We start from the raw sequence: 103,188 nt of genomic DNA on the forward strand, positions 1-103,188 counted from the left end.
GAAGATCCCCGCTCTGCTGCTCCGGGGTTGCACACCACGGAGCGGTGCGGGACCCCACGCTCGCCTTCCCCAGAAGACGCCCTCGCGGGCATGGGGGTCTCTCTGCGCTTCAGCGTTTGGCCGCTGTGCGAGTCCTGTGCCTAAATCTGCAGGAAAATAATCGAGCTGGGTATAATCCTGCGACCGGGGCAACGCCGCTGTCGCTCCCTCCGGCTGCCCGCCAGGCAGGGCTGCGTCTGCCCACAGCCGGCAAAGGCTTTGCAATCTGGAGAAGGAAGTGCTGGCAACTCTGATTCACCCAGAATAAACAGCGGCTTTAGCAAACACGGAGCTGCTATTGAGAAATAAGTTAAGGATGCTCTGCGAAACACCCCGGCTGTGTTCCTTGCAGGCTGCTGCCCTAAAACCGCAGGATTTTGTTAGAGCTCTGTAAAAACCTGTTACCACGCGACACAGTGCTGAGAAAGGCCTCACAGGCTGCTAAAACCTACAGCGTACACTCAAACCCACGATCCATGCCGTAAACCATGGGGGGAGGACAGAGGGGAGGGCTGTGAAATGGTCCGACTGGGGCCGAACTGGGGAGGAGGCGGCAGGAGGGACACGGAGAGGGAATAAGGCACACCGAACGGACTGGGGTTAACGCTGCCTGTGTGGGAAATGAGGACCCCCCTCGCTCTTCCACGCCGGGCTGCCCCTGCCCTGCTGGCTCCAGCACGGCGGGACGGGGGACGGGGAGCTGCCGGGGCTCCTGCCAAAGCGCGGATCACAAAGCACAGCACCAAGGGGCAGCCGGACGGGGACCCCCCGAAAAAACCATTTGGCACCAGTGAGAGCAGAGCGGAGCGGGGCGGAGGGGACAGGGCGGCTCGGCTGGGCACAGGGCTCCTTCCCGGTGCCCGTCTCGAGCCCCAGAAAGGGACCCGCTGGCTCCTTCGCCCGGCTCCTGCGCCCGCTGCACAGCCAGCACCCACGCGGCCACCCCGAGCCTCCTTTCTTCCAGCACTTGGAACATCGTCACTGGTTGTGAATTTTATACATACTATTTTGCACTTTTCTTTTTTTTTTTTTCCTATAAACCCATCGGTATTCAGACATGCATCAAAAAAATCTCCAATGGATTCTAAACACTAATATTTACAGTCTCGTATACTACAGCATTTCCTGTGCAAAAGCTAGTACCATCGCTAAAAGATACGGGTTCACGGGCCAAGCGAACCGCGGTACCTCGGGTAGTCAATGTTTCCAGGGTTCGGAGGGATTACCGTTGCTTAAATAACGAGATCTGAGAGGAGGAGGGGGATACGATGACTGGAGATGGCGGGTCCCTGCCCACATTTTCAGTGCCTTTTCCATATCTACGACCGGTGCCTTCCTCCCGTGGAGGAGGCGCGAGAGATCTGGGGTAAACCGAAGACCCCTGTAAACACAAGCAGCTCTCCGAAAGCTCCTCCGGCAGGCAGCGGGAGACTCCTCCATCCTCATCTCCTAGGGATGAACACGTTTCAAGGTGGCATTGCAGGGGAGGCTCAAACCCTCGGCTTCCAGGGCTGCTGCCTGCTGAACACCGCTCCGGAGACAAGTTCGAGGGTGCTGAGCTCTTGCCGACCCTCCTTTGTGGACGAAAACAAAAAGCCGGGTATTCCCGGATGGAATCGGCCAGCAAACCAGTAACACGCTCACACGGGACCCTCCTTCTACAAAGCTCTCTCCCCGGGTTTAAAGCTGATTCATGGCACAGAGGGACGGGAGGAGGAGGAGGGCGAGTGCAGTGAGCACCGGCTGATCTCTGCCCTTCGCGGCCGACGCGCGCCGTCACTTCTCGCCTGCCGCGACAGCCCGACATTCGCGCACCCAGGGATGGCTGCCAGCTGGGAGGGAGGGTGCGTCATCCAGTAACAGGTACAAACATTGAACTCCAGTCTCATAGCTGCCCTCGGTGCGTCTGCGGAGCAATTCTCCTCGCTCGCACAACCCCTCCTCCTAGGTTTTCTCTTCTCGGTCTGTTTTCCGCCTCGTAATGTTCCGAGGTTTGATTTTGAGGGACAGTTCCCACAAGGCCTCCTCAGCCAGGTGGTCGCTGAAATCGTTGAAGAACGACACTATGTCGTCGTTTCTTTTGATGTCGTAATGTCTGGAAAACCAAAGAGCAGGCAGCCGTTAAACAAGGGGCCACCTGGGGCTTCCCTCTCCCAACTTCGAGCCACCCCCGCCCTGCTCTAAGGGACACCCAGCGCTGTGGGGGCTGCATTTACCTGAGCCCACTACTCGTGACTGTGGTGTGACACCAAAAAGGGGAAAAAACATCATGCCCGTCGCTGAACTGGGGGAAGAAAAAGACCCTATCACAGTGAAATCAGCTGTTAGATCTGCTGTTGTATGTTGAAGAAAACCCTCCATGACCTAGAGAAGCTAGGAACCAGCAACAGCAAGACCTGGAGGAAAAGCTGTTGTCTGAAAGAGAGCAGTGGGAAAACTTCACTGCACAGATCTCAAAACTACTATAGGAAAAATGCTTTCACAACTTTCAGTCATATCTAACAGAGAGAGGGAAGGGGACTGTGACCAGAGCCCTGTTGTTGCCACGTCTCCTCGCATCTCCATCATGCTGCTTTGACCTTAGACTCCTTCCCCTTCCACGGGGGCGTCCCTGCCCCAGCCACGACCCCCCCCCAAGTCCCCACTGTGGTGCCTCGAAGCCAGCTCTGACCCCCCTGCTGCTGCACTTACACTTGTTGGAAGCACCTCATGCTGTCCAGGATGTTAAACTGCTGCCAGCGCTTGGAAAAGTTCACTTTGCTGTCGATGTAATCAGGGTTTCCCAGATGAACAAAGGTCAGGTCCTGCAGAATCAGGCCTCTGAAAGAGAGGAAGGGGTAGCAGGGAGCAGGCAAACAGTACAGAGGTCAGTCACACAGGGGCAGCCACGGGCAACCTAATGGCCTCCTGCTGCTGCCAGCATCAGCATTGCAACTTTAAACCAGAGGGGAACATCTCCCCCGGAGCAGATCCAGTGGTGTTCAGGTGCCAGGTGGCCACCATGCACAGCTGGGAGACCTCTGAGCAAGGGACTCATGGTCACACCAAGGGCAATGAGGTTGCTCTTTTACCCCCCATGGGAAGGAGGCCCAGGCTGGAAGAAGGTCGCAAAGTGAAGTGCCTGCTAGGCGTTAAACCTTCCTTCCCGTTTTATACACGAGGGTTTCCCTCATGTGGAGGTTTTGCCAGCAAGGGGGTCTGCGCTCCCTTCCTCCCGCTGCCCCCCGGCTCAGCCTTGTCTCTGCACTCTCCTGCTGTGGCCCCGCCAGAGGGGATGCCTTGTGCCCACGCAACCTCCTCCTACGGAACTCTTTCCATGGAAGAAAGCAAGACCAGAAGTTTTACTGGTGAAAATCCAGAGCAAATCTGATATCTAGACCAGAAGGCCCTCACAGAGAAGGGCAAGGGCTTCAACCTTTCGTCTAGAAACAGAATGACGCAGCACGTTTGACAAGGCAGGCTCCTCATTTACCGGCTCTTGCAGTCAGCAGAACCAGAGCTGCTGCAGAGGAGCAAGCAGCAGCTGGAAGTTGTGTGATCCATTGGAAAACTTGTCTCCCCCCAAAAACTCTATTTAAGAAGCTAAAAAAACCCACCCTAAAGATCCAGGCACTTGCCCTTTCCTTTGCCAGAGCCAATTCACGGAAACTTTCTTCACAAAAAGCCGCCACCCTGCTTTCCTCTGCCACAGGACAAACTGCTCCAGAGAGGCTGGGCTGGCGTGGCACATTGCCGCTTCATGTAGGGCAACAGGCAAGTGCTGAGCTGAGCAGAAGCCACTGAGAAATCCTTGAAGGAACCTTTTGAATGTGCAGAAGTAAGGGCAGAGGAAAGAAACTACCAACTCACAGGTAAGGTATGCAGGGGGGCTCCACATCAGCCAGCGCTGCTCGGTAGGCGCGGAAGGAGGAGGAGCTGTCGATCAGTGTGCAGTACTCAGCCAGGCCCTGCGGAACACAAAGCCCACGGTGGCACCACTGCTGCAAACCTGCTTTCCTGGTAACATCTCCTCAGAGTGCGATGCCGGCCAGGGAGTTAATGCCGTGCTGCAAACGCCTCCAACTGATTTACTCAGCCTGACCCCGAGGGCGTATATACAGAGCCCTGCTGCCTTCGGCCTCACCAAGCCTTTAACTTGCAGGGAGGAGGAGGAGGAGGAAGAGGAGGCGGCGGGGTCCCCCGTGACTGCGCTGGCACCCCTCAGCTGTCAGAACGCCCAGCCGTGCTGCAGGCTTCCAGCGCTGTGGCACTTTACCCACTGGGGAGCAGTTCTCCACCAGCCCTCCACCCTGGGGCGTTGCTGAGCTGTTAAATCCACCCAGCTGGTTCATCCCGTAACCACGGTCATCCTTTTCCCCTGAAGATGACAGCTCTCGCTGCCCCTCCCTCACCTCTGAGGTTTGTTTCTGCCACTCCAGCCTTCGGATGGGTGCAGAATCCAGTGCAGAAAGAATGGCCAGGTAGGAATTAAAATTATTCAGCTTTCTTAAGTGCTGTGAAGAGGGAGAATATAGCAGTTACTCTAGAGATCTGAAAAGCTTTCTAGCATCAAACAGCTCTACCAACCAGAAGGTCTGGCTCCGCTCTCCTTTAAGGAGCAGTGTGTGTGATTCACAGCAAGAGCCAAGCTGATACCTTCATAATCTTTATGAATTTAAGGAGCAGCCTCTCTCGGTCTTGGGCTTTCTCTTGTAGCATAATTATTGAACGGACCCTGGAAGAAGAGACAGAAAAAAACCCAAGAAAGATAAATCCACTTAAGCAGATCTCAGTTTTCTTGTTGTTTCATTGACAAAACTGCTAACTAGTAGGGATGAATCAACAATACCAAAAAGTTCATGATGCTTCCAACTTAAATGGAGCACTCTAATTCACAACAAAGAATAATTCCAAGGACGACCACAATAACCCTTCACAGAGTGCAAGGGGAAGTTTGTCTGAAGGCCCCAACGGTACTGACAATAATTCCTCCGGGTTACGGCACCCTCCAAGTATTTTCTTTCTTCGGTACTGACAATAATTCCTCTGGGTTACGGCACCCTCCAAGTATTTTCTTTCTTTTCTGCTCTGGGCTCTTTAGTAAGTACCCTGCACCTACTACCTGGCCAAAAATATACATCATCCTGTTTGTAACATGGGAACCAGCGCACACTTCAGTGCCACTGTTGCTCCTTACCAGTAGGACATGTTATTAAAGTGCTCTGTGAACTGTGTCAGGTTGGGGCTCTTCTCTTCATTTTGCTCCTTTGCCCAAAGCAAAACTTCTGGGATCTGCCGAGGAAGAAGAGGAGAAGGGGGTGGGAAAAAGCCACACATTAAAATAGGATTTCTCCCTCAAGATTCCCAGTCGCAGTCTGTGGTCACAGCCGTTTGCTGACACAAGTTCAGCTGTCTCTACAAGCCAAGATGTGCTTGAAGAACCGGCAGGGAACACCAGAGATTGCAGAGGGTACATGTTAAAATACCCCCCCCGCCCTTACCCCATCCTCGTCTCTGTACCTCAATTTTATAGAAGAGTTCGGCATCTAGGAGGGTCAGCTGCTCGGCTATTTCATGACTGTGGAAATCATGCAGGGTCCCTGGCCTGTAGGAAACAGGGATGAAGCGTAAAGGCTAAGAAAATGTGACCTGTTGTCTTGCCTTTCTTATATTTTGGACTGAAAAAGCTCTTGTGTCCACAAGAAAGGGATGCCCCATCTCTCAGAAGGACCAAGATACGGTTACGTGCATCTTTCCTCACCTGGCTGCCACCCCACGGGCTGCAAGAGGTTTGATGGAATTGGCGTAGCTCAACATTTTCTTCTGATCCACTTTATCAAGGATATTCTTGCGCAACACTCTGGCGAGGCTCAGCTCCCCATTGCAGACCAGTCGGAAGACCAGGTCCATCAGCAGCTTGAGAATTTCCTCCGTTAACTCCACTAAGCTGAGGGAAAGATGGAAAACCCAGGGAAGGCATCAAAGCTACGCCGCCGAGCTAGAGACTCTGTATCTGTACCCAGTCGTGTTGCTCTTTCCCACGAGCAAAACTGAGTCACTGAAATTCCTCCCCTTGCCACCTCTTTTCTTCTGAGAGATGCCCCTTTCACTAATTATTTTAAAATCACTGACAGAGACAGGACACACTGGGAACCTGCTGAACAAGAGGGTTCAGCACTATTGGCATCTCCCTTGTCAGGGTAGAGGATTTCAGCCGTCATCATAGATGAGGATTAAACAACAAATCTTCATAACTGCCAGACCTCTGTACTGTTACTGACCCCACGTCTCCCATCCCGTAACAAGGAAGGCAACTCACCACAGCTCATCCACCACTCGCACCAGCACGAAGAAGGTGTTCTTACTGACTCGCTTCTTAAACGTGTCTGGGAAGTGGCAAAACTTCTCATATGTGCTTGCAAATTAAAGAATCAACTTAGTGTGGTCAGACCAGCGTCAGCGCAACTAGCAGCTGTCTTGAGGAACATTAGACGCACTGTTCTGTCTCGACTGAAACGGGTGTTCAATTTCCAGGCGATAAGGGACACCGATATATCTCTAATTAACGTGGTATTAAGCTGCTGCCAGCTGCAGGTAGCAGGGGTGTGAGGAGGTGCTTACACCTCGCAGATCTGATGCTACAGGAGCAGGTGTACCCTGAAACTGTTCTCTCTCAGGCGGAATTTAATGAGCTGCACTCCTCTACTGTCATCTCCCCCACTGGTCTGTGACACCTGGTCTCAACAGATCTCAGATGTCACCTCTACCTTCCTCACTGCCCAATTTGCTGCCAGGAGAACGGTGGCAGGGGAGACGGCACAGGTTGAAAAAAGCTTCTGCCAGGTGGACAAAGGGAAAGAGAAAAAGGTTATCAGTAAGTCGAGTATTGACGAGGGCCTGCAGCAATGCCCCAGCCACTATTTTCAGTGACAACCGCTCCGCAGTGAGATCTGCTGTGTCCTTGGCCGCGCTGATCCCAGCCGGAGCAAGGGGAGCAACAGCTCTGCTGCAGATGGCAGTGATGAGCTGCGACGCAGGACAGGGTGACGTCAGGCTCCCTTTGACGTGCGTGTAGAGGACCAAAGCCCACGAGGCCTTTGCACTGCCTGAACGGAGACACTGACCCGCTCAGCTGACAGCAAAGGGAGCCACGGGAACAGAGCCAAGGGGAAGGAACTGCAGCAGGGTGCTCAGCAAGGAGCCTTCTCCATACTCTGCCAGAAATGCTAACGCTCACCCTGCCACGAAGGGGCCCTCGCCTCGTTAGCGGTTACAAGCTCAGTTCAGAACTGGGAAGCCAAGAGGACATTATCTTCTGTGCTGCATTTCTGGTAAGAAGAGAGAGAATAGGCCTTGATGGTTTAGTCTTCTCTAGTACTAAACTACCTCTGCCCAAGCAGGCAATCCCGACGGCCCCTCCGGAAGGCAGAGTGATCCCCATTGTACAAATGAGATGTCCCAAACAAATGACCAATTCCCTGGTGATGTACAGAAAACCCAAACGGCTCTTCTCCCCTGCCAGGGCTTGCAGGAGGCTACTCTCAGGTCCGGCACTCCACCCTGCCCGGACCTGCCCCGCAGCATTTCCCATTTGCAGGGTGCAGAGGTGAAGGAAGTCCTGCTTGGGACGCCTCCAGGGCAAGCACATTACTGACCACACTGTCAGCAGGTTTTTGACCAACTTGCCACCAACTCCTTTGGCTCTGATTCCTGGTGCGGGTGAACCGCCACTCATGCAAAAGGATATCTGTACTGCAGCTTCTTGATGAGCTCTTCAGGGGTAATAAATGTCCTGTATGTGGTCAGAAAGGCTTCGCAGTACAGCACCAGATCTACAAAGAAAGATAAGAAAGCCTCAGTCAACCCCGCTTTCAGAAAAAGGAAGCTTCTTGTATGGTTGAATCCAGTCTTAGAGGAAGAGGACACGACACATGTTGACACTAACGGACGTTACAGAAATGCTGTGCTGTTGTTTCTTACCAGCAGACGGACCCTACGGCATAAGAGCAACAGTGAAAGTGCCCTGTCCCCACTGGCCTGGCTCCCATTTGCAGCACTCAGGCCTGCTGCTTCGTTTACGTGACCACCAAAGGGGTCAGTGAAAAACACGTTTGTGGGACTGGAACTTTCGATATTGGGTCAAGGGAAAATGTGGTTTAGACCTCGGGGATACTTTAAGATCTGATGGTGAGAGGTGGGTGCCTTTTCTCTGTCCGTGCTTAGGCAGCGTGGAGCCAAGCAGAAAGACATGGTCGCTCTTCCCTCCTGATCAGGAACGCACGTGTTTTGACATGATGATATGGTGCTGCAGACCCTCTGCCCTCGCTATGTTCCAGGAGATCTGCCCCAGGACAGTCTGAATATAAGATCATTTTCAGCCAAAAGAAGTGTAAATTGCACTGCAAAACCCGATGCTACCATGACCATGACCCTGCCACAACACAGACTCTGACGTGGTGCACGCAGCCAGCTTTTCTTTATTAATGTGCGGCAGTGGGTGCTACGGGCCCTGGAATTGCAAAGGCTTTGGCCATAGTCATGGGCACAAAGGAGGGAATTTGAAAAAGCAGAAACTGCAAATGGGAAAGAGGATTTCAGGTCAAGACTTCGGTACACTTGCAGTCGCAGGCAGGGCTTGGTCACTGTGGACAGAGCAGCGGTCAAAATGGACACTTACTAGCCCGGCTATAAAAGCATGCAGCACTGTGGGCAGCACGTGCAGTGGCATGGCAACCTGTCCCTGTCCCGTGCACTGCAACCGCCGGCAGAGCCTTCTTAGCGCAGACGGGGAGAAAAAGCTTCTGCCCTGCCTGCCCAGGCCGGGCTGTGCATGTACAGCTTCTTTCAGCCAGGACAGGGACCGCCCCAGGGCCGTGTGCTGAAACGTCCGTCCATCGCACGTGAAGGGTGGGAAAGAGCAGGGCAGGGTGTGCGTGTGGTGCCCCTACCTGCGGTGTTCCCCTCGGCGGGAGCCCGACAGAGACGCCGCCTCCTCCTGCTCTTAAATCAGAGAGCGCTGCTGCCTTTTGCTTCAAGACAATCAGACGTAAGCTCTAAAGCCAGAGGCTGGGTGGTCATGTCAGGGGTGAGTCCTAGGCCTCCTCCAGCTGTAATCCTGCACTCGCAGCAAGCGCGTGTGGCTGCGAGCACTTAACTGACCATGGATTTTATTCCTAAAGACCACAAGTCTCTCTTTATCCCCTATTCCATTTAGCTCTTTTAGAAAACTCAAATGGACAAGAAGCATCATGCAACAGGGCGTGGAGTTACATTTATTCTGGGTTCCCATCTGCCCAAAAGGCAACGTGAGGTAATACAGCTGGTCTGCTCTGGCACTCAAAGCTGCCAAGAAATTCATCTTTAAAGGAAAGCCTCTTAACTATACCCCTCTGTGCCGTTTGGATGATTGATTTACAAGCCCTAAATTCTTCTCATTGTAAGCTTAATTCATTAACCCTCTCAGTCACCCAAACACTGGGTTAGCATAGCACAAATTCCTCTGTGCTCCATTCAGCTCAGCGGCTTGGCAGAGCCCGTGGGGCTACACTCGGCCACTGTGAGAAACCTACCGCGCAGAGCTCCCTCCACCCAGCCGCCCTCCCATCTGCACCGCTGCGTTTAAAATCCTGCTCTAGCTTTTCCTGGTCTTGAGAGGTTCTCCCTGGCCTTCCCCTCACTGCTCGCAGCATCCTCAGAGCTCCCCATTCACGATCTGGAGGTCCAGCACACATCCCTTTACCAAGTAGCTGTCTCTCAACAGAAACAGAAGGGAAGTTCCTCCAATGTGACGACGCTTGTTCCGGAGAACAGCAGGAGTAAATCAGAGCTTCTCTATTCCAGTTTCAGCATTTTTGTAAGGGGTATTTCCACCATCTCATTTAGACTATTTTTTGTTAAATATACACATCAAGCCATGGTGCTATCAGTTGCCTCCTCCTCTCTAGTACATTCCTAACTTAGGTCCTTTCTGCCTGGATTTGATGCCCGACGTAAACAGGGAAACATAGCTGTCAGAGGAAGGATTTTCTTGCTAGCTGAATGGTGCCGGTAAGTAATTGCAAATACTTTATGCTACAGTAAAACCCCTGCCATTTAAAAATGCACATGAAAGATATTTCCTCTTTGCCTATCAAACCTCTAAAACATGAGTGCTGAGTGGTTCAGTGGCTTAGTGCATTTTGCCTTGCATCCCTGGAGACAAGGAGATCAATTCTGGTTAAGGCCATCAGCACAAATGGGTTTGGCAGGTTCAAAATCACTCTCTGGAAACACTGCAAAGACTGTCTTTGCCACAGGTCTTGGAAAGGAGCTGCTTCACGTGGGTGGTGACTGGGTTTGGAGAGATAAAGTGGGGTTTTAATGAATCTAGAGCTAAGGGTTGCTAGCCTCCCTTTTCCTCTCCCACAGCTCCTTTCTTGTACTGTGGATTCCCACTCTGAACTGGTCTGGGTGCCTACCAGCATCCCAGTGGTAGAGAGTGGGACTAGGAAGGGACACGGTAAGTTGAAAATAAGGGGCGTCAGCCGACCAGCGCCCGGACAGCTTGCCCGGTGCCCACGGGTACTGCATTAGACCCAAAGCAACATCTCTCCTCTTCTACTTTGATGCAACAGTCGCTCCAGCAACTCCTCCATCATCCCTGCCCTGACGTTCCAAGGACGAGGAGCACCTCTGAGAACAGGATCCATGCCACAACAGGCTGGTCACGCCTGCACTCACAGGAGGCAGTGGCCTACCCCGGCAAGTACAGAGCACCACAGCACTGTCACCGACTCCACTGGTGCGCCTCGCCTCCCAGATCTGGACAAGGGCTACGAGGAGTTAATACCGTCCCTGCTGCTAAATGGAACAAAGAGGCGCTTATCCAGCTTACCTCCATTTCACCAAAGACAAGCACAATCCCCCCGCCCCCCGGCAGCTCGGAGGATCATGGATGCAGTCCTCTCCTCCCTGGCCCCGCTGCCTGCAGCCACATCACGACCGCGCACACTGCAGAGACGCAGAAGACGAACAGCAAAAGGCCAGCCCAGGCTGAGCTCCTCAGCTCTGTTTTGGTGCATCCACCGTACCTTTCCTGTCGGTCTCTGTTGCGTGCACTAACAAGATGTCTCCGGACCCACCACGAACATCTGGCCCGTCATCTCCCTGCAATGAGAACAGAAACACATTAGGCATGGCCCGAGCTGCCTTCGGCCCTGGTTTACCATCTCTGGGATTCAAGCTCAGCAACAACTGGCAACAGTGCGCAATGTTCCTGGCACTGCTCACAGCACAAGCTGGGACATGGTCTTCAGTGCTGGGCTAATCCTGGAATTTGAATAAAGCGTTTGGTGTCCCAGACGAGGATCTGGGCTGATCCTTACTCGGAGTCCCTGACTCCTTAAAGCCAGGCTGCGAAGCTCAGCGAAAGCTGAACCTTCTGGCCACAGAAGAATGAACAGAAATGTCCCAGACTCCCAAACACTCCCAGAAGGCCACTAACAGAGCAGTAACACTGTGTGAACTGTCTCAAAGTGCGGGGTCACGTACCACAGCAGCTGTGGAGTGAGAGGTCACACATTCAACTCGCGTGTTCCTGGAACATCAAAACCTAGCAAGTTAATTCCCTAATCTGGAACTATTTGGCTAGAGGTCACCTGAAATGATCCGATAACCAGGAGCAGAAAACAGCCCCGCTAACTGCTTGGCCCCTGCCTTACCACTCTTTAAAAACATCTTTCTTCTCGCTGCTGCAATTCACAACTGAAAATATGCAAAACTGATCTATCACTCAGCCAGCGGTTCCCACGCTGCACGAAACACTCGCAGTGGCAGTTCTATACCGTTTCAAACACATAGACCATAGAGAAAAGAAAGCAAAAGGAAGTTAAGGGTTGACACAGATCTGCTAGTCCCATATGTTCAGAAATCACTGTTTTTTAATTGTTTTTTAAAGGAAATATTCCTGTAGAGGAGAATGGAGTCGTGTCTGGCTTCCCCTAGCAATGTCTTTGTCAATTCAATATGCAAAACACTGAAAAAAATGTGGATTACAGCCATGGAGCAGCTATGTCTAAGATGTGAATTTTTCAGGTGACCCTCTGGCAAGACTCATTAAATACTACTTAAGGAATGAGTAATAGCTTCTCACTCTCTCCTGCACATCTCGGCTGACCAAAGAACACTCCTAAAGTGCCAGTAAATGACACATTCTCTCTGTTTTTCAGACTAGCCCCCTGACAGACTGAAAGCTTCAAAAGCCTGCATATTCTCTCAAGCTGCATGTCAAGGACAGCTTGGTTTGAGAGCACAGCGAGCAAAGCCGTCTGGGAGTGCACCCAAGGCTAGAAACAAAGCCATTGCTCAAATACAGAAACATACTTTGGCTGCTCTTCCACATCGGTAATATAACACCCTGCTCGGGAAATCTGCTAAACCTGCCTTCAGACTGAAAGGCCAACGCCATAAACCTGCGTCTGGATTTGTTGTGGCCAGGCTCTCAGGTGCTTCAATTCAGACTGTCGCAGGCTGAAGAGGTGGGAAGGGGCAGACTGGGAAAAGGGCACAAGATGCACTGGTTTGTAGAGAGACATCTCGCATTTTGTTAAATCCTCCTTCACTGCTGATGCTCCCTGCCCGTACCAGCATCTCACGCTTTCACAACAGCCTGCACGCATCAAGCAGCATACCACTTCTGCTACAACCTAGTTTTTCCTATCGAATAAAAGCTGATGCCTTGCTTGTGCACACAGAAAATCAGATTTCAACGTAGCATAAACCAAAGAGTATGAAAGCAAACCCTGAAAGGACTTACCTCTTGCTTCAGTGTTAACCTAGCCATAATTTCACTGTGGTCGATGAGGGATAGTTCATCTACCTCTTCCTCCAACTGTGACGATTCCAAAGCATCTGGTGACTGCTGCTGCCTGTAAAAAGCAAATACCCATCAGAGTCATTGCCCATCCAGGGGAAGGGATGCTGGGTCCACCCAAGCTCTCAGCGTACAGACCTTCTTTAAACGACAGTAAGTACACAGACAGTCTGGAGGTAAATCTTTTGCAAACAAGCCCAAATGTCTAGCTCTAATTCTGTTGCTTTGTGCATCTCTTGAAAAAGAGAAAGATGAACCTTTAGGACCTGAACACTTGTCTGCCCGCATTTCTGGCAGACGGGATTTTACTATGCTCTGCGTAAGTACACACTTCCATGTCTCCTTAATCCACCAAATTTTTAGCGCACACAAATCTAAGCCCTTCCTCAAATGTATAGAGACTGAGCACACTCTACACATACACATCTCATGTGCTGCTACAGGGGGAGAGGACAGGCTCTCTTTTTGCAGAAAGATAGACCAGAAAGCTCTGACCGTATTTTTGGTGTACATCCGCAGCTCCAGTATTCCTACCCCCACAGGCTACTACTCTTGTGCCTGGACGTATGCTCTCTGTACCTGTATTCCTAAAAAAAACCAACCCAAAACCCCCGCATATTCTTTATAGTTTTCCACCAAGGCACAGGCCAAAATCCCGTGCACCAGTCAGTATTTCAGCAGAGAGTGAGCTCTGCAGGGCACTCTTGCATTGTCTCCTTCACTGCAGGGATTAAAACCCTCAAACCAAGTGCAGGAAAATGGGGGAGGGAAGTTGACTGTCACACACAAAACAATGCTGTTCTCTATTTTTGCTTTAGAAATGCAATTGAAGAGCAATCTCAAGCAGCAGGGAAGCACTCACTCCACTCCTCCTGAAGCCCATCTGTTACAGCCTGCATTTCTTCATTTACATACACAAATGATAGCTAAGAGCATTAGACGGGATACAAAGCCTCCTGCTCTGGGGCCTCAGCCAGCCTCTAACTAGCAGGGTTAGGAAGAAATTCCCCTCTGGAAGACTATTTCCCAGCAGCCATACAGACTTTTTTTGCACATTTCCCTGGAAGCAGGAGGGAGCAGCCAGTGTCAATGACAGGGCTGACAATCAGATGGACCTAGGGCGGCCAACACAGGCTGCATTAACCCCTACCGGCTCCCTGAGTTAAGTAACGACATCTTGCCAGGATCCTTCTTGTTCACCAGGATCTCATCGCTCACCAGTTGGGCTAAAAAAGTGGGCTTAGAGTTTAGAGAACATCGAGAAGGTTGAAGGTGGAACAGGCAACCCCAAGGACGGTTTGGGCTAATGGGACGTTGGTGAGACTCTGTGCCCTTGCAGGCTGGGAAGCAGGAGGACGACGGGAGCCAGGCTCACCTTTCAGCAGCGTCTTTGCCTTCCTTCCCCATGGCACTGCTGCTTGAAGCGGAGTCTTTGGAGTTGCTGTCTTTGACCGAGGGAGATTCCTGCGAAGAGAAGGAAGATTTTCGTTACTACATGGAGTCCTACACCACAGCCAGTCTTGCATTTACAGTCTGACTGCCTCTAAATGGCCCTTTACTGTAAATTCCTACGGAGCGGTTAAAGATTGATGCAAGTTAATGCCAAATGCCAGGAAAACACAGAAGTTAATTAGACAGGAAATTTGGGACCATCTCTGGAGGCTGGTGTAATTAGTACTGTTTGCTTTTAACATTGCGAAATGATGCTGAAAGTTACAACAGAAGTCAGCTGTTGTCTTGGCTTTTAACCCTTTCATGACTTTTTTTTTTTTCCTCCAGCCCTCACACTTGCTTCTTCTTTAATCAAAACGGACACAGCCAGCTCTAGGCTCTCCAGTTTCAGTTCCCCTCCTAGTCACAGCCCCCAAATCCAGCCTGTCCGAGGGGGTGGATGCACGCTGCTGTTCCTACCTCCCTTCTCTCCCATCAGAAGAGGTTACACAATGATGCAACGTTTCCACTTCACAGTTCACGGCTGTGGAAATGAGGCGAATGCATAAAAGCAGAACCAGCTGAACCCGCGGCACGGAAGAGCAGGTAGAGAGCTCAAAGCAAAGATACAGCATTTTAAATTAGCCATTTATTAAGGAGAAGAATACCCATGAATGGCAAAGGGGAATATTAACCTAACAGTGTTGGAGTTCAGAATTATTTAACAACATGCAGAGCGAAACTTGGAAATTCAACCTACTGAACAGACAGGGCTGAAACTACCTACACGCTATCCACTTGGCCTGGAAAACACGCTGGTGAGTTTAGGTTTCTTGGTGTCTGCAGAATTTTTCCAGACTGTATCTGTAAAGCCCTTTGCTTCAAAGTTGAGAACCAGCCCGCAGCTGCCCAAAAGGATGGGCCTGCCAAGACGTGTCTCCTGAAGGGAAGTGATGGGAAGCGCTATCTCTTGGCGTATTTAACACCAGCCTGGATAAAGGTCTCGGAGACATCCTGTAGGAGATGTGCCTTCCAAGATGAGGGCAGGCAAAGAGATCACCACAGACCTCTGCCGCCGTTTCCTATGACCCACCAGGAAGGCAGTACCTCCCTGCAATGGAAAACGCCCTGTCTCCTCTAGAAAATATCCAAGATATGAGACTTGAGTAAAGGAAGAAACAGCGTGCGATTACAATGCCAAATCAATCACTTTGTATTCAAACAGTGAAGGAAAAAAAAAATTTAGTGCACAAGGCTTTCTGTAGTAACATGGGGAAGCCAAAGCAGTTACAAGAATAGACACGGCCCAGGACGGTGCTGGTGCAGCTTTCCGGGAGGGAACCTCTCGCGAGCAGCTCCAAACAGACAGCAAAGCACAAACGAAAGAGCGTGGCAGGAAAAGCTGTCCCTACCTCCTGCCGGGGACCCCTGACCGCAACCCTGAAAGCATCGCCTGCTCTCCGCCTGGACCGGGAGGCCCCCCGAGCCTGCAAGCCAGGGGTGGGCAAGCAGAGGGACGGCCAGCGAGGGAGTCGGGGGGGCAGGATGGACACGGGAGCTCCAGGGTGTGCAGAAGAGGCTGGTGCAAAGCGTGTCAGCCCCGGCGTGAGCTCAGCATGCACCAGGCAGCCCCTTCCCCGTGTCCTCTCCAGGTTACTTACTCCTTCAGAGCGAGGGAGTTCCCCGTTGCTCTGGCCAGAGGAATACAGATTGACGTATTCACCCTCACCAGCCTCCTCACTGGCGTTTTCACTCTGAGGGAGACAGGATGAAAGGAAATACGTGATGGTGCCCCCTGTCAGCCCTTGGTGTTAGTGAGAGGACGTGCCCATGGGCTGGGAGGAGAAGCGCTCTCGGCAGCTGCTGTCATCTAACTGGGAGCCCCTCCTCCGGCTCGGTGGCCAACACCAGCCACTGAGGCGGTACCTTCCCAGAGGTAACTATTTTCTGGTTCTTGAGGACTATCCGAAGGCCCTGAGCTACAGCAGGAGCGCAGCAGGCTTTGCAAGAGCTGCCATGGACTCCACATGAGACTGCGGAGGTGCAATACGCACGTGGGGATTTCAAGGTTACAGAAGCTGAGCGTTGAGAGCTTGACACGCAAGTGCCCATCCTACCCGTGCTGGCGTCCTGCCGCTAAATGCACATCAGCCCTGTAGCCCAGACGGTATCAAATCTATCTCCCAAACTATGCTACAAGCACAGACCAGAGCCATCACGCCAGGCTAAACCAAACTCGAGGGCTTCTGGGCTGCAACAAGGACCCAACGCAAGGAAGATGGAACAACGAGGTCAGGTCCAGAGTGTGAAAACCTCGTCATTTACCCTGCAGTCAGTGTCCCTCTTCGAAACTTCGTGAAGAGGCAGCACTGGCATGCACTGTGCTGACAGCTCTAATCCCATTAACTTGAGGCTTTGCAGCAAATAAAAGAGGAACTGCCTTGAAAACCAGGTGTTTAAAAAAGTAGCTGTGATGGAGAAACCTGCTCAGTGATCTGCAAAACTGATCCGGGACCTCAAACTAGTAGTGCCATATCAGCGTGGGAAGAGCGCTAGTTTAACGTCACCAACACGTGCTGCTTTGCAGCGACGTGCGCTGGCACCAAGCGCAGAGCCAGGGCTGCTGGTAACCGGGGAGAGCAGGAGCCTGCAGAGCGCAGGAGGTTTATGTACAGGAGAGACAGAGCTGGACCGAACCCACCGCTCCCGGGGCTCAGGAGGGAGCAGGGCAGCAACCACCACGTCCTGCCACCGCAGCAACTGCAGGATGCCAACCGCTGTTAGGAGCCCGTGTTTAGAAACAACCACCCTCACAAAACCCTCCCTTACCTTCCTCAGCTTCGTATTACAATCGCAGGAAGCTACAGCAACTCCTCCTCTCCCCCTCACCAGCATTTGACATTTTATGTTTTCTACGTATGTGCTAAGGTTTTCTCAAACCTGCTGAGGTTGTTCATTTTTTCTACCCGTTTTTAAATGAAATGACCTCTCTGCAATTCACACATATGTTTGGAGACCGGACTAGATCACATTAAGCATGTATTAATACGAGAGACATTTTCTTTTAAAAAACAAATAAACCCAGCCTTGCGTTAAAGGCGCATTTTCTCTTTGGATAGTCTCACCGAAGGCGTCTGGAGAGAATCAGTGAAAGAGGTTTCAGAAGGAAGGCAGACAGGAGCATTCCCGTTAAAGCTGCTCTCCTGAGAAGAGGAGTTTGGCACATCCACAGTGCTGGGTGACTGGCTGGCTGCAGCGGGCACCGCTAGGTCAGAGCTCTGGGATGGATGGACGGTTGGGAAAGGCGGGGTGGAGCAGGAGGAGGAGGTAGAAGAGAGGAAAGGAGGTATGGAGACTTGGTTGTGAGGCACAAAGTCCTGGGAGTAGGACCTAAACACAGATTTGTACTACAGGATGCAGAGACGTACAACACAAAAACAAGGAAGACGGGGAAAGGAAAGAGACAGACAAAAGAAAAAGTAATTAGATCGGCAGTAGCGTAGCAGTGACAGCACGCAGCATTTCTAACACAGGCACATCTACGTCCAGAGGCCACCCCCAACAGCAGCAGCGCCATTTTATCATCCACACGCTAGAGCAGGAATTGCTACCTGGGACATGTCAGGCGGGTTTTTTCACGGAGAGGCATGTTCTTGCGCAACCAGCAGCCGGGCTGCACATCTCCCAGGGGGGCAGTGGGCACCAGGGTGCTCCCTGCAGGTAGCCAGCCTTGGCTAGGGAGGGAGAAAGCCGGGCTATCTCAGGACTGCTAGTGACAGTGACCCTGAAAAGCACTTGAGTGGATGAAAGGATGCGAAGGCATACAGGAACCACGACTGTGAGCATGCTGGAAACATCTAGATAGAGAAAAGTACTCTGAGCGCTTAGTGCTTTTCTGGGATTTTCCACAGGATCCAAATTTAAGATGCCATTTGCTCCAGCCCTGTAATTTAGCAGCTACTGTGTCAAGTCTGTTCCAGAACACACAGCTCCCGGGGAGGAGTGGCTGGATACTATCCTTCAGTGTAACTTTGAAGACAAAGGAGATTACACTGCTACTCCTTCCCATTTGAGAAACATAGGGAGCAAAAATGATAATTGCCCTCAGGAGCGATGAATTCCTTATCAAACCAATCCTTTAATGCAGTACCTCGAAGAGTCAGCTGAAGAAATGAAACGAGATCATCTGCGTAAAGCTTTATTTCACTATCTCTCCTAATCATCAGATTACTGTTCAGATAGTATTAAACAGGGTGCAGTGGGAATATATTGTGCCAAGAAAAACAAGAGCAACCCTCTGTCTTTTAACATCTGGTGCTAGTAAGATTTGCCATCAGGGTAAGTCCAAAACAAAGCTGACACCCACCAAAAAAAAAAAAAAAAAGAGACAATAATGCTACACCTGCTGGAGAGGAGTTCATTTTAAAACCCGTAGAGCTCAATCACTGGTGAGATCTGTCTCATAGCCAAGTGGACCGAAGGAAGAATCCCATCATCCCCAAAAACCCACGCTGGAATGAAGCTGTGGCGGTTGCCGGTGTGAGCGATGTGCTGCGGGAGGAGGGTGCGCTGCAGAGCTCTCACCGAGCACAGACACAACTCGCTCCAACCAGGCTGAAAAGCAATGATGTCAAAAGGAGAAGGGGAAACAAAGGCATGAAATTGGTGAATTCAGGCTACGTTTTCTCAGGAGAGTTGAGCGGGCAACAAAAAGCAAAGCTGAGTCTGTCACCTGAGCCGCCGCAGCAGCAGCACCCATTCGGCAGTGGCAGTTTTGTTTCTATCTAGGAAAGATGTGAGCTTAAAAATCTAAACTGAGAACAGCCTCGGGCCAGAAGCCTGGGCAAAAAAAGCTTTGCCACTACAAAGGAAAGGAAAAGTAAAGGTCAATGGCTACACTTTACCTTCCACCAACCACCTTAATCCTCCAGTGGTCGCCCTCCGCCGTCTGTGGAGTCCGGTGGTGCTCTGGGTGTATTCTCAGGGCCCAAAACAAATTGCGGGCCGTAATACAGAGGAGCAGAGGGAGATGCTTTGGAAAGAGAGCTTAAAAGACTACTGAAAAATAATTAAAATGCAAATCCCTGCTACATGCCTGTGGCTAAAAGGAGCCTGGCTCTAGGACAGGCTCCTCTCTCTTCCTGCCCGTTTCTTTCCGGATGAGCAGCCCTGGCTCCAGGGACGCTGTCAGCTTTTGGTGCTGCCTCAGTAACAATGACAAGTCTAATCTCCGTATTTACTTTCTGCCTGGATAAATGCTCTACATTTATTCATTTTCACTTGCATGGTACAAAACACTAAATCCCTCGTAAGACGCCAGGCTCATGACATCATCTTGGCTCAGCAGATTTATTATGCCTGCCCCGTCTCCCTGGTATTTCATGATCTCACCGGCGCTAATATGCCAACCATCGCCCCAGGTCCCAGGCTAGACCCCAAAAAAGAACAGCAGCAAAGCAAACGGAGAACCACTGCTGCAGCGGCTCTCGAGAAGGCACTCAACAAACTGCTGTCCCGATAATGAGATCCTCTGCTCCAGTAACGGAAATAATTTGCTCAAAGAGGACCCATGTGCCAGCTCCCCTAGAGCTGAGCTTCCTGCGCCCACAGGAGACCGGCGGCATATGCTGTCCCTCGCTTTGTAGTTGATGGACATCTTCCACCGAGGAGTCCCAAGGGGTTTTTGTCTCTGACCTGCTGAACCCAGAGAAAAAGCCAGGCTTTTGCCGAGCAGCAGCGGAGCTCACGCAGGGCACGAGTGAAAGGAAATTACTGTCCTCAATCAAGTGACTCTGGGACAGTTGGCACCCCGCGATGCTCTCGCGCCGCGTGATGGTGCCGGCAGGTTAGTTCAGGCCAAACGCCGGGCGGGAGGCTCGGCAGCTGAGATGCTGCCTGGTACACTGCTGGCAGGCTGAGCTGGAGCTCGGGGAGAGGAACTACTGCTCCTGGGGCAGGAAAACGTGCACAGCTTCTGCCTTGCATACTTCCAGAGACATTAATCCCAACTCAAAGGCAATTTAGACCTAACTATAACATAATGTTGCATAAATTTAAAAAGTTTGAATGCGGATACGTTACTACTGACGATCACTATGAATTCATCTCTCCTCAGCCTCATCAATGCACCTTTGAAAACAATATCTTGGCATGAGATGGGTTGAAAATGCCGGTTTAAGGCCCAGGTACCCAGGAGAATGCATTCATCTTCATTATGTGGTCCGTGAACAACCATTTAATGACGCAGACATGCTCTCAGCATGCTGTTAACAAAGGCAACAGTGCAGAGAAGCCTTTGGTGCACTGGCATTAATTAGCCGGGCTGCTCTCAACTTCCAATCTTGTCGTAAAGTTGCATCTTGTAGAAAGCGAGCCAGGGAGCCCCCTCCTTCCTCCGGAGCCTGCAAGCAGCTCTGGAATTCCAGCTATGCAGCCGTGCTGGGACAAGAGCCAAGAATGAAGCATACTTTTACAGGGGAAAAAAACACCCTGCGGTGGAGATGATGTCCATATGGCACCCACTCCTGCTGCTCCCCAGCCCGACCCAGCCCAGCCAGCAGCTGCAGCAGGAATTGTGGCAACGGCTTCCATGGGGTTTGGGTGTTGTACATCTCTTGGAAGCCCTGTCATCCTTTAAAAGGCATACTTTTTTGGGGAGGGGACAGTCCATTCAGCAGAACTGTCACAAGAAAACTAGTCACCCTCTCATCCTCCCCCCAAGCAATCACAGGAAACACTTTATCTCGGAAACAAATCAGTGCTTGTTTTAATCTGCTTCTCAGAGGTTTCTTGCAGGGTCAGTAAGGCCTCGGTTATGGCTGTACTGACACAACCTCCTACTCCATGGCTTTGCTTTAAGTGAAGTATTTCAAAATAATCTGCCAGAAAGCAGTGTGCAACCGGATCCTTTGAGAAAGGATGCTTTCCTTTTCCCAAACTCCGGCCAAGCTGCCAGGCTCCCACCACAGGACCAGAATACGATCTCCCAGCACAAGTGATCCTGACCTACGACGGCAAATGGCCAACACAGGGAGAAGAGAGAGACCCCTCTCCTCTCACCAGTAAAGTGGATTTAAAAACACCCCAAAACCTATGTGCTGCTTGGTAAGTACTTCCACAAAGCACGCTTTGAGCTTGGCGCAATCTTGTCTCCTGGGAACAGCAGGAAGCCAACGTGCCCGGACCCGAGTGTTCACCGCACACCGTGACACACAGAGGTCCTCCAGAGATGGCATCTCTCAACGTCTTCAATTTGCTGCCTTTGATTTTTCGTAATGGTCAATATTTTAGAACAGCTTTCCATCACTAGCAGCAGTGTTACAGGATGTCCCAAAGGTCAATGACGTTACGACCGTTTATTTGGATTAGATGGCAGGGGATGAGTGCTCTAATAGAAAACTTATTTCAAGAGTGACGCTCCCCTGCGTTCACTAGGCATGGCTGACCACAAGTAACCGGGAAATGGGGTGTTTATATGCGGGCAGTCACTAGTTGCGAGTAATGGCAGTCTCCATCCTAAATTCAAAGTTGCCTTCAATTATACGGCTGTCCGAGCAGCTGCAGCATCAGCAGACACAGTCCTTACCTTTTGAGCACAGCCCTCTCAGTTACCCTACGGACTTCTTCTGCCAAATTAATCTGTGACCCTGCCACACACTCCCAGATCAGACAGACCATCAGGCTTCCAAAACACGGAGCAATCAGAGGAAAGGATCAATCTTTTAGATCTCCACTGCTAATGCTATTGAGAGAGCAACGTGGGCAACGCGCCAGAACTGGATGCCCAAACTCTAACACTAGAGAACTATGTTCCCAAAATACTGGGTGTTGCACAAAACTGCTACACCCTTAGAATAGAATTGCACAGACAACTATTGGAAAAGACTTCCTATCTCATGACACAATGTTGGGCTTCCAGGTACTTTTGCTAATGAGGAAGGAAATGCTCCTACAATGAATGGCTGGAAACACAAGCTGCCAACAGAACGGCTTCAAGCGCTGCCACAGGAAAGGCAGCAACTCCCCACGCTTGAAGGTTTCTCAGCAAAGGCTCTGACCCGGCCGCACGGCTGACCTCCCTGCTTTTACGCAATGGCTAGCACAGCAGACGGACGGATGGGGCTTGCTGTTCCCTCGGGAAAAGGTGTCCTGGTGGGAAAGGGTGTCCTGGCTTCTGCACGAGAAAACACACAATCCAAACTTCTCCTAAAGCGGGAGGGATTCTTGTACACCTTTGCAACAAAACAAATAAAGGGGCAGGGACGGAAGAAAACATTTGTACGATTTATTAACGATGCTATCGTGCACCTCTCTCTTTGAGGCTATCAGGAGTTCAATCTGATCACACCTACAGTGTCAACTCTGGTTTGGCTTGTGGACAATGCCACCGTATCTAGCCAGCAGATCTCTAAAACGCTGAGCCTGGAGACAAAGACAAGACTCCTAAAAAGTCAGTCACACAAAAAACGTGGTGCGTGTGGCCGATCAAGTCAACAGGGGACTGCTTAGAGAGACCTACACAGAGATCCATAGTGCTCCAACTGCATGAAAAACATATAAACCACCGGAGGAAGTGGTTTTCAGCAGGATTCAGGGATGCCAGCATGCAACAGCACTATTAATACCACCATCCAGGCCTGTTGTGGGCAGTGGAAATGAACACAAACGCAGAAGGAACGCTAAACAGGAAAGGCGAAACAATACCTAGAAGTCAGTAGCCGGTTAAATGCATGCAAATCTTTTTTTCCTCCTTGCCTCTGCTCTGACCTAATGAGCCAAACCCTACTTAGGACAGAAATGAACTCACACACTACAATCTCTCAGCCCGATCATGGTTCCCACCACCAGACCACCATATGAATCAAACCAGCACGGTCCCTGCTGAGGACCAGAGCGTGTGTTGCAGACTGGAACCGAGTTACTTGAACACAACTGAGGCGGGGAAAACATGCGAAGCACATGTCTGCATTGCGTGCATCTTTAAACACTTATCTGACCCTCCTTTTCCTGAACATACGTTAGTGCACGCACACGAAGGAAAAACAGTTGCTGTGAATTTTCTGGGTGCTTGCTCAATTTGCTCAAGAAGAGTGTGAACAAGTGAGAACAGAAGCGCTGAGCTGGAGCTTTCATAAGGAAATCACTCGCGCCTTCTGCTGGAATCCAACAGCCAATTTGGTTTCTGGAAAATTACTGGAAATGTTTCTTAATTAAAAAGAAAACATAAGAAAAAACAGCTTTTTGAGAAAGGCACGTTATTTCTCCATAGTGGAGGATGCAGCCAAATTTCCACCAGTGGCATGTACATGCCTCGGAGAACAACCACGTTCCTTGTTTCAGTGAGGAAAATGTTCCTAGCTGTAACGGAATGCAAGACTTTTGACAGTCTTTGGTGGAAAACCTGTGGAAGCCAGCAGTACAGCTTGTCACCGGACTGATTCCCTCTATCAGCGCAGAGTTCCCCAGCTGCCGGGAAGTAATGAGATTTGATTCCTGCCGCTTGGATACCTGCCCACCCACTTCCAGTCAAGCAGCACAAGGAGTTGAGAAACTGAAGGACAGTGTCTCTGCCTTCACAAGAAGGAAGGAGGGAAGTGATCAGCTAGAGAAAAACTACTGCCAGCAATTACCAAGGAGGATGCTTTCTTGTCGCATACCTCCTTTCCTACCGTCTAGCAACAGAAAGTACTTGCAAAAGAGATGGGAATCCCTGAAATGACTCTTGACAGTACAGTCCGGCTGTCCCTCCAATGCGCGATTTAACGTCTGAGCTGTGCACGGGATGAGGAACACGATGCTGCAGATCCTGACAGTATCGGCCCACGCTACAAACACGACCCTTCCTGGCACAGAAGCCAGACGCGAATCAGACTGGGTAAAAAACAAGCTCAACTTGCCAAACCTATGAGGCTTGATCCAGTTGCTCAAGATCTGCCTCTATCCAGTAAAAGCTATTACCTCTGACACAATTTCCTGCAAAGAAGGGAAAAACGTGATTAGTGGGCTGACAGAGCAGCAGCGGCTTCTGGACTGCAGCAGCGACTGCAGTGCTGATCGGAAAGGAAGAAGTCGGGGTTCTAGAAAAGAAATTCGTATATTAAGAGAATAAAGATGTTCTGAACAACTTCACCTCTCTTTTTGCTTCAAAACACTGTCTGAAAACTGTCTTTCTAAGCCCCTGAAATCAGTCGTAAGGCACTAGTCCCTCACCTGCAGCACAGAGCTAATGGGCTAACACGCAAAACACGGTGTAGGCTCGGCTGCGTGTGAGCAGATGGGTACAAGGCCAGGTCTTCCCTCTGGGACTGACTCCTGCTGTCCACTCCAGGGCAGGAAAAAAGCACAGGGCACTTTCTGAAAATTGGCTACGCTCGGCAAACCTGCAATGCATCCCTCACGTTGGGTCAATGGAGAGCAGCTGGTTTATCAGCGCTGGCTTCCTGGTAGTGATCTAGGGAGGTTTTTGCTTCCTGTCCAGAATGGTTAAGAGATTTGATAATCACCACTGATATTGGGCACACAGGAGGCCAACTCCCCAGCTGGCCGGTATGCGAAAGGCGTGCTCTCCCTCGCACCAACTCCCTTGCTGGGGCTGGTGGAAAGCTACTGCTTATTTTTTTACATGTTTATCGTTCACCACAGTGCTCACTTGAGTGGCCTTTCTCTGGTGAGAGGGGAAAAATAAAGAATGAGAATAGGAGGAGCAGAGCCATGTGCCTAAAGTGTTACTGGTGCAGCTTGTGGCATCCCCCGTGTGTAACCTCACGGTCCTTCCAGCCACTGCTCGGGAGACCCTGGTCCGTCCCAGCGCTGAAACGCAGGGTGTCACCCTGGGAACGATCCAAACCTTGACAGCTGTTGCACATCTCTGTCTCATTAGGGACAGGGAAAATGGGATAAACCACGGGTATGGTATTACATCGGTCAGCTATGATGCATGTAAGGACATTGGTATTTTGCAGCTCGCAGACAAAGAGGCACTGTCGTAGCGAAAATCTCATTTTTGCCTGTGAAAAAATAGACCAGCTAGAGAATTGAGCAAGTATCAGATTATCATAATTTAAAGGCATTAATGAAAAAATCACCATTTTTAACTCAGTTTATTTCCTTTGTGCACTGTCTAATTGTTCTCATTGTTCCTCACGCTCCAGCCATTTATTTTCCCCTCACCAAATCCTTGCAAGAACAAGTAAGGATTTTTGCATGAAGTTTTAACATTTCATAAAATAATATATTCACAATAGTACAGTCCAAAGCAAAATGAGAACAGGTCAGAACAATTAAGTAGGTAGTAACCATTTAATCCAACCAGGATGCTTTTTTAAATGAGAAGTGCCCACGTATTTTTAGAACATTATAGTATCATATTTATAGCTTCCCAATTAAAACAAAAATAGTGAAGTGCTTTTACCAAGTCTTACAGTTGCTTGCAAGGATCACTGTCAAACAAGAGAGCTGTACAATTCAGAACTTGTGCATTACTTCAAATTTTAGAACTGTTTACCACAAATTTATGCAAGCAGTAACCTTTTCATCTGTGCAGCAGAACTATGATGCTGCTCGCTCTCACGCAAGTGGAAGCCAAAAGCTTTAATTCACTGCTTGTGAAGTAGCACTACTTGTAAAGTACTTGAATACTTTCTTCTTCTTCGGATCAATGATTACCGCTAATTTTTAGAGAATGAGTAAGTGTGGAAATGGGAAGATAGCAGTGGCACAGTGGGAGGATACCGTTTTCAAATATTTAGTATTACACTAATTGAACACTTCTAAATTTTTCTCAAGTCTTGTCTGACAATTTCTTCTCCAGAAGAAGTCTAATTTACTAAACATCCAGGTCACTGTTAAAAAATAGCCTATTCTCAGTTGTCATCACACGGCAATCAGAGCATAACCACGTAGTTTTACATGCAAACGAGCCCCATACTGATGAGCTGTTGGAATCCCACGGTTAGATTTAATTTCATTACATTAACACTTTGTTATTACTACCATTTAATTTAAGCAGCTGATCGCAGATTTAACAGTGCTCTAGGATTATTCTTATTTTGATTTAAAGCATTCCCAGCTCCTCCTGCCGCTCTCTCTTCAGGCTGCTCACAAGTGCCGTAGGAGAGCAAACCCTGCTCATCTGTCAGCAAATCACACAAGCTTACTGAGCTTGTTTGGGACCACGGAGACGTGAAGGGAAGCAGACAAGCAAATACGAGATGAAAGATCTGGCAGAGGCCATTTTCTAGAAAAAAACATAATTAAGGAGCTGCAGCCACTGTTCCGTACGTTTGACTAAATCCATGTATTTTGGGGATGGCTTCTTGTTATTTCTCCAAAGGCCAGACTCACACAGCAGCCTTTAATCAACTCATCCACATCGCTGACCTTGGCCAACGGAACAAAAAGACTTTGCAGCTCCAACGTGCAGCCTGGGGAACACGCAGGTCAACGGAGTGTGCCTGGGCACACAGGCCAGCTCTCCTCGCCGCAAATGTCAATACTGCCATGTATATAAAGTAATGAAAGCCACAACCCCCCCATGCCTCATTTAATAAGATTTACACACAGTTTTTCACACCCTGCTGATTACTACGCGGGTTCAAAAGCCCCCAGAAGGACCTTCACCTTTACCCACGTAAGCACGGAATTGGCACACCAGCGTTTCACCGACACAAATACACACACGTGTTAAAGTGCGGAGAGCAACTCACCGACTGCACAGGAAAGGAGCTGTGCCGGCTGAGAAAGGAGTTAGAGACTGACATAGTGAGGCCCTGAGTGGCACCGGTGTCCTCGGGGGTGAAGGGCACTTTAGTTTGCTGGACACAGTAGGAGACAGAAGAGAAAGAAGAGGCAGCATAGGAGGCCTGCTGAAGAGGGGGAAGAAAGCAAGAGACAGAAGACACAAAGAAAGAGAGCACAGAAAAGGCTATGAATAAAGGATAAGAAATGCCAACTGTAAAACAATGCATATAATGGCTTGCTAAACGAACAGCTGTTCACACAGTTCCTCAAAGCCAGACACACCAATATGCCTTTCTTGAGCTCAGGAGGCATGACAAAAATCACTGTTCAAACCTTCTTTGTTTCACAAATCCCTTAAAAATAAAGTCTCGCCTCCCCCTTCCAGTTCACCCCTGGGCAGCTGCTGCGGCGAAAGGCAAGCTGTTCCTCGCTGCCCTTTTTCCGCCGTGGTGTGGGGGGCAGATGCCCAAACTGGCTGTTAAGCAGCCACCTCTTGCTGCTACTTTTTTGTGGCAGCCTGCAGATTGGGAACTTGGTCTTTCCAGTGTGATCTATGGACCCTCACTGGTACTGCCGAGCCATGGGATAATGGTGATGTCCAGCCATTGTTCAGTCCAATCCAAAATGATATATCACTTGCACAAGAGGGAGATATTACACTGCAAGTAACAAATACTATCAAGGAATTTCTCCTGAATCCCACTATAGTAAGGAGCATGAGGGAGGCTAAGGTATATCTAGATTTTCTCAGCTCTGACTTGGTGAATATAATGTACAACTGTTTCATAAATAAGATCCAAAGCTCACAAGAAAGGACTTCCTAATTATTATTTTATAGAGGAGTCCATCCAGCAAAACTTGCCTACTGCTAGAGCAGCTGATGCCCGTGTGATCTGCTGTTTCAGAAACTCTCACGGCAGCAGGAGCAGAGGAACAAGAGTCTCGTGGCTTTTAGGGTGATTGCTGAATAAGCCATCGTCTGCTTGCACCACCTCCCTACCAGCGAGATGAAGGTAAGGGTGGGAGGCTGCACTTGAAGAAACCTTCACTTCAGGGGAACTGCAAGCAACACCTTGATGGCATCAGCTTGTAAGATGACAAAAATGCCTAGTGGGCAAACCAGTGACAACTTGGCTGCCTAGATAATGATTAAAGGGCAAAGAAATGCTTTGCTTCAGCCCACAAATTCAGAAAAGGAGCAGAATTTCCTTCCTGCACAGCGGCTACAGTAAATCTGTGTGTTACACACCTCCCTCGTGACCTTGTAGACCAAGTCACCACTGGAAACCATCGCTAGAGAGTAGGGCGAGGGACTACAAGGTACACGTGTCAGTGCAAGGCTCACACTGACAAAGGGACCACAGACTCTGGAGAACTCCCTGATCCTTCAGAGAGGACTCCTGTAGACGCTTCAGTGTCCCCGCAAAGCAGACGGGATGCTGGTGTTTAAGGTCTCATCCCACAAAGCAATAATGCATAATGCTCAGTTTAGCTTAGCCAGAAATGCTACTTTATTTTTTTAGGACTCCTACCTGCATCACAGGAATGTAGTAATGCAAAGCCCAAAATTAGAGTTCTCGGTTGCTTTTTCCATTTGATTAAAAAGTAACACCCTAGGGACAGTCAAACTTTAGCACAGATAGCATGAAGAAATATTGCAACAGTCGCCCTCATGATGGTAAGACCGTGGCTCTGTTCCCACATTTCCTCCTGTTTTGTTAAAGCCGTGGCCAACTTAAGTTAACTACAACAGCACAAAAGATGCATTTTTTTAAAAAGAGCAAATCAGATAATTAATATAAACAAACCCCCAAGGCTGGAGTTTAAAAAAAAAAAAAAAAAGAGTTAAAAGAAAGGAGGACCCTTAAAAAGAAATATTACAAAATCCCAGCTCCACTGAGGCTATTGCCATCACTGCGGCCAGGATTTCATCCCCCACATGGAAAATCACACTCGCTGTACTGTTAAACCCAGCACACATACACTTGTGGATGTGCCTTTTTGTGGTGGCAGGCTGGAAGGGCCAGCAGAGCACTGAAAAAACAGGTAAAATCCTGAATCACGCAAGGGGACTAACGTGGAGAAAACACGCACAAGTTAATGGCTATACCAAAGTTCTGCGTCTCTGGCGAAGACTGAGCCATAAAAGCAGTTATTACGTTTAAACGGTTATTATTAGTGGCATCCTTGACACCAGTTTCAAAACAGCACTGGGTACAACAGTGCAGCAATCTCCTGAAAATCGCATTGCCCCGTGTGTCAAAATCTTCAAAGCAGCTGTCGTTACACAAGCCTGCAGTCTGGCATGGATTCAGCCACGCCATGTGGAAGACTAATGTTTAATTTTTAGGGCATTTTAGGACTTTCAGTGCTTATGGGGAACAGTCTGAATGTGGGGTTAGAAAGGAGCTGAAAGTAGATGATGCAAAATGCCTAAAAACATGTTAACGAGATGACAAGGAGCACGATGTGGTAACACCAACGAGACATCCTCCCACCACCGCAGCCTGTCAGAAACAGGAGTAGCGAGAGCAGAGCTGCTCCTGGGAGGGTGGTGGGCCCTGCCAGGGAGGGCACCGCGGATCTCACTCACCAGCTGCCGCTGTTTCGGTGGGAGAGCAGGAGGAGGTGCCAGATCTTGAGAGGGGTCTAAGCTGATAAAGGGGTCATTGAACCCATAGACTTCCATGAGGTGCTTGTTCTTCTGCTGGTAGATGTGCTCATTCTGAGGGGTCTGGTAGAACATGGACGGCTGCGGCTCTGAGTAGTCTTCTACAAACTGCATATACGCCATCACTGCAAAAAAAGGTCACATCACTGCTGCTGGTCCACAGGCTGCAGCTGCAACAAGCAGGCATTCTCTAAATAAAGTAGCAGTAAGGCCATGCCACTCTTACTCGGGCTTTGCGGCAGGCCGGGAGCAGCAGGCTGGCAGGTAACACAGTCAGCTGCCATCCTCCTTGCAGGAAAGGATCTGAATATCCCGTCCTCCAAACCAGCGCACGACAACCAACCACAGGCCACAGAGGTATCTGGCAAGAGTTTTGCTCAAACCAGTGAGATCTCCAAACAGCTACTGGAGAAGGCTGATTCACTGCCGCTTAGCCCAAATCCCGTCCTCACGTAGTCCATGGCAATTTTGAGAGTATTCCTCAACAGCTAATGCCCAAAGTCACCAAAAGAAACAGAATAACTTCAGTCTGCTTTCTAGGAGCCACAAATCATCTTGCACAAAGATGCAACCTTGACAATACATCTATAATAAATCCTGTGCCTATAATAAATCTCATATCTGTAGTCAGCAAGATTTTGAGAACAAGGAGGCTTACAGCTTTTCTCCATTCTAGCAAGCTGATAAAAGTGTTATCGGAGAACACCTACCTGTGAGACTGGGTGTACCTCTCCCTCAGCTATTTATATGCCACTGCCAATGCTGGCACAAGAGACTTAGCTTTTAAAAATGCCACTGAATGCCTTCCTACCTCCCTAGCTCAAATCCAACACCCTTTGCTACCATCTCTTTCTAAAAGCATCTTGTCATCTCCAATTCTTGAATCCAACTGATTCAAACGGATTTCTGAGATGTGCTTCAATGGCAATGCTCAATGGCATCCAATCTCCTTTAGAGGACTCTTCCATCTGTACAATATCCTTCCAAAATCTATGGAAAGGCCCACGTAGGTCTGCCTATGCAGCTCTGACAGGGGATTAGTTACTGCTGCAATATTTTAGTGTTGGAGGGGGAGAATGACACACAGTGTCATAGAAAGATTACTACAAAACCCCAGAATTATTAAGGATCAGACGTGTACTTAATAAATGTAAAATAAAGAAAGAACTCTCTTCTATATACCTGGGAACGGGAGCAACAGATGTATTTAAGCATCATAAAAAGGACTAACCAAGGCTGTCACGTACAAGATGCTCTGTGATCATTGCTCCCGCCTTCCTGATAAACAAGCAGTTGTCAGTTTTTGTAAATCTGGTCATTAGGCGGCAATTATTCAGCTTCTGCTGGCATTTCAGTCGTACAGCTGAAGTGAATGGACGACTTCAGTGAAAGCTATAAATACAGCGACCACAATGCAGCACTCGCACATGGTGAAGCCGGTTCCCACACTAGCTGCAAGGCAAAGCCCTCTGTTCACCTGCCAAAGCAGCTCCCGGGCCAGCCGATGTCAAACAGGATGCAGCCGTGCAAATGTGTTGGCAGGAAGGAGTCGCTTCGCACCTGTCTTTTGCACCTTTTTTCAGATTTCCTCTAATATTTTAAACTCTGTTTAGAATTGGAGCTAACGCAGCTGCCCCTTCCCACAGAATGATGTCCCTCCTCCAAAAAAATAGAATAAAGAATTAAAAAATAAGAAGAAGAAAAGGTTGTGGCTGTCAGAGCACAGGAAACCTCAGCTGACGGATTTCAACCCCCACCGGTAACAGCTGCTGTCCCCATCCTGTGACCCCACACGGTGCTGCCAGTGGACAACGTGTCCGTGTCCCGCAGCACCGCCAGCTCCCGCACCACTCTGCCAAGGCTGCTGAAATTCTGACCTCCAATACCCCCGGCTACCCCAGCCCTGCTCCTCTTCGTCCCCCCGCCACCCTCCTGCCTTCTCGGCACCACTTCACAGAGGTAAGTCACCACCCTTGCTGCTTTGGACCTCTCCTCCTGGAAGGGGGTGCGACAGAGGTTTCAGACTGCAAGCACACGCGTGCCAGTGTGCGTCTGTGCCCATCATCTGCTGCTGTTGAACTCATGTTAAAGCCAAGATCAAATCTGGTCATGCAAGTGAATTTCAGCCTAACAGGGAAAAAAGAAGCACATTCTGGCAATATTCTCTTATTTGACATCATGGTGAAGGAGTCTCGATGTAGAAAAGATAGAATTGCCAAAATACTGTTTTCAAATATCAGTGATCTGGTTGACTAAGGTACTCCTATTAATACCTGTGCCCTGAAAAATGCCTTGGTATCGTACTACAACTTTAGAAGATAAGATCCAAAGAAGGCTTAGGAAAGATAATTCTCTAGCAGCAAAAGTGAACTAAGGCTCAAGACTCCTTGCAGAAGTGTAGAGGACAAGAGCTCGAGGGAAAAGACCGCATTTTGAGAGCTCATCAACTGAGCAGGACAAAAGCCAAGAAGCCAGGCTTGGCAGTCCTGGTATAACACAGCAGACATTCTAATTCAGAGCAACCCTCCACGCGGAGTTACCTACAAACCCAGTGCTTCACTGTCCACACCTGGAGACAACACTTAGGGTCACGCTGTGAGTTCCTGGGTTCAGACGCCTGCGTGACACTACAGCTCGGGAAGTGTTGGCGCAAAGGGCATCACATTAGACACTTCCGTAAAATTAAATTACTGTTAACTCAAGGTAGTAAGCCTGAATGCTGTTGAGAGCCTTAACTCAATCTGCAAGGGAATAATGAAGAGCTCTTTTATCTCAGCTCTTTATGAGGCTAATGCATCCCATCGCCATGGCAGCTCCCCTGCCTTGCTTGTTACAACTAGTCCAGGGCGGGGGAGCACGTCTGCCTCTATTTTGTCATCTTCTCTGGTTTTAGGTGAAATGAAAAACAGTTGGGATGGTGAAATACAAACCTGGCTCAGGAGTAGAGACTGCAGAGCACAAATTAAAATGGGCACCCCAAGAGAGAAAGGGAGCAAGGACCACTCCTGAGACTGCTGTTTGCAAAGGGTCTTCTCTCCCCCCTCTCCCTCCATCCCCTTCCCTCTCTGCTGTGGTTTTCAACAAGGCAGAAAATTTAAAAAGCAGATGGGAAATTACATCACCAGCTCAGACCAGGCTGCACGCCCTGCAACGACTCCGAGCAGAGGGAGAGACAGGGCCGCAGCCTCCTCGGAGAGCAGCCAGGGTGGAGCGACAGTCTGAAGGCAGAGGAGGCAGGCGTGAGAGAGACACCTCTCCCGTCACAGCATCGTGCCCAGCTTATGTCAGTTCTGAACCCAGACAGAAAATATTTGAAATTAAAAAAATAAAAGCTTGAGACTGAGGCTAGGAACACCTTCCCAGCAATCTGCTTGCAGTGCCTCGGCCATCATTTCTGAAGGAGCTGAAGCTGCCCCGGGATTTCTAGCACACACCAGTTCTTCCCACATGGTAGAAGTCACGGCTACTGCTCGGGGCGCACCGGCAATGCCCGAGCCAGCACACCGCGCGGCCGGTGCGCTCAGCTGGGGAGAGCGGCTGCAGGAGAGGAGCGACGGCAGCGAGCCACCTCTTAGCAGGGAAACACCCTCGGACCAGCAGTTGTCAGGGTCTGCAGGGAACTGCTAGAAGCTTCCCAGCAATAAGGCACATCTGCAATACAGGTCAGGCACAGCAGCGTCCCGTGCAGAAGGCTCACTGAAGGTCCAGCCCAGCTCCTGGCGCCGTGTCAGCAGCCTGTGTTACAACTGGCCCCCAACAAGTGCAACAGATTCGTGTGCATGGGCAAGAGCCAAAATAACGGAAATTCTTAAGCTATACTGCACATCAACTCACTGGAGAAGTCAAGGTCAAATAAGCCCGTCTTTGCTGTCACCTCCGGGAGGAGAGCTGTTTTTCAAAGAGCTGGCGTTGTCCGCTGGCGAAGCCCAGGCTGCCCTCAGCATGGTTCCTGCGGTTAAATACCAGCTGCTTACAGGGCACCAGGCTGCATTTTGTTCCCACTGACAGGAGGGAAACATGAATAAGTGCCTCACCACTAGTTTCCAAGCTGTTTGGGGGGAGGATCTTGTTATTTCTGACTCTGGGCTCTTCGTGGCAGAAGCTGCTCCGTGTCTGTGTCTTGTACAGCAGGAGCACGATGCTGGAGCACGAGTCTGGAGTAATTTGCCCTTAGCACAATAAGACGTACTCTTACAGCACAGTAAAATAACAATAATTCATGCCAGACTAAAAGGCTTATCACTCCTCTGTTTAAATTATACAGAAGTCAACTCTTGGAGGTCCCTCTGAGCACAGCTCACACCACCACACGTGGTTAACTCAGGCTGGATTTGCTGTATATTATCAATTACAAGACCAAAGTCTCTGCTGCAACATTTCCCACCAGCCACCAAAAGATGACCCACAACGAAGGGACTACAACCAAGTCCCATCTGCGAGACCTCTAGATCTTTTTAATGAGTTCATGCATCAGCTCCGGACCCCAGGAGTTTGCTGGTGTTGTGGAAGCAGAGATGCCTCACGCATGGGATTACACACGAATATCTACATGCATCAGCCTCCAGGCAAAAAAATCCTGGGTGCTACCGTACAGCCTGAGTAATGTTTTACTGCCCTTTTAATGTTGAAAATAAAAGTAAAACTAACAACCACAGATCTGCGGTGTGATATACTATGGAGTAAAGAAAATCTAAAACGAGTTCTCAGTGTCACCTGAATGCAATTAAAAAATCCACAGCAGTAAGGAATTAGCACAAATATTAATACAAGCTTTGCAGCAAGGATGCTTTATCAAACCATCACAGCTGACAACACAGTAGATAGCAGCTTCTACCTTCCCTAACAATGCAATCTGATGAATACTCCAAGAGCTTCTGATAGTGCCAGATTACAGATGACAATTAACTCTATTCTAACATCAAAGAAAATTCACATACAAGGCCTTGGTATTGAGGTTAAAAGTGTGCACAGGCAATAAAAGAGAAGATAGCTTTTAAAATTGTTTTTAAGTAATTCCTTGACATCTCACGTGATAACAGAAAACAAAGACGTGAGGCTTAAAGAGAAAAGCAAACAGCCCAGGTCTCCCTTTCAACTGTCAGATTGGCTCTTAGCCAAGATTCACGCAGGCGACCCCCCCTGCTAAAGCTGCCTACGTGTACAGGGATGCATCTCCCTGCATCCATCCCAGCATTCAGGGTGTAAAACCACTTGGAGCCAGCCCTCGTTATTAATATGCAGAGCCCACAAGGACCTGATCCTGCAGTAAGGGGCCTCTGTACCACCCCCCCTTGCAGCAGGTACTGCCAGAGAGTATTTTGAACAGCACGAGCCGTAACAACCAACCCTGGACATGCCCTGTGCCAGCATGTATTTCCTTTCTGGTGTCTACAGACAAACATCTAAGCTCCTTTATAGCTGCTTTCAGTATCTTTTAACTGCGTGCTTACTGGAGAGGGACAATAGTGATTTCCTGCGTATGGGGACACACTGAACTACAAGACCTCCACTTTCAGGTGGGTCAAGCCTTGTGGTCTGATTAAAATCCCAGAGGGTTACCAATATGGACTTAAGTAGGGATAATGGCAATGCTTTCAGCCAATGATGTACTTTAAAAAAACACCTGGCTGGCACAGTGAACTATCACAGAAACGGACAGAACACCGACCCTGCTGCACGACACACCGATCTCACTTCCACCTTATTCTCAGCAAAAGAGACTATAAACTACAGAAATGAGTCAGAAGGTCAACTCAGCATTTTTGAATCAGCTCTTTACTGGGGCTGCCAGCCATACAACGTAGCGCTGTTGATCCAGATGCAACATCCAACTGCAAAGCGAGCCAGTGACTAGTAAACTAACATCGACTAGTTAAGCTAACATCTGCTGGATCTCACTATGTAGTCCACAGCCTTCCTTGGAGGATCGGTATGGCTGCTTTTTTGGCAATAGGTTTCACATGTTTTCAGCCACGAACAGAAAATCAGGAAATCAGAAGAAGGTCGTGAGCGTGAGTCAGAGTCAGTACTGGTGTGCCAGGAGTCTGGCTGGGGATGGCGAGCCTTCGCGTTTAGAGGCTGCTCATTTTAACGACGTGGGAAATTCTTAGGCATCCATAGGAAACGAGATCTGTGACAAAACAGCAGTACTGGACACTAGGTTAATAGTGTTGTCTTGCACAGCTATGTGGGTGACTATGTTCCTATTGCCAAGTAACTGCTCTGGCAATGCTTGGTTTTGGACAGAAAAGCAGCCCTTTCTCCGAGCTCTTGGAGAGTACTCAATTCTTTTCTGCAGTGGGAAAACATTCATAAAATGGGGGCGGGGGGAAGGAATGGACATTAAAGGGGAGGATAAACCAGGAAGATCTGTAGGGCAGTGTGCCTTAAAGATTCGCACTCAGGTAAACAGAGAAGTCAAATGGTCTCACTGTAGTAATGAAGATGCTGCGGGATGCCAGCTCCCCTGGGCCTGGGTCGTTCCTGGCTCCAAGAGTCACTCCCTGCCCATCAAAGGACTGACACTTCCCTTCCATGCCTTTGACACTGACTGATTTTGAAACTCAGCCTCACATAAGCAAAGGCATGACCTTGGGTTCACCATTACTTAGTGGTCATCAGAAGCGCAACTGCAAGGAAAGGGAAAGGTAAAAGTAAAACGCAAACACAAGAACTTCCTTACTGTGTTTGTTTTTCTTCTCTGGCAGAGGTGGTGGCTTCTCTGGGTCACTGTTAGAATCTGGAGCAGCAAAGTCAGCAATGAATTCAACGGGTGCTGAAGAGTTTCCTTGCTGGAAAGGCAAAACAGCAGCAAACGGCGTGAAGGGTACTGATGGGACAGACACTGCATTCTGCATGTCATCCTCCGAGATGTTATCGTATTGGGAAGGGTGCCTCTCGTAGGACACCCTGCAGCCTGAGTTATCTGAAGTCTGAGAGGCTGCGCTCCTCCTCTTCTTTTCTGGTAAAGCTGGAGGAGTCTCTGTCGGCTGTGCTGCTCCCGAGAGGCTGCAGAATTCCAGCGGAGGAGAGCTGCCCTGCGGGAGCTGGAAAGCATGTCCATGGAAAGGGGAGCCAGACTCACCCAAGGACTCTGGCAACGGGCTCAGGATACCTGGCACCTGCTGAGGGATCTGGTCGGCATTTGAGAGGTCCTGCTGCAGGAATTCGTAATCCGGATCATAGTGATCCGATTGATCTGGTTAAACAGAGGGGACGGGAGAATGATGCATTAGTTTCTTTCTTTTACTGTTTAGCCCTTTTGTCAGTTCTGCCCCTCCCATTCCATCAGTTAATTAATCAGTTCATTTAATCAGAGTGGTACTTCCTTGCTGCAGGTAGATCATTGCAGAGATTATTTATGTTTCACATTTATATTTTTCTTTCCTAGTACATAGAAACAACATCGCTTTAGTCTACCAGAACTGTCATTTCTGCAGACAAGGCTGAAATCAACAAAACATTCCACTTGAGAGCTGAACTGACTTTGAACACAATCATCTATAGCTAGGGGAACACATTCCCTCGGGCTTTTTCCTATCCGACAGAATGTAATTCTGCACACAACCGCCTGCAGCAACGACACGGTGACAGCTGCAAGCACAATCCATTTACTGCTGCATCACAGCTACGACAGCTCCCAAACGAGAGCGAAGGGGGCTCCTCTAGCGGCCCCGGACAACCCCCCGCTTACCTAACGTTTCACAGCTTGTGTTGCGTGAGCACTGACCACTGTCGCGGTCCAGGGAAGAGAGCTGCTCGTCAGACTTGCTGAGTTTGCCGATGCTACTGCACGGCGAGAGGCGAGGAGATTCCCCCCCGTAGGAGTGGCTTCCCCCCGACAACCTTCTCTGGGCGTAGCAGTCAACATCAAAATCCTTAAGCAAAAAAACCAAATCACTGTCATTCTTGGCAGCTTGCTAGCAAGCACGAGGTCAAGGAGCAAACACCTCACATTAAGAAAACCAGGAGGGGAGAGGATCACTGCTGCTCACCCTCTCTGGTTAGAAAAGCTCGTCAGGAACACAGAAAACCTGTGATCTGGTAAAGGGCCCACGCCAGGGAGCTCTATGTGTTCTTGCTTCCAGGCAGGGCATGCTGTGACCCACAGTGGACTTCACAGACGCTGAGAAGATGACCATGTTCCTCACCGTTACACACACCTGATGACTGCTTGCCGGATCACTGATACTAGGTAACCAGAATGCAAGATTTCTGATCAAATACCTGGGGCTCTAGCAAACATTTGGTTAGCTCAGGTGCATGCAAAGGGGAAATATGCTACAGTGAGACACAACTTTGTGCCTGTGACTGCATTTCTATTTTGGAAATTACCTCACGCTTATCAACCTGCAAGTGAACCCCTCAAGTATTCCCTCTCCTGCAAAACCACCTAAATGTGATTGTACTAGTGACTGAAGAACTGCCACGGCTTTTTCTGGGTCAGCCAACCGACAGCAGAGGCTCCCCAAGCCAGAGCTGAGGCTTTGGGGACGAGGACAAGATTTGATGTTGGTGCTATTTAATAGGATTCAGGTCCTCACTGCTGAGTTAGTAAGTTCCTGAATGTGTAAAGCAAACCCAGCCATTTACAATCTCATAAACACCAGGCTAGCACAAGCGATGGAATATGATTAACATGTGCAGTCCCAAGTTTTCCATTTTTCTGCCAGAAAATTTAACAATTTCCCCAAAGCACCAGCAGTGGTCAGAGCAGCTGCTCAAACTACTACTTGGATTAAAAGATGTTTTAATTGTGACTGGATGAATACGGGTTTCTAATCTCAATGTGCCACACGCTCCCTGTCCTGTAAGTAAACCCTGCTGAGACCCCGGCAAGCTCAGCCAGCCCCTCTGCGTCCCCAGCTATCCGACCACTCGCATCCTCACACTCTGCCACAGCTCAAGGCAACGAAGTTTGATTATCTGTTCACATTCTTTATTACACTGATGTTCCTGCCACTAAAACTCGCGCTCCAGAGCTCTCCCGTACGGGGCTGTTTGGGACGAGCAGCCGCGTGCAGGGAACGGCACCTCTCTGAGCTTCTGCTAAAGCTCACAGCACGTTTCCCTTGGCTTCCACAACGGGGTTACACCGTTACCTGTCTGTTGATTCCAACTGGTAAACTGGACCCACTGGTGGCTCGGCTCATGGGGGCCACAACTGCCACTCTGGTTGGGGAAGGTGCTGACTGCCGTTTTTTAGGGGGCAACGCTGGTGGAGGGCTGCAAGACACAACAGGCATCAGGGCTTCCATTACTCCCTCAGCAAAAAGACTTTTAGAGCCTTCACAAGCTTGTTTTCCAGAAAGCCTTTGACTTGCCAGGCTCAAAGCTGACAGGTCCAAAGCTGGCCAGAAGCTATTCAGCAAAGCGTATCCACTAACAAATATTAATTTAAGAATACCCTCACAGGTAAGGTCCTGTTCAGCGATTTATTTTTTAAGGTTGGAAAAAAGTTGGTATTTCTCAACAAAAACAACTGCTGTTTTAAAAATTATTTTAAATGGAGGTAATTAGCACAGCAATTATTTCTTAATAAAAGCAGTAAAAATCCAAATTAAATGTTTTGGTTGACCCAAATATTGTTTCCATTCACAGAAGTCCCTACTCCTCAAACCCTCCAGGTTTGAAAAATATTCAAAGTTTCAAAAACTTACAGGAAAGGAAAATTCTTTTGGTGAACTCTCTTGGTTCAAGTAAGAGAGTAAGTAAGAGTTCAAAGTAAAACTCTCTTGGTGAACTTCAGGGAAGAAGATGGCCTGTGTTGCGCTCACCGTGTGTACCGTGAGGGCCCATGTTTTGGCGTGAATCTTTTTCAGATACACACATTAGCAGTAACTAGTGAGATTTTAACCCCTGTACTGTACTTTTCGGTTTTGCTTCTAATGACACATAATTCTGGTAATCATTGAGCCTGCGAGGTTCCCAAGAACCCACATATTCTGTTCCTGGAATATACCAGGAAATTTTTATATAACCCGTGAGAATTCATAAAAAACGTGATTCTTTTTGCCAGCCACAGCTCTTGGTGCCACATTTTCAAATTAGCACATGACACGTATTTTTCACGCCATTCATTAGCGCCAGTACAAGAGAAGAAAAACATCATACGCCCAGACCAAAAACCTGCAAACTGGGGGTTTTCTCTTCCTTCTCAAAATAGCACATAGAAACTTTCATGTGGTTACTCGTAGAATGGGGTAAGAACAACCAAGTAAAAGATTTTTTTCACACACTATCGGCTCCTTTCACTCTTAAGCTGATAAGCAACACAGAACAACCTGGATCTGCAGGACAGAACATCTCCCATTGGATACAACAGCACAGGATGCTGCTGTACAGTGTGGTATTCACATAGTTTTAAATAAGGTTCTCATGCGTTTATGGGATGCCTCTCACATATGGATCTCAGGGCACAGCTCTATCCTCACATAAAAAGAGGGAAAGGAAAAACAGATAGTAAAGAGTATTGCGCAAAACAGGACAGAGAGGACACAAAGTCATAAACAAGAGTCCAGGAGCAGGGAAGAATTACTCTGGAGAACTGTAAATTCAGAGGCATCACTGACCCTCCTCATGACCTCTCTTGTGCACATTTTGCCAAGACTGTTCAAAAAACAAGAAGCTGGTAAGAGCCACCGGTATTTTTCAGTCAGCTGGTTGGCCAGTATTACCTGTTTTCTGCCACACGAATGCTAGGCAGAGGGGGTTTAGGCGGTGCAACTTCTTCATCCATGGAGTCGGTCAGTAGCTCGTTGGATTGAGTCATGTTAGTTGTTTTGTTGAGGATCTCCATTTCTCGGTCTGTAAGGGGAAGTTCTGATGGGCTGCAACAAGCAAAAGACAGATTGTAGACCATAAAACACAGCTGGAATGTAGCAGGCTGACAGATTAATACATATTTTAAATCATATGCAATATGAGAGGCGCCTACAGCAGAAGGTGGAATTTGCAGCTGCAGGTGGAATTCCATGTATATGCAGAATACCATGTGCACGTGTCACGGCCAAGTGATGTTTCATTGCCAGATTTTGGTACCTTCCCGATCACAGCATATAATTCTCTGTAAGTGATCCCACTGCAGTGGATGAGGCTACATAAAAGACATTACGCTACCCTCTGTGAAGAATAACTGAATGCTTTAACTCAACTATCACCAGTCAGAAATTATCCCTTCTGTTTAGTCCTGCACGCAGAAAAACTCCTTGTCAGTGACCCACCTGTCAGATTTACATGCTGGTAAACTGGGTTTAACTGGGCTTGTGGGGGAGGGATGCTCCTGCTTTTCAATCGTGAGTCTGACCAGCTCCTGATGGATGGAGAGAAGAAAAAGAGAATAATCGTTATTTGCTGAATGCTGCGCTCAAACATCCTAGGGACAGAAAGGGATGGTACTGCAGGAAACTCTCGGTTACCCAGGTCATGGATTAATGAGGGCACAGACACAGCGAGAGCTGAGCTGGGCTTAAATCTCGTACAGAGCTGTGCCGACGATGCAGCGCTGCTTCTAAGGAGCAGCTGCAGCCAGCAGTAGTTTAGCCATATTTGAGTTAAGTTCATAAACCCTGGCCCTATGGGGATTCTGCACAAACCCACATATGTGCCTTTTTGTTGTGCTTCCTCTTTCCTCTATTGTCACAAATGTGTTCCAGTCCCCACATCACCCTAGAATAATGGCAAATTGACTTTACGTACATAAATATAAGTCTTACACAGAGTAGTTCACCTAGTCAGCAAAAAAGAAAAATAAATAATTGCTTTATATTTTATAAACTAGTATGAATTTGTTTCAAAAAGCAAGCTTTCTGTAAGATACCCAAGAACAAATTAAATAGTGAACACCTTTATGAAAAGGCCTGCTTTCCCTGAAGCCATCTTTTAACATATTAGCAATGGAAGTCTCAATCAGTCAAGGAACTACTGCAGTGTATCTGTTATAGGCAGATAAGGCTCTGGATAAAGAGATAAGGGCACGATAATCCTGCCCTACAAGTCTGCCAGCAGTCAAAACAACAATCATTCACGCCAGAAAGGAGAGAACATTTTATGGATGTTTGAGGCCGACAAATAGATCTACTGCTCACAGATACAAACACGTGCCCTCTCCCAGGCAGGCTGGAAAACTGGCATGGCTTCCCGACAGTATTGGCTTCCCAGCGTATTATGCAAAGGAAACTATAAGGGATCAATTTTAATTTCTTTTTTTTAAAGCAGCCCGAATACAGTCATCATTCCAGTATCATCTTCACGTCCACATCTGCTGAGCTTGGGAACAACTGCCATTGCTCTCTCAATGCAATAACTGCAACTGGAATGTCGTTGTCATCATCCTTCCGAGGAAGAGAAATATTCTAGCTGAACTTCCATGGGTCAACACACACACACAACAAGAGGAATACGCTACGGCACTGGATGTGCAAACAACAGCAAACACAGCCCAAGTGTCCACCACAGCTGGTACTGGTTTCCATGTTCTATTTACATTCTTGGTGTGCTCAGAAATAATTTATACCATGTCAGCCAAAAACACGACAAAACACTCAGCTTCCTAGAAGTTGTCCTGGAAAATCCCACATGTGGAGAAGGAAGAGAGAGCACAAACAGCACGTGTACAGATGTCCATGTGGGCTAACGCTATGAAGATGCTGCTGGCTGGGACAGACGGACAAGAGCCCTGGCGAGGAGCAGCGTGTTCTGAGAAGTGTCCTGATGAGAAAAAGCACAGCACCAAGGTGACCACAGCTGACCAGCCTCGCCAGCTCCCACCTCCAAGGAGGGCCACGTCCCCCAACGGGGAAACACTCTGTGAGAAGGAGCAACGGACCGACAGGGCTTTTGACAGTCTATCAGCTCCACCGCAGCAGTGTACATCTCACAGTATACAGAAAAGTAAGATGGTTAAGGCCCTTCAATCACAGAAGAACTATGGTGGTAACACAGACACTGAGCTGACCTCAGACTTCTCTGCTGAGTGTCCCCAGTTACTCAACAGAAACTGTTTTTAAAAAAATGTACTTTCCTCTGTTTCATCCCCTCTTTCAGGATGAACAATCTTTAATTAAAAACTAGCTATTCCTTTTAGACTTTAGAAATTCCCATACAAAGTTTACAGAACATCACTAGGAAAAACAAACGTAGGACCTGGGAGCCTACAAACCCCAAACAAGGCTTTTCTGTAAATCAGACGATTTGGAAATCACACAGTGACACCATTTGACTCTTCTGGCTGCAGCTGGCACCACGCTGAGTCACTGTCAGGAGTGATGACACCATGGATTGCCACCTTCCTGCCTTCTGGACAAGCTTCCACCGCTGAAGAAGTTTCTGGAGACTCTCATGCAGTGGAACAGGCTCAGAGTCAGACGCCGCGGGGCTATCGGGTACTCGCCAGCAAGAACAGTTGACTCCACACAATGCTTAAGAGCACAATAAGGGAAATAAAATGTATGGGCATTCAAACCAAAAGCCAAAATAGAATGTGTTGGGTTGGAAGGGGCCTCTAAAGGCCATTTAGCCCAACCCCCCTGCAGTCAGCAGGGACATCTTTAACTAGATCAGGTTGCTCAGAGCCTCATCCAGCCTGCCCTGAGTGTCTCCAGAGGTGGGGCCTCCATCACCTCTCTGGGCAACCTGGGCCAGAGTCAGTATGTTCCAATGTCATATATATAATATATATATATATATGTCGAAAATACTTCTTAAACATCCTCCTTGAACGGGCTATGGAAGGGAAAATGTAACGTCTCCTTTTCCCCACCTTTCTTCAGCATGTTTCACACCTAAAACCCAGCCAAGGCCAGTGCTGCAGACCATGGTGGTGGCAGCTGTGCCACCACGGCGCTGATGAGCCCCTGACACTTGGGGCTGAAGTGCTCGATTTTCCTATTTTGCCAGTTGCAACGGACACATCCTTGTCCACCACATGGGAATGTAGGCTACAACAGGGGAGAAAAACAATCAGATTTGGCTCAAAAGTATCTTTAGAACGATTCAAACCATTGTGGCTGTGAAAAAAACCCCAAAACACCTCCCACCAGAGACACCGAGACAACATATGATTGCCAATATGTGAAAGGATCACCTGGACTCCAACTTTTTCTCTTCTCTACTAATCCCAAAGTGAGAACTATCATTTGAAAATCAAGCCAAGATCTTCAGTGTACACAGAGAGGTAATCAGCACGCAACCGAGCCAGATGCACATTATGCTATTCCTTATCAGCAAGTAAAGAGATTCCTGCAGCAGTAATTAGAGATAATTAAAGCCTCTCTACAAACTTATGCTACTTCAGCAAGCTGGAAATTCCAAAACGAGATGGATTTTTAAGAAGTTACATAACCAAAACAAGGATTTTTTTTTTTTTTCTTTTTATATATGCTAGCAAGGCTAAAACCTGAGATCAAACCAGTAAGTAACACAAGTGAACAAGTGACTCCTCTATGCTCAATTTTGAAAACGAAGGGGGAAGTAAGCACTGAAATGTGGAAGTGGATCTGGTGTGATCTGCCAGAAAAACAAAAAAGACTCTCCACAGCAGAGAAGTCTCCAACTTCTCAGTTCTGCTTCCAGATCTTGGCCCTTCTAAAATAAACCTCGTTCCTCCCTGTGCAGATGAGTGCACGCCGCTCCCAAATGCTGACCTGCTGATGGGCAGGCACGTTCGCATCTACCCAGACGGCCACACATCTGCTCTAACCACGCTCCAAGCTGACCAGACGTAGGCCAGCTCCAACTGAAGGCCAAAATAACTTTTAGTCTAACAACAAAGCAGAGACGGATATAACCGTGCCGCCCAGCGGGGCTCAACAGCTCAGGCTTAACGCTGCGTGGCCGTGCCTGCGTCGCTCCCAGCCCAGGCTGGCTCCCAACTGGGAGGCAGCAGGTACCAGGGGTTTGAATACTACTTAGCGTGAAAGGACAGTGCATGTTCAAGTCTCATGCAACGAGACTACACGACTCTATCCCGGATCTGTTGATAACACAGCTCTCCGTGGGATCGTGCAGATTCATTAAGTGATAACAGAGGGAACTGTCTCGCTATTTGCTGGGTATTAGAGCTCAGATACCACAGATTTCCACAGACTGCAAGTTGCTGCTGAATTCCAACAGTAACAGCAGCTGAGACATTAACCTAAACTCCTTTTCTCTATCCTGCTGTGCAAATTTAAGACCGGCTTTACTTTTCAAATCTGGAGCTTAAAGTTAAAGGGCATAATGTGCAAAATAATCCTGGAAAATCTGTCTTCTTTAGGTGATAGGAGTGTTTTGTTTCAAAGATATTTGTTTAAAACGCTCGATAAGTAATAGCAGATTTTAGTATCTGTGTTTGAGCAACATTAAAGAGATATTCGGAGCATGCAAACACCACATCAAGACTCCTGAAAATGTGACAGCCAAACCTTGGGAGATCCACTTCACTTTCGCATTCAGCTTCTTAAGAAAAACTGAGCTGAGTTTGAGTACAGTGAAAGATGCCTCTTCCTGACACACTAATCCAGGTGAAGCACCTGCTGCAGTTCTTAAAACAGCAACTTTCCCACTGTACTTGATCTAAACATTCACGTTTCGATTCAGCCCTGCTGTTGAAAGAGGCTTAACTTTCTCTACAGTTTGTGAAACAAGGTTCTCAGGAGATATGATGGTCTCTGCTGGTGCCCCGAGCCCAGCTCAAGCCAACTTTCACCTGCAGCGCCAGGACAGCCGAATGACCAGCCTCCGTGGCCATCAGCCCAGAGACAAGCCCGGGAAACAGAAATAATGGGCACCAAAAGCTTACCGGGAGGCAGAAGGAAAGCCAACAGCTTTCCCCGGGTGGGGCGGGGAGGGAACGCTGTAAGCAGCTCCCACAAAGCTTACAAAGGTTTCTGTTAAACGTTCCCATTAGTTATGTAAAATTAATCTCCAGAAAACATAGCTTAGCTCATCACCTGTTCCACACCCTAATCCGACTGCTGAAAGCGGTGATGTATCACTGATGAATCCCTTGAAATTTATGTTAAAACATGGAGCTGGAGTCTTTGATTCTCTGTGGCCATCGATAGGAAGCACTTCCATTATATTTTACCTAGACCAAAAATATGCAAACTCTGTCTTGTAATCTGCATGGGAGACTGCGAATGACTTGCTAAAAATTTAATGCAATGCTCAATAAAGATTTAGCGTTTCTTCCAATTCATCCAAATGCCAGGGAGAGCATTTCAGAAGTGCACACCAGTAGCCAACCCATTGATGACAGTCTTTAACCAGCACACCAAGCAGGATCATTTTGCTTACAGAGCGGTTGATCTAAGAGGTAGTTTACTGAAGGCAAGAATTGGATCTTTATATTTTACCGGCTCTTAAAAACCTCTTTCAACTGTATCTCTTCTAAAATACATTATTATATACTTTATAGAATATAGAGTATTTGTCTCATGTACCTTGACTCCATCCAGAACAGCTTTTATTACACCCTTCACTGTTGTCACCATCTCCTTGTCTTCTGAATTCACACCTTCCAGCATCACTTGATCAGACCAGCGAATTAGATTGGCCAGACTCTGGTACACACGGCTATAGCAGGACGAGATGGCAGAACTGGACGGCAGCGGAGGAAACAGTTGAGGAAAAAAGAACAAAATGAAATTATGGAAATACTATCAAATGTTATGAGAGTGCTTGATTTAAAATTAATTTCACACTGTTAAAAATGTGATTGTTCTCCTCTTCTCTCTGGCGTTCAGAATTTGCGTTTAGCAGGTGCCAAAGCCCAGGTTTCTCCTCCGCTGCAGCCGCTCTCCCGTTCTCCAGCACCAAATGGGATGACACGACGGTACAATCAACAGCTCACTCCCAGCTAGCCGAGAATGAATCATCTGCGCTGCAGGTTAACACAGCCATGCTAAAAAGAACATGCTTTCCCTTTTAGTTTACAGCTCCATCCTATGCCTTAACTTCAAAGGTAAATATTTAAGTCATATATTTAAGTCTAATTTATATTATTTCAGTATTATCTATGCTTTCCTTCATCCTTATTAACTTTCCCCAAAAATGTCTCAGATAATTGAGAGCTGACTGTACTCATTCCTTCACAAATCATTTCCTCACTGTTTATAATGCCTGAAATCATGTAATTAAAACCCGCTTCTGTAGAGAAATTGAACTGAATGAATTTCAGGTTTGGAAGAGGAAGGGTGTTGCTTTGTTTTGTTTTTAATGGGAAACAGAATTGAAGCTATTGTTCTGAAGGGGAAAAAAAATAATTTGGAAGGATGACAACTCTAAATAAAAGTTAACTGTAACAACAATGCTCAGAGGCATTTCCTTGGCCATTCTGAAAACACTTACTTCATTACTAAACAAGGTGTGTTAAAGGCACCGCTGATGGCAACGATTCAACAGCTCTTTGTAAAGTTGAATCAATTTCAAACTGCACCGAAACCATAAACAGATAAGAGAAGGTGTAAACTTGCAATCATTACTGATACAAGTGTTCCAAATCTTCCCATTTCTCTCCGGTATCCCTTTCACACTGGTTTAACTCCAGTAATTTCATTCTCTGTGAGAAGAGAATCAAGCCCACAAGCTTCAATGAGGTTATTGAGGTGAATGAGGTTTGCAGGACTGGGGAAAGAACTACTGTCGACTGACAACCAGGGGGATAACAAACAGCAGCAAATACCTTTTTGTTTGGTTGTCCTTGTTGGTTTTTTTGTTTTGTTTTCTGTTTTTTTGTTTGTTTGTTTGTTTTGTTTTTTTTTTTCTTTTAAAGCATGCTGCTTGCCATTTGTTCTAGTTTCAAATGAAATTAGCTTGGTAAGAGCTATTTCCTAAATAGGGTCCTCCCCCTTCGCTTTTTAAGGCTTTGATTTCTTTGCCATTAATCTTCAGTCTGCTTCCTTCTAAGGAGGCGGTAATTGAAAGCCCATTTTGTGCTAGATTTAATTACTTTTTTCCTTGATGCAAATGCTTCCCCTAAAGCAAAAAGAAGTCCAACAATACTTGTAGGGCTTTCTTCCACACTGACACAAGTCTTGCTCACTTTTCTTGAGGGGCATTTGTTCTCAAGATCACCCCTTTGTGCCCTGCCACTACTCAAAAGAAATAAAGTGCAAAGGTAGGCGTGAAAGGACGTGGCTTTTTGAGAATGCCTGATCCCCTTTTTTTTGTGAGGCTAAACGAGGCAGAACATACATATGGGATCTGAGCTTTAATACATACCATTTCCAGAGAGACTTATCACTACGTAGAGTCACTGACTCCTGACTATGAGAATTCTGCTTATATGGGTAAATACGGATATCTAAGAGAGAGGGTAAAAGAAATTTGAAGAATAGAACTGTCTGCTGAATACCATTTAGTTGATACTTATTTTCAAATATATTCTTGGAAGGAAAGATCACCCAGTGAACACCCAGTGGATACATAAATCAAAGCAAGTGACTATAAAGATAATATGTTCTATCCTAAAAATATTTGCTGACATTTTACATGTTCTTCTGGTGTACAGGGAAAGTTTGTTCTTTCTTTTATTAAGTGAAAGCAGGTGCTTGTCAGGAATTTAATGGCGGTGGGAAACCTGATAGCAACTTTTGTGTCTGTACGCAGAAGCCTGATGCATGTTCCCATTCTAACAGCTATTGCTCTTTGGAGTTCTGCAGATCTAACCCAACCTGGATCCCTCCTGTCCCCACCACTGCCTCCTTCATTCTGTAGTCAGGTACGACCCTGACCTGTGCTTTAGGGCCAAAGACAGCTAAGCATCTCTGTTTGCAGAATATTTGGCACCCTGCTGCTGTCCCGACCATCCTGTAAGCCTTTCTTGCACCAGAACTGAAATAAGCATTTTGAAACAAAAATTTTGGACATACTCAATAGGAAAACAAATAGGAACAGCAGAAAAACTGGGTGGATTTCAGGAATCAAACACTGCATTTCTCTGCCTAGATTTGTGCTTTTCTCTGTCTGTGTTAATTTTGCACTTTACAGATTATTCAACAATGTTTGCTTGTTTGGTGTAAATCAATTGCTCCAGCATCTATGGGATGAACAGCAGCTATGTTTTTATGGCTTGACAGCTCCACAAATTCTTATAATCCATGCTGAGCTTTGCTTTGCCAAATTTCTACTTCTTTTCTGGTTTCAAACCCACCATCTAAGTGGTTAAAATATAATACACATAATCTGTTAAAACATAAAATAAATAATCTGTTGAGAGCGCCCAGGAATGGACTCGGACTGGTTAATCTACTGAAGTACATCTGTTTACTCCTCTTCCGTATCTGATCCAGTAACATCCAAAAAAGCAGTTAAGAGTGCAGGCTCAGACTTCTCCACTATCAGGGTGGATAAATTGACCGCAGAAAGGGATTAGTCTGAAGATAAACTCCTTTTCAGGTAAAAGCTATTGGATTTGTTAGCTTTTAGGATACCATCATGGACTGCAGACACAGTATAGCATCTAAGGAGACTCTTCCGCTAGCAAACGATCAATTTCCAAGTTTATGCTAAGAATCAGCCCTTCCTCCTCTCTGAAACCATTCTGATTTGCTTTATCTTTGCACAGCATGGGCTTCTTCACAGCAGGGAATCTGCTTTTAAATTATGTTTGAAAACTACCACATAATTAGTAAAAATAGCAGCCACTTCATTAGCCACTGCAGCATTTCCTGTCTCCTGCGCGATGCCATTCTTCAGACACCAGGAGAGAATCTGGGAGCCTGCTGGTCTGCCACCGCCCCAAAACCCAAGAAGGGTTTCCTACCCTTCCTTACGAGAGGGAAACTCACCTTTGCTGGATGCGTGGATCGGTTTGCACCAAGGGCAGGATGGCTTCCAGCACTTTACTTGCTGAGCCTGGCAGCATCTCTAACACTTTCTTATCAACTGCCATTTTGTCCACAATAGTCTTAAAGTAGCGCAATGCACTGACGACCTCCTTCTCCTTTTCTTCTAGCCATGATACATTCTAAAGGGGAGGAAAAAAAAGGAGAGAGATGCTAAAGCCTCGGGATTTTTAAGGGCAAGGTTACTTTATCTTACCCGAAGTATGACAACACTGAATGAGGTACATTCCACGAGGGCTGGAGAAAACCCCTTCTACCACAAACACTTTTAAATTGAATCACTACTCTTTCTAAAGAACAGTCACTGCAAAACTGCACCCACACTTTAGCTTTCTGAATTATGTGCATTCCAACCTGAAAGCTAATCTTGATCAGTTTTAGGCCAAGATTAACACTACTGATGACATTAAGGGCACTGCTTGAAACCCACGCGCCAAACGGGGAGGGTGAAAGAAAAGAATATATGAAGTGCAGATAGTAATGATAATGCAAGAAAGGAAGCAACAGCTACTGGGTTTAATAGTTGCCCCTCTGATGCAACCAAAATCCAACCCCCCAGTCAGAAAAACTTCCAAACTCCAGAACAATCCAAACAGAATCCTCCATTTTTCTGCCCACCCCTGACAGTTTCAATGACACACATGATGTTGAACCTTATTATTCTGAGTAATTCTGCTGACGCCAATAAGCCTACTTGTACAAAAGTGGGCTACAGTCTTGTCTCTCCATTCACAAATAAAAACCTCCCTCTGATCAGCCCCCAACCGGAGTCATTCTGTGATGCTGCTGAACAAGGGAACTCACAGGCTTTCCGTGGGGACAGACTGAAAGCTAAATTTTGGCATCAGTGAACGAATGTTGCGGAAGGGAACAATTCATTGGAACAAAGCTGAGTTGTGGTCACCAACTTCTGTGCCACCACCGACAGCAGACGAGGAAATTCAGAAGTGATACATGATATCTTAATGGCATTCTGGACAGGGATATGTTTTAAAAGTTTACCAGAGCATGCCTGGAGGACTTTCAATGCCACAAGTAGTTCCTAAGTGAGATTTAAATTAACTACTGAAGACCGCTAGAAAAGGAGTGGAGAGCTTAGCAGAGTCAGGTTTCATCCATTATCTCCTCAGTAAATTCAGCTTCAAGAATTAATGACCTATGGGCATTGTGTGCTCCCCATACTCTTGTCCGCCGTTCTACTGCCGCTTTTCTGCAAAACCAGGTCAGCAGCCCAAACAGTTTTAGGAAGAACAATTTATAGGCAGCACTGGTTAGTAATTTGGGGGCAGTTGCACAAAGGGATTAGAGTCCCAAGTTCCATCTAGCTCCAACTTTAGAAGTCGAAGTCCCAACCCAAGATCTGCAAACCACCCTGTCATTTTCCATCTCATCTGGGAAGGGCCGAAACTCCGCTGCTGCTTCCACTTCTGACAATAATCCTTGCCAGGCACCTCAAGGTCTGATCTGCAGCTCCCAGAGCTCCAGCCATCCCCAGCTCCCTCGCTGAGGAGCATCCTGGCAACTCGCTGATGTCAAAAATGACATTTCCCATTTTTCAGGCCCTTACCACCGCAAGGTTTATTCCAGGATATGGAGCTCAGTCCCTCCCACGAATGTTTTGCACTAATATGAAACGACCACACGTTTCAGGGATGAGAGAGCCCGTACATTCCCCAAGGAAGCATGACTACGGCCCAGCGGCCAGAGCTCACAAACAGAAGTGAAAAAATGCGGATTGCAGTTCCTGCTCTGATGGCTGTTTATGTGTTTCATTCAACAAGTGTTTCCTGTAGAAAGGCTTGTGACTTAACGGCTTAAACACTCTCCTGGCCCACAGGAGGGATGGGCTTGACTCAGAGTTTGGGCTGAGAATGACAAGTGGAAGCACAAATCCTTCCTCTGAGCACATCAAGGCTTGCAACTCCAGCTACCGGACACTACTTGGGACACAGCCCTCTTTTTGCAACTTCCCTGCTAGCTCCTAGGGTGACATTCCCTAAGGGCACTTTTTACGAGGCCCAAAGGTATCACACATTTGCGTGTGTACACGCGCACGTGAACACACCCAAAGAAAGCCTAGGCATCCTGCACAGGATTGCAGGTTCTGCTACAGAGCTCGGATGGATAAATGTCAGTTGCTGCTACGAGGTGGACGTTTCTCGCGCTCAGTGCTTTACTCACTAAGGCCCGAGAACAGCAGCAATAAATCTAGGGAAAGGAGTAATCACCTGGTGGGATGGATGGATATTAATATATTCCAGCGTGCGCAGCTTACAAGAGCAATGATATTAAGTTTTTCCACCAGACATTTTAGCGTGTCCCTAAAGCCAAAGTACACATGCAGTGGTACCCCTCTGGGTTGGCAGAGAGGACCTGAACTAATCTCTCACTTCACGTCTCAGCTGGGGTGAACTTGCCCCAGCAGCGACCTTCCCCCGCGAGAGAGCAGGTCGTGGGAGCTGCTACTGCGGCAGGATCGCCCCGTTCACCCGCTGCCCTTCCGGGCATTAAATGAGATAAACTTAACATTCAGGAAAACAGCAGCTCCTCGCCGCTCCCCTGCCTGCCTGCCACATACAGGTATTTTCGCATGACTTTCGAAGTTTTCCCTTAATCGTTACAAATGCATCGTGTATGAGCTACAGCTGACCCAGAAAGGGTTACGGCAAGCTGTACAGAACACACCCGATGACAAAAGCTGCAACAGTCCCTTTTCCCCCTGCATTTTGGCAGTGAAAAACCTATGATAACTTTGCATATGGTGTTGAAGGACGCTACTGTTCCTACACTATGCCCTGGGGTAAGAATCAAATACAGGGTCCAGGGGACAAAAGGAGGCTCTGAAAAAAACTCCCCTTAGGTTGCCCACGTCTAGGTGTCCAGGGGAAGAAGAGGAGATGACGTCTGCATGGGTTAAGCGTAACCTTCAGGTTACACGTAGTGATTTTACATTAATTTTTAGTATTGCTATTTCTGCTCTACAGTGATTAGCTACTTCAAGAGTATAAAAATAGCATCTTAAGTACTTAAGAGGGAGGAAAGGATGATATTTGGTTTATCAAGTGTGTCTTCTGACAGAAAATCTCCTGTTTGTCAACTGATGTCTGTATTACAGTAAAAGAACCTGCTGACAATCCAGGCGTATCCTCCTCTCCGCTCCCTCCCCACGAAGCTAACGAGCTGACTACATCCAAATAATTGACTATTTGGACAGTAGCTATTAAAATAGATATGGAATGAGCCAGAAATCAACAATATTTCATAGTATAAAAATATCCACGGCTTAAATAATTATGTACAATAATAAAAATTGTTGCAAGTGTTTTGTTTCCCAATAAAAAAAAATACCAATCTGTACATGAAAAAAAAAGGTTTTATATGTTGAGCATGCCTTATCAGTAAATCCTCTAGTATTGTTTTTTTAGAGAAAAGAAAGAAAAGCAAAAACTTCACCTATTATTAACATGCTAATATATATTTGCTATAGAATAGCATTTTGAAAAGGGCTCTTCATTTTCTAATTTATTTAATATGTGGTTACACATCAATTTAAAGAAATACCTCCAAATTATCTCAGTTTCCCATCCTGAAACATCACTGGAATTAAAAGCCTTCAATGAGTACTCACAGATATTTTTTTTATTTTTATGTTTTAGTAGCAGTCAGAAATACAAGGTGCTTGGCTTCCTGGAAAGCATATCCATAGCCTCCCAGGGAAAAAAAGACCCTACAGCCTGGGAAAGAAAAGCCCCATCATCTCCCACCTGACGGTGCAGAACAGGGCTAGGAAGCCCTGCAGCGACTTCTCTGGGTGTTAAGCACATCACGCGCTGCCGGATAACTGTATCTTGCTCACTGCTCTCAGTAACACTCCAACAATCCTCAGCAGAGATAATCTAAAAAAGTTTGCATGTCTGGCGCTGCACACTGGGTGAGACTTTCAACAACTGGGAAAGACTTTGAATTATCATAAATAACCTTGGCTGTTCTTAACTTTTGGCTTAGATTTATACTTGAAAACTGACTGCAGCAGTATTGTTACAGAGATAGTCTCCATAATCGGGTCACAACAGCAGAGGAGATAACACTTATAGGTTTGTGCCGGGAGAAACGGTGACCTCAGCTCGCGGAGGACTTGGAGCACGTTGGGTCCGAGGAACAGCGTGCTGGAATCAGCAGCTGCCTGAGCGCATCTGTTTGCCTCTCCCTGCTGACGCCGTCAGAGATTGAACACGTCTTTGGACCCGCTTCAAGGAATTGCTCGTCTGGGTTTTGGGGTTTTTTTTTAATGATCACACCCCCAAACCAGGCAGTTGTTTGGAAGCTGGAAGCATAACCATAGGGTGTGCATGTTGGGAGCATGTGTCAGGCCATAAACTACATTCCATAATGAGATATTTAAATGCCTATGGAAGGAGGTCTCATCAGGGTCTCCAAAGGGAAGTACATGCCTTGGATGCTCTTATTTTATACTACACAGTGCAGCTTATAATTAACCATAAAGTAACCCTGAGAACCCCTGAAAAATGTGTAGAATTCTGCAGTCACGCACTGAAAGGAGGGCTGCACATTTTGATAAACCCAGTACCAGCAAACAAGCAACCAGCAAGACTAACAGAACACGTCCTTCGTCTGCTTACTTTGTTCGCTGACTTCTCTGGTGTTTTCACTGTCAGGTCAGCTTGCTTTCCTTTCTTTGAAGGGGTTCTCTTTATTTTTGGTGAATGAAACTTGCCCTTCAACTTCATAGTGAACGAGGAGAGATGGGAACGCTCAGAATCTAGAAAGACATAGAAATGCGTTACTGGATTAGGGTAAATTTGTTGAAACCGGGGAAGTTGTGTTACAGCATTATCTGGAAGACCAGCCTATGAAAAACATTGCAACCATGTAAATTTTCTCTATTATGTTTCCAACCGCAGTATCACCAGCATGTCCTGCTTCCCCTCGGAGGCAGTGACGCTGCAGCGCAAAGGCAGGAACAGCGGGATCGCTACTGCTCTCTGCCTTGGAGAGAAAAGGAAAATCAGCTCTCTCAAAAGCACTTATCTCCAGCAGATCCCAAAGTACTTTACAAAGGAGGTAATCATCATCCCTCTTTTGCGGATGAGCAGCTAAGTCCGGGGGATGAAGTGAGTTGTTCACAGACCTCTGGCAGAGCAAGCTCCCACCCGTGCCCTGGCTGGGGTCTGCAGCCACCGCGGGCGCGTGGGCAGGGGACTGGCCCGTGCCCAGGGCTGGTGGCTGCTTCGGGAAGGGAAAACACAGTCCCATGCAATGCCCTGCCCAGGCTGCTGGTCTCCGACCCACGTGGTGGTGTCACCTTTGAATGTGGCTCCCTCTGAACAAAAAATGCCAGCCCTTGTCATTCGCACCGGGTTTCACTTCAAGTGTACCAGACAAACCAGAGCACAGAGGAACCACTTCAATACCGGAGCATCCTTGAAGAAGCTTAATTACAGAACTGTTCAACCCTTTAAAAAAATCCTCTATTTTCATAGTTTTTTGAATATCAGAAAGCAGAAGTCTCACAGGTTTGCAATAATGCCGCATGCAGACTTACTGTTGAAATGTATTTTTATCTGTTTAGCCATGAAGCTAAATAAAACTAAGCTGCCTTGTAGAGAGCAATTTAGAACGTATTTTGAGCAAAGAGCACTTCAATAAATGAAGGTTTGAATTGCTCTCTGGTGACCCAGATAATTCAGCAGAAGATACCAAAGTTGCCTTTAACTACATTAACAAGAGAAGTAAGCAGTTTTGCTGTGCGTTTCATTTTTCTTTTAGGTTATTTGGGAATTGACTGCACCGGCCGTAATGAGTCAAACGGCCCCAGCCCCACGCATGCAGCACTGCACCACCTCGTTAGCATGCGGACGGCAAACAGAAAAGGCTGCTGAGTCAAATCTAGCACCCAGAAGCTAAATACCACACTGCAGCGCAAACCCCGCTCCTCGCGCTCAGAAATTACCTAACCACAGCTCGAGGGAAGGAACCTGTGCTGGCCTCCCCAGAAGGGCTGTCTCCCTTTAAACTCGGTTTCCTGGTAGTGCGTTAAGACCCTGCTATTAACACCTTCGCCAGAGCCAAAACTCCGGTTAGTTATGTCCTCTACATCAAAATTTTGCAGGCATCCTATTAATGGAAGCCGCATCAGCACCGATTCTAATCCAGTCTGGCTGCAGACCTGTTCTCCATTTACAGGAGTAAATGTTTTTCAAAGTTTTCTTTCTATCATAAAAGTGCCGTTTAATGCACTGAGAAGGGAGGCACTAAAAACCTTGGTCACTGCAGATAAATCCAGACATATCAGTTGGCCTCTGAAGAATCACTTAGAGCAGCTGGCACCCTAACTTAGCAACAATTTACGTCATTGCTTTACATCCACAAGGGGATCTCCAAACCTTTAAAACCTCTCCGGATCCGCAGGGTGCCGAAGGTCACTGCTGAGAACAGTTCCTGGCTGCTGTGATAATGCTCTTGCGCTCCTCCCCAAAAAATGATTCGTACTGATTTCGTACACCATATGAGAATTTCTATACATGCACGCGTAGGCACGCTTGCCAAGAGAAGTCATGGCTGTGAATTTATTTTTCAAGAACTGGCAAACAATCACAATAATTAATCTACAGGGAAATCATGGTAGCAGCAACAAATTGCATCTGGCTCCTCCATGGGCTGCATCAAGATCCAAACTGCTAGTCTGAGTAAGAAAATGTTCAATACTTAAAAATAACCTTGGTTGCTTACGGTGATAATTTTGCCTTGTAGGGACAAGACATTTGAAAGGGAGAAAGATTTCAGAAGACTACAATTGCCTTTTCTCATTCCCACCAGACATCTCTGCCCACCTCTACGGGGCGAAGGCGTGAACAGCTGAACCCATGTGTGTGCATGGTCTGGGACCTCCAAAAGGAGATGTTTTGTCAGGGGAGAAAGTTCCTCTTCTGCTGACACCAAATTCCCTTCACCGCCACCCCCAGCCTAACCATTTCCCCCCGCTCTCTTCACCCTTCTGTCACATCAAACATTGAATCATTCGCATGCCAGGCTCCGAGGGGACACACACCTACAGAGCGAGGACACGAGCAAGTGGCTGGAGCAGAACGGGAACTTCTTAAAATAGTACTAACGAAGTAAACTAGCCGACACTGGCAAAAATAATAAACGTTATTGTTAGCCCTGCTGAGTCCTACTTTGAATATCACAAATTAATGCAGCTTTTTACTACCGTGTCTTTCCATCTACAAGCAGCATTTTCCAGATCTCATCTGCTCATGAGTTTCTGATGCATTTGCAGTTAAACAAATGAGTCAGAAGCCAATATTCTCTCACACTCAATTACACTTAGCACTTAAAATAGCGCTTTTCTTGTTCCAAGCACGTTACAAACATCTCTTTCTCATCCTTAAACAGTTAGGCCTTAACCTCACTCTGCAGACGGGAAGCAGGCACAAAGGTGAAGCAACTTGACTCAAAAGAGCAGCGGGCGAGTCGGTGACTCCAGTACAGCATCCCCATCAGACGGGAGGCCCTCAGCTCGCTCCCCGAATTCACGAATCAAGCGGTGGAGCTACTGTGACTATATTCAGTGAATGCCACCAAACAATTATTCGGCACAATGGGCTTTAGGGTTTTCAAGCAGGTACATCATTCAAGCGTTACAAACAGAATTTACATTTTAATGAGTCTGGATGAAGTGGTATAAAAGGGAAGTTGCACTTAAACAGGAGGTATTCTAGCTCAAAGGTGTAAGTCACCTAAGCTTTTACAGATGAAGATGAAACTCTCCTGGAAAAGGCACAGCTGAGCAAGACTTCCTAGACTGGTTACCGTAGCACTGGTCCGCTTTGAGAAAGTCCCTTTCTTTACACTACATCCTAATTTAAATATCTAACATGTCTCATGTCTGTCCAGTTTAAAAGTTCAAACAGCACAACATGCCTTTCGAGATCAAATGATTTGGTAACGTACAGAGAGAAGCAGAAAGCAGAGCCATGGCAGTGCTCAAACCACTTCTCCTGTCCCTCTGCTCCTGCCCGGTCTCCAGTAACCAAACCCCTGAATGCAGCATTGAAGTTGTTCCTCAGCTCGGTAGTCTGCCGCTGGAAATTGTTCGATCATATTACCCTCGCCTCTTCGTGATGAATAACTGGCAGTGTTTAACTGGAGCCTCAGCACCGGCCTTCTGAACTTCTTTCTGGTGCACAGGAGGAGGGTACCCTGTACTTCTATGCAGTGTCCAAATATTTATAAGATAAATGGGAAAAAACAGGGTAATAAACTCAATGGAGTGATTTCAACTAGAAGGGGGGAAATAAAAAAAATTCTGTTGTATCAAAGTGTTTCTGTCTCAAAGGAACAGCTGACTTTCTGCCCCCTCGTATTTCATCTCTCTGGATGCTCTGCTGCTGCACACAACTGGAAAAAGAGATCCCTTCAAAATTACTTTACTATGGATTTGAGTTTCTTGATTTCTGACTGGAAGCTTTAATATGTCACTCGTTTCATTGCTAATTCCATCCCCCTACTAATGAGGCTCCCGCTCCGTTGTGCTTGAACACGCTCCAGCTGTTGAGTCACGGCCCTGCTCACTGCTCGGGCTCGTCTCCCCCGGCCGGCACGCGTCTGGGCTCCGACCACACACACAACACCACAAAGCTCACGTTACGCGCCTGCTCCAAGCAGCCGGAGGGTTTTTTGGGACCCCCTGAGGCAGGCAGGCCACGGCCGGACGGAAGCCGCTTCATCCCCAGCAAAGCGGTGGTGCCATCCAGCATGCTGACAGAAAGCTAAATCTGGCGAGGAAAGAACTGCAGATTTTAAACGACAGTGGATTAAGAGGCACAAGGGAAGGCAGATAAATCAGCTTATGCGCTTGTGGGTGAAGAAACTAGGCTGCTTAGGAGAAAGCTGGCAAGTCAAAACCCAATGTCCACCACTGCCATACTCAAGAGGTCACCTTCCACTTGGGTTCTAAGGAACGCCAGAAACTAAGTCCAAACATACACATGCTGGTGAATTCCACCAACCTGACCCAGCAGCGTATTACTTACTTTGAAGTCAAAATGAAAGTTCAGCCTTTTAAAGAGCTCAGTCAGGGCAGAATTCCCAGCCACAGGGTCCCCCTCGCCAGTCGCATCCCTTGCCGGCTGCGCGCGACCAGCACATGGGAGGCTTCAGAGGTGGGCAATAACCCCCGGCTGCCTCCGGACCTCCTGGACACGCTTTTGTCACTACGGCACAGCTCAGTGGCAGGCAGGCTCCAGCCACAGGGATTTGCAATTTAACTGTTTAACTTGTCCATTGCTTGCATCATGCCAGACAAATTGAAAATAGACTTTTTTTTTTTAATAAAAAACCTCCAACCTTAGAAGATTGTACCTTTTCTTTCTTCACCTGAAAACCTAAAACTTAAACCCTCCATCTTCTTTCACTCTATGTGTTCACACACCGAAAACCTGCAGCTTTAGAGGAGACAAAGCCTTAAAAAAGTTATAGTCCATTTTCCAGCTTGAACTGACTCTTGCAGCTTGTTAGAAAGAACGAAGTTGAGTCTAAAAATCTCATCCCACAAATGGTTCCCTTTTTAAAGGCCATTTGGGTCTCTGCTGAATGCACATATTTAAAAGCTATCAGATTAAAAATAACAGCGGACATCTCTCCCCATGTCATAACGAAGCTCTTGTGCACATTTTTAATCAACCGCTCCTGCCATTTATGCCACGAGTCCTTTGAAGGCAGAGGTGACTTACGTAATGACTTACACAACGATGCCCATTAAAATGGCATTCGTTCCCTTGGGCTCAGCTCCATCATTTGTGGAAGACAAAAGGCAAGTTGCAAGGCTTCAGCTAAACCCTAGCTGACAGGGACTTTAGGAGTTCTGAAGCAAAAGGAAAAAAATAACGAGCAATAGTTCAAAACGAGCTTTCCGCTGCGGCTGTCCGTTTGGTGCTGCGACGGATGTGCTACCCAGCGAGAGGCTGCGGGGCTGGGGCTGCGGCTACAGCTCCTCTAGACCGATTCTGCTGTCAGAAACACAGGAGAACAGGCGATTCGGGATGGACAGATGGGCACGGGAGAGCGTCCCACGATAACCATGAAGCATGCTGCAAAGCACAGATCTTTCAAGACTTTATATGCATACTACTAGAACTCCCAACCATCTTCCTCCCACCCTCTCCCTTCGCCTTAAGGCAAGGGCTGTTATCTACTACATACTTTGAAGTACACAGATCTGCGTGGCCTTTGCCCTGGCTAAAGCTTTTGGGCTCTCCTGTAACGCAAACATTAAAATAACAGCGATTGACAGAAAATCAAAGCCTTTCAGCTTTGCAAAAACGCTGCTCTAACCTGAAACTCAATCAGCCTCTCCCAACAGCCGAGTTCCTCCGCGGAAGAGCTGGCAGAGCCGATGCAGGAGGAACAATGTGAAGCTCACCAGTGGGCTGTGGGCAACGGAAAGCTACCATAGGGGCACTTTTAAAAATAATTTTAAATGATTTTGTGGCGGAGGGCATCTCTGTCTTTATTGCCACAAAACATTCAAGCCCACCAGTGTGTAGCTGTGAGGATGGAGAGGAAGCACTGGGCTCTCAAGGAGGGTTGAAGAAACAGCTGAGGAGAACCCCAGACACGTTCTTGGCCCTTTCACACTCAAAATGTAACTCAGCTCTCGCATTATGCAGCAAACGGCCTCCTGCGACATTTCACGCCCTCTTTCTCCAGAAGTTCTGGGGATGTTTGGAACTCTAAAAATGCTGATATGCAGCACTTGTGCGATGCTGTATGCTCTCAAAAGGATGAACTGGGATCCTGCATACGGAAAAGACAGAACGTGAAAGAACAGAATTAAAATATCCCTTTTAAATGTTCTGAGCATCTTCTGTTGCATCACAGATGCTACAGAAGCCGCAAACCTAACACTTCCATCTCCATGAGTTTACTTTTTCAACTTCGTCATTATCCCCAGAGGCTGAAGCAAAGAGAATTTAATCACAACCAAAAAAAAAAAAAAAAAAGAAAAAGACCCAGTAGGGGATCCAGAAAGAAAAAAAAAAAAAAAAAAAAAAGGGAGGGTCCGGTGTCAATCAGGAAGTTTGCCCACCCTAACCTTTGTACCTTAGGTGGAGCTGTTTGTGAGTTGCTCCAAGTCTCTCTCCAGGGAATCCGTTTGCTAGGAGAGCTGCCAGGTTTTAGAGGAAAACGGTGGAGGAAGGGCAGCTTGAGAATCAAACAATCATTCTTGAGTGCTAAAGAAACTTTTCCTTTAACATCACGTCACCTTCGAAGCAGCCAGCATTTGGGAGCGGAAAGACCGACTGCCCTTTTTCTTTTTTGGCAACATGACAGTGAATGAGCATAAACCAGCGAGCATTAATGATGTGCAATGACAGCACACAAACTTCTATGGAAAAGGGAGGCTCAGTTCCCTCTCAGCTGGCCAGGCACTGCTCACTGACTCACAGGCTTCATTATTTTTTATGCCGCCCTCCGGGGCCTCCAGAGGAAGCAAAACATTTTTATTTGTCAGAGAGCACATTTTTATTTTGATTTTTTTTTTTCTTTCTAAGCAACCATGAATGAGGCATCTCCAGCTGCAGCAACCTCATGTGGAAAGAGCTCGCAGTGTTTGCAAGGGAACGGGGAGGCACAGAGGGCAACTTATCAATTCAGCCACGTCTCCTGACTGCAGCAAAAAGGATTGGGTCAGTCAACAACATTAATTTTACGGTGCATTAGTACCACAGCTCTTCTTCCTTCCAGCTTCATATTCAGAAGCAAATCTTCAGGTTGCGACGAAGAACAGATGCACCCGACCAAGCAACAAGTTCAGAGCAGCTGACCAGGTTCCCTCCTAGTCCCCTTTTAGCCTGAAGTATTTCAGAGGAGAGAAATCCCTTGCATGCAGACATACAAACCAGGAATCCTTTAGCTACTGCAAACTCTGCAGCAATGCCACCCAACCGATTTACAGGGAGAAAAGAGGGGAAAAAAAAAAAGGAAAAGGTGCAATTAATTGAACAAGGAGGGATTTGAGGGAGTAGGACTTTGCTACCCAAGTTCAGTTTCCTCCAGCAGACCAAAGCTGGCTTTGAGAATTCTTTTTGAAAAAGATACTGTAATTTATTGATAAGGAGCAGACAGGGCTTTTGCTCTGGTTTATCTGAAAGAAAGGCGCTCCAGCAGAGTGGTCCCATATCAACCCACAAGCAAAAATGTTGCCGTTTACCCGATCACTAGCAAACCTTTGTGCAGCATCTGGTGAGTCTCTGGTAACTTCCCATTTAAGTACTGATTTTGCACAGCCCTGCAAGCCCGAGAGAACTAATGGGATTACAACACTGGTAACCTGACTCGTAACTCCCCCTGTGCCAGCAACACTAAAACAACACGAGAGTCAAGTAGCCTCCAACATCAACAAGCCTGCTGTGGTCCATGCTCACCCTGCTCTACACAAAAACCACCAAGGCTGTTAACTAAACATTTAAAATTAAATGGAAGAAATAATCCAGCTACAAGGCATAGCCTCCACGTTACTTCAGCAGGCAGCTCTGAACACAGAAATTGCAACGGTTGCAAGGGAATCTCTTGAATTTCTCTGTTCACCAAACATGACTTAATATGGGGTCCGTGGGCATCCCCGCTCGTCTAATGGCTTTATGAGGATATAGTCATGACAGTGATTCAGACATCTAAAAATAAAGCCCTGCAGGCACAAGAATGCGTGCGCACCACCTGAGTCACTCCGGGCTGTAGGGAGCATGTGAGCCAAAGCTAATTCCTTTCATTGACACGGCTGCCATGGCCGAGCAAAAAGCCTTGTCACTGAGCTCTGCTTAAACTCTTTCTCCCCTCCTCTCATTTTACTCGAGCGCATTCAGACTCTTTCCACACTGAAAAACCTTTGCTAGACTTGGGTTTCAGCCGTACGGCTGTCAGCTTTGAAACTCAGACCTGAAAGATTATAACCCGATGTTGCTGAAGCTGTTTATCCATCTCCAAGGTGACAGAATGTCGTCACTGGCACTCTGCACGACGGCAAGCAGAAACGCATTATTTTAGATGCTTTAGGGAAAAGCCTAATTGCTCACAACCTGCCCACAGGTTCAACAGCTGAAAAACAAGGTTGTAAACGAGAGTTTTGACTTTGCATCTGCCCCACAGCACTAGTTTTGAATGGGAAAAACTCAGCTCTCTTTCATCTTTGGAGCGTAACCTCAGCTTTCATTCATTAGGCGATGGAAAAAAAGAGAAGCTGGCTCAGATCTGCCTGACACAATTTTCAGTTGCTTTGGACATTACTAATTATAGTCATCTTTATTTTTGACCTCTGATTACAGACTCTTTGCACATTCGGTCTGAATTGCAAAGCTAACCCCTCTTTTCTAGTAGGCTTGGGAGGAACCTTATACCCTGACCAAAAGCCACCGCCCACGCGCATCTGAGCTGAGCACAAGAAATAAGATCAAAACATGGAAAGCATTTGCTTAAACATGCTCAGTTTTATTTCCTTCTTTAGCAAGTACCATAGATTAAGGGCAACAGTCCAGGTGAGAGTGTGATGTAAGCTCTTTTCCATGCACGTTAAGAGATGAGCTAACTTCTCTGCAAGGAAGCCTCATTTCTCACTGTTCTGACTAGCACCGTATCCTCGGGGCTCAGATGCTGAAAAGCAGATATTCGGTTTGGTAGGATTAAACGTGTCTGCACAACTCCAGTGCACCATGCTGGGAGCTCACATCTCTGCCAGAGAAAGAAAAATGAGTTTCAGGAACCAGGCCAGCGCTATCTCCTAGAGAGGCACTGCAATACCAGCGTAAACTTCCCTAATATTGCTTACTCAATAAAACAAGGCATCACAGGAGGGCGATGCAAATCACTAAACTTTGAAGTATTACTATGCTGTTGCCCCAAAGGGCCAGCTCTCTATCTCCACGTACAGACAAGCATATGTGCAGTGATACAGCGGCACCGGAGGTGTGAAATTTCTGAGGTAATCAGGTCAGAAGTTGCTTTTACATATTGTTGTGCTGCTTCCATAAAGGGTTAGGAAGCTGCAGGCCATATCCTCAGTTCCATACCCTAGTCTATACCTGATAGGATCTGCAACCAAACCACCAGTTTTATTGTCTGCCTACAGGCAGTAGGAAATTTTAGTCTTCTATAAGCACAATTTGAAACACCAGCGCCTCCAGCAAGGGGAAACCGAGATGTTAATTGAACTGAACAGCCCAGGAGGGAGAGGAAATACTAGCCCTCGTCTTTGTTAGCTGTAGGGTTAGCACATCCCTATACCATCATGGCAGGAAACATGAGGTGGCTTACAGAGTCTAAGTGAGACCTCTATCTTGTACTCTACTGCACATAAACATTAGAACCTTTAGTTTTTACTTCAGCAGTAAACAATTACCTGTGACAACTCTCTATTTTATCCTGTCTCCTCATGCCTGAATTAAAACCGCCTGGTTATATCGCTCCTACAGACAACAGGTTTCAAGGAGAAGGCATACTGCTAACAAACACCCATCTTCTCAGCAAATCCCAACTTTCAAACAAACAAACAAACAAATCTGTAAAAAGATACAGAACAATAAACTTCTACAGAAGAAAACTCTAGCAAATCTGTACAAGCGTCACCAGAAACACGACGGGAAGCTGAAAGAATCCACGCTAACACAACTAGGCGGCTTCAGTAGCATAGAAACAGTCACCAAAATTTTACTTGTTTATTTAATGCTGAAGACAAAGCAGCTATTCCCCAGCTATTTTGGAATATTATGTAGCCTAATACAGTGACAAGTTTGGAAACCCACTTAACACGGGGATAGCCGAGCCTGATTTCTTTGGAGCTTAATTCTTTGCTGGCATGCAACGTTATTTCTTTTATCACCCTGGCTATCTGTGTTTAAACAGTTACTGTTATCTTTCATGGAAATTACCAAAAGTGGGCCCTACTAAGAATCAGTTTCTATTTTTTAATGAGCTGCCAGTTTGCTGATACAGGCAGCTGGCCTACATTTCAAGAAGAAGCACCTTCAACTGTGTGATAGCTAAAGGCAGCTAAGCTGAGACTGTATTTTACCAAAAACAAAGTTGAACCTTATCTCAGCATCTCTTTACAATCCTGCTGAAACAATTCTTTTATCACCGAATAAATCTGGGTGAATTAACAGCTACTTGAGTGAGGTTTTACTAACAGCCGTTCCCTTATCGCATCGCATCCCATGCGGAGCATGGCATCAGGTTTCAAAAGTTAGATCTTGCCCAAGAGCAATACTTGCCAGGGGGGCACAGGGTGCCACATGAATGCATTCAAAGACCACGATTCACTCCACGCCAAAAAGCGTGTTTTAAAACCCCATGCCCAGATTCTGTGGCAGAAAGAATTTAGGATTGTATAAATAAGAAATAATTCTGTACTGTATTTGTATTTAATTTTGTTTTGACAGAGCAGCAAAACCACAACTGCCAAAGCTATTTCAGTCTCTGCAACACAAATACACGATTGTGTGGCGATCCTGCCAGCCAGCCCTGAAAGGTGAATCAATACTAATTTCAGCTTGTGGTACATTGAGCAATACTTCGGGAGCTTAGGAGGGCCATTTGGAAAACAGCAACTAGTCTGTAACGAGAAAGTTCAGCTCCGTGAGGCCCCAGGACCCGCGGCGCTGGGTCCGGCAGCCCCAGGGGGCTGCGGGTCGGAGCCCGCTCCGCTCCATCGTGTCCCGTGAGTGTTGCCTCTTCCATCAGGCCAAGACCGGTGCTCTGTCAAAGCTGCAGCGTGATTAACTTTATGCTCTTTCACTGTGAAAAACATTCAATAACCTACTGATTTCTGCAGCGGATTTAGTATGTCATAGCAGTTGGGTTCAGAAAGACATCAAGTTTATAAAAATACCTTTGGTGCCATTATTAGATGGGTAAATACCTCCCAGACCTTCTGTGCTTAATATTCGCAACTGGTAACGCACAACGCCCCTGCACAAGCTTCATCCCTGTCGGATTTTGAGTCTTCAACTGGGCCCAGCCAATGAGTCAAAAAATGACACTGCAGTAAAGCAACAAGAAATGCTGTAAACAACTTTCAACTAATAAGCAACCCTTGTAATGTTGCAAACACAGAAGTGACTTTTTGCATACAATCTACATTTCTTAATATTATTTTGCAGTATAAGCATCATCTACCACTAAGCTTTGTGGCAGCCTAGTTAAACAAAACATAACTTTGTAATTGCTATATAATGTCACATGAGCTAAAAAATACTTATGCCAAAGAGATTATGTGTCTGAGACACTGCAATAATTAAAAAAAAGAAAGGGGGTAGACTGGTGGCACCACAGACCTTATTTCCTCTACTCCTGTCTGAAAACTCATGGGGGGGGTGGAAAAAAAGGAGGAAGAAGAAGAGATGGGGTGCTGCTCAGCAGAAATAGCCGTGTGTCGTGGGAGGGGGCTGAGAGGAGCTGAACACTGCAGCCATTGCCTGCAGGACCTCAGCAAACATCTGCTCCCCACGAGGAAGATTTCCAGTCTGAGCCTGGACTCCATTTATTTTACCATGTTTTTCGGGGAAACTTCCCTTTCCTTTCTACCCTGTTTACAAATTTACACAACAAAATCAATTTGCCTCCCTCCCCAAACAAACAAGTAAGTTTTGCCTTTTTTTCCTCTGTGTACTCATGAACTCTACTCTGAAGCTCAGCAAATAAACTCTCAGCCACATTGACTTCTAAACTGCTGATTTCCGTAGAAGAATGACAGATGGAAGAGATGTCTCCTGCTTCATTTTTGGCAACTCTGCAGCCAGGGAAGTCTGAATACACTGGATGTGCCATCATTCTTCATTAACCTGAACACCAGCAATGTATCTATTGCAAAGAGTGCAAAACACGAAGATGTCTCAAACAAATCTTGGAAAAGGCATTTGACTTGGGAAAACCTGCTTCGTTAAAATGTGCTGAGAGTCCTTAGTTCCTCTGCAGAAGGCTTCTATAGTCTATGCGACTTTAAACAATACACAGCATTTCCACGTCCATCCTGATATTACACACAAGCCATAGGTACAAACCAGCCGTGACGGCTTGATTGCTGCCATTTGATAAAAAACCCCAGCACTATATATAGCAGGCACAATGTCCAACTATGAAACTGAACTCATTCATACAGAAACTTTGAAAGATGCTCCTCACAGAAGGCATTTTCAACAGGGATTCAAATCACTTCTAAAAGAGAATTAAATATATATAGAGAAAATACTTCAATACTTCCAGCACAGTTAATTTGCCGTTCGTTGGCAGAGAACAGAGCGGGTGAAGAGCTGAGCTGGTCTTCAGCAGCTGTACGAATCTATACTTGTAGGGAGATCGCTTGAAACGATAATACAGCCGTAATTTATCATGATAAAATGATAAATTCAAAGCCACAGAACCTCATAGCTCAGACTTTATAAAGAAGAGGGCTTTTCCATCCAGGAAAGTTAATTCGAATCAAGGTGAAGGGTGGAAACTCACACACAATATTCCAAATAAACTCCTTACACGGTTTCACTTTGGAATAAGACTGTCCACTTGCAAAGTGGATTTAGCTAATTAGAAGTCAAATTGTCAATAAAGGGAAATATTTAGGGATAATTCTCATATATGTGGGAACCTGTTTCCCAGATAAACTCCGGCTTTGGCAGACAGAAGTAGATGACAAACCTCCCCGGAGGAGACTTTTCTTGTAGTCACTCTCCCTACAATCCAGTGGCCTGTTCTCAAAATTGTTTGCATATATTTCCTCTTTCCCAGTTGGTAGGAGGGGGTTTATTTTGCAATTTGTATTTCTTTAAAGGACAGTCCCGTAGTACTACAAGGAATCAGGAAAGCAGAGGAACCGAACCTGTTCCTTCAACAACATAAACCCAACATTTTCCATTGTAAAGCAGAAATTCCTGTTTTGTGCTCTCCTGTTAAGAATCGCATCTGCATTTGCAAAATAACCCAACAAAGAAGTGCCAGCTCCACTGAAATACTTTGTACTTTGCATTCACCAGCCCAGTGGAAGCCAAGTCAACTGCAGACCTGGCAGCAAAGCTCTAGGCTTACATTGAGACAAGAGTCTAATCACAGCCTAACCTAGCACCAGAGAGGCATCTAGACTCTACACAGGAGTTTGCAGAACGCTTCTTTTGCCCCTTTAATGACAGAACTGCCACCTCTGTGCCTCTGAAATGATTGTGTGATGGTTTTTCATTTTACGCAGCCAGAAATACGTGGCACAAATGGGTGAGAGGTGGGGAATCAGAGCAAGTGACACTTGCCATCAGTCACATGAAACGCTAATGCAGAACAGATGCAAAAACATGTCAGTATTGGCAGAGGACCTACCTGGATGATGGCAGCTCAATTCTTGATGCCACCGTGACTGGCATTAAAGGACAAATGGACTAACTGTGACCCTGAAGCTACGTAATATTCCTATAATCGGCTTGAAACACACTGTCAGTCAACAGGCAGCAGAGAGTAAACAGTTTGACTGACTTGTCCAAGCAATAATCAGGTTATTGTGAAAGAAATGACCAATATTCACAGCAAATGACCCAGCATAACCAACCTCACCACCCCTAACAAGCTCTCCAGATTTAACAGTATGAATGCTTATGGTCGCTTTCAACATTTCATACCAAGAAACCACTCCCTCGTATTCTTAATTGCCTCCCACAGCAAGATAGACTGGGATTTGGAGTCTCCATAAATTCTTACTAGTAGAGAAATTATCCCACTAATTTTCTAACATTAAGTCTACAAGGCTTATTTTATAAAATTACTAGCCAAACCAGTGTCCAATAATGAGATGATCTATTTGGAAATAATATTTTTGCTTGGAGGAAAAAAAAAAAGCCCTCCATTTTAATCTATAATACCCATAAATCAGTTTATTTACAGGGTACAGCGTGGGGACTCGGGGCCAATCGCAGTGATAGGATTTCTCTCCTGTTTGCACCATGTCAGCATTTGCTCTCTTCATGTGAAAACAAAAAGCTGCCCAAGGACATTATAGCGCTTTCACACCCCGAACCAGCCACGTCCCAAAGAGCCTGCCTAGTTCAGTCAGTTACAAGCATGCTACATTTTGCACTTCCTACCATTTTAGTACTGAAAGTGTTTAGCTGAAGATACAAAGCTGACTGTTAGAGTAGCTCTTGCTCAAACAAATATAAAACATTTTTTATTAGAAAAGGTGAAGTCAAATGCTCCAAGACTTCTTTCAGAAAGTGATCATGCGGCAAATCAATGGGCATACAAGGGGAACACCAGCAAATACAGTCAGAAGTACACCCTCCTCTCCCTAGACATGTTCCTACTGTTCAATTATACTGTGGTAGACATGGTTTGTTAAGGGATTTTCATGTGCCCAAGGAGCCAACTCTGGCAGTGATTTTTTTTTTAAATTCAAATAAACAAACATTTTACTCCTATATATACATAGTGTTTTTAAAGAGAAGATCAGATTGTGCCAAATTACTGCGTCAAGAAACAAGCATCTCCAAGGCAAAAAGGTAACAGCCAAGCATGAGAAAAATCACCGCGGGAAGAAGAGAAATTGTATTCCAGATATGAGAGCAAATGACACTGCTTTCACAGCACGCTAGGGGCTATGCAGAGCCCACTTACTGCAGATAAGAATTCAGATTGAATTTTGGGGGTCTAATCTGAAATACAGCGAGTCATAATATTCCTGGGGGTAAACAGCTCCAGAGAGCATCAGTGCTACAGGATCTTATTTGAATTCACGTCTTCTGGTTGTGTATTAACACAATAATCGTGTATTATCTTAACCTCAGTCTATCATTTTGCTTCCACAGACGCACAGGCCACAAAGGGAATTCCAGAGTTCAAGCCCATTCTCTTCCTGGATCATAAAAATCACAGCGTAACCGTATCACACAAAAGGTCACCCACTGGGACCTGATGCAAAACAAGGAAAAACAAAACAAGGAAACCAAACAAGGAAACAGAACAAACAAGGAAAATCCTTAAACATAGAAGCAAAATCTTTGAAATCATCAGTCCATCCAGTTAAGTGCTGTTAATTCATAACGATCTTGATTCTTATAACTAGTTCTAAATTTTCAACAAACTATGTGTCATTTTATTTAAAAAATACGACCTACATTTGAATTTCTGAATAAGAGCACAGATGTACACAATGCTTTGCATGTTAAATACGTGGCTTTCTAGTGGCTTCGATTTCACACGTGCCCACTATTTCAATGGTAAATCTGTTCTGACATTGCTTATTGTTACCGGATCTAAAAAATATGGAGACACAGAGAGTGCCTAAAATGGGAGTTTTGATAGCAAACAGGCTATCTGCAGAGAGGCTCAACAGAGAAGGAAAAAAGAGGCCGATCACTCATCAGTCAGACTCTTTTTAATCAGGTTGAAACGCTTTGCTGCAGAGAGGGGGGTTCAATCTCTCCAATCCACATTCCCATCGCTCATGCTGCTTTCTTAATTAGCAGCAAGTGGACAACAGCTGTCAGTAGCCTGGAGGCCAGAAAGTTATCAGGAAAAAAGGGGCACGAGTTAAGGAGGGAGACATGGGGGCCACAGATCGGGTCTGTTAAATGCACGTGTAGTCCATGCACGCAAGAGATCTGGGCACAGCCAACATGGCATACTGACACACGGCCCCGACAAGTGACAGCGAGAGGACACTCTTCCTGCTGGCTTCAGCTTGGTTGTTTTAACATATGACTAATTGCAATTCAATCTTTTTTTTATTAGTATTCCCATAACAGGAAAATTTAAACTGAGAATAGAAGGAAATGGGAAAGCCATCCTAATGTCTCGATGGAAATACATAGGGGTCAACTCAAAGGCCCGGCATAATAGTCTTCAAGACTGTTCCTGAGGTTTTAAGCATAAAAGTTGAACTACAGGAGAGAGGGGCGAGAAAAGATCTTTTACCTAAACAGCAGAGAGAAACTCTAGCAGAACATACAAACTCAATCAGAGACAACCAGAAGCCATAACCTTAAATAGCACCAAAGACAAAAACTCTACTCAGTCATTATTATTATTAGGGTCTTAAATCCTGTGAGCCCAAGTCATTGGCCCAGGTCACCTTATTGTGCCACATACTAGCCTAATGTGGGATCAAAAAGAAACTTCTGTCCTGAAGAGGTGGTACCCTCTGGTCAAGCCACGTGCTTATCTCACAGCACAACTCCCTGACTCTCTGGATGATCACGAGTCTGTGGATGATCAAGAAATAAAACAATTGCTTCCCCGCAGGACGTACTGATTACTGTCATTTGTGGCAATGGAGGAACTCAATGCAATTGTATGCAAGAAAATGTACTATTAAAATTTCCCACTGCCCATTTGTTGATCACCCTAACTTCAACTTCTTCCAAAAAGCCAGGCTTCTTTCAAATTTGGCTTTAACCTACCCAAAAGCATAGATTTGGAACAATTTTCTGAGGCCTGTCTGGCAGGCTGCAGTTCTGACAGTTCTAAATATAGACCAGTTTTCTGAGCTTGAACCTACACAAGGGAAGCTGGGCTGAAGATGGAAGCGTTTCCCCAAGCTGCCAGTAGACTAGCAACACATTTAAAAACCCTCATCAAATTAAGTGCTTAATTACAACTCAGACTTTGAGACTCTGGAAATTAGGATAATCTTCTGGGAAGTTTATTAGTCTCCCACAAAAGACATTGCAACATAGAAGCCAAAAAAAGCACAGAGCTTGGAGAGCATTAGCCCATCAAATTACACCTTATACTGGATTCCTCACCCTAATTCCTGGAGAATATGAAGTGAGATCCATAACTTAATGTCAGATTCTTGAGCCTCAGTGAAAGATTAGGATCAACATAACCAGGAGGCTAAATAATGAACAGTAGTCTCTTGTAAAAGGTTGAGAAACATTTGTTGAGAAGAGCTGACAAAAAGCTAGCTGTGCACAGACCTTCTTGCACTTGACTTGGTGAATGTACTAGAGGCAGGGCCACAAAGGGCACTGCTTGGAGAAGGTCTCAACGTAGCCATTCACACAGCCACCTAAATTTTGCCAGCAAACCGTGTCTACAGCCTTGCCAGCCCACTCCATTCCTCTAGGTGGCATGCTCTGTGCACACAATATTACCTGCATCTTCCCACAAATGGAGAGATGCCACCACTACACAGCAGTACGTCTTCTACACTCACTACCTAAGGAGTCTCAAATGCCTTAAAAACATGAACTAACAACCCACTTACAGCATATACAGCTCCAGTGATAAAGTGAAAAGCCCACAGAAGCTTATGGAGAAGTAGATACCATCTGACCAAAGTAACAAGTTAAATCATACCAGTACATGAAACAAGGGCAGAAGTTGTACTCACTATTCTCACCTCACTACAGACAGCATTTTCCATCACCGCCCATCATGAAGTCAAAGTACAGAATAAACACTTGCCCAATGCTCTAAAAATGTAAAGCTCTAGATAAACACTAAGCATTACACGTCTTCCTTTTTGATTCATGAAATTATTGCATCGAGGGAAATTGAGTCTTGTTCTCAAAATAAGACAGAACATCCCACATTTCCCACTGCTACCACCCTCATGAGCAGTGGGCCGAGAACTACATTCGGCAGCAAGAGAAGTTTTGCTGCTTTGGCAAGATGTGCATGTGTGGCCCTTCGCTGTGACATACGTACCGCTATTTGTTGGCACATCCCTATACATCTCCAGGACAACCCCGCTGAATCAAAACCCTGTGACACAGGCTCTTAGACAGGATGCACTACAAGCAACATGACTGTATGCATCAAAAAAACGTGAATTAAGAGAAACAAAGGGCAGCGAGAAGAAGAAATTGTGTCCTGGTATCAAAGACAACAAGGAACAATACAAAATGAAAAGCAACTCAAACACAGAGCTCAAATGAAGAATGAAGGAAGGAACTGAAGTTGGGTTGGAAGTATCTCAGAAGCTGAGCTAGGGAACTACTACACCGGGTTCACCTGTGCAATGCATCAGCTAGAGGCGGAAAGGTCTTCCCCTCCAGCCGTTTATCTCTCAGCTTCCGGACAGGTTCACATTTGGAGCACGGTAGTTCTTACTTACTCTTTTTTTTTTTTTGAGCCAAAGTCAGCAGTTTGCTACAGCCACCTGAACCCCGGCAGAGCCCAGCGGAGCCCTGCACCGCCTCTGATCAGAGGGATTTGGGCCAAAATAATAATTTATTTTTCCAGAAAATGTCAACTACAGAAATTAAATGAAATGTCCATTAATTCAAAATAAACTTTTTGGTGGAAAGTTATGGAAATCTATGCATCAGTCTCAACAAAAGCCAGCTCTGGGATTAAAAACAGCGACAGGCTATACCAAAAAAGCCCCAACTTACCGATTAGGAGACGCAGGACAGGGAGAGGACAGCATTTAAGGCGCATGCCCCGTCTAATACAGGCCTTGGTAGAAATCCAGTCTAAGTAAAACTGGTGCTACAATGCTAGGAAATGCTAAAAGCCATGGAGCCAGTTGAGATGCCTACTTACAGAGACAGAAACTGCTACATCAACTCAACACAGGATAAATCAAATAAAGTTGTACCCTGGAGCAAGACTCTGGGGAGTGTCCAGACAAGCCTTCACAAATATTAACTAGCCTGAAGTTAAATACCTCTCTGTAAACTATCTTACAGACTTTGACACCGTAAGAACCTGAAACTTTTTCCAATATAAAATTCCAAGCAAGTGAAACTATGAAAGCAGTTCTTGATACAGTTTAATCACACTTTGGTGCTGATCACTTAAGCTCGCGTTGCTTCCTACTGATATTAAGGCTTTCACAAGATTTTTCATATGGCTTACTCATAATGAACAGCTGCTCTGGCAACTGCTGGAGTCAGCACGTACTTCCTGCCTTGAAAAACAGTCATCAATATATCTCAGTATAGAAAATCATACTCTCTTCAAAACAATTCATGACAGGGTTTAGATATCAACTGGCTACATGCCACCGACACTCCCTTGAACAACGGTTACACCCTCTATACAGCTAAAAATGAAATAGCTGAAAGGGAAGACGTTTTATACGAGTTCCCAGGGTAAAACACATCGAAGAAGCACTAGTCTGGCACTGACATTGTTCTACTAAAAGAATAAATATCTCAGTCCAAATCATATTTCCTTCACCACCTTCCCAGACTTGCTCAAGAAGAAAGTCCATGTGAGCTTTCCTTTTCCACTTCTGGTGCTCTCTTACCAGAACAAAATCCCAGCATTTTAAAAAACTATGAAACAAATCAGAAGTTCTGCAGATTATGATGTACCCTTTTGTTAACATGGCTTGTAGTGCCAGTGAGACCATCTGCCAGCTAAGGAGAGGTCTGAAACCCTTTCAATGTTGGCTTTACGCTGGATACAGATGTTGAGTGATCTGCCTGTACAGCGAGTCCTTAACCACAGAGATCTCCTCGCGTAGCAATGCTGCTCACAATGCTTCCACAGTGAGACAGGGTGTCAAGACAAACATCATTGTACTAATTGCATCTGTTGATTAACCAGCCCAAGAACAGCCTTGTTTCAATCACAGGCTTTATAAGACAGTACTGAAACGTTACTTTAAGTGTTGAAATGGATGAGTCAACAGACAAAATACAAAAGCATTTGTAAGGAGACTCTCACTGGAGTAACTTGATAAGCAGCACTGCTACACGAAATGATGGTCTTTATTGACATCGCTTGCTTATATAGTCCGTAATTTGGTTTTATGTTTCAGCCTTGGTTTTTTGCAAGCTTTCCAGTCAAAGCTGGGCAAACACACGTGTACCGTTACCTTTGCAGAGGCGAAAGATGGGTAAAGACACGTAACCAATCTGAAAATAATTTTAAAAGTTGTATTAGATGCAAACCCTTCTCACTTGGGGAGTTTCCAATGGCTCTCCTCCGTATTTTGGAAGCTTTCCTTGACCTTGTGGAGTGAAAGACCATTCAAACCACAAGGTAAATGTAACAGTGGGGGGTCAGGGGTCAGACCAATGCAGAAAACACTGGCTGCACACCACTGGCAAAGCCTCTCCTTCTGTTCTTACTCGGAGTGCCAGTGAAATGATCTCTGCGACGCCACGTAAGGTCAGTAGATTCAGGTTACTGAAAGAATGACATTTTAAACCTGGTATTTCTCTCATCCAAAACCATCCGCAATTCATCTTTGAAGGCTGAGGTTATTCATTCTGGGGGAACTATCCACCAACCAGTTTCTATTTCCAATCTAGGTCCTCACGCTTGCAGCTAGTCAAGAGCTCAGTCTGGCAGAGGTTTTGGTTCCCTCTGCTCTCACCAGAGGCCACGCTAACACGCAACAGTCTCCCACAGAACAGGCTTTAGAATGCATTTGATGACAACTCCATGACACAAGGCAGGTCTGCGCTAAGGAAACCGGCACCAATTTACCAGCTAACATTTCCCGTAGCCCAAGGTACATAGAGACAGACCAAGTTATGAACCGCCTTTACGGGGCTGGGCCTTTGTTCTTTACATCTTCTTGCACCAGGAACTGCTGCGTGTGGCTTTGCCCCACCGTGATTTTTTGAAGTAGGATAAAACCTAAGCAAAACCAGAATGCACAACAGGAAAAGGGCATAAGGACTCCAGTATTTCCCCCAAAATACACATAAGCAGAAAATGGTCAGCACTGACTTGGGGCTCCTAAGCACACTTGCTCATTAGCCCGGCTGCTGTTCTGTTCGATACTTGTCACAGTCAAGTGTGAAACTCCAGAGAAGCACACGGTCAAGTGAGTCAATGCCCTGGGTTCTGCGAGTCCTTCTCCTCGACTATTACAGCTCATCCTTTTGCTACAGCCCTGCCCCTTCCAGCAAACCATTTCCTACCAACTGCTCATTTGCTACGAAAGCGGTTTGCTCCATTCACTCGCCCACACTATCTACCAGCACGAAATTAATTTACATCTCCATCTCCCAGAGCAGGTATCTCTGTTCTGCAGGGGCTCCAAATAAGATATGTCCTTCACTTGCAATTATCATGCAAAATACCCCAAAATCCAGGCAGATAAGTTGCCTCCTGCGTTTCACCCAGAAGCCAAAGCAATTACTGCAAAACTTGCAGCTTGCATCAGTAAACACAGCAATGTTATCATTTTGGTTTAACTAATTTTCAATTTTGAGGACTGTGTAAAAACAAAACCAAACAAAACTCAAGTGGATTTCTCCTGACAAGCAAATTGTTGAACTGGACAAAAATCATATTTTACCCGCTGCAGAGGAGAAATTCTGGAGATTCTTCAGCTGATATGATTCAGGATAAAGGGTATTTTACAGCTGTACAAGTGAGAATATTTTGGGAAAACAGATATGTTTTTAAATCCCTCTAGTTCATTCAATAAAATATAAACATCATAGCTTAAAATAATCCTGACAGAAAAGCAGGACAGACCTTCCTAACCAATACAGTACAACCGTGTACTGCATCAAAACTATTCTCTACTCTCTGCTTGGGTACACTAGCATGGATGAAGAAAAAGAAACCATTTAAATAGAAGAGCAGAAGCATCTCTACCCAGACCCATTTGTTTTACTCTGCAAGTATTGACAGATGAGTAATGAAAACTCTGCTGCAGACACAGGCCCTTCTTCAAGGCAGCATCAGTTAATAAACCACAACCACAGCTGCAAAAATATTAAGGAATTTAACTAAATGACTCCGTCAAGGGCACAGGATTGCACAAGGAGCCAGTTTTTGTGCTTTGTTATCATCCCAAAGGTTAAGATCATTGTGTGCAGCATCAACACAAACCAGTGTTACTTTTCTGGATGTAAGAGCTTTGAATAACAATGTCGTCAAAGGTATACTAGTAAGTACTAATATTTCTAGCATGATTCTTTCTCCATTATGATAACACTTGAAACTTAGTATACTGTGCTCCAAAGCTTTTAGCTGTGAAGTACCTCATCAAACAAACCCCGCAGCCTGTTTACCTCTCCCCACAGGACAAGCTGCAGCACTGGTAACATTTCCAAGAATGTTTTGCATGAGTTACGGACTTGGGATGCCAGTCTCTGATCAGGTCCTCGATCAACAGCCACGTGAACAGCACATGCATGCTGGGAATAGTTTCAGAATCAGTCATGCTTTCACTTGATGCGGGAATTTTTTTTTATATATTTCCAGTGGAGCTCCATCAGACTGGGTGACCAATGGCTGTAACCTTAGATGCTGTTATTTACACCAGCCCCAAGTACTTACAGAACTTGAGAAGTATCAAAACAATGACATAAGTGATCAATAACTCTGCAACATTGTTTTTGTTGTTACTAACACTCTTACACACCTTGTTGCTACGCTCTCTTAGGATTTATAGAAAAACTCACCTGCGCAGCTGCCAGAAATAATCCCTCAGATGTTTCCTTAGATTTTCCTTCTCTATCATGTTAACTTCAGCCAGAACAAAAAGCGTAAAATACCCATTCGGGTTGTGAACACAGATAATTGTGGTAAACTGCCAGGTAAGCATTTTTTCCTTACGCACGTAGTAAAAAGCCACAACAATCCCAACAGCCCCAGGTAACAACGCAGGTTACACCGATGTCTGGTCCAAATGATGGGTTTTATCCCTTGGACCTTGGCTCTGCCTAGGCTTCCAGCCAAATGGAAGCTCAGCAGAGCTCTCCTGTGTATCACTTGCGGTATACCTGATGTCTCCAGGGAGCCCTAGAAGTATTACAGTGAAATGTACACCTCAGATTTGAGGTCTAATGAACAAGGCTGTAATTCAGGGTAAAACCTAAGAGTAAAAGCTGCCAACGCATATTTAAAGAATTTATACAAGTGCTTTCACCCGAGACAGACAGGAGCAAAACCATCTTTGTTTAAAGACTACCTGGAAATATACACAGTAATGAGAAACAAATTCTCTCTTTGCAAGGTTTTTAAGAGTTCATTTGCCCTGCCATTTTTACCAGGATACTTTGGATTTTAACAGCAAGACACCCATTCACTGCCTTCAACTGGCTCCTCTGAGCTGTCCCAGGACACACATATTTTTCCACAAAGGATTTTGCTTTTCCTTGGCATTCCCCATGCCAGGCCAACCAGTTCACAGTTCAAGCAGTCTTTGTTCTAGCAGCAAAGGGAATAAAAAAAAAAATTATCAGTGTTTTTACCTTTCAGCCTGATGCCAAATCACTGGCTAATGGAACACAATACCTCGTGTCTCCCTGGGCCAAGCAGCACAAGGGAAAGCAAAGAAATTCAACTTTAAAAGGTCTAGTGTCTGTTTCATCTTTGGGAACTAACAGCAAATTAGATGAAAACGTTGCCAGCTCACAGACCCGCCACCAGCAGCGGGGTTAATATTAAGTGAGCTCTTGCAGGCATCCCCTTTGTGGTACGTAGGGTTCTCTCAGCAGTGACTTGTACGCGAGACGGGATTTTTTTGGAGGCACAAGGCCTTCTCCTGACCCTGGTTTCCTCTCCAGAGTCACGCAGTCCGAGGGGTGGACACGGTGGCCAAAAAGCACGTTTGCATTAGCACTGCGAAAACCAGGCATGCCAAAGCCAGGGTGGCAGGGAAGATAACTATAGTATCAAGCAATTTCTAAAATCTCTTTGAACAGCTTCCCAACAGGACAGAATCTGCCCGAGGCTGGGATTCATCTCCCTGAAACTTAGCGGGGTAAATGCTAACATTAGGGTCTACGCTAGTCACGGGCACCACAGGCTTTTCCTACAGTCTCTGATGAAAGACGGGCATTTCCAAACCAATATAACCAGTACTAAATCCTTTTGATAACGGCTGGACTCCACGAGGGACTAGAAAATTTTAGAACAAAAATTATACCTAAACAAAAAATACTGTAGACTTTATACACACAAAATTGTATCTATTTCAGTATAGGTGCAATTTTGAGCCAGCTTCACAAAAAATGACTAATTCTGAGCAAGGATATTCTCAAATCACCATAAATCTCTCTTTTATGAATTTATCTTACCTTCATAAATTTAGAGGCAAAAGATTAAATGACACAATCAGTTTTTTACTAATGCAAGCATGCTGGTGCAAGAAGTTTAGTGGAGAAATGAGAGAAATTTCGAGGCAATAAAGAATTTATATCTGTTCATTCTTAACCTTGCCTATACATAAACATTGCGTCAATTAATCCAGAAGAGGTTAAACTAGAATAGCTCACTGTGAAATTTTCTCATATTTTTTCCAAAATATAGACAGATTTATCTCATGCCTGTGAATTTTACAGTGCAAGATAAACTAATATGAGACAAGTTTAGACTGACAAAATGCCTATGCAACTGAATGAGCCTGAGATCACAACCTGAGTTAAATCACCAAACAACAAACTACATCATCCAAGTCTTATTTAAAAAAAAAAAAAGTATTTTTCTGTGAGCAGCAAAACTAATGAAACTCTATCTATTCTTCTTCCAGCACAAGAAATCTAGCTTCCTCACATCTCCCTTGGCTCCCCTCTGAACAAGAAGAACCATGTGTGTTAGTGGTTTTGAAATGACACGTGTACCAGTTGACACTGGACTGCCAAATGGAGTATGGGACAGCTACATTTTCCCTTTTGCCATACTGAAGGCACTATTTGTGGTCTCTTTGTTCTACTCTGTCTTCTTCAGAAAACATGCAGGAACTTAAATAAGTTTCTAATATCAATTCCTCTGCAAAGTTTGGCTGAAATTGGTGAATAGGTCCGAGAGTTCTAACAGAGGATGGATGAATCATCACTATTTCCTTATGAAAAGATGCTACAGATTAAGTAAGAGAGGTACAGGCATAAGCAGCAAGCTTACCTCTGAGCAGATGCCCCAAGTTATGCATCAAGACTCCGTGGTTCCTCTTTAAAGGGATGCTGTACACCTGAATATCACAAAATTGGCCGTATTTGAGAGAGCCAGCTCACTGTAAACAATGTACTTAAAATACCATTTCTTATGTTCATTAGAACATTTTAACAGGGTGGTTCTACAACTTTTTGAAGTGTCTCTCCTGTAAACTACAACAGCGCGGACTGACAGAGCAGGAGACAGAAGTGCCACTGTTTCCAGTGACAAAGAGCAAACAGCTATTCACAGAGCAAACAGGAAAACTAAGCTGAAAACAGAGAAACTCCCCACCTCAGTTTCTGTCCGTTATGTTCTCCTAGGTATTGCTCATAAAGATACAAGATTTTTTTTTTTTTTTTTTTAAAAAAAGGTCATTTGACTTTCAGGTGTCTTTTTGGGTACAGAAACCTTCTCCCATAGAGCAGCCCTAGAGAAGCAATTCCAAGCAGTAGAAGAGTAAACTCAGCCCCTGCACCGCTCTTACTGTGCTCCACCAAAAATCTGGCATCAGACTTAACGTATGATTTCATGTGACCTTTGCAAGGATATTTATACAGATAAACCACCTCCTGCACAAACCAGTGCTCTACGTTTTCTGTAAGTCCCTGTAAATTCATAGACCTGCTGGCAGACCTCCCTAGGTCCTCAAACGTATTACTCTTGAATATAATTCAGTTTAAAGCTTCTTTTAATTAGAAAAGAAGAAACCATACACTTTAAAAAGTTAAGATGGAAAAAAAAATGGAGCTACGTAATTTCTCTGTATACGGAAGTTGCAGCACACATCGCTCCCACTAGAGAAATGCAAGGTTGCATTGTTAAGCACATCCACACTTTATCTCCCCATGCTCAAATTGACAAACTTCACACAGAGCACAAAATGAAAGGATAATATATCACCTCAAGGAAAAACGTGTTTTAAACAATATTGTCCTGCTAACTGAAGCCCACCATCGGATGGATTCACTGATCACTGCTATCTACGACTGGTTGGAATATACCGTACAACCAGAACTAAAATATTGACTTCCCTGGGTGCCCTCTATTACATGATGTTTGGTTCGTAAAGGAAACTTTCTAAATATGGAATTAAATCCTGAGGCTATTTTACCACCTCTTGGGCAGTATGGACAGAAGCACAATAAAAACATCAAAAGGTAGGGGATAAAGCAACGCATGCTGTACATTGTGAACACGCTCCTTTTGCTCCCATTTTTAATAATTAAAGACTACCTGCAACAGACAGATCGTTTAACAGATATATAGTCTGTTGCTAGAATATTCAGTTTCTTGGTAGAATTCTATCAAAGTTTAATCAACCAACTCAGTTGCAGCACCTGCTTACTCCAACTTTACCAACTATGGGTAACTATTCTTTGATTTTAACCTCTACTTATTTTTTCCTTTCTTTCCAGAAGCCTAAAAAGAAAATTCTCATCTATTTTCTTTCAAAACCCAAGGTTTTTGTACATGTGAGGGATGAAATTAAAGATCTTGTTTAGAATATAAATGGAACTGGTTCAGTGAATATGTTAAGTACTCAACAAAGGGCATCCCCGCATGAAGCCTTCAGAGACAAAGAACAAGAGCACGAGAGTGCAAGCAGGCTTTAACCTTTCTCCCTCAGCAGAATAATGACTTAATATTTCCTTAGAGGCACCGACGGCCGCACCAAGATGTTAACTTGAATCACAAAACACACGGTATTTTCACGACACCAGAAAAGCTCTACCCAAAGCAGCAGAAACCATCACCCAGGTAAAGTAAGATAATGGAAAACTTGTGTTTGCTTAATTCAAAGAGCCTCAGCCCCGTAAGTAAGAAATCTCTTCTTCGGGTGCTCAGTTGACCCTCTCAGTGGTATGAAAGGGGAACCAAAAAAATATGAAAGAAACGTCAAACCAACATGCTAGCCAAGCCTTAGAATCCCCATACAGCTCTTGTCAATTTTCAAATCTTTAAGATTACTTTTCTAAATAAAATAAAATAGAAAGCAAGTGTAGGAGAACCGATTCTCCCAGATACCATTGATATTGTTTCTTTTATCAGTGTCAATGTCATGCACCACAAGAAGAGACTGGAAATGTATTTTTAAGAGTGGATGCTATGGGTCAGGTAATGTAGCTGTAAATTTGTCAGGCTGCAGTAACGTGAATAGCAGAACTGCAGAACATTCCTTTGGCAGCACGTCCCAACCTGCAGGATTCCTGCAGCTTTTCCGGATTGCTGAAATTCATCTTCTGTCTCTTTGCCTTGGAACAGACTCCCGTGAAAGCTGCCAGGAGCCTCCTGCTTGCCCGCTTTCCCTTTTTTTCATCCGTCTGTCTTTTCCTATCTGCCCTACTTGCATGCAACTGAGCCCACCATTTCTTCCTCTTCCAACATCCAGGGCTTGGGCATCCTCTCACTCCTTTTCTGGTCTTTCCAGACATTCCATCAACATCTCCACTTGTGATGTCTCTTTTTCCTTCTCCAGCCACCTTTTTATACTTGCAAAGGTGAATAAATCTAGTGTTCCTCCAACCAGCTCTCCCTTTTCCTCTAATCTCGACTAAAGCACCGAGAACGACACAATGTTCTCTATTACCATCCCTCATTATGTTCTACAGTATTTCTCAACTGTACACCATGAAAGCCAAGCTTTGGTTATTTAGACAAAACTGACAAATAACAAAGCCAATATTCTTGCAATAGCTACATAATTTTAATACTCCTTCCATGCTACTTCCATGACAATGACTGAATCCCATAGTTTGCTAATGTTAATAAAGAAAAAAAGACAGATGTAACGCCAAAGCAGAATTTCCCAAATACTCAGGCACTTACAGCACAATAAATTTTGAATTGTTTTCTGAGAGAAAAGCCTATTCTGTCACAAATTTGAGAAGCTGAAGGATCCCTCTCCATGCACAGTTCTTCCTCCAGATAATCTAAAGTCTCCACAAGCAAAATACGGACTGGGAGGATTCATTTCACTGCTAAGCAACAGTACACAGAGGTCAACAGCTCTGCAAACCAGCAGAACACCCCAAAGCTCCATATTTCTAGTTTCAGCAGAAAAACGTTGGGATGATTTGCCTTGGAAAATGGAACAAGTTATATCCTCTACATGTATCCAAACTATGCAAAATGATGGGTGTGGTGAGGAGCCGGGGAGAGGAAGGCGGCTATTAAATCACCTTACCTGTAGCTCTGACATGTAATTTGTTGTTTATAACATACTACATATTTTCTGGAGTTTTATCTGGCACAAAGACAGGAGATGCTCTCTATCATCTTACCTTTGCTGGGGTACAAGGATCTTCCAAATTTGATGCTATGGTAACAAACAATTCCAGCTGTCACCTCTCAGCAGCCCAACTGAGGACTATTTAGACATAGTCCCATAATACACATAATGATTGAGTGCTTGAATTAAATCTCATTAGCCAGCAAATGCCTCTGCCAGGGAAAGGTATAACATCTCTCTAGTTTCTTTAAAATAAAGTCTAGAAAGTTAACACTTCACATTCCTCCACTTGCAGTTCAGATCCTGTAGGCTTCTGAAGTGAATGCTCTCCTTTCAAGGGATTTGTAAGTCAAGGGCAAAGTTCGTTTTGCCAATTCTACCCACAGGCTTTCAACTTTGTAATAAGTTAGGTGTTAATGTTTTGGGTTTGGTTTTTTGTTTTTGTTTGGGGGTTTTTTTGTTGTTGTTGTTGGATTGTTTTTTTTTTTTTTTTTAAAAGACCCACGTCTTTGCATCAGGGTCTATCTGCACATACAGACAGAGTTATCAGAACATCAGCTGAGGTATCAATCGCAATTCAAAACTCCCAAAAAGATGAACAAAACCCCAAGGAAACCTGAAAAAGTGGTCACAGCTTGACTCCCTTCCCTAGAAACAAATACCCAGGTTTCTTCCACTCACGTGATACATTGCAGTAGGTAAAGCCACGCTGACAGGCTACAGGTCCCTTACACATAGGAAATGTTCTCTGCAAGTGAAGCAACAGACCTCCACGAGGGACATTTGTGTTACCAACTTGACTGACAGTGAACTTCCACTCATCTCTCTGCTTACCAGGAGGTTAGCAAGAGACAGCAAGAGTTACCACCACATAAAAATCACACCAATAGATATATTTAGTCATTGTGGTTCAAGGAAAACGATTGCTTGCACTGAAAATAAATTTAGCAATTGTTTCCAGTTTCTGCTTTTTCACTGACTAAGGCACAACGCAGCTGCTTCGCATTCCAGGAGACTTCAGCTGTCTTTTTTCTCCACTCCTTGTCCTCTTCCTTCGTACAACTGCTATGACCATCTCAATTTTGCAGCAGTTATCCTGCAGGCTACATTTCTGAACACTCCAGTCTTGAAGCTATGCATCAGAACACCTGTCAGGCCTACGCCAACTTAGAAAAAATGCAAAATTCTGCTCTTTGTGCCATTTTGTAGGAAACATTAAATAGTCACCATCTTGTACCTATACTTTCCCTCTACACAAAACTAGACTGAATTGTTGATACTTTTTAAACAAGTTACTCACTATCCGAGCAGCATATAGTAGGAAATGTAGTAGGTGCTAAAAGCCCAAGTAAGGAAGAATTGGAACTGAATTGCCTTTAGGGATGCGAAGCGAGTCTTTAGAAGAATTTAATTTTCAGATACCAGGACAAGACATTTCAAGGAGAGTTTTTACTTCATTTGAAAACCACCAGCAGAGCACTTACACTGGTCAACTGCAAAACTTCTAACTTGAAAGCCCTCACTTACACTGAAGAACATGGTACAGTGGTGAACGCACAACTGAACCGAGACAGAGGTCTGCCTAGTAACTCACCTAAGCATACCTTAGACAAAGAGAAACTCCAGAAAACTGTACAGGTGTAAAAATTATGCAGGATAATTTCCATAAAATGATCCAAGAGATGACGACAGTTCAAAACATATCCTCCCCCAAAATAAGACCCCTGGGAAACTTCACGTTAATACAAAAACATTCACAGACGCACAATTCAGAATCATGTAAATTGGCGTGGAAGAACTCTGAGCAAACATTAAGTTCCTATAAAGACGGGAATAACCCGGCCTCCTGAATCATTTCTTCTGTTTTGCCATTCTCCTTAAGAACACAGTTTTCCTGGGATTACCTCTAGATGTTTATACCATCAATACTAAAGGAGAAGACTTCAGATTTGCTATCAGACAAATGCTTATGAGCAAAAGGTGAAGACAACAGCGTTTTCATTCTGCTGGGAATAAATACATCCAGTTGAGTCCTGATCAGAACAGAGATAACTGACTGCACTCTAGGTAGCCAACGCTTGAAACGGTTATCTCAAACAACCTTTAGCAGACAGCTATTGAAAAGCAAGTTTACAAGGGATATGAAAACCCTGCAAGAAATTACAAGATTAAGATTGAAAACATCAAGTAGACTAAACCTTCGAAGTATGGCACCCATATGTTCTTTGGTTTTAATACAGGACATTCTTGAATGGACCTGTTTCATGGAAGAGCTTTTGTTTCAGACCTGATGGTGTCTGACTGCTCCCTTATTCTCCCTGATTGATGCAGAATAGTTCAGCTCCCTGGAGCACATAATCCATCAGGTAAATAAATACAGGAGTTCATGTATTGCCATGGTAACAGGAAACCCAAGCAGAATCTACGACCTTCTCCACTCTTTCTTGGCATCACTATTTTGGATTTTAGATCAAAACTATAAGACTAACTAGTGTGAGAGCAAATATTTTCTGAAAGTGAAGATGAAAAGTCACAGTTCTAGAGTAAAGAAAAGCCAACGTTGGATGCCATTCCTTCTCTGCAAGTCAACGCAGGTTCTGCTTTCAAAAAGTATATGGAAGTCTCCTGGCTGGAGCCTAACAAAACAGGGGGTCTGAAACTAGTGAAAACAAAATACACCGTCTTATTCTACGTTACCAGATGGCTGCTCCTCACTCCAAAGCAGTGCTCTGAATTGCTCTACAGTGACCCTTCTGTTGATTAAACAGCAGTACTGAGAGGCTCCAGAGGGAGTCGTGTCCACTCTTCTTGGTGGACAGGATGGTAGCTCTTATCTCTAATCATGTATTATTGTTTTTTATTTAAGTGCCGACAAGGCGTTTCATTTAAGGACCCAGGGAACAGATGTATGTAAGATGTCTAGGGATCTAACGCTGGACGGTAACACTTTTCTTCCCAGCACTCTGACTAGATAGACAAGAGAGTCAAACCAAATCCTAGGCCAACTCCCAGGTTTGTCAAGATGGCTTGTTATCAGGCAACAGGCTATTTTATTTACAACATAATGGGTTTTGCATGTATTTCTGTTCCCATAAGAAAAAAACCAAGTTCAAATGTACACAAATACACAGACCTTAGACCTCATAGCATTTGTTTCATGACTCTGTATCCTTTGTTCTGCTACTGTATACATTTTGACAGATATTATCCCAGAATTACTGTGGTATTACAGACAGTGTTTATTCGGTAACGCTATTAACCGAACTGTTTGTGTCAATCAGAAGTTCAAACACTCAGAAACAGTGATCAAGACTGTACTGCACTGAAACAGCTGGCTTCCAGCCCTCCTTCCCTCCCCTTCCCTGTCTCTTCTCCTCAGTTTATATTTGGACTAGATTTTTTTCTTAAATACCCTTCTTAAAAAAATTAAAGAAATGAAGGTACAAGCAGTTGAAAGAGAACAGTTTCCCAGATTTACAGTTTCTCTTGTTCAGTAAATCATCACTACGATACACACCCACTAGAAAGAATGCCTCCGCCACCAAGGCTTCACCCATTGCATCTTGAAAACTGTACATTTACAGCACTGACCTGGGGACGGATCCTGCATGATGTCTTGAGTTCTTCAATGGGAGTTCAGTGTGTTGCAAGGTCGGGTCTCTAGGTTGCGCAGCGTATGATTTTTGTATGGTATTTTTGGCCTTTCTGTTCTATTGTTTATGGAACCGCACTGCGTTTGTGTGTGTCTACAGAGTCATCTTCCCGCGTTTGAACTCTTCACGCTGCTTCGCTGGTGTGGAGTTATATTTACTATTCTCACAGGGTTATTTACTGCACGCGAATAAACAAAACGTGATCACTTATTTATACATCTGTAATTACTGTCTACAGTGCTATCAGCAGTTACTAAAATCCCAAGCCGAATTCACCTCTAGCATAAACAAGTGGCAATTATTTTAGAGCTGGACCCGGGTCTATATATGCTGCTAACACCTTCCTTATTCAGTTGCCCACTCCCCAGACAAGCAGTTGCAGTGATATACCAGTAAGCATTGAAAAGACATAGCCAAAATCCCAAAGCAAAGCGTTATGGTGCGATTCTATGTAAGGGATCGTGCATCAGATTAACCTATGATATTTCGGGCATAACATTTGTCCCATGATGTGATGCATACTTGCTAGACAGTAACTTAGCGCTAAGAGCTGGAAACATGCCTATGTACTGCACTTAAAAGCCGGCTGCCAGGCAGCCAGTCTGCTTATTCCTGGAGGCCGCTCCAGAACCCCTATCACAGGAGAACATGATCGTATATGGTGCAGTGCAGAAGCCAGAACAAACCAGGACCCAACGATCAAACCCAGAAAGCACTGCTACCAACTTTACTCCTTTGAAACAGGAATCTTTCCCAAATCGGTGGCTGCTGTCCTGGAAAGCCTGAACGCTGTACTTCGCACATCCTGCCTGAGACTGCTACCAGTTCCCCAGTAGGAAACTGCCTAGCTATTCCTTACAATAAAAAATACAAAACAGCATTGATTTTTCTCTGCTAATTAAATGCAACATAATTAAACTCAATAACTTCACTGCTTGATTTGCAAAACACTAATTGAATCTTTAAACGTACTACTCCCGCTACACGGAAAAAAAAGGGGCATTCAGCCATCTAAAGTGACAACTGAGAACCAGACACGACTCCAGAAGCACAGAGAGACAATATGATCCGTGCCTGAGCGTTTTCTTGTGAGAGCAGGAGGGATCCGGGCAGCCTCCCCCAGCTCTGGCTCCAGGCAAGCGCCCCAGGCAGAGGGGAGAGCTTTGCAAGAGAGAGGAAAAAATGAGCCGGTTCCCCTCTGACATTTGCCCACGGACTCATCTTTTCTGAACGTGCACAAACACCAGAAGAGGAAAGTTGGAGAAGTTGCAATTAATCATTGCGTGTAGGCCCCAAAGCGTTGCAGCACGCCCCGGCTTTGCTGATGCTTGGCTACATGGAAAGGACGGTAGCGGTGCGGGAAAATAAAATAAAGTAAAATAGGGAAAAAGGAAGCGGGGGGGGGAAGGGAAAAAGCAGAGGAGGAGACAAAAAACCTGACCCACAGGGCGCCGGGCAGCGCAGGGCCAGCCCCTGGCAGCGCGGCGGGGGCACCGGGCAAAGCATCCCCCAGCCCCGGCCCCGGCCCCGCTCCGCCCTGACAGGAGCCTCCCACCGGCCCGGGGCGCCGAAACCCACCGGCGCGGGGGGCCCTGCCCGCCTCCCCCAGCCCCGCCGGGCCGCGCCAGGCCCGCGGCCGGCAGCTCCGGCGGGCCGCGGCGGCGGGGCGGCGCTGAGGGGAAGGCGGCGAGCGCGGCCGCCCCGGCGGGTTCCCCCCCGCTGCCTCCCCGCGGCCTCCCGGCCCGCTCACCTGCTTTCTCGATCTTGCCGGACATGTCGGAACCGGGTGCTCGGCGCTCAGGCCCGGCCGCGCAGGTTGCCGGCTGAGCGGCCGCGGCGCGGGGCTGCCAGCCGCCGCCGCCTCCCGCCTGCTGGCCGGCCGGCCGGCGGCGATCCGGGAGAGGCGCTGCGGCGGCGGCGGCCTGTGGAGCTTCGGCGGCGGCGGCAGCGCCCGCCCCGCCGGGCCGTGAGGGGAAGAGGCGGCCCGGGGGCTCCCGCCGCACACGCGCTGTCCCGGGCCGCAGCGCCGCCTGCCGGCCGCGTCAGGGCACCGCCGCCACGGGCGGGGCGGGCAGGGCCGCGGGCAGGGCCCCGGAGCGGCGGCGCCTCGGGGGGGGTCCTGTCAGGGACCGGCGGCGCCTCCGGGGCGGGAGCGACGGAGACAGGCGGTGCCTTCGGCGGTGTCCCCCGGGAGCGGGGGACGGGCCGCGGCGGTGATAGCAGCGTCCTGAGGGAAGCCCGTCACCCCGGAGCTGCCGGTGTGGAGGGGCGAGGAGCGGGGCCCCGCAGCCGTGGAGCCCCGCGCAGCGTGTCGGGGCCGGGAGCGGGTCTCGGGAGGCCGCAGAGCCCCGGGCAGCGTGGCGGGGGATGCTCGGCCCCAGAGGGCCCCTGTGGGCCCAGCTCCTCTCCCCCGGGCCTCCACCGAGGGGACAGGGGAAACCCAAAGGAAAGAGACGTCTCGGGGGCAGCCCTGGGCCTCTTGGGAGGTTTTTCCCCACAAAGTGCAGGTTTTGGGAAGAGCAGGGACCCACCGTCCTGTGCTGCCCGGGGCTTGTCCCACTGATGCTCCTGGTCCTTTGGGAACTGCTTTGGCCTTCAGGCACGCTGAATTTTCACAAATTTGCTCCTACGGCAGAATCTTTTTCATAGAGGAGCCAGCAGCAAAATTACAATTAACCAAAGGGGAGCAAGGGTGGATTTGCACAAACACCATTATGTTTTTTAGCTTAGACCGGACACCGGTGCTGCTGCCACAGAGCATCCTGGCTCCCAGCATCGTGTGCGTTCCCCAGACACCAGCACACACGGCCATCTCGGCGGGTGCCAGGCCAGGGGCACCCACCATTGCTGCTGGAAGCCCGGCAGGAGCCGCGGGCAAGCGCTGTGCCCCAGCTCCCGGCTGCCTCACACCCACGCATGTGCCATGCCAACCCACAGGTTTGCCATCCCGACCCACGCATGTGCCATCCGACCTACGCGCTTTTGTTTTAACATGATCCCGGGAAGCGGTGGCAGCTCCCTGGGGAGAAGTGGGTTCCCTCTAGCGGGAAGCGACAGCAGAGCCGGTGGGGATGGCCCTAGGCAACAATAAAAGGATTACGGTCCTATTTGAAAATTAACTCATTTCTATGACTTAATTAGGGACAAATGTCACAGGAGTACTTTGACTTGCAGGTAATGCCCTGTGCTATGTGCCAGTAAATCTCTGAAGCCTGGTGAGCCGCCAGAGGCTGTTTACTTCTGCCTCTATCAAATAAATCATTCACGAGGCTGCTATTTCTGTAACACACAACTTATTTTAAAATGACTTCATCAGCTTGTTTAAACATCTCACACACCTGGGGCTGGGCACAAGCTATAGCAGGAAATCTCTAAGAGGGAGAGAATGCATTTTTCACTTGTTAATATTTTTTTTTTTTTTTAGATGCTTGTGGAGACTTCTGAGCGCATTTGCTCATAAATCTAAACAAAAAAGATTTGGGGACAGATTCTTCTCTCACTCACGCAGGTGTAAAAGGTGGCTGTCTTGTAGCCACGCTGAGCTGTGCTGACTCACTCTTATTAGTGAGTGAGAGTAACGAGGAGCTGCAGCGGGTGATGCTAATGCGAGCAGACCCGACTGTGAGTACACATGGGAAGCAGACAGATGAAGTAAGAAGCTGCTGTTCTTATGCCCTCCCTTTGCAGACTTGGGCCAGGAAGAGGGAGCGTGTGTGCAATAACGTGCGATATGAACAGAACAGCTACTAAATTGGAAGGTCTTTTCATAGTCTCTGATATAAAAAGCCCCATTCTGCCGCTGGTGTGTTGCCTTTGGGGGATGCTGGAGTTTCTCTTGTGCTTTCTGCATTAAGATGTAACTCGCAACGCCGGGAAAACCCGATGCTTCTAAATAGCCCATTAAGCCAGCCGGGGAAAAAAAAACCACCCCAGAGCTGATTGCGTCAGTGTGAACGTGTTGTTATGGACAGAGCCGGGGCCAGGAGAGCTGTGAAGGGAGACGTGACTTTTCATGATGTTACAGAGCAGTGTGAGATCCCGTGGGGATGTTTCTTGCTGCAGGCTGGGGAGAGAGGAGAGGGGATGACGGTATCTTGTTACCTTCAAGAAGCATCCTGCAAGGAGCCGATTTTTCAGGTGCCGGTGCTACATCAGGAAGAAGAGGAGAAAAATACGTCGAGTCCCGGTACTGATGTGGATACCCGCTTTGCTGTCAGATAAGAGTGCGGTGCTGAAGTTCACCCTAGCCATGCAAGGGAGGTGCAACAACTGGAACCTCCTTCTGCAAAAGTTTGGGTTTTTTTTTGCTGGGAGAAGCTATCCGGCGGCAAACCTGCCAGCAGCACTGGCCAGCCCATCGGTCTCTGCGTGCAAACCCCTCCATTGAGTCTGTTCAGCCTCGTCCGCCCGTGCTGACAGCAGAGGGAAGGCCGACAGACACCAGCCGCAGCCCCGCAGGCTCATTTCCTGCCGTAGTCACTCGACTTTACAACTGACCCACCGGAGGGGGGAAATTGTGCAAGAAATGCCAACAGAACGGCTGAGACGTGGCATTAGAAAAGAGCTCTCCTGCCCTCTAGTGCCCTTCCCCTCTCCCCGGCGGCTTCTTCCCACCCAGCCTGTGCTCTCCTGCTCTCCTCCGGCTTGTGGGGATGGGGCTGGGGGGATGCTGTGTCTGTCCCTGCAGAAACGCCAGGAGGGAGCGGCCCTTCACCCCCAAACACAGCTGTCCAAGTGGGTTTCAGTAACAGGGAACAACTGGGCTTAGGTAGGGAAATGCAATTCAGCCAACAACCTTCTTGCACAGTGGCTTCTGCACCAGCATCGGCCTTGGTAACTTCGCTGGTCAGTGTGGTTGCAATTTGGTGGAGACACAACCAGCTCCCTGTAAAAACCTTATTCGATGTGCACGAGGATCCCCAAGTGACAGATACACTGCAGTGACCCGACGTGCCCCTGCCACCACACACGCTCGGGGTGGAAAGCTTTGCAACTGGGAAGAGCTGAAAAAAACGTAGTGCAAGCAAATTGAAGCAAAAGGAGAAGATTCTCACCTCCTGTTAATGGATGCAACTCCTCCGAGGTCTGCAGTGGTGGAAAAAATAGTAGGGACATGTCGGTATATGGGGGAGGAGAGGGATTGTTCAGGGAAGGAGCACGATTGTGGGAGACAGGCTCTGGGTGAGGGACTCAGCGGAGCAATGCAGAAAGGGCCAGAGCTGGGAGCTGCGGTAGGCAAGGGCAGAGCTTCTTATCAGTCCCCTGGAAAGAGAGAAACGCGATGTGGGCTGCATCGGACTTCATGAGAACAAAAAAGCACAAATGGGAGACCTTGATTTTGGGTACATCCCCGCTTTCACCTCCCTGAGGCCGCCTCAGTGTTTTGCAGGGTTTTTTCAGTGCAGCATCTACCTGGTTGGTGGGACGGACCCCAGTACTGTGCGTGCTGGAGTGAGACACAAGGTGTTTTTTGGAAAGCCGATGGCCTGGGCAGATGGGGCAGGCGGAGAGGTGGTTTCCCCCCCGCCCCGGATTCCACCCCCCTCGCCGGTCCCCCCGTGGGGGTCTCACCCTGTACCCGCACACTGCCGAGCCCCGGGGGGGAATTTTCTCCGGCTCAGCCACTCTGATCCATGATTGACAGGACTTGCTCTCTACCGGCTTTTTTTCCTTTAAAAAAAAAAAGGGAAGTTTGGGTGCTGACTCTAGAGGGCAGCATATGCCGGCACATGGGGCTGGGGGGGGCCGCCGCGCTGACACCCCCCAGCAAGCCCGAGCCAAGCAAACGCTCCGGTGCAAGGAGGAAAATCCCGGCACTCGTTATCCCGAGCGCGCAGCCGTGAGGATGCTCCCCGAAGGCGCACGCTGAGCTCCCAGCCCTTTCTGCATCTCAGCACGGAAGAGGGGGCCCAGGAGTGGGGGAGACACCGGGGGGGCTCATCCCCCTCTGCAGGTGGGACATCCCAACCCTGAAACATCTTGGTCCCTCCCCTGCTTGGTCACAGACTTTCCGTTTTGGGTTTTTTTTTTTTTGGTTTGGGTTTTTTTGTGTTCCTCAGGCAAATCTCCAAAAGAAATGAAGCACCAAACACAGAAGAACTCAGCCCAAATTCCCAGCTGCTGCCCAGCCCCACCAGCCAGCATCCCCGCCATCGTCTGCAGCGCCCCTGCCTCGGACTGTGCCCCCCAGCTCATATCTGGCTTCAGGAGGCCAAGAACAACAGATCCTTTGGCTGTTTGAGATGCGTCGCTCACTGTTTCAGGGCTCCCCACCTGTAAAAGAGAGAGAGGCTTGTGGGCAGGAGGACAGAGACCCAAAGATGCTTAGGCCACTGGGGGCTTTGACTGAAAAAAAATATTGCACTTTCAGATCTGTTAAGGTGGCAGCTTAAAGTGAAGTTTTTTGATGTCTTAGTCTTTTGTTAAAAGAGATACACAAGAAAAAAATTTTTGGCCTCGCACTGCCACAGGAGGATGAGGTGGGTCTGAGGAGCAAGGCTGAGAAGAACCCCAGGCCCTGGAATTATTAAAAAGAAAAAAAAGAGAGAGAGATTAACAACTTCTGACAACCCCCTTTTACATTTAAAGTAATTAGGGAAGTGAGGGTGGAAGGAGAAAGGCCATAAAAGGTTCTTTCTCTGGCTTAATCTTATCCCTCTACTGGGGACTATATGTCACAGTGGAAAAAGCAGCATGGAAATCGCCACAAAACACACATTGGCTAACAGTGAAGGGGGAGGCTAACAAGCCATCCAGTACCCCAAGGTGTTTCTGTCAGCACCTCCTTAGTGGTCAGACGTCTGGCTGTCCCTGCACCTCACCACGCCTGGAGGTTCACATCGATAGCTCATCCTCCTGGGGTTTATCGGATAGCGGCAGGTAATTCAATAAAGATCTTTGCAGTGCATGGTTGGAGCTCAGCTGCTGACTTCGCTGACCAAGTCATGTCTCCATCCTTGCTGTCTCTGAAGAGCAAAAGCAGCTCCGAGCAGGGACTCTAGAGCCTATCCTGACTCATGTGCCATGGGTTACCTTCTGGCTCTGGAGCCGGCGTCACTGAGGCCAGGAAAGGTGGGAAGAGCCCTCTTTGCTCTGCACGGTATGCCCTGGGCAGTCCTTTCCACTCGCAAACTCTGTGGGCATCTTCCCGGAGACACAGATGGTCCCAAGTCCATCCCCGTAGGATGTCTTGCACATCAGCAAGTGCCACCCTGCATCACAGAGGCCGCAGACAGGTACTGTAGTTGGAGCTATAGGATTAAATGAAAACAAAAAAAAAAAAAGGAAAAGAAAACATGGAGGTTTTTCTCAGACCAGCGGCTGCTGCTGTTGCAAAGGGGCTGGGCTGGGCGGTGGTCGCAGTGATCCACTGGCAGCAAAACCAAGAGAGAACTCAACCCCCTGAAAACAGCACCCATGTGTTTGCCCACAGCCAGCAGCCACCAGCTCTTACCGACCTTGACCAACCTGTGTGCACCGAACGAGCAGAGGAGAGGGAGCTTTGTCCTGTCATGGCACAGGCTGCCAGGCGCGTCGGGACTGGGGGAGCTTAACCTTAGGCTCTGTCTGGGCCAACTGAATTTTTCCTTTCTCTGAAGCATCATTACAGGTCGCTGCTGGAGACAGGACACAAGGAGATGGACCCACTTCTGCGGCAAACCCTCCCTTTCGATCAGAAGCTGGTCCTGCTGCCCATAGAGATCAGAGGAGCTCCACGTCCAGACCTGCTTCATCGCGGGTTGGTTCACATGCACCTCCATGAAGGACCTCCTGGAGAGGGAGACAAGTCTCCATGTACCTGGGGGCATTCAGGAGGAGCCCAATTCAGAGCATCAGATGCAAATCAGCCCATACACAAGTGCTCTTCAAAACCTTGCTTTTCTTCCAGGTCATTTTCCACGGGCAAGTGACCCTTACTGCCTCACACTACAGAGCCAGCAGAAGTTGAAGGTGACCCAAATCACTCCCTGCAGGAAAAGAGTGAAACCGAAATGACTCAAAGAAGGAAATAAAAATCAATATTCCAAAGTCAAATAATAAAAATTGTGTTATGGAAACAGAGGTCACCCAGAGAAAAACGTAATCAGACATGACAGCCCATGTCTCCAGTTTCCTCTCTCTGCCAGTCCCAGGTGGGGAGACCTCCTGCCCAAGCCAAAGCGTCACCTGCCCACGTTACGAAAGCGCCACACGGTTCGTACGGCTGCGAGCAGAGGCACAGAGCTGGAAGGATGGGGCAGAGAGACGCGGGGGCGCTGGGCGAGGTGCAGAGGGTCGTGGTTGGAAATAGCAGAGGCCTTGCGGGGCGGGAACAACCTGTGTAGGCAAACCTGGCTGGGGAGCCCAGCACTGAATAAACCAGGCTGTTGCGGGTCGGGATCGGGATGTGCTGAATCCTGAGGACTGCGTGAGAGCAGAGGATCCAGCCTGGGGAGGTGCAGGGCTTGCTCTGAGCAGTGAGTGGTACCAGCACAGACGATGCGCACGGGAGAGAGGAGCCGTGTTTCCTCATGGAAGGGCATCGCTTTCAGCAGGCTAATTTGGGGCAGGCAGAACTTTCTGTACCTCAGTTACCCCTTTACAAAAGGGCCTTTTTGCCTTTGCAATTAGGTAAGAAGGGCACAGACTCCTCTGGCCCTCATTTGTGAGCCTGGCAGCCAGTACAAAGATGAACCAGCAATTCTCACGCGGCCCCTCTGAGGTCCCTCTCAGAATTGCACGAGGTGATGGGCTGCAATGTCTCGTGCAAGTCCTTATTTTGGCTGTTCTGCCCCTGAAGAAGGGACTGTCCCACACCCCTGCCGCTTCCATTATGCCGCACAAGTCCCAGCGCGCATACATTTCAGAGAGCATTGTAAATGTGGGGCACGTAGCCCTGATAATGATGCAAACTTCAAACCATTATTTCTCAGCCCAGAGCGCTTCTCTTCGTCGTCAAGCCAGTGGTGATGGGCTGTTTAGTGTAGTTTTTTCCTCCTCCCCGTTCCTTTTTTTTTTTTTAAATTTGACCTCCTGATTCTGCCTGGGAATTTATGGTGGATTCTTTTTATTATTGCCTTTTTTTTTTTTTTTTGCACAAAGTTATCAGCAGGGAGATAAACTTCCCATGAAGTCCATTTGCCAACAAAGCTTTCTTCAGCAGAACAGACAATGGCAAAGCAAAACTAATGCTCTGGCTGGACACGACATTTCCAGCACCATGGTGACTGCGGCGGCTGCTCTCTGTTCCCCCACAGCTGGCCCAAGGGTGACCTTCAGCTCCATGAAAAGCTGATTTCCCTGTGTCCCTGCGTCCCTGCCTACCTGGGCTGAGAGTCCCACTGCAGGAGCTGGAGCTTCTCAACTGTTTGGCAGCCGCATCTCGGCAATCGCCTCTCCAATTGCTGTTACCAGCTTCGTTATCTTGTTTTGCTTCTTTTGGTCTTCAGTGCTTCCCCGCAGGCTGGGGTATTTGAGGGATGTCTCCTGTGTGCTGGATTTAACTGAGGAATAAAGAGAGAAAGTAAAAAGTGTGGTGAGATGGAGGGGTTGAAATGTCAGTTAGAGCCCTGTCTCCATTAACCAAGGAAGCTCCAGGGCACTGGGGAGAAGGCGCAAAGCTCACAAACCTGAATTCTTGCCCCGTCTGTCTCTGCACATCCAACTGGAGCCCCTCGAAGCAGCCAGTCTGCCCAGGGAGCTGGGATCAGCCCCAGCCTCCCGGCTCTCCGGGCTGCCTGCGTCCCCGAGGCTGGAGCCCTGCCTGGGGTGACCGGCAGCGTGGTCCGGGGGGTGACGGGTGGGCACAGCCAGCTCGGGTGCTCCTGCATCTCCTGCCTGGAAGGAGAGGCACTGCCGAGCTCCTCAGCCCCCGCACTCCTGCAGGTCGTTCAGCCCTCGTTACTCTTACCACCGGGCCAGAGCCTCTTTTCTCCCCAGCTTTGAGGTGGCCAGGGTTTAGCTAATTTCTGATAAAACTGACACAGCTGCGGTCTGGATGGCAGAAAACCCAGCATGCAGCCTGTTTCGGATGGACATTAAGACCCATTTCCTTGCAGCTGTGACAGGAAGAAAATAAGCCTTTCGTTAGCCCCCCCAGCAAGCTGAAACGCAGTGAAAGCCAAGCTCCGATTTGAAGGAGACCCGAGGGATAAAATCAGGGACTCATAGACCAGTAACCTTCCAATAATAAAAAAATGAACTGATTTAACTAATAAAGTATCCAGGTGAGCAGGATGAGCAGGGACAACCCCTTGGCAGAGGGGCTTGCCCCCCCGAACACCCCAACCACAGGACACACGGCGCAGGCAGTGGGGAGCGCTGCCCGCCACCCCCGGCTTATACTATCTGCCAAGGGCCCAAATAATGGTGTATAAATTGGACCACTTCCCCAGTAAAAGAGGGGACTGTGCGCTGCCTGCGTCCCTCCCAGTGGGCTTGGATTTGCAAACACAAGACGCTGCTGAGGCAGTGGATGTGCTGGGAGAGAGCTGGAGCTCATCGGACAACGGGCAGGAGTGAGACAAGGGGGAACACGTCGCTCCCTGTCACGCAGGGATGCTGCTAAGGCCCCATGCGGAGCAGCATCATCGCTTCTGTGTCCGGAGGGTCTGGAGAGGGTCTGGACCACACAGCAGCAAGACCTGGGGTGGGACTCAAAAATAGCTATTTGAGTCTCTGCGATGGCTGAGGAGCGCTAAGGAGAACTCAAAAAAAGAGCAAGGGCTGGGCAACACGATGGCGGATCTCACCTGCCGTGACAACTCCAACGCAAACACAGGGAGAAAAGCACAGATCCGCTCCTTCTGCTGGTGGATGGGGTCTCATGGAGTGCTCAGCTCTCGGGAAGCAGCCCCGGGAGTGCTGCGGGCAGGTCCAGGAGCACGGCAACACAAGGGGCAGAAGCAGCCCCTTCCCCAGAGCCGGCGGGTTTGGGCAGTGCAGGGAATCATAGAATCATCTAGGTTGGAAGGGACCTTTCAGAACACCGAGTCCAACCACCAACCTAACCCTGACCAAAACCAGCACTAAACCATATCTCTCAGCACCACGTCGACCCATCTTTTAAATCCCTCCAGGGATGGTGCCTCCACTGCTTCCCTGGGCAGCCTCTTCCAATGCTTAATAACTCTTTCAGTGTAAAATTTTTTCCATCTAGACCTCCCCTGGTGCAACTCGAGGCCATTTCCTCTTGTCCCACCTCCTGTTCCTTGGGAGAAGAGCTCGACCCCCCCTGGCTACCCCCTCCTTTCAGGGAGCTGCAGAGAGCGAGAAGGTCTCCCCTCAGCCTCCTCTTCTCCAGGCTGAACACCCCCAGCTCCCTCAGCTGCTCCTCACAAGACTCCTGCTCCAGACCCCTCACCAGCTCCGTTGCCCTTCTCTGGACACGCTCCAGAAAACCTGCAAAAGTTGCCGTGATTTTAGAAACTTCCCCTTCAGCGGGGAAGAGTCTGCTCCCATCACCCCATCATCTCCGCAGAGATAGAGCAGGAATGGAAAAAATCCAAAGAAGGGCAACAAATAGTATCAATAATCCATGAGAAGAGATGAAAAAGATTTAGGACTATTTAGCTTAAGAAGAAGAGGGGATGGGACGGAGGTGAAGATGAGGAGGGCATGGCAGAGGCATACAAAGCAGTGGCTGGTGTAGAGGAGGTGCCTGGGAGCGCAGATTTGCCCCTGCAGCACCAAAACAGGAGACATTCAGCGCAATTAGAGGACGATACCTTTCGAACCAAGAGCAGCGAATACCAACAGGCAAAATTCCAGGACTCTGTCATGAGGTTTCATGGGAATGTGGAGTTCAGCAGGATCCACAACGCCAGTGGCCATAAACCAGAACACCACCGGTGTTTGCCAGGGTTAAATTGAGTAAGATACAAACCGTCCTGCCCGGGATTTTGTGGCTTTGGGGTCTCTGGCATGGTCTCTGCTGAAGACAGGACACAGGTCGGGGAACAAACCTCTGGGGGTGATTCCTACACCTCCAACAGCCTCATGTTAAATAGCCCAAGGACAGGCCTGGAGCTACCAACGGGGAAACGGGAGCTGGATTTCAGCATCTGCCTGGAATAGATCCCGTAAGTGTCCTTGAGGGACTTGGCTGTGAGACGAGAGAAATACATTTGAGGACCTATAAAAAAAGCAACAGTGAATAATAATACTTGGCACCTATGGCGTGCCCTTCATCCCTGCATCTCAAAGTGACTCTCTCGTGTCTGCCTCGAGAAACTGAGGCACGATGGCACATGGGCACCCGTATGGCAGCTCAGCCGAGAGCCCACGGCTCCTGCACACACATGCAACGCGCCGACAGGTTCCCCCCCTACAGCAGCACACCTAGTTGGCAGCAAGGTACCTAAACAGCAACGCTGCAGGAAAAGGAAAGCGAATTATAAATTCGGGGCCAGGTGGCTACTGGTGGAGGGCTTGGGGATGGAGGGAGGGATGCTGGCGTGCTGGGGGGCTCCTGCGGCATCAGCTGCGTTGGCTTGCCCCACTGCCCTGCAGCAAACGGCATCCCCAGGGCGACGTGGGGACAGCAGGGGCTGCAGCCAGAGCAGCTCGGGCGCCTCCTGCAAAGCCGGGGGGCCGGTGGCTCCGGCGGGAGCAGGGACAGGCCGCGTCTGGCTCGGGGCGAGGGGGTAACGGGCGCAGCAGGGACCACCTGCTCCACCTGGTTTGTTCGGAGGGTTTGGCTGGTTTCTAGTGAGAGGCCAAAGAAGAGGATTATACAGGAGCCTGTCAGGAGGCCAATGACATTTATAAAGTATTAATCCCTGCAGTGTGTCACTCACCAGCGTGTTTGATGGTGGCTCTGTGCTGGTCCCGTGGTCTCTCGCCTCTCTGCCGCTCGGGAGTGGTTTTGATACGCTTCAGGGGCTTGCTGGATATTTTTTTTGCCCCAGTCACTTTTTCTACCAGGAATTCCTTCTCCTCCTGTCCCACAGCTGGTCTCTCCTCCTGGATTTACCTCGTGGCTTGCTTTGATCCGCTGCTCCCTCTCTCCTACCCCAGGCCCCCAACTTCTCCCCGCCCCCCCCAGACACAATCCCCAGTGCCGTCTCTGCCAGCTCAGCCCTATTTCATCTTTAATCGAAGCTTAAAACACTCTTTACAGGTGTAACAGCGGGAGAAACAAATATTCTGCCTCCACACGTGTGCTGATTCCTGCCAGCCCCAGCCCAGCAGCACCCGGCCGTGCCGGGGCTCAGGGATCATCACACCACGGTGACACCATGGTGACAACTTCTGTCGCTTGGCCGCCCTCGGGAAAGAGAAAATGAGCAACTGTAGCTTTAAAACAAAGATTAGATGCAATTTCCCCCCCTCTCCCTTTCTCTCTCCTTTTTTAAAGGGAACTTGTCAAGGTTTCCATCAATAATAGATAATGGTGCATCACTCTGGCAGGTTACACCCTCCGGCTGTTTTGATATTTTCCAGAGAATTTGTCAGCAATCTTACAGCAAAGGAGGGCTGGGGGAGGGGTGCGGAGGGGGGGGAAGGCCTCATTAATTTTTTGTCATTTGCATTCCCGCTGTTAAATAATGTATTGATTGCTCTTTCTCTCTCCCTCTTTTAATTGTCTCCCTTCTGCGGCGTCTCGCAGCTGATGGCCCTCACTCCGTGACAGATGAGTTTGTCAGAGGCACCAGACAGCTCCCGCTCCCCGGACGGGGCTGCGAGAGCTCAATGTGACCCTGATGCCAGCTCTAGCGTCGCCGCACAAGTCACAGCCCCTGTGGCACCGGCTCCTCGCAGGGGGACACTGACGTCTCCCTCAAACCAGTTGCCAAGACACCCCGGCCCCTGACTTAGTGATTCACCTCCATACCCAGCTCCTGCGGTTCGGGAGGTCAAGGACAACATCGCGTGGGTCCTGGCACGCTTGGATGTCATCAAAGGAGGAATTGCCAAGAAGTTGGAGGGATGGTAGCGATGCACAAGCAGGGAAACCATTGCTCCTGCCCTCACCCGCTGCCGGCTGAGCTCCCTGGGCAGCTGCGGGGCTCGGCAAGGAGGAGCCGCTGGAAGAGCCAATGTGGGCAGCTCTGGCCTCGGGAGGGCAGGGAAAACAGAAACACGGAGGGGGTTTTGCCCCTACTAACTTCAGTGGGAATCTGCTTCCCCATCCCTTCCACAGACCCGGGCCCAAGGCCTGGGAAGCCAGACACAAGGTCCATTGAATTGGCAGCTGAGCTCAACAAGAATTTGCACGTGATTAGGGCTTTGCTTGGCTTAATGCGGCTTGGCTTCCTTTTTAATTAATAAATACTTAATTACATAGTTAATATTTTAATATTTCCCTTTAAAAATGTCTGATTTAATGGAGTTACTGCCAGCTATTTGTTTTGTATGACTTTTATGTTTATCTTCCTCTTTCATTTCTCGTTTCCCCCTCCGCCCGCTGCTCTAATCCCCGACGCTCCTGGTTGATCTTTGCTGCTGGAAATTAGCAGCCGGGCTTTCGGCTGGAAAGGACTCTGGCCCTTGGTGCTGACATCCATCAGCCAAAGGTGCTAATGTGAGTTATTAGCACTCGGGTACTTCACCGAGAATGTACCAGCCCCTGGGGAGGAGAGGGGAGGTGAGACCCTGCTGGGGACGGGAGGTGGGAGAGGGGCCGGGGTGGAGAGCGGGTGCGGGGCTGGGGGTACCCCCAGGGCCATCCCCAAAGCTGGGGAGAGCCCTGAGCCCGTGTTTGCCTTCCAGACAAACCTCACCCGCCTGCGCAGCTCGGCTCCGGAGCAGCACAGGGGTGTCTAGTGGCACGGCGTACCCAGGCGAGGATGGAGAAGGGCCCCAGGAGTGAAGACGAAGGGGAGATGGATGTGACCTCCTGCCACAGTGACGGCCCTGCGCCTCCTCCCCTAAGCCCTTGGCTCCTTGCTCCAGGGTGGTGCCCGTGCCAAGCCCTCCCTGCACGTGAGCGGGCGGATGGATCGAGGCAGACGCTGCATTAAAGCAACTTTGGCTTCCCACCCTCTCTTAGCCAACCCCCACCTTGCAACCAGCCCACCCGACCGGCAAAGCCCAGCTCCCAGTCAGCATTCCCAGGGCACGGGCAGGCTGAGCCATGGGCTGTGCCTCACCTGGGGTGGGACATCTCCTCCAGCCTCTCCGGGGGACATGCGGCGGGGAAAGAGGTGTTTTTGCAGGAATCTACATGAGCAGCCTGTTGGGATAATAAAACAAATAAACAGAAGAGTTACAGCCAAGGCACTTGGGGCACCATAAACCAGGCTAAAAGCACACACAGCATCGTTAATCCATCATAAAATAACAGCCTCTTACGATCCTGAGTGCAGCAAAATGAACGGGAGACTGAGGGGGTCGCAGTGCCATCAGGGGGGTGGTGAATGTGAATAGGGCTGTAGGCGGTGACGTGGGAACAAACCCCCACCCGCCGGGAAAATCAGGACTCTGAGAACTCACACCTTCCCCCAGAGGTGGGTTTAAAACCAGTAACACCAGTTCAGGCCAGGAAGAGAGTTGTGCTGCTCTCACCTTGGTCTTATGGTCTCGCTGCCTCCCGTTGCCGAGAACTGGGATATTCCTGGCAGGGATGGCACTCGCAGAGGCCGGCCAGCTCGGTGCACGTGTGCTGGTGAGCGATGTGAGCACAGCCCTGACGAGGGGGCAGAGACATCGGCGGGGTCCCTGCGGCTGGGCAGGGGGTGACCCGCCTCCCCGGCAGGACACGAGCCCCGCACTGCTGGGGGGATGGCAGGTCCCGAATCCCCGCGGCCGTGGTAGGGCCTCGCTCCTTCTGCCAGTGAAACAGGAGGCGACGGGGCAGCGTGTCAGGAAGGAAGAGATGAAACAGGTCGGGACGGAAACTTAATGGGACTCTTAAGTGCTCCGTCTTCCCCACTAATGAGGTTTCTGCATGCGCGAGGGCGAGAGAAGAAAACCCACCGCGCGCTAATAAAGCCCCGTGACTTTGCTGACTGGAGGCACCGGCGCTAATGAAGTCACCAGAGATTTGGGATTCCTTTGGCAGGTCTGACATCGTTCTGTGTAACCGTTATTTTAATTCAGTCTGAGGAAACAACAATAAAAATAAAAAAGCCATGCAGCGGTGTGACACGCCTGGGCTGCAGAGCCCGGGTGGGTGGTGGGTTTGGGAACGGGGATGGAAGGAGCTCCTCGATGGGTGGGATGCTCAGGGCACCCCTGGAGAAGCTCAGGTTGCCCCAGAGCTGGGCTGCGAGCGCCTCCCGGCTGCTCACCAGGGACACCCAAGCCCCATCCCAGAGCAAGGAGATGCCCCGGGGCTGCACCCGGCCGTGCCAGGCGCCCTGGGGACACACGGGAGCGGGAGATGGAGTGCATGGAGAGGAGCACAGGGACAGACAGATGGACACTTAATCACGTTTGATTTCAAAGCATTTCACAAATGCCATTCGCACACTCAGCGCGGTTCCGCAGAGCCGTCCTCGGAGGAAACACCTGGCAAGGGCCAGTCGATAACCTGCAGGTTGAAGATTGTTTTCTGAAAGCAATGGCTTTATACATACACGTGTATTTAAATATACAACCTAAACATATTAATATATTAGTATATTTATATTTAACATATTAATAAATTAATAACATCCCTAAATGCATACACACATACGTATATAAAATAAGCTCGGGGCCTTAGTCTGGCACCAACAGCAACGCCTTTGGCAGAGACTACCTCTGGAAGCCTCACCAACATCCCTGCGCACCCCACGTCTCGCTGCAGCGTCTTTGATTTGAGCAGGGACGTTAAGAGGAGCCGCTTTGCTGCCCGGGAGCCGCCGGTGCCCGGCTGTCCTCGCTGTCACCTCGGCGGGCAGGGAGGAGCGGACAGACGACCCCTGGGGTCCTTCGGTGCCTCTTCTTAATTAGAAACCTCGTCTTTAATTCTTACGCGCCCTTCCGGCAGGGTTAGTCGCTCTCACCTGCTTAATCCT

At 47.5% G+C, this 103,188-nt stretch overlaps 1 protein-coding gene across 7 annotated transcripts; it reads right to left on the reverse strand.

Moving 5' to 3' along the window:
- Positions 1 to 1,053: 1,053 nt before the first annotated feature.
- RAPGEF1 (Rap guanine nucleotide exchange factor 1) lies at positions 1,054 to 88,189 on the reverse strand. 7 transcript variants are annotated; one of them, XM_054220380.1, is made up of 27 exons: positions 88,017 to 88,185; positions 86,205 to 86,444; positions 54,175 to 54,314; positions 49,478 to 49,656; positions 46,130 to 46,286; positions 40,931 to 41,019; positions 40,385 to 40,537; positions 38,810 to 38,933; positions 37,402 to 37,585; positions 36,391 to 36,906; positions 29,631 to 29,833; positions 27,004 to 27,162; positions 17,425 to 17,706; positions 15,961 to 16,053; positions 14,244 to 14,332; positions 12,812 to 12,923; positions 11,088 to 11,163; positions 7,762 to 7,850; positions 6,338 to 6,426; positions 5,780 to 5,965; positions 5,539 to 5,623; positions 5,216 to 5,310; positions 4,675 to 4,753; positions 4,431 to 4,532; positions 3,889 to 3,986; positions 2,731 to 2,859; positions 1,054 to 2,134 (listed from the first exon to the last, which is right to left on the reverse strand). In XM_054220380.1, the coding sequence occupies exons 2-27, from the start codon at positions 86,221 to 86,223 to the stop codon at positions 1,984 to 1,986; spliced, it is 3,678 nt and encodes a 1,225-aa protein (XP_054076355.1). In that variant the 5' UTR covers positions 86,224 to 86,444; positions 88,017 to 88,185; the 3' UTR covers positions 1,054 to 1,983. The 7 variants fall into 7 exon arrangements, with proteins under 7 accessions (XP_054076355.1, XP_054076354.1, XP_054076352.1 ...); XM_054220379.1 differs by lacking the exon at positions 86,205 to 86,444 and having other exon boundaries at positions 88,017 to 88,189; XM_054220377.1 differs by lacking the exons at positions 86,205 to 86,444; positions 88,017 to 88,185 and adding an exon at positions 79,352 to 79,678 and having other exon boundaries at positions 27,004 to 27,159.
- Positions 88,190 to 103,188: the final 14,999 nt, after the last annotated feature.

Source organism: Rissa tridactyla, chromosome 14 (assembly GCF_028500815.1).
Source record: "Rissa tridactyla isolate bRisTri1 chromosome 14, bRisTri1.patW.cur.20221130, whole genome shotgun sequence".
NCBI classification, from domain to species: Eukaryota; Metazoa; Chordata; class Aves; order Charadriiformes; family Laridae; genus Rissa; species Rissa tridactyla.

What these genes read in the sequence shown, in the direction of transcription:
- RAPGEF1 (XM_054220376.1), bottom strand. Translation starts at nt 79,379, where the DNA reads ATGCATAACTTGGGGCATCTGCTCAGAG. An exon ending in CCAGCATGTAAATCTGACAG is followed by an intron (nt 40,538 to 40,930) that starts GTGGGTCACTGA and finishes TGCTTGTTGCAG; the next exon opens with CCCATCAGAACTTCCCCTTA. An exon ending in CCCCCCTGCATACCTTACCT is followed by an intron (nt 2,860 to 3,888) that starts GTGAGTTGGTAG and finishes CCTCTCTTTCAG; the next exon opens with AGGCCTGATTCTGCAGGACC.